General features: G+C 40.3%; 2 protein-coding genes across 2 annotated transcripts; both read left to right on the plus strand.

Moving 5' to 3' along the window:
* Positions 1-15797: 15797 nt before the first annotated feature.
* FRRS1L (ferric chelate reductase 1 like) lies at positions 15798-23260 on the plus strand (the record flags this gene model as incomplete). The annotated part of the gene is made up of 5 exons (XM_081996895.1): positions 15798-16668; positions 18359-18443; positions 18943-19081; positions 22408-22654; positions 23088-23260. The coding sequence occupies exons 1-5, from the start codon at positions 15975-15977 to the stop codon at positions 23258-23260; spliced, it is 1338 nt and encodes a 445-aa protein (XP_081853021.1). The 5' UTR covers positions 15798-15974.
* A 13368-nt stretch (positions 23261-36628) lies between these two features.
* On the plus strand, positions 36629-120051 carry TMEM245 (transmembrane protein 245; the record flags this gene model as incomplete). The annotated part of the gene is made up of 18 exons (XM_081996610.1): positions 36629-37255; positions 48288-48405; positions 49623-49724; positions 50655-50762; positions 55413-55625; positions 61342-61511; positions 68513-68536; positions 74825-74929; positions 76214-76296; positions 77682-77772; positions 78564-78662; positions 81043-81174; positions 89683-89805; positions 96486-96631; positions 114443-114543; positions 115770-115944; positions 118792-118986; positions 120006-120051. 18 exons carry the CDS (start codon positions 36629-36631, stop codon positions 120049-120051), a joined length of 2658 nt encoding a protein of 885 aa, XP_081852736.1.
* Between the last annotated feature and the right edge of the window lie 24128 nt (positions 120052-144179).

Genomic DNA, 144179 nt, shown 5'->3' on the forward strand with positions numbered 1-144179 from the left:
AGCAAAAACTTCTTTAAGTCACCAACTGTTTTTTTAGAGGATGTTCCTCAAACCAGTTTGGCTGAACCCACGGTCAGAGAAGAGGAGGTCTTCTCTTTGGCCAGCAGAGAAGTAGGTGGTGGGTACAAGTGCCCGGTCCGTATCCCTCCCGCAAGCACCATGGAGCACAGCGCAGGTGGTGCGGGGCCTTTGTGGCCTCTGGGAAAAGGTACCGGGAAAGCACGGCGGGGGTCTTACTGGTCTGCTGGCTCTCTGAACTGGGAGAGAGGAATGGGGCGGGAAAGAGAATTGTGCCGAAGACTGCATGGGCAGCGGAAAACTTGGGTTGCTTCATAGGTGATTTTTGTATCTTGGTACAAATGGACGAGCCCACCACGCTGTGCTAACTTGTGGGATTCTTTCTTTCTACTACTTATTAATACAATACTTTTAAAGTGTGTGTTGGCAAGAGGAAATGGACTTGAGAGACAGGAGAAATACTTCTCTGGGCCTTTTTCTGCTTTGAAAACAACAAAAGGTAGCTTTGGGCTTGTAGTGTTACTCTACCATACTTGAATTATTTTTGTATTCCTGGGTTTATCTTACTTGTGTGTACGTGGTTGCAACAGAAATAAACTTTAAATAATGGGATTTCATCTAAAACATCTATGTGGAAACAGGATCACTTCAGAGACAAGCAATGAACATATAAATGTGAACTGGACAAAGAAGCATGAGCTCTCAAAAAAAGAAGGGCTGTAGGGAAATCTAAAGAAAATGCTGGTACTGGCATTCCTTCAGTGGAAATACATTGGGGAAATGCGGCAACCGCCTTACAACAGTGCAGCTCCGTCCCCGTCTGGAGCAATTGGGCTGCCACCACAGGAGATGATGTCTAAACAGCTAACCTTGGAAAATTCTGGTTTGCCAGCACCATGGATTTGTCTTGAAATTGTGAAAATGTGAAAAATGCAGTTAGTTAACAGAATTTCTATTGGGTAAAATACCAGGGACATATAAAGAACAGCACGCTGGTTCAGCTCTTGTTGTCTGGAGGTAGGTCAGCTGCAGAGAGTCCAGACGTAGCCTCAGCAAGAGAGGCATAAGCGGGGTGCATTGGCGTTGAGGTGTTTGGGATCCTTCCAAAGGCAAAGGCTGGTGAGCAACATGGGATCACTCACAAAACAGGCTGAAACCTGCAGTCAGGGCAGCCCGACTGAACGGGTTTTCCTTGCCTTTGGGCTCTTGACAAGCAGGCAGAGGGCTCACCACTGAAAAACACTCTAAAATGGACAGAAACTGTTGGTAGCGCGGGTACCCCCAGTCTGTGGGGGGCGAGGAAGTCACGTCCTGGCAGAGCTTCCTGGGCTGAACGGCTCCAGGGGGATGGAGACCGATGTAAATCCCTTTCCTGTCAGCACAAGATACATCCTGCAGTCGTTGGGCTTGGTCAGGAGCTGAGAGGAACATCGTGTTGCCTCTGCTCTGAAGAAACACTGCAATTCAAAACCAAAAGAGCCCTCGCTTCTCCTGAAAAAGAAGACTTGAGGGTTGGCACTAGTCAGGGGAAGTCATACCGCGGCACAACCAGTGTGTTTCAGAAATGCTTAAAGAAATGCTTAAAGAGATACTTAGAAAAATGAAAACCCTAGGAAATCAAAGGGCAAAATTAGGATAACTCTCCACACATGAGCTGCTGTGCTCATGTGCACACCAGGGAAGAAACCTACAGAATACCAATGAGGAATAAATAACTAGGTGTATTTCCTTTGGTGGTTTTCCAAACTCGCCGGAAAAGGCTCTATCTGTAGTCATACCTGTATTCTCTAATCCATGGCCTTCCTTCCTGCACGAAGGGTTTACCCTCAGCCTGCTCTGCTTTGTACTTCACAGAGGTAGCGGGTGATGGTTCCCTGGCATTTTTAAACTTCATTTAAGTCTTCCGCACACCGGCTGTGTCTCATGCAAGGTAAACACGCAAGAGAATAAAGCCCTTTCGTAGGCAGAGCTGTCACCTGCTCCATGTGAAAGCCAGCAAGGTGCAGCTGCTCACCAGTCCTGCTGAGGAGGGTTTACAGTTTGTTTTTCTCCAGAGCTGCCACAGTCTGTAAGTGCAAAGGCAGGAACGCAACAGGAGGAAAAGGCAGCCAGGAGACCTCAGGCACAAACAGTGATAACTTCTCCCTTGAGGTCAGGCTCAGGGAAAGAGTTTTAGGGGCCTTTGGGGATGGAAAAGGATTTAGAAAGGAACTGTCTTCCCATTTGACTTGTACTGTGACCATGGAGACAAGGCTTTGCATACTGGGGTGGAGAGAGAGAGAAACCCTGAGAGTGTCTGCTACTACTTAGCTTAGGAAAAAACCACACAACCATAACCAGTAAATGTACTATGCTCCTGTGTGGGTTGGGCTCCAAAGCTTTCAAAAGATAGGTAAGACTTAAAAAATATGCAGGTGAGAAGTCCCTGTCCCGGACTTCACTGCACTGCTCTGAGCCACTGCACAAAATGCAGTGGAAACACCAAGGCCAAGAACAGAGCCGGTGAGAAGGCAGTAAGGTCTTGCTGTAGCTTGAGTAGAGTTTCCTTACCCTGTGAAGACTCCAGTGATGGTGGGGGTGGTACTTTTGATCTTAAAATCCATTCTAATGCAAAAGTGGGGATTTGAGGGAAGGTGTTTCCTAATGTTCCTCTGCTTTTGCACTGGTTTGTGTGCCCAGCCAGACCATGGGCTGGGGGAGAAGGAATGACTGCCAGCTGAACCTCATTGCTCTACTGCTGGAGCACATCTCTTTCTTACCACCTCCTTTAACAAAGAAATGGAGACAAGTAAATCTGCTCTTTTCAAACTGTCAAAAAAGCTATACATCCTGTTTTCTTCTGTGAAAAGGTGATGCCCAGAAGTATTCAGTGTCTCTAAAACGCATACTCAGAGAAAGGGAAGAAATGAGCCAGTGAAATATATGTCCCACTGTGACCTGCGGCACTTTCAGGCAGCCTGGAGAACTGGTGAGTTTGGGCGAGGGCAGCCCACGGGCTGTCCTGGCCAGCCGACAGAGAAACCGAGGCTGCTTCTGCATGCTGGATGACCACTGTCTGCCTTCGTACGGTCTAATTCAAGCAAGAACAAAAATATGGGTGATGGTAAGCTTTAAGGCACCAGCATGAGGCTGAAGGACAGAGATACCGCTGGATGGTAGCCAGAGTCCACAGCAGGTGACCAAGATGGATGGGCATCTTAGACACACAGACAGGCAAGCTCTTCCCACCAAGAAAGGTTTTATTCATCTTGTCTTCTCAATGCTCTTGGAAAGGACTGTAATAAATGAAAACAGGACCAGGAAAGGTGGAAGCAAGGAAGGAAGGAGAGTTATTTAGGAGAAATAATCTTTTCTTAGGGTATTTAGACATGGCCAAGCTATGCAAACCGCCTGCACCCAAAGGATTTAATACTGTTTTTTCTCAGCATCTGCTGATCAGGTCATGTGCAGCATTTCATTTTGCGCCGGTAGAAGAAATACAGATTCTAGGAAGCTCTTATTTCATTATCAAAACAAATACCACAAGCAGCTCTGGGTTTCCGGTGCTGGCCCTTTAGAATCCATTACAACCACAACAAACGGGGCAAAGCCATTTGTGCGCAGCCTGACAGGGGAGGGAGTGAGTCACGGCAACTGTGTGCCACAACACCACATCACAGCAACAAAATGGATAAGTAATCTTGGGGCTTGCCTTCAGGCAGCTGTCTGTCTGATCTCACAGATCTCACTGCAACAAATGTCAATGTTTTAATACCTTTGACATTTCTTTAGTTTTAAGAGGCAATAATGAATCTTTCTTGGCTACTTACTAGGAAGTGATTATATCAGAAAAAGCAGCTAATTCTTCTTATCTGAAGAGACAATACTGGAAATAATCTTTTTTTCATTGAATTTAAGAGTAACCAGCATCAAATAAAAGCCTGATTAATTAACTAAGTCATCGAACAACCCTCAGATGGATTTAGTTTCAAGTAGTAACTAAATAGATTTAGTGCCTAGGAACCGTCCAAATGCCCCAGGCAGATCCTGCCTTTTCTGTTCCTCCAGAAATGCACGCTCAAGGAAAGGCTGTCTGTAACGCACAAAGCGGAACAAGGCAATGCTCAAGGCTTAGTAAGCAAGTCTTACTAGAGCTCACAAGAGGGTAAGGGCCAGATGCCTGTTGTCATAAGCTGACACAGCTCTATTCAGCTTGTGGCCTGCACAAATACCTTCTAAGAAATGGGAGCAAGTAGAGCCTGGTGGAAATTAGCATCATCACGTTTCTGAAGGGCTAAGGTTGAGGACTAAGTTGCCACGTAAAGGAAGATGATGCCTGTGATTTCGACCTGCTTGGAAAAGATTATGTTAAGTTTCTAGATAGCTATGGTGACGCAGATACTCCTTCCCTGTAAAAAGCTAGATGCTGTTCTGTACCCATACAGATCTGCAAGACAAGATACACACATATAATATTTTTAGTGACCTCCAGGGAGCAACCTTTCTCTTTGAAGAGCCCTGGCATGCAGCAACCTCAGAACGCAGTTGCCGTCCAACATAAGTTCTGCTGCCCAAACAGGGACAAAGTTAATGTGGCTATCGCAAGACAGCGAAGCGGAGATGCTTGCTGTTTGAAGCTAGCCTTGCAAAGCATGGTAGAGCTGAGGACGGTGCAGAAGAACCAGGCTGTACAGATAGGTGGTTGCGTGGGGGCATTCCACCTTATCAAGCAGATGCTTCGTTACGCTGCTGGTCCAGCGCTGCTCAGGTGAGGGGATGTTTGATCACTTTGGGCACCATGAGAGGGTAAGATGCACCTTGACATTGCACTACTCAAGACATCATGGAAAACATGGGGCACTTTCAAAGCTATTTTTAGGTTTTCTGCAATCTGACAAAAGGCTTTTTGCTGAAGCTGACCAACCAAGCCCCAGGGTCAAAGCAACGTAGCTGAGTTAGCACACGGCTGTGCTATAAACCAGATGTAGCACTGCACTGATGTATCCGATATACTGGCATATATGCCTCTTCTTCTGGATCTGCCTGTTTAGTCAGCATCAACTTGGGAAGGAAGATGGATTCACAGCAGAGACATTACCTGAAAGTCTGAGGAGTGCAAAGCAATAGGAGCTTGATGAGCACGTGGCCCTGTAAGCTCTTCAGGTCTAGTAACACCAACAGGTTATGTCCTCAGCTTCACCATGGCTGTCTCACTGAACCACTTCTCAGCTTGTGAGAAATGGTTGGACTTGATGATCTTAAAGGTCTTTTCCAACCTTAATGATTCTGTGATTCTGTGAAATGCTGTTTCACACTGGCAAAGCTCCGTCAGATGGTGATATTTTTCCCTGCGCAGGGTTAGGTTTCTTAGCTGGCAGGCTTAGCACCACGTGGGAGGCTCAGTGAGGTTTCACGCATGTCTCTCATGCTGCTCTTTCCCTGTAACCACACAGGTCTGCAAATCTGGCTGGAAATAAAGTGAACAGCAACCCTTGTTCTGCTAAGGACTGCCTACTTCCATCCAGATGCCATGTTTCCGTGCGAAGCATCCGTGCTGCGGCCGTTCTGTAAGGGCTTCTCTGGTCCTGTTCATTTTTCTCTTGTTCCTCATCATTGTGAGCTAAATAGTTGATACCTATTTTGGAGGGAAGAGGGGAGCCCGGTGGCAGGCAGGACTTTGAGGTCCTAATTGAGGAAAGGAGGGAGGTGCGTTGGCAGTCCTCTCTGGCTCCTGAAGCACCGTTTTCTCCTTTTGGTGCTCGCTTAAAGGCTTTGCTGAATGCAAGTGCGTGGTAATATTCTGGCTGCTTTGCTTCCTGCAGAATGGATAGGCTCCTTTTAACGTGGTTTGCTTCCAAAAGCACTGAAAGAAAAAAAGAAACTGCAAAGATACGTGAGCTAGTGTGGTTTTCTGCAGCTTCTTCTGAGACCCCAGGAAATTTCCGAAAAGAAAAATTTTCCTTTCAGGCTGTCTCACTATTGCTTATGGTAAGAAAATTAACCATTTGGGAAGCCAAAAAGCAGGATTCTCATTGAACTATAAGCACAGCAGTTCACTCCAAGTTAAAATGCGAGCAATGGAATAGATTAAATGAATCTTATCTCCAAGATAACCTCTAATAACACAGTGATTCTCTGCAAGGAAAAATGTCTTTACTGTTCTTTTAAAAAGTTTCAAATAGAAAAATAAATTACATTTTGTATCACTTTTTCGTTAATACGATTGAATAGGGGGGTGTTTTTAATTAAGACAAAAAACTCCATGTTAATAGACTTTTAAAGACTTTTAAAGACTTTAAATAGACTTTTAAAGGAGCTTTTAAATAGTTTATCTGCCTGGCTACATTCCATCCTAAAACTCTGCAGAGGAAGATGTCTTTCATGTTGAATTGAAATGCTTATTATCCCTTTGAACTCTGCCAGTCCGCCTATTTGAAATGTTATTCTTCCCTTCTAACCCATGGAGTCAGCTCACCAAGAGATTTTGGTAATGATGTCGCTCTCTGAGGAACTCCACGGGCTTATCTGAACCTTGAGCTAGCAGCTGGGGGTAATATTTCAAAGCTCTCTGTGATCTGCTGCCTCGTTTCAGTGCCAGCCCTACAGCAGGGACCCGCGACATCCGTGCGGATGCATCACCTGGGACAATGAAGCCGTGATCTCATCTGCGGGCCTCGTATGGCAATAACCACCAGTAGCTTATAAATAGCAATCTCGATTCAAGACCACGTTACCCCCGTGGTACCTACTGAGCAGAAATCCGGGGGAGGGGAAAGGGAGACAGGATGGGCAGGTTCCTGAAAAACCGCTGTTAGATGTGAATGTGAATAATAACTGGAAAAGAGAAATTTTTTTTTTTATAACGCTGCCCAGTTTTTTCCACTGACGGCTGCCGTAGATGTTGTCCTGAGTCACTTTCTATCGTCTTCTGTCACATGTTGAAAGCAAGGCAGCGCGCAGCCGGCATCACTTTCAATGTCCTGTGGCCCCGCGTACAGCTGCATCCAGGAGTGCTTTCCCTTTTACTCACCTGCGGACACAATTCAGGGACCTGACGACGTCAGGTACGGTGCGCAGCTCGCCCGGAGAGTACACAGCAGTGCCAGCGTGCGTGCGTGGGGAACCTGGCCAAGGTCAGTGACCGACACGGTCCTCTGCGATCGAACCGCTCCTCTACCGCCCAGCGAGGATGGTTTGTGGGACTGATCCGTAAACGGGGGCTGGCGCGAGCAAATGGGAATTGTTACGCCAAGAGTGCGCAAAGCCAGGGGTTCGGTCCCCTGCATGCATCCCCTACGTCAGTCGTCGTACCCTCTGCTCCTGGAAGGTGGGGAAGTGAAGGCGCCTGGTGAACGGCTCGAAAAGCCGGCTCTCGTGCCTATACACGCGCCACGCAGCGGAGGTTGTGCTGCACGTCCCTTACGCTAGAAGGGTACGTGCCCGGCCGTCCCTGGGGGGCGAGCAGCGCACCCGCCAGCCTCCCTCATGTCGTGCCTGCAGCAATCCAGCAGCGGGACGGGGTGGGCGGGCTTGCAGGGGAGGAACAGCCAGGGCTGGAGAGGAAATTCTGGGGTGGGAGAAGGTGCTGAGGGTTTAGAGAGAGCACCCAGCAACCAACCATTCAGGCCCTCTGCCAGCCCCCTTTTGGGGTCGGGTACCTGTCAAACCCTGCCAGTACGGGAACGGTTAGAAGGCAAGCAGCACAAGGAGATGAGACCTCTGACAACAGGGCACAACGAGTGAAGAAAAGGGGAAGTGATGTGAGGGTCAGTTGTTCAAAGAAGGATCAAGGAAGCACCAGAAATGTTTATTTTTGTGGTCCTGCCTACACAGGTGTTAAGCCAGCACTTGTCAGCACAGCCTGTGCTGTCCACGTGAGCGTCCCTCGGTCCCGTGGCCAGCCGTCCCGCTAAACGTTTTACATGCAGTGCCTGTAGCAGTGTTCCTCTGCAAAAATGGGGTAGGATGACTCTGTTAAAACTACGGTGCTGTGGATGAGCTGGAAGAGCTCCCTTCTTCCCCTGAAGTTGAAATACCAATGTTGCACCTCAAGCCTACACAGGTCTCCCCGGGTCCCTTATCAGAAATGCAAAATGCTACTGGGTCCCTTCTTTAATGTAATCAGAAAAGTAAAGCAAAATAGTCTTCTACTAAGAAATTGTGACTTTGCTCAGCTGTAGTTCTGGAGGTCAATTTCCTACACGTGGGGCCACAGCTGGAAGGATGTGTGCAAGTTTTTAAAAGTAAGTGAGTGGTTAAATATGCTTTTGACAGTTGCTTCTGAAGTAGAAAAGAGAAGATAAAAATAAACATTGCTCAACCCTTTCATTCATTACAGGCTGTCAAATGGGACAGGTGCTGTGGAAAAACTCATGTATGATTGTGTCATTAGAAGTTGAGTCAGAATAAATATGAATATAAATATGAATATAACAAGAACAGTATTGTCATGAGTATGAGAAAAATGCTAGAATCAAACAAGATCTCTGATTCCCTGACGAAAATAAGAAAACTGAAACCCTTTTCATGATGTTCACTTTGAAAATATTATCAATATAGATACTTCCCTACATGTGAGAGTTTTTATGTGTTTGAGGATTTTTTTGCTTTGTGTTGTTTTAGCAAATGTGAATACTTCTAAAAATACTCCAACTAAATGTGACATTTCATGAGAAGCAGCATTGTTTACTATGGATGGAAAAAGCTGTGCTGCTTTGTGAGCACTCGTGCCACACAACTTTAACTCCATCCTCGAGGGGCTACCTGGAGCTGGGGCTCTAACAGCATCCGGTCCCTGGTAATGGTAATGACAGTCACCCTTTCCCCTGGAGCCTGCACAATTAAATCACGGCACTTGATTTGACTGATCACACCCCAGCCAGCCGAACAGCCCTATCCAGCTGGGACGTCTCTCTTCAGCACGTGGCTGGGCTACAAAAAGGCAAAGGGAGTGGGCAAACTAAATCTCTGAGGGAATGTCCGGAAGAAAACTCAGATGGCAGATATAAAGTGTCTACATCATGTAGCAAATACCAGCTTAACTGCTTTTTCTACGTTTGGATTCAGGGTTTGTGCACATCTACTGGTATGTAGAAAAAGGACCTCACCCCAGCGTGGCCCGAGTTTGGTAAAGTTGCTGGGTACCAGCACGGTAACACTGCGACCGCTTGCGAGGAGTGGTGAGAAAGCCTCAGCTTAGTGCTTTTTTTGCAATCTGCTGCTACATTTTGCGAGTGTTGACATATGTGGATATTTTACAACAGCAGGGAGAGGGCTCTGTGGACACGCGGGAGAACTGGACATTAAAACAGGGGAGTTTGGATTTCTCTCCAAGTACCAGATTGATGTCTGGATTTTTTTTGCCCCTGTTTTCTTTTTCCCCCATTGCTGAGCACTGTTTTCGGTAGATGCTGTAAAGACTGTTTCCCTATCTCAAATTGGCATAGCAACAGCATCAGAACAAAACTCAAAAGCATCGACATACTGAAATGGCTTCAGAATTCATAATAAGCTCTCATTTATTTGAAGCGTAAGGGAAGAGGTTATTGCACAGCATACACCTTAGGCTGTTGGAAACCTTTCCTCTGTGCGCATGTTGACTGCCAAATGAAGATAAGCCAGGTAAATACCTGTTCTTTAATTAGGTTTATTCTTGTAAACCTCTGTATAAAAAACATTGAAGTAACCTTAGGATACATTATGTAGCTGCACAGTAGAAACAAGAAAATGTAAGTTTACTATTATTTATTGCTGGTGTCACATGAAGATCTTAACAAGAAAATCCCAACCGTTTATCAACACTACAATCTTTTTGTAGAAAGAAAAGATGGAGAAGAAAAGAAAGAAAAGATCTAGAAAAGAGATGTAACTGTGATTAGAGTTCCTCTCTCAAGGAGGCAACTTCTCCCCTAACAACCCTCAGAGGTGATGTTTTGACCCACACACCGACTGGTATGAGTGTTTTTAAATCTTGGCCATTACACAATGTTTTGTTCTGTTCAAGAACAGTGTTTTATAAAACACTCCTGTATTCTGGCATCTCTGGATAAATAAACCATGTTGAACTCTCACTTCATTGGCATTGTGAGAAGTACAACCTGACTTCTCTAATCTAAATATTAGTAACAGCTTCAGTAAATTAAGATATTAAAAATGTCTCTTTTTTAACTTAATTTACAAGCATTTCAAAACAATATACATCCAAGCTCTCCAAAGTTCCTTGCTGCTATTACACCAGCAGTCCCGTGGGATTTTTTCTGCATCAGGGTAAATTGTTTTATGCTTAGTTCACCCCCCCCTATCCGAGGTTCAAAGACCCTTACGCGCCTCGTGGATGTTAATAAAGCCTGCAGTGAGGCTTTTGGGAGGCTTAACTCTGCTAGTGTACCTCACTGTAACTGACCGTCACTTGTTTTAAATGCGGCCAAGAGAACAGATGAGATCAAGGTCAGCAAAGCCACTTGTGCACCTGACTCTCTGCCGTCCAAATGAGCGCAGATAACGAATCTGGAGGTGCCTTTAGATAATGGCATGCAAAGGGAGAAGCTCCAGGCAAAAGCCAGAATTGCGCTGCAATTTCCGTTCGGTGCTGCGTAACTCACCCCACCGCCTGAGAAGCCTTCACCTTGCCACTGCCTACAGACGGAGCCGTCTGGCTCTTGCAGTCCCACAGACGTTTTTTGGACCTTCCTGTGTATGTCTTGGTCAGTCCATTCCTCTAATGGCCGATGGCGCTCACAAACTGGTTTGCGTGTATTCAGTGACCGTAAGAGGCAGGGGTGCATGAGGATGACTGCGGCTGCCCTCAGACTAAGCTGTAAGGGGTCAACCAAGGAGGCCATTTTTCACCGTGAGGGTGGTGAGACACTGGCACAGGTTGCCCAGAGAGGTGGTAGCTGCCCCATCCCTGGAAACCTTCAAGGTCAGGTTGGATGTGGCTCTGAGCAACCTGGTGTAGTTGAAGATGTCCCTGCTCACTGCAAGGGGGTTGGACTAGATGGCCTTAAGAGGTCCCTTCCGACCCAAACTGTTCTGTCATTCTACCTTTCGGGCTGCAGGCTCACCCTGGGCCCCCGGGCAGTGTCCCCTCCTGCCGGCAGGCCTGCAAAAGCCCCGTTTCTCGTCCTGCCGCCTGGGTGTGCGTGGGGCTTTTTCGGGGCCCTCGCTGTACTTCGGCGACTTGGCACACCTCGGCCAGGCAGCGGGTGCTAGTGCCAAAACCACCACCCCCTGGGAAGAGGCGGGGACCCCCATCCTGGGGGCAGTGGCCATGGCAGCAGGGCTGGGGGGCAGGAGGCCAGGCCCGGGCAGCGACCGGCACCCTTTTCCCTGGCTGCATCGTCCCCAGCGCAGGCACAGGTCCGGGCTGCGTCCGGGGCAAACTCGCCTCTTTCTCTCCGTTTTCTCCCCCCGCCCCTCCCGCTCTCCTTCCCCCTTCCTCAAAACGAAAAAGCCGTGCCATAGCTGTAACGTCATGCGTTACCTCATTTGGGGATGAGAGAGCCCGTCTTGCAGTACAGGCCTCCAAAAAGTGTGGGGGAGGCACCGGGTGTATCCGGGCAGGGAGCACCGGCGGGCACCGGGGTGCTCCAGCCCAAAGCCAGACTTGGATCGTGTGTTCCCGGGGCCTGAGGTCTGTCCCCGGGAGAGAGAGCAAACTCCCCCACCCCAGGAGTTTTTCCCTGGGCTGTTTGGAGCAAAGCGTCCCCTCCTGTAGCTTTTACCCAGGAGGGGACAAAGCGTGACCCGCGGCCCCCCCCTTCCTTGGCAGGAGCTGCCTCAGGACGTGTAGAAAGCAACTTCCCTGCAGAGGAGCAAGCCAGAAGGAGCTTCTCTGCTGACCTCTCCTGCCTGCTTACGTTCACCTAGAAGATAAGGGCATTATTTTTATCATTATCACCATTATCTAGACTCAGAGCTATCCGAGTCTGGGCTGGGGAAAGGCTCTTTTAAATGACTGTTTTCCAACAGGCATAACTTACAGAACTTTCATTGTAACTCTTCAGATGGAGTCTCATGAGGGAACAGGGTTTTCTCTTTTTTTTTTTTTACCTTATTTCTGAGTTCTTAACTAATTAGGATAAAATGACATTGTCACACGCTGAATTAATTGAATTCTGCCAGTGCAACTTAAACTCTTTAAAACATTCCTACCTAAATGAGCCTTTTGCTAATACAAGCTGAATTTTTCAGCTCTGCGGGCCAATTTTTGCACAGTAAGTAAATGGCATTTATGCACAGGGAGGCCTCAATGTAATGCCCTCTGTTGCAAATTCTAATAAAAGACTGCTCTGTTTTGGCTCCTTATTAGAATAACACTATAAATAGCCTCTTTGTACAAGGACTTTTTTAAAAATGTGAAAAGTTTTGCTCCAAAACCTCCTGGTGCACATTGTGCCACCATCTGGCAGATCTGGCTTTCAGGCTAGATTTACCTCCTAGGACTGCATTCACGCTGGGGTAGCAAAGAGTGCCAGAGAAGTAAAAAAATGCAATCTTGGGAGAAAAGGCATGAGCTGCCCGATGCAAACCAAGACAAAAAAAAGCTGCACATTTTTAATATACCTTGGGAATGGTCCATAGTGCCTACTGAAGCAAAACTCGTGCTGATTTAGTGTCTAAGACAGCTGGACTTAGTCTTTAGATTGGTGTATGTTATGCTTTCTTAAAAGAACTTGGAGACATTGCTTTTTTCCTACATTAGATTAATTTTATAGAAAGAGTGCTGTTGTGAGCAGTATTGGCTGCAGAGGCACGATTGCCCTTGGAGCAAAACCAGATACGTAACTCAGTGGCGGCAGAAAAAGAAAGATTTACCAATGCTGAGCAAAAGAAGATCTAATGATCTAATGCAGTTTTTATTTGGATGATAACATATTTAGAGCCTATATTTTCTTGCCTTTCTCCGGAAGACCCAAAGCAGCACCATGCCTCCAGAAAGCTCACTCACCTCTTTGTTTAGTAGCTTTCAGAAATAACACACATCCTGTTCCTCCATAGTGTTTTGTTTTTTCGAAGCCTATCACTTAGTTTTTAGTTTTCTCATAGGAGATACTCTTAATGAACTGGCACTTGACGTTTTTTCCTTCGCCAATTGTTTTTGTACAGCATTGTGAAAAAGCTCTGCTTGCAAGAAATTCCTAGCATATTTTCTCCTGTATCTTGGTCTAAGTCGCTAACACAGCAAGCATGTTTCTGCAGAGTCACAGGTAGTTAACTAGAGCGTGGGATGAATGACTATTAACGAAACCAGGGTGATTTCTCAGTTTCTAAAATTTGCATTGTTGTTTAGTCAGTACGGGAGGATGCAGACTGATTTTTCAACAAATGTTGATTTGATGGAAATAACCAGGAGCACTAAACTTGAAGGGTCTGTTCCTTAAAGCATGGCTATGCTGAGGAAGGAGCTGGGAAGAGACAGGGCAGTATGAACTTGACCAGCTTCAGCTTTTTGGGGTGAATTGGGATTTGCAATAACTCATCAAGAGCTGAGTAAGGAAGTTGAGCCTTTTATCAGAGAACTATCAAACAGAGAACACCTGCTAGATCATGCACAGAAGCAGAAAAGCAACCACATCGGGCAGGATCCAGCCTCACTGGCCAGAGCAGTGGGGCAGTCCCAAAGGAAGGGTGGTCCCAAAGGGTGCTGTATGAGGAGTTTCTGTAGCCTAAAGGTCTGCCAGCATCACTAGCCTTTCCCCACTCCCACTAATGACATCATTAGTCAGGTCACGCTCTCATATGACTAGGGGGGTTTTACCCTCCCTCTCCCTGCTCCAGTACGGGAGCTGCAGCCACTCCTGAGTGACGCAGTTAGAGACTCTGAGACAAGATTTTTTCATGAGTGTCTGTTATGTAAACTATGACTTACTCCTGAAGCTTTACTTTCTAGCCCAAATATCACCAAACATGCGTCCCTCCAGGAGAAAGGTGTATGTTGGGTGACAAACAGAGCCAAGAGAGGAGGCAGGATGGGCCTCTAGGGATGGCTAGGGATCATCCCAGACTCCAGTTCTGGGAAGATGCCGCTAGACTGAGCACTAGCACCAGAGAATTGCCCAAACCAGGGAAACCACCTTAATTGTGCAGGGAGTTTGACTGCTGGATTCCTCTAAGGCAGGAGATGATGGCACAAGAAGTGGTGGAGATGACCATATCTCTAATTCACCAAAAGCAAGAGGATTCCCACCGTCAGAGGACGGCGATGCCTTCCAACACATGGTTCATACAGGAGGTGGCATGTGTATGTCCCACCTAAGAAAGGAGTTACCAGCATGCACAAGCTGCGAAATACGGCATTCAGAAAGAAGAGGCGTTCAAGGATTAAGGCTGTTCATGCAACTGCAGCTTGGACTCCTTCTGTTAATGCTTTTTTTTGATGGCAGCCTTGATTACTTCATCAGATAAGGATCTTCCCTGCAGAACTGCTGTCATGTGGGCAGTGCTATTAGTTGCAGCATACACCTTTCTGTCTGCTAAAAATTGAAGGTACCCATAAGCAACTCATTTCTGTGATAGGGACACCCTTCAGGCAAACACAAGAGGTTTTGGGGAGGAAAAAAGTGTCTGGAGTGATTTTAGTTTTAAGGATTTTCTAGGAGGGAGGCACATGCAATAGGGTCAGTCTCTCAGCCACATCTTCACCTTAGAAAATCAGAGCAGCTCCGCTATAATCACAGTTACCTTAGCTGTCAGATTTAAAACGATAGGTGTCATGTAGGTAGAAGCAATACATGATAAATACCCTGAGGGTTTAGTATTGCTGCGAAGCATCGCCTGTATCGCAGCGCGCGCAAGCCCATTTCCAGGGAGGACGAACCAGCGTGCAGCTGACAGCTGATCAAATGCTTCTTCACAGGCATCACCGCCCTCGGCTAGCTATATCAAAAAGGAGACGGGGGGCCTTCATCAGGGTTCATTATTGCCAGAAAGAATAAGATGCAGCCTTATTTTCCTGTTAGCCTGATTTATAAGGGTTTTTCTGTTGCCGTTTGTTTGCTTGTTTTTCCACTGGCCTGGTAAAGTTTGCCAAGCTCAGTGAGCTTGGCAAAATCGTTATTTTGCATTTGAGCTTGGTGTTCTCTCCTGTAGCTTTTTCCATATGCTACTAGGGAAGGTGTTGAATTTGCCTGCAATCAAAATTGGTTTTGCAACTTATTTTTTACCTCTGTGTGGCTGTTCCTCTATTTAGAGTGAGAGCTAGCATGCTACTCCACTGGACTAAAGCATGGAGATGTGAATTAACGTCCTCCACTCGATGCAGCTAAGCACACTCCGGTATTACAAGCAACTGCTCAGCCCAAGAGAATGAACTGATCCCTAAAGCAGCCCAGATCTTGGGCACTCTCAGTGCCCCGCCCGAAAGTAACTCAGTTCAGTCATCGACACTAAAAAAGAAATGATTTAAATTGAGGGTTATTTTAATTTTCAGAATATTGCCAAGTGCTGCGTCTTATTCTATCTCCCTCCCTCCCCCGCAACGTTTTGCTGAATTTTCCTCCAGACTCTCAGAGGAGGGAGTGTAACCATGCGTAACGAGGTCAAAAAGAAATTAAGAGTTAAAACCAGAAGACGGCCATCCAAACCCAAGAAAAGAGCCACTTGAGCGAACATGGTGGACAAAAGGTCATTGTTCCTCCACCAACCCGAAGATACCCCAGCACAGCGAGAACGCAAACGTACCCTTAACGCCTAGCTGCAAGTCCAGCGTCAGTCGCAAGGGTCCAAGCGCACTTTGGGGGCACAAGCTGGGCTTTCTTTCAGTTCTGCCAAGTTTTGAGCACGTTCATATGGCCGCGGTCATATTGCATAGAAGATAAAATGAGAACACGCGATCAGGTAGCAGTAGCAAACGCTCGCTATAGCGTTGGGTTTTACCTTGTGGTGAACGTTAAGTCGCGCTGTGCCTCCAGTCCCGTCCCAGAAGTCATTAAAAATAAAAAGTAGGAAAAGAGTTCGCCCAGCAATCACCGCGCAGGATGTATCACCCCCTCCTGAAGCGCATGCTGGGAGGGTTTGGTGAATCGAGGCCACGGGGACGGCCCGGCGCTGCCCCCCGGGAGCGGTGCGCCGGCCCGCGGGAGGGGGTGTCCCCGCGGCGGGTGGCTGCTGGCTGGGTGGGGTGGGCGGTGGGGCGCTGCCGGCCTGAGGCTGGCGCTGGGGGGGGCGCGGGAAGCTGGCGGTGGTCCCAGCGGGAGGGCACAGGGCTGCCCGGGCCTTGCCTGGGACGGGGCTGGGGGCGACACCGCGCCGCCCACGCACACAGCGCCCACGCAGACACCGCCGCTAGACCTCTTCTCGCAAGCAGCGTCCCCCCACCCACCCCACAGTCCCTCCGCCACCGCCCGTCCCTGGGGCCGGGCTCCCCCCGCTCCGCCGGCGGCGGCGCAAGAGCCCGCGGGCGGCCGCGCAGGAGGCGCGCTCGGGCGCCGCCGCCTCCCCGCCCTGCCGCCGCCGCCGCCGCCATGGCGGTGCGGAGCCGCGGCGCTTGGCGGCGGCTGCTGCTGCTGCTGCTCCTGGCCGGCTCCGCCGCCAGCCCGGCGGAGGAGGGCGGCGGGCGGCGGGAGGCGAGCGGCGGGGAGCACGGCGAGGAGGCGGCGCGGCCTCACCACGACTCCTCGTACGGCACCTTCGCCAGCGAGTTCTACGACCTGCGCTACCTCTCCGAGGAGGGTGCGGCGGCCGGGGGCAGGCGGCGGGGCCGGGCAGGGCCGCGGCGGCCGGCGGGGCGAGCCCCTCGCGGGGGAGGGAGGGCCGGGCCGGGCGGTTGGTGGCGGCGGGCGGCGGCGGCGGGCGGCGTTCAGCACGAAGGCCAGCGCCCGCCGCCATCTTCCGCCCGAGCGGCCGCCGGGCCCTCCGCAGGGCCGACGCCTCGCTCCCCACCAGGCTGCGGCGCGGCGCCTTCCCCGGCCCACGCCGGGCGGCAGAGCCGGGGGCTGCGGCAGGAGCCAGGAAGGGGGCCGGGGGCCGGGCGCCGTCCCGTCCCGCGGAGCGGGGCCGGCCGGCGCCGGCTGTTCGCCTTCCAGGGTGCAAACCCTCCCGTGAAAAGCTTTCTGGGCTGCTAACTTAGAAGGAGTCCTGGTTTTTGTGCTTTTCGAAATGCCCTCTGATGTCTTAAAGTGGTAAGAAACGCAGTAGTCGCGTCGGGTTTTTGTGGCTTTTTTGAGTTACAAATGGCAGAATGTTAGAACTCCGATTTTGTGGCTAGGCTGCATTGAAAACCAGTTTTTTGATGCATTTGGAAAAAAGGAAGAAGTGAGAAGATAGGATGTCCTGTGACCAGTCTTTCGGTGATGCTCCGCTACAGGCTGCGGTGAAATTTTGCCAACTTTATAGGTTTATGCTGGGTCATTTACCCAGGCCCCTGATAGAGTTAATGGAGGCTGTAATTTGCAGTTTACATCATACTTTCTCGCTCCACTGGCGGTGTCAGAAATCCAGGAAAATGAACCAGGGCTCCCAAATGCCTGAAGTTGTGTAGGTTAAACGGTTGTTCGCAGAGGCTGTAACTAACTGCAGTGGTTATTTCCTATTCCATGAAGCACTTTCAGAGGACTTTCTAAGTTTCATAACTAGCACTTTGGTTTTCAGTTGGCTAAGTAAAAGAACATCCTATTACAGTATCTGTGTTCATGCAACAGACACACACGTTTACAAGCCGAGACAGAAAAGGTCTGTTTGCAAATGTTTGCACTTTCTCCTTGGTGTACCATTGTACAGCAGACAGGGGATCACTTCGAGTCAGAACTCTCGTTGTCCGGCTCTTCTGGGTCTTACTTCACAAGCAATTGCAGGTCGTAACTGCAGGCAATTCCCTATTTTGATATTCGCTTACCTTTTATTGCAATGCAAGTTTTATTCTACTTCTTAATCAAGGAAGATCCTTTTGGTATCCTTTGCTACAGCTCTGAATCTGGTGCCCTGCATTTATACTTAATGCTGTCATTTATAGCTAAGGAGTCAGATTCAGTGCCCTTACGGATTTCCTGAGGGGACTAAGAGTGCACAAGGAGATAGTTGAGTGGAGATCCCTAATAGTTAGTTGGCTGCACTACTCCATCTTCTTGCTGCCTTAAGTTAACTTTTGCCCGCAGTGTACCAAAGCAATGCTCCAGCATCCTTCTCCCTTCTTGATGAATGTAGGAAACCTGAGAAAATTTTTGTTTTCAGTTATCAGTGTAACTTTGGTACCTGGACCCAGGGGTGTCTGAGCAAGGGATTGCGTATGTGACAAAGTAGTCCCTCATCTGAACAGCTCGGTTATCAGCAGACAGAGTAAATGCTATTGGAACCCTTTCTCTTTAGTACTATTGCTTTTTATTCCTTGTGTTTTATTTAGTAATGATTTATTCTGATTATACAGGTTACCCTTTCCCCACTGCTCCTCCTGTGGATCCATTTGCAAAAATCAGAGTGGATGATTGTGGAAAAACCAAGGGATGCTTCAGGTCAGTCTGAGATAAGAGTGCAGATACGTTTATGTTTGCAAATGCTGACTGATTGCACTGGAGACTTTGGTAAATGTTCTATATTAATTTTAACAAATGTTTATTATTTAAGAACCTACTTTGTAGTTATGGACTGTATTATTTGAGGAAACTAGATTATTTAAGGATATATGTCATAGTTATGGACTTACAGTTATTTCATGTTTCTTGTATTTTCATGAAGCACGCACTTACAAAACCAGGGCTAGGAAGGTCAACAGAGGAATACTGCGTGTAATTAATTGCTTGCTGTACTGTTCAAATACTATACATTCTTACACTAAAATAGTGATAATTGCAAACACTTAATTAATGGTACTCTGTGTATAGCATAATATAGTACGTTTTACTGCCATTATACCAAAATGAATTCTCTTAGTTTTCTTCTTGCAGAAACGTAATTAAAGTCCATAGCAGGAAATTGTAAGGAAAGGTTACATATATTTCCAATTCCATTTAGGTACGGTAAACCTGGATGCAATGCAGAGACTTGTGATTACTTTCTAAGTTACCGTAGAATAGGAGCCGATGTGGAATTTGAGTTGAGCGCTGATACTGATGGCTGGGTGGCGGTGGGATTTTCCTCAGACAAGAAAATGGTAAGACATGTACAGTTCTTTGCGTTAACAGTGTGCACACTTTTACATGCCAAGCTATAAATGGTTTATATTTGATCTATCAGAAACAGAGCATATAAGGAAAGACTGACTTGCTGAAAGTGAAGCACCGTTTGGTAGCCGGCCTGGGAGCAGAAACTGGGTTTGCTGCCTCCCAGAAAACTGCCTCATCCTTCCCAACATGTCCTTTCCGTTCTTCTCTGAGAATTAACAACCATGTTTTGGTTCAGCTCTGCATGTCTGAATGTTACTTGCTTTTTGGCTTAGAAAAGCCCTCAGGGATAAGCCAATTCACATGGAAATGTCCTGTCGTGCTTTATGTCAGTGTTACTTGGACAAAATGCACATCAGAAACTCAATAGCAAATAATTTTAGTCTTCAGTAAATCAGCTGACTTTCAGCGATATAAATATGGCTTTCACCATTAAACTTTGGAAATCTTTTTATTTCTTTCCTACCTGTGTGTTATTCCAGGGAGGCCACAAATGTGTGACAAAATGACTCCTGATAATTTAAACGTACATGCTCTAGAAAGCAGTCTTGTTAAAATTTCTTCTTCTGTCTCTCCTGGATTTTATTTGGTTTGGTTTTATGCTTATTCCTGCGCTTATTTTTTCATTCAAAAGCTTCAATTTTCATTGTGTTTCAATGAGCGAAACAGGAGCATGTACCGCGAACTTTAAAAAACCTAAGCAGCAGATGACTTATGCAAAGATGTTTTGTCTGTGATCCTCCATAAAATGTTTAGGACTAAAATGCAGTCCATAATGAAGGTGTTTGTATACAGAGTATATAAAACAATACTGAGCCTATGTGCATCCTAAATCACAAGTCAGAGGACTGTTTCTTGTACAGTTGTAAGCAGTAGTCTGAAAAAAATACAGAATTTAGACATCCTGGGCTAAGACCAACAAAAACGAATGGGAAGACTCGTGCTGACTTAACAACATTTTTATCAGACCCCAAATGAGAAATAGAAAAAAAAAAGTGAGGGCAGCTGCTTTTCAGTCATTGCTATATATGTTTTAATACGACTCTGTAAATAAGCACAATAAAGATGGAAGTCTTTTGTGTCACAAAGAACAGTTCATATCACAAAAAACAGTTCATGTTTTTAATGTTATGAGGAACAGTTTTACAGAAAAATTCTGGGGAGAGTTTAGATCCCTGGAAATGCAAGTTCTCAGCAGGGTTTTCAAAGCAGCTCAGCACGTTTAAGTGTTTGGTCTCAAGCAATCAGAGATTGTGTTACCACTTTGCAACTCTGATATACCTGCAGTAGATCCCAGGGTCCCACCACCTGCACCTCATCAGCCCCTTGGAAAGCGGGCGTTACCTTTCATCCCAGGCACGCCAAGCATCGTGTTAGGTCTCAGCTTCTGGTAAGAAGAATAAAGTAAGTGTAAAGTGTAAAGTTCAAGCACCCTGTATATGTTCCCCAAGAGAAAACTATCATAGATCAGCACTTGAGCTGGTACTATCTCTTTGCTTCGGGGCCAGCAATTCAGGGTAAGTAAGTTGATTTCCAGGCTTCTGTGAAGTAAAAGGTTTTGCTTCCGGATTTGCTGCATATGTGATCTAATGGCCATCAGTCAGCTGGGCTAAACCAGCTAGCATCTGTCTCTCTCTCTTGTTCCCCTGCTGACTTCATCCTTTTTCATAACTTCTAGGATGTTTTGGTGTCCTGGGATACAGAGCCTGTAATGGTAAAATGGCTCTGGGTCAAAACAGCTTGGCTGAGAGAAGTGGGCTGTGCCTTGGAGGCCCTAATCAAATTGGTGTGGCCTGGATAGCTACAGAAGTTCAGAAAAAAATCCCTATTTTGTGTCATCAATAGTTTTTTTTTTAAAGTCCTGTGACCTATTTCTTTGTCTCAAATAACACTACACTTTTCTACTTGCACGCTTTTGTGCCTAGGTAGGATTTTGTAATGTTGTTCTATTAACTGAAATTCAGAATGCTTTTTTCTTTCCTTTTTATTGTTTTTAATGTGAAAACAGCTTTATTTTTGCCTCTCTGTACTTAAGAATGAGGGATTTGTGCTCAGATGTATGAAAATTAAACTCGGAAAATAAGTTATGGGGAGCAAGGAGAGGCTCAAGACAGAAGCTGGAAAGGTTGCCTGCAGCAGCACCGAGGTGCAGAAACTGTTCAGGCACGTGTTTTACCTAGTTGTCCCCTTTTTCCCTCGCTTTTGGCACATCTTTTACAAATCCACATAGCAATATTCCCAGAGAGCTGAACTGCACCCTTTTTCTCTCCTTTTCCTGTACCAAAGGCCTGAGAGATGATCACGCTAGCAAGCATCATGTCTATCATCAGCATGACATATCAGAAAGATTAGTATTGGAGAAGTGGGACCTGTATTTAATATGGCACTGATACCTGTGGCAGTGATGTTTGGTAAAATGCCATTCATCCAGCTTGCACAGTGTGTTAATGATTCCAGATATTAAGGCTTCTGTGAGATAGTACTAAAATTAGTGCTAATCCCCGAGTGATGCAGTGCTCTACCACTTCGGCAGTGGCCTTGCATAGCTCTTCTAGCAACTGGTTGAATATTTCTATGAATGACCTCTACAAACAATTGTCGCTCACTTCCTTCTGTCCTTTGTTTTTTTACTTGATTGTAATGCTCGGTGGCTGTTTATACTATGTGAAGAAGCATGTATGGATTACTCTCTTCTTGTATCTTACAGTGTTCTGTATTCCATTACTGCATGCTGAACATTTCTCATTTTCTCTTAAGAGATGTAAGAAGTGATGGTCCCTTAAGTGAACATGAGAAGAGATTAGAAAAAACACACTGGAATTTATGCTATTATTTGCCCAGATTTAGTAGATTCATCTCCTCTATTTTACCAAATTTTATTGGATTTCTGTTCATGATTTGATGCAGTGGATTTTGCACACATCAAGGATCCAAGACCACCAGTTTTTATGAAGCAGGATCCCAGAACTCTACAAAAGAAAATATCTGTCCACTGATCAATTAATTGTGTCATGTCAGAGTGATATCCTGTCTTACAAATATGTTATATATGTTAGGTAAAATAACTCTTAAAAGTATTCGAAAGAGAATTTGGAGATAGTAAGGGTAAGTAAATATTACTGTCCACTTTGTGCTTTTCAGTCTGATTGAAGAAACATGGTTAGGGAAAGAAATATTTATGTATATGTAAGTTAGAAAGAAAGAATGAGAGCCACAGGTCTTGATTAGTTTTTAATGATTAAAATTATATACATAAATGAGGAAATGCTTTGTGACACACTTGTTTTCCTTCTACCAAAATGATTTTACCATGTAGGGAGGAGATGATGTCATGGCTTGTGTTCATGATGATAACGGAAGAGTCCGGATACAGCATTTCTATAATGTCGGTCAGTGGGCTAAAGAAATCCAGAGAAATCCTGCTAGAGATGAAGAAGGGGTTTTTGAAAACAATCGTGTAACATGTCGATTCAAGCGCCCTGTGTATGTTCCCCGAGAGGAAACCATAGTAGACCTGCACTTGAGTTGGTACTATCTGTTTGCTTGGGGGCCAGCAATTCAGGGTAAGTTGATTTCCAGGCTTCTGACAGAACTGGGGCACCAAAATTGATAAATAGCTTTTAATTACAATATTCTTACTAGACCCCTTTTTTAAAATGGACTAAAATTCTGGCAGCATGAGGCTTAAAACAGATAAAAAGGAAGACAAAACAAATAATAGTCCTACCTGTCATGTTTTCTTTGTTATGTAGTTATTATCCCCACTCCCCAAAGATAAATTTAGGTAAGAATAATTCATAACTAGATGTTTAATTTAAATTTAAATCATTTAAGAATCTTAATTTCAGAAAGCAGAGCAATGACCCTCCTCACTGACAATGTAATATTGCATGCTCCTGTAGGTTTAGAAGTTACTTGTCTTTCTACCTCTTTCTTTGGTAGAGTTTTAGAGAACGTGCATCTGATGTTATTTCTTTCTGCCCTTACCTACTAAAGGTTCTATAACTCGTCATGATATAGACTCACCACCTGTATCAGAGCGTGTTGTCAGTATTTACAAGTATGAAGACATCTTCATGCCATCAGCTGCCTATCAGACCTTCTCTTCTCCATTCTGCTTGCTCCTCATTGTTGCACTGACCTTCTATTTATTGATGGGAACCCCATGACTGACGGAAAATAGCAAGAGTTTGTCGGTGGAAGTTTCTCAGGATGGATGGCTAAATGGATGGACAATGAATTTTTCTATTGGAATTTATATCACACCACCATCATCATCTAGCTGCTTTTGAACATAGTTAGCTTCTCAGAAGAATGAAATAACCACCTCCTTTGAGTGGCAGAGTGGTGACAAATCATTTAAGAATAATCAGCAAACACATAGGAGAATATTTTCAGTGTTGTGACTACTTGCTTAAAGAAAAGGAGACTTTTGTAAAATCAATGTGTGTGTGTGTTTTGGAGGGGTGTTCTGTATGTGTGTTTAGGCGAATTTACTGATGGACATCTTATCAAATAACAAAATTGCCTTCCAAATTGCTCCCAAAAAGCAGATTTGGGAAAACATTATAATGCTGTTTGGTACTTCTGGAACAGACAGCACAACTGCAAGTGAAGTTTCTGAACTTAAGATCCGGATACGGACACAGCAGTATAAAACCTACCCTTCAGTAATGGACAGTTCTCCCAAATTTTTTTCATATTTATCAAGGTTTACTCGCTCTGGTATTTTTAAGAACTAAACTTGCATAATCAAGAATTAACATGATTTTATTTTTTAGTGGAAAAGAGGTGATGAATATCTTTATAACAATAGTGTTTCAACAGATTTATTGAAAAAAATGGCTACTTCTTTTATGAGATACAAAGTTATTTAAACAAGGGGAAGGGAGAATACAGTGATGTAAATTCTCCATACATAGGAAAAACATACAGAATATAGAAGTTCCCAAAAAGCCATAGGACATCCTCCCAATAGATTAAATCAATTTTTCTCTTTTTATGAAAAAACAGTAGTTTTGCTGACATGTAAATATGTTTTTAAGCAGTTGTGTAGTAATATGACGTACTCTGTTTTCTGTATTGTATGCCTGTATATCCTGTTCACGTGACAGATGAATATGGGCAGCTGGTTTTAACTTACAAAGAACTGGAAATGTAATTGAGATTATTCATAAGGAAAGATAGAGATTAATAAGAAAAGCAGTGTCTTTAGTTTCATCAAACCATTGCTAAAATGTAGTTACCATGGAAAAAGATGACCTAAAGAGGAAAATACATTAGATTTTTTTTATGATCAATAAATATTACAAGGATGGATGCTAAATATTGCAGAAATAGAAAGTGTCCAAATGTATTTATGATCCACAGAAAATGATGAAAATCTTTGAGTTCTTGTGGAGAATTTCTGTTCTTCACATGATAGGAAGTGTATGACATGTCTATGTGTAGCAGTCAAAAGTGCTTAGATAAAGTTGCTCATTCACTTCTCAACTTGCATTAAAATTCTATTTAAATGGAATTAAAATCTAAATTGTGCCAAAGTTCTATCTAATGTGGTATGCTCGAGGACTCTGTAACATAGGATCTGGTAAAGCATGTGATGGACTTAATTTCTATTCTCATTGCTGCACAGAGTGTAAAAAGATTAACTAGCTTTGCTGGGTTTGCATCATTATTCACAGACTGAAGTTTGTAGACTAATTTTTTTAGGCTCAGCATTCTTCAAACCTATGGTTAAAGTGTATGAATGAGATAGATTGAAAATTAATTTATCTCCATCACAAACACTTTATTTCAAAAGAAAGATAGCTTAGTCATACATATTTTCATTGATTCTTCAAGATCTGTTCCCTTAAAATTACTGGAGTAGAGTTCAGAAGGGGGAAGAGAAATTCAGAATGAAGTGAACTTTAAAAGTGCATATAGTAGCTTTGTTTAGTATAAATTACTTCTCTCAAGTTGGATAACCTACTCATCACGTGATGAAATATATAGAGGAGACCACATAATAAAGGACTGCTTTTGTCTACAATGGCTGTAAAATTTAACCTTAAGAGTGGATGAAGCAGAGAGCTGAAGCCTGGATAATGAGTTTTATATTCAGCAACCAACTGAAGAAACCATTAGGGCAAATTCTTTCTCCTCTGTGCTAACTTGCAGGCAGCGGAGGTTGGGCAGTTCCTTCTCATAGCTCACAGCTGTTTGACGTGGCTTCAGGGTTGCTTTAGTTTATAGCCTTGTATTTACTGTTTTAGTTTTGAGCATTTATCTGATTACCTACTAAAGGGCTAATCTAATAACTGAAAGGTACTGAAGTAGGCTAGGAACCCATTTTGGCTCCTCTTTTTTCTTTAGTAGAGTGCTGGATTTAGGATAAGCCTGGATAGACCCGAGCACAGAGGTATGTTAAAGATGACAATAATAATACCGAGGTAAATGTGTGACACCCACAGAACTGCTTTCCACTTGCATGGAGCCAGATGCGTTTAAAGTTCAGACTCTAAAACAACAGCAAATGCGGATCAGAGCTGCTTAAGGATGTGTCTGCTGCAGCAAAGTCTAAACTGCTTCAGTCTTCAGCTGTACCCATGTTCTCAATTAGGGTAAAAATTACATTTTTTTCCTGTTTTTATGTTGCTTATAAAAGTGTGTTGTCTGGTGGTTTTGTCATCATGTTTTTCTCTTCTTAAAGTATTAGCAGAAATGTGTACTTCTATAAAAAACTTTCACCCAAGCTTCAAAGTACTTAATTAGCACTAATTAAGTATTTCTAATCAAATGGGGTGCAATAAAAATCCATAACGAGCAGCAGAACAATCTATTCTTTGGCATTTCAACTGATGGTTGAGTTTAACTGTGTTGTTACTCACTAGTGAACAGTTCCAAAATTTTGCATACTACTTCCCAGATAATAGTAAAGCCGTAATTCCTGCTCTAAACATTTTGCAGGTAGCAGAGGTAAAGTAGAAGAAAGTTTAAGGAGACCTGAAACCTGAAAATAACTGTGGCAGATTAGAAGCAGGAGTTGGGGTAAGTTTCTTTTAGAGAAAGAAGTTTGTTGTCTTGTGGCATTTCATCTGAGAGTTGCTCTTCAGAGTGGGAAAAGCAGGAATAGGGGATTCAAGTTGACAAACAAGGTGCGAGTGCTTAGGAATTGGGAAGAAATAGGAGAACAAAAAGGCCATAAAAGGAACAAAAAGTCTTTAATTCAGTGGTACTTAACTTTGTATCTTACTTGGTAAATCTAAACATTTGAGTCGGCATAGTAACTCCTCATGGAAGGTATTTTAGGTTTTATGGGTTTTTTTCTTTTTAATATTGAAATGCAGGAGTGATCCCTGTTACACCAAGTTCCTACAAAATAACTTTCTTCAAAGTAATTTTTAAGCAATTGGGGCATTTCAGATAGGTTTTTTTTGATTTCTCTAATTAACAGGTACCAACACAAACTAGAGGAAAAGGCCTCCTTTGGAAAAGGAGGCAGACATTTCCTTCTCCAAATCAAATAATTTTTAGTTTCCTTATGGTGACTACTAGCAAGCAGCTGTTAAAAGAACACATCTCCAAAGTGCTTTTATTTTGAGAATGACTTGCTGCAGGGTGACCTAATACAGAAGCATAGAGTTTAGAAAGTGTATGTTTAGAGTATGATCTCGTTTGGAAATTTAACTTTGATTATTAATTAGAAAGATAGTACTGGCAAAGACCATAAGGCATTAATTCATGTCCTTGAATATGTTCCTTCCATACAGAACAAAATTAAGCTCATATTGTTACATTAACCATATTTTCACCCTTTGCTCATTCTACCTTACCATCTAGAGTGTTTGACACTTCAAGTTTGTAAGTTGGAAATCAGCTGCTTATATTTGCGACAGTGCCTATCGACCTTGTTTTTTGACTGTAGTGTCTGACTGGTACCCCACTACAAATAATAAAATAGGCCTTAAATTACGTTAGTAATAAGTAGGATAGGAAAGTGAGGAAAAATAAATGGCTCTCAGAAAGTAATTTTTTTTCTTCACTGGAATCAAATAACTGTGTATTTTTATGTATAGGTGAGATACTCCCAGATGCTAATCGATTCTCCTCTCACCCCCCAAAAAAAGCCTAGCTTATTTGATAATGTCATTGGATACTGGATGATGCTTTCTTCAAAATTTCTTAAAATTTCCCATTATAAGGAAAATACTCTTGGTTCGAAAGAGAATATATTGATGAGAAAAGCTTGAAATTCCTCTGTGGGCTTCTTGTCCTTGATTGGTTTTGCAATACTTGGGTAGCAAGAAAATAAACACTTATGGTTTCCCTAATCTGACTAAGCCCCCAGACTGGATTAAAAGTTGTCAAAGCTGTGTTTGGCACTGACTTTTCCAGTTTTCAACACAGGGATGAGAGAATGACTGGAGCGTAGTGTACGTCAGCAAGCCTGGGCAGCGGTTTTGAAGCTTGGTTGGGGCACCATATCCTGGGTCTGAACCAAGAGCCCTGCAACTGCTCCCGTGTACTCAATGGCTACTGTGAAATGGAAATAACAAACAGCGTGACCCATCCTACACCAAACCCCTTAAATACGCGTATCTTCTTTTGCCAAACGGTGGATGGTGTTCTTACTGTGAGTGTTCATGTCTAGTCCTCCTCCGACAAGTACTGTGCTCCTTGTCACTAGCCTATGTCCTGTCCCCGTTTCCACAGATGCCTCATGCTATTTAGCGAGATGATCCTGAGCAGTCTTAGCCTAGCTGGGAAGAGGAGTTAGTGGGTAAGGAGGACTGACACACGGCTGTCTTCATGATTATCCAGGTTACAATTGGAAATCTGTGTCAGTGATTATATCCAGTTATCTGTAAGTAAATGATTACTGTAAGTTTAAGGGAAGATGCAGGTCTGCCTATTTTTTCTCTGTCTTCTCCTTACTTTCCCATCCATCCAGTGTATCAGACATTTATACAGAAGCATATTATTCTCCTTTTAGAGAACAAACCCTCTATCTGGTCTGATCTCTTCTGGATCTGCTGGAAATTTGCATCTTGCCGTACTCTAGAGGCAGAATTATAGCTTATATACACACTTCATAACTTTTATCAGCATTTAAATTGCATTTTGTGACTCCTTGGTTTCCTTGGTTTGACACACTGATGGGTAACAGGTGTACTTTTTTCCCTCTCCCTTTTTTTAACATCTCCAAATAGTTTCCCTGAAGAAAAGTATTTGTTAATAGCTTTAGGAGAAGGAAACATGTATTTCACAGAATTACAAAAGGTCTAATACAACTTATTTTCAGATATAGCTATTGTCAGAGTGTTAGTATTTTATACAAAGCATAACTTCCTATAGAGCCTTAGGTTTATGATAGAAATGGAAACACATTTAAATATTACCGATGTTTCGGTGCTTCATGGAGCTGTGTATGCACGTGACCTGCGTGAACCGGCAATCCTGCGTGTCAACCCTGACTCCACAGCCCATAATGAACGGGCAAAGCTTGCTTGACCCCTACACCGTCAGGCACAGGAGACCTCAAACAGTTTGGGATAGAAGAGTGGGGAGACTCTTCTAGGTAAGAAGAGTCAGTAAGTTCAGTCTAGTAAGGCTGAACGACAAGGAAGGGCTAACGGTTTTGGCATGCTTCCTATTTTTGCATGAGTTACCTGTGGCAGATCACATCTGGCACTTCTAACCACAAGCCAATGTTACTCTGACTTTAACGAGAATTGAGCTTTTAGGCCGGTCCTAGCTGTGTAACGGCTGACGTGGGCACAAGGTGAGACTATGCCTCGAGAGGGGTGCTCCCGCCAGACTCCAAGGTAAGAGCTAGAGGCTTGATCTTGCTTTTGGAGGTCTGAAAACCTGCCAAGACCCTGTAGACAGTAGTGACGGTCGGCTGCTGCGGGACGTACCTGCTCGCTGGCCGTTTTACAAACCTCTCGCTTGCGGCAGTTTGAGTATCAAAAGATGGAGGCTCTAAATCTTTTCTTAATGGCATTCATTGTACATTATCTACTTCCTCTAATTAAAATTTCATTATCAGTATTTCTGTAGCAGTGTGTTAGGGCCTAATGCAGCTCTCCCACAACCTGCCCAGCACAGACATGTATCTAACTGGAAGGTTTTAAAGAAAATCTCAATTTCCTCAGTACCAAAATTAATCAAAAGAAATTTTTTTTTTTAGCATATGTCAACTTACCACCCAATTTTTTTTTTATATCTAGTTATTTCTGTGTAATTTATATTAGTAAAATATCAGAGGTATCTGATTTTTGCAGGCACAGAGTAAGATCTAGGTAAGCCTTCTTTTTCTAAACCTGCTTTATTAGTATGAAATAATCACTTAGGTAGCTTCCATTTTATTTTTTTAATTTTTACCATGTGTTTGGTAAAATTATGTATGCTTGAGCTTGGTTATTTAACTTCTCTAATTTGGGCTCAGATAGTGAGGCAAAACCAGTGTAATTTCAAAATGTCAGGGAGGACGTGTGCAGCTTGTGGAGTTGATAGGTGTGAAAAAGCCGACTGAAAAGACATTCCTTTTTTCGAAAATCTGTGATGTGAATTGGCAATAGCAATGACTCTCCTGTAAGGAAAGGGGCAGATTTTTTTTTTTCTCCCTTGGGTTGATAAGTAATTTGAATTGCACTCATAGAATTATAGAATATCTCAAGTTGGAAGGGACTCATAAGGATCACAGAGTCCAACTCCCTGCTCCTCACAGGACTACCTAAAACTAAAACATATGACAAAAGTGTCATCCAGAAGCTTCTTGAACCCTGACAGGCTTGGTGCTGTGATCAGTTCCCTGGGGAGCCTGTTCCAGTGAGCGACCACCCTCTCAGCGGAGAACCTTTTCCTAATGCCCACCCTGAACTTCCCCTGACGCAGCTTCGTAGCCATTCACAACTGCAGCTTTTGCCCTACTTCTGTGTTTCTTATCTAAGTAGGAACATTCTTTCAAACTGGTGTGAGGTTGGAATACGAGCAGGACTTCACAGCCCATATTTTAGAACAGCTGCTGCTCCATATAGGCTGGTTTTGATCTGCAATCAGAGGCTATTTAGGAATGTCCTGACGAGGTGAACTTTTACATGGCACTCTCTCTTAAGAAACTTTCTGTAAAGGTGTTGTGCTCTTTATAGAATGCAGCATTACAGAATTATCTGGTAGAAGTACTTTTCTGAGCTGTTTCTAAATGACACTTACTCAATTTCATATTTACATTTTTAAAGTAATTGTGTTTCTCAAAAGTGCTGAGCAGCTGCAAATTTTTTATGGCTCCAATGCCTACCTAGGGCAGTGAACATTTTATGGCAACTAGTGATTGCAATGCATTGCTTAATTTAGTTTCACATCTCTCCCTTAAGCTTGACATCATGCAGTTCAGTTTCATAAGATGGTATTAGTAGAAGACTAAATAAAGGAACAATTCACTTAGGTTGTGTGCCAATGAATAAAAATACTCTTCCTGATTTTTCACAAGAATGATCTGCAAAGTTTAGATTAATGAAAAATATTCTTCCCCAGAATTAATATTTAGGCAATGGAAATTTGCTGAAGGTATTTGTGTGTGTGTGTAAGTCTGAAAATTATACAAGAGAGTTTAAAAATAAAAAAGTAGACTCTGCTTTGAAGATAAAAGATGACAAAACACAGAATCCTACGTGCTCCCTGACTCCTAGCTGATGGGGGGTGGGGGCAGAGTGATCCAAAAGAATATATAGAAATCTGAGATGTTACCCGCTAGAGTATGATGTTTGCCATTTTTATATACCAACCTTTTGTCACCTTCTTTGGTACAAAAATTATCCTCACATGAGTGTTTTTACAGTATTATTTATGGATTTTTTTCCAAACTAGATGAAACAAGGATAAGTTCAGTAAGTCAAGCAAATATTGTCATATAGAGTATTAGGATAATAGGAAAGAAAGCACAGACGCCATATTTAAATCTAGTAATTTAAGTACAAAATAGGATATCTGCTTCTGAAATATTGGACTGCTCTCATATAAAGCAACGATTTCTCTTTCAGTTTTTCACAGTTGGTGATATGAAACCAATGACAAAAACTGAAATAGAAAAAATTACCACAACAGATTTTCTCTATAGCTGGAAGTATCATTCAAGTCGTGACACAGATAGTCAAAGATGAAATTCCAAACCTATTAACTAATTAGAAAAATGAAATGGTGGGACCCTGATATTTGTGTGTGATGTCTCCAGCCTTTATTTAGGCAGATACATTTTGTTAGCATATTTGAAGCATCATGAGTTAGGTTAAAACAGGTGCCTGGTATTTCTGATTAATATATCCTGAGGTCTGGTTTCGTTTAACCACTTTGCAAGTAAGCAGGCTGTCATAACTATGTTGACTCTCGCCACTTTGGTTTTTATTATTATTTTGTATGTTGAACCTGAGATGTCATCTCTACCATTTGACTTTGTTCAGCGTTCTCACAACCAATGCATAGCTAAAACCTACAAGTAAGCAACTTGCAACTACAGCGCTAAGTGGTGGTCTGCATTCTTTACACTAGGCTCTGTTCTGTATGCCACTACCCAGCACCCGTGTGAAGTCAGTGAGCGTTTGGTCGGGTAGGAGTGCAGAACTGGGGTTTTGTAGTCCAGAAGCACTCATGAAACTTCTTTGTATTTATGCCCTAGTCTTTTCAGAAAAATAACACTGAATGAATACATAAAGAAATTATGGTGACCTACGGGACTACTTTACAATCAGTGCATGCCCTAAAATACTGCTTTGTAACAACTGTTTTATACTAAATGTTGGTGTTCAAGTGAGCCTTGTTAGCTATTTGACAGTGACAGACAACAATATTTATAAACCTGTTATAATAAATGCCTTTTTAGTCTAAGAAAATGTGTGTTATGGCATTTATAAAAGGGCAAAAAAAAAGGTCTCTGTGAGGCTAAAGAAGTCTCTGTGGCTGCCCTGTGTTAACAATTCTTTCCTGTGCCATAGATTGAAATTTATTACCCTGAGTAATTCCACTTAAGTCAGTGAGGCTGGTCACAGTAGCAAATTAACAGATGTGGGGGACTACATTCTTTTTTTCTTTTTCACCATCAGAATCACAGTGAAGCTGTAAATAAATATAATCATCTGTATTTTAACAAAGTACTAACCCAATTGTCATTTAGTATAAGTAAGTAGAACGTTGAGGTTCCTGTGGTGACCTCTATGCTGTGTTTTTGTAACCTACTTGATGCAACTATAATCAAGTTGCCAATATTACAAATTTGTGTGTTCTTTATCTACTGTCATCACTGCCCCATTGCTTGGCCAGACAGAGCAGCTTCTGAAGCAGAGAGAAAAGGCTTTTGCAGAAAAGAAGAAGATGCAATTATATTAGAGACTGGGAACAGAGAGGAGGAACTCACGTAATACTCAGCAAGAAAAAGCTGTAGAAACGAGCATGCTTCAATTTCTGATATCGCTCAGGTTTGAGCTGGTATTTTAGCTCCTTGCTGGTGGACTGAGAAGAAGAGTTGGCTCAAGGCACCAAGAAATCCATTGCTTTTACACTGTGTGCTCCATTTCTTGTGTTTGTAGTATGGCTACCGTGTAGTTGCTGGCTGCAAGAAAAGATCGGTCTCATGAGTGTCAGCTTCTTATGCACTATCCAAGCGATGGTGATCAATAGAGGCCTGAAATATACTCAACAGAGGGTCTTAAATTACATTCTGTTTGTCTTGTGCTATGTAACTTTTGATGGATTGGTAAGGCATTTCGTCACAAACCTGATGAGGACAAAATATTCTTCTGCTACTCAGATCGTTGTATATCCAACTCATGTTCCATGCATGCAGCTGCCATGTGGGCTAACCCTGCAAGACAGTGCTCTGGATTTTGTTCATCTCAAGGTCTTACTGGTGCTCTGTTTTGCATGCTGGTCCACTGAGCGAACATCTTTGTGTTGGTGCTATTGACTGCTCTGCATTGCTACTATGCATTTCATTCCCCTTATTAACAAGTTTCATAGTCTTATACGTGAATCATCCAAGTATAACACTGCTGATAATACCATATACTGTAATTGAGATATTGAACAAAGTTGTTTCTGCAAGGAAGTCAGTCACTGCTATAATCACTGTATATAACCCAGTATAATCACTGGGTACAACCAGAGCTGGTGTTCCCAAGACCTGGTTTTCATTTTTACCACTATTTTGTAAATGACATTTAATTTGGAGTCATCTCATCTTTGCAGCTGAGCTGCATAAAAGATTAATATTTTTATTTAGCCCATAATACAAAGGTATGTGCTGATGACCTAAAGATACAAAGTTTATATCTTAATGATGAATTTTAAGGTTTATATATTTTTTTCTTTGGTCCTACTACTATTGAAACTGCAGTAGTTTACGTTGAATATTTTTTCATTCATCTGAAGAGGAATTTACTTTGTCATGAAACTGAGGTGAATTAATTGAGATTAACCTCAACTGAATGTTCGCAAATGTTCAGTAATACAGGTTAAAACAATCAAAAAGTCTCTCAAGCAGGAAGAGTTATTTTCTAAATATGCAGGCCAGTGCTGACACCTTGTGGCTTTGCTGCTGAGTTATTTCATAGTTTCATGTTATTTCAGGTATAAATCATGATTAACTTCCTGGTGCCAGCATTGTCCGTCTCCTCTGCTTCATGGCCACCTCAGAACCCAGTATTTTGGTATATTTTGTAACTTTGGGCTGTGCTGACTGCACATGGAGTGAATGAGAACTAGGGGTGTCTGGGATCTCTTGAAGGGGACTCAAAATCTTCATTTCAGTGCACGAAATCATGGGTGCTACTGCAACGGCAGGCAGAAGTTACAAGCTTCTCTTTTGAGTTAGTACCTAATATTATATTTCCCTGTACATAGGAGAGCACCAAGGACTATCAGTACTTACCACATGTGTACCTTTAGGCACATGCATGTTTTCTACATTGACACAAAAGCATTCCTTTGCTGCCCTCTCCCCCTTGAAGAATTACTAATAGCAAAAATACATCTAAAGTGACTGTTGGAGAATTTCTGGTAGTACAGGACCCTGAGGTGCACTACTTTGTGGTTTAGGCATTTTTATAGCCATAATGTATGAGCGCAATTTATACCTAAATTGGCATCTAATCTAAAATCACATACAATTTCTAATCTTAAACAAAACCAGCTGTTAAGGCTGCAGTCACTCTTTGAAATCTGTTGTGGAATTAAATTTTTAGAGCTCGAGGCACGTCTTGTGAAGATCATGCATCCTCCTTCAGTTGTCACCTCAGAGATTGTTTTCTGATGTTTATGGTCATGTCTGTGTTCTTAATTGTTCATGTTGTGATAATACATGAGTTAAAAATCTTTATTTTATTGCATTGTGGGTTTGTGTTTTGTTGTTTTTTTTTTAATTTTATTTCTGATGTATTTAGTTGCTTATAATGAATAGTGAAACACAGAATTGGAAAGGTTTTCTACAGTAAGGACCAAATCTTCAGCTTATGTAAATTAATATTTATAGCTTCACTCAAGTCAAAGAGGTGACATTAAATTCTATTTGTGAAGAATGACTGCCTGAGTCTGTTAAGAAAAATCAAAGGAATAAGGATGTGCCTATGAAGATTTGGTTTGCTGGCATCTCTGTTTGTCTGTCAACTCCCACCCTGTGTAAATCTTAATTGACACTTGCTAATTGAAATTTAATGTAATAAATGTATTATAATGAACCATCAGAGTCTCTTTTTGGCATGCTTCCTCTGCTCCACAGGAACTGAAGAGAAAAGATTCAGGTAGCGATGCGTGCTTGTTACCTGTTTCAACACCCTGCCAGGAGGCAGATCTGTCTGATCAAAGAGCAGTGAGTGACAGGATCGTTTTAAGGTGCAATAAAAGCTTCTCGTGGACGACTGCTTGCAATGCCTCATCACCATCAGGATCAAACGAGGTACCTGTAGGTCTATAAATGCCTCCACTGTGTGAAATTAAAGCACTTTGTCGAAGCTCCACGTGATCCGTTCGGCAACTGAAGCCAAGGAGCTGCAGGAGCCAAGAGGGACCTCTATAAGCACGAACGGGTGTGCAGCTGGCAGGAAAGGCACCGCAGCATGGAGAAGTCAGGACCGCCGTGCAAAAGCTCTAGGAAACTGCCTGGGCCCAGCCCCACCGCACCTCTAGGATGCAACACGGTTACAGGAGGTTTGTGGAAAAACCTCTACCTTTACTCCTTGGGATGATGACAGGGACAGTTCTCGGCTATAGTCTCTTGTCTTTATATTGCTCTGCCTTTAAAAGCTGGGCTATGAACAGCTGTATTCCCATTTTACAAGTTAAAACCAATTGTGCTTAGAGTAATTTCAACTTGTAGACATCTGCATCATGCAAGAAACGTTCCACCAAAGTCCTGCTGGACACAAATGTACCATGAAGTTACATAATGTTAAATTTGCATGTAAATTCTAAAAAGGAGGGGGGGGGAAAAGGAAAATAATCAAATTCCCTTATCTATTCACTTTTCACATGTTCAGAAGTATACAACCTCTCAGCATAGCAGAGGCTATGCTGCATTTCTCATTCAGAAGAGGAAGATCCCTCTGGAGGGTTTATGGCAGTGTTGCCAATAGCTTTAGTACCTGATGAAAGGTTGTATGAAGCTGTGAAAGGAAAACCTTGAGTAGCACAGTGCTAGCACTGAGCTAGTTCAAAAGTTGTGGATTCCAGCCCTCGCACAACTTGCTCAGATCAAGCATATTTATCATAGAGGCATTTAAACCACCTGTAAAATATTAGCTGTCACCCTCATGGGTGGACACAGAGGTCTGGTGTATGCCGGATGCAGGAAATTACCTCCTCCCTAGATGATTTGCAAAAAAACATTTGATACAACATAATGTCACAAATGTCCGGTCTAAAAAACCCGGACAGAACAACTACTTTTTCAGTGGGCCTAATTCCCAGCAAAAGCACAGATGCTTCCTCGTTAAATAATTTGATGCCAGAACACGTTCAGACAAGACAAAATTCTCCAGCTTGCCTAACCAGTCTTGCTCTCCACCTTGCAATGACACTGCAAATTTCCGAATGTTTTCAGCTTCCAGAGATTAAACCAGCAGTCGGGAGAGCATTCAAGGGAGCGGCGATAGGGGCTGTGAGGGGAGGCTGCTGGGCTCTTCCAAGCTCCAGCCCTTGGCAGTCGTCTTCAGCAAAAGTCACGAAGACGCTGGGGAGCCTCGGCCGGCGCCCAGCGAGCACCAAAGCGGGAAGGGCGGGACGAAGGACCCGCGGGACGAAGGATCCGCGGGACGGCCCCCGGCCCCTGCTGCGGCGGGCCCTGCCGCGGAGGGAGCGCGGCGCTGGCTCTCCCGGAGCAGAACTACATTTCCCGGCACCCTTCCCCGCCGGCAACTCCCCTCCCCTTCCCCGCCGGGCTGGGCACACGGCACTCCAGCCCCGGCCGCCCCTCTGCGCCCTCGCCTATGGCTGCGGCGCCTCCCCCCCTGGCAGCGGCGGCCGGAGCCGCGGCCGTGGCCGGCGCGGCGCGGGAGGGAGCGGGCGCCATGGCTGAGAGCGGAGAGTCCTCGGCGGCCCCGGCCGCGGCCCCTCCGGGCTCGCCAGCACAGAGGCGGCGGCCGGGCGGCTCCCCCAGAGCGGGTGTCGCCGGGGCGGAGGGCGCGGCGGCGGCCATGCCGCGGCTGCCGCTGGGCGGCCCGGGCGGGGCAGCGGGGATGTCGCTGCCGCGGCTGGAGAAGCCGATCAAGCAGGCCTTCTACAACACCGGGGCGCTGCTGTTCGCCGGGCTGTGCTGCGGCGCTGCCGTCCTGGTCTACTTCATCCTGGAGGCCTTCCTGCGGCCGCTGCTCTGGGCCGTGCTCTGCGGCACCTTCCTGCACCCCTTCAAGAGCTCCCTGACGGCGCTGGGCCGCCGCTGGCTTGGCCGTCTGCACCGCTCCCGCACGCCCGTCCTGCTGGCGGCCCTCCTCCTCCCCATCTGCTTCGCCAACTACGGGGTGGAGGCGCTGGGCGAGCAGGTGCTGCGGCGGCGGCGGCTCCTGCTGCTCCTGGGCGCCGGCGGGCCGCTGCTCTATGGGCTCTACTGCCTGGGCAGCTCCCTGGGCGTGCAGGTGCTGCTGGCCCAAGCCGCCCGCCTCATCTGCCAGGGGCTGGACTACTTCAGCAGCCAGTGGGTGAGTGCCCGCCTCGGGCTGGAAGGGGCTTCCGAGGTGGCCGAGTTCCCCCGGGGGACGGCGGGCGCCAGTTTCCCCTTCGCCGCCTCGGAGGTGCGTGGCCCCAGCCGGGGGTGGGGGACATGGCCCTCGCTGCCCGCCTGCCCGCGGCGCTCCCGCTGCCTGCCTGCCTCCCTCCCTGCCTCCGTGCCTGCCCGGCGGCGGCCGTTGGGGCTGCCCCACGAGCGGTTGCGGCGCGCGGGCTGGGGCGCGGCGCCGGCCGCCATCTCACTTGTTGCGCGGCGGCGGTTTGCGGACGCAAACGTGTAAAATCGTACGGCGCCTGTTTGAAGTCGCCGTAGCCTCTTTTTTTTTATTTTTTTTATTTTTATTTTTTCTTTTCCGTACAGGGCGCAAAAACTCTGCTGGCGGGACGTGGGTGTGAGTTTGGCTGCGGGGCGCACGGCAGTGCTGGGGGCGCGGCAGCGCCAGGCGTGCCCGGCGCAGGCCACCAGCCCTCACGGCATAGCGGTGGGGCAGGGCCAACCTAGCCTTCGCTATGAAAACCGCACGTAAAATAGCTTTAAAGAAGCTCCCGAGTTGTAACCCGTGGCGTGGAGCAGCGCTCTGTATAACCGAGCGGGTGCAGCAGAAGCAGAGACGTTTTCGCTGTCGGGATTTCGCGTCCGTAGTTTAGTCGTGTCCCAGTTTCGAGATGCCTGTCAAGTCAGAGTTAACTCAAGCGAGGTCTGGGGCAAACATCGACTCAGTTGACCTGTGAGATGTGTCTTAAGTCTTGGGAAATAGCAGTTCAGCACCGCAAGTGACTTGGGGGGGAGGCATCTTAAGGCTTATTTTACACTGATTTTCTTTTTTTCATTCTTGAAGTATCAAACGGTGCAAACTCAGTTTGAACGTTAAAAAGTAAAGCCGTTTTTTTAACTTACAGATGTTACTTATGGTAATCTGGGAGACTATTTTTCCCTGTGCTGTCTTCAGTAGGTAGACTAGTTAAAACCTCTGTCAGAACTCATTTTCACTTTCTTAGTTATACTTGAAAATGCAAAAAATACTACATATCTGAAGCAAATGGGTAATGTGAAAGCACGGAAGATCAGGAAGTTGTATGTTTATTAAATACTGATGTACAGTTGGCATGCTGAGATTGCTTGGTGTCAAAGACTTTTAAAAAATTATTTTAAGCTACTCCTTTTTTTTTAGAGAAAACAACAAAGCCCCCCCGCCCTTGAGTGGAAAATGACATACACAGTTGATTTAATGAGGATATATTTGGAGGTAGAACTGAAGAACTACCTAAAACTGGTCTTATGTGGGCAAGAGAGAGAAACTGTCAAGGAAAAAACCAACCTCTAACAAGCTTGCCTAGACTTCTGATTTTGAATTTTACACGTTCTTTGAATACTGGTTTTATTCCTGTGGTGGAGCTGATATCTCAAACACAACTTTGGAGGTGTATACGAGTAACAAAAAAGTAATAGTTCTCTCAAATGTGCTGACAAAGGGATATTTTGAGCTATTTCTAGCGTGAATAGGATGAGCTGGAGGATGTGTTTTGCCTCTTGAAGTTATACATTGGAAAAAGATATTTTCTTGGCTTTCTATTCTGAAGTGTTGTCAGATGCTGGAAAATGTCAGGGAGATGTGTTCCTGGTCTGTTTTGTCCTCAGAAGTATAATTAAGACTGAGTAGACAGACAGAGACACTCTATTTTTATAGAGAGGCAAGACACAACCACCTTTACCTTCAGCTGAGTGGTGGAAGAGTCTAAGCATGGCTTGGTACTGATAGGAGGTTTTGATTAGTTACCACACCATTTACTTCATAAGCTTAAGACTTTCCTTTGCATTGGCCTACCCACTTTATTTTTAACAAATCAGCGATATCGCTACACTAAGTGACTTGGCTAAGTCCAGTCCTTTGTTCAAACTTGGTTAATTAAGCTGTGCTTACGCTGGGTAAGTGTAAGGGTACTAAAGGAAGCTGTGCTGATTTAACCTCGTAGCTATGGTTGTAATGCGTTGCTGGATGTCCGTGCGTGCTCAGTGTGATTTTATTTAGCAGTGTCTGATGCTTTTGTTTTGCACCAGTGTTTCTGATGTGACAGTTGTGTTCATTGAAGTGCTATAAGATTTAAGCTGGGCAAAAGATAGTAAACTCCCAGAACTCTTCTGACTTGAGTTCCTCACGAAGATTTTGGGGTTCATGTCAAGATAACTGACTATGGACTTCCTTAAGTAAACAGGTGGTTGTAGCTTTCTAAACAAGCTGCCTATGTCTCTTTCTGGGGCCCTATGTGAGAAATAAACTGTGGGCTTCCCTTTGTAAGTAACCTGAACTCATACACATACAAGTTACTGTATTTTTCTATTCCAGTTTTTTTTTAATTTTGCTGTTACCTGATTTGTATTATCTCAGAGCTGTAGCAGGATAACTTAATTCTATCCATGCTGCTCAGGAGCCTTGAGCTGGATCAGTTAGTAAGGATCTCCTTTAACTTCAGTTAAGCGTTTTAAGACCGTTTAATTGCCACGTTATACTGCAGGACTCTGCACGTGTACAGTCTGCTTGTCAGCTGCACAGAATTTTTGGATATTACAAAAATTTTGCTCCATTGTACTGTTCTTCTCTGGGACCTTAATCCTTCACGATTCCTTGTGTATGTTATCTTGAATGAAGATTACAACTATTTTTGTTTGTAGATACCCTATGTATGTGGTAAGCAAAAGTAACGGTAATTTAATTTCTTCCACTGTTTCTTTTAGCAGCCCACTAAGCCAATTTAGATTTATGTGTTTTGAAATACAGAATAACTTAATTAACATAAAATAAGTACATTTTCCCCTTAGCAAGGAATACTTTCTTGCCAAGGGTATAATATATAAATAATTTATTAAAAGCATAAAAGAGATGGGCAAGCACGGCTTGTTCGAAGTGTAAGACCAGTATCTGACTACCATAGTACATTTCTTTATGGTAATTTTCATCTTTTGAACTATAAATGTTTGTGCTGTAGCCACCAACGATTCTGCCTTGGGCTGCGAAGGCACATAGTGTATTTATTCTTACTTGGAGCTTATCCCCACCTGGATAGCCCTGGTGCTTACAGAGAGAAGAACGTGTGGTTGCCTTCTCCCTTTCTGATTCCCTCTGCTGTATTAGATAAGTGAGAGGATGCCTATCATTAGAGTTTGACTGAGAACAGTTACGGGGTTTGGGGATACCAATTTGCTGTTCTCTAACTAAAGGTATTTTTATGGTATCTACTAGACCATAATACAGAGACAGAAATTGTCTTCACTTCTGGCAAAAATGTTCTCCAAATGCAGCAATTGCATGTGATAATGACATAGTAAACTATATCTTGGCACCAGTGTGTTCCAGAGCTTTCTTGTACTGTTGTCCTCAACCCTGGGAAAGCCATTTGTGGTGTTCATGAATGAAGGTTTGGAAATGGCTATATTCCTGTCTGTGGTTCTTAAGCCACATGTGTGATTTAGGAATCCAGAATCCTAGATACCTCCATGATAGGACCATTTGACAGGTGATGGCAAAACACTGCATTTGAAGAACAAGTCCAAGATCTTAGGCTAGTGTTGTTTCCCACTGTCTCCTTTTCTTGCCCTTCGTGCTTTACAGTTCTTGCATCATCTTTGAAGAAGCTTGCTCAAGAGATGTAGTAGGCTGCTGGGCCTTAAAGCAAGGAACAGGTTATAAATTCCCGGTGAGTTCCTTGCTCTGACTCCAACCTTGTCTATGGGTTGTTTGCAGAAGTCTTATGTAGAGGATGTGCACTCTGCATGGACTTCAGGTACATATAATAGGGAAGGGGAATGTTTTTCTGTACCCTTTTTTCATGAAAAGGAGGGGAGTTTGTCCCATAGTGGACGTTTATGCGCTATGGCAATTTCAGCATGGTTACCCTTGCAGTTAGCATACCTTCTGAAGACTAATCTTGGACTGCTTTGTTCTAGTTTTGTAGGAAGTATGCTTGTATCTAGCACTGTATTTAAGGTACGGGAAATTCCTCTGACTTGTGGCAAGAGTTCAGTCTACTTTAGCCTGACATTTTTACACTTAGAGTAACATACAGGCAATGCCAGCTATTCGTTAGTTTTTTTTTTCCAGCAGGGTTCACATGCTCATGTTTATTTAGAAAATAGTTTATAGATCCCAGCAGATGAAAGAAATTATACAGCTGCTCTACATTGACTCTGAAGTTCATGTTAGTAAATTAAATCTGATGTAATTGGCAGAATACTCTGGACTGAACTTGGTTACAGGGCTGACAAAATCTTTCTTCCATGGCCAGTCTTTCTTCCTTGGTTTGTCACAAGCTATTGGTCAGGGTCAGAACTGCATGCTCACATGTGTGTGTGCCAGTGTATTTTTATATTTCTGACTGTACTAGGTACAACTCATTGGGTTCTAGCGGTTAGCATGCAGTTAGAGGACCTCATCAATCCTTTCCTCACTACAGTGCTGGGCAAATCTAGAAACACCATTTGTCATGACCACTGCATTGGAATATTGTCAAAATAGATGTTGTCTGTTTTGGCTGGTCAGCTGTCTGCTCCCTGTCAGGGAAGCCATCAAAGACGAGGAGCACCTCCACTTCTGTTGGCACTAGATGTCAGCAGTCCCTAAGGTAATGCTTGCAGACAGAAGTTCTCGAACATACTTCTTGGCAAATATTTTGGGTCACAGGTTCCAAGATGCTTGTCTTCGACAGTGCTACTGAATATCACCTGTGGAGGCAAAAAAAGCATCTACATTTTGTCAAGTTCACTTGGTGGGGCAATTTCTCTTCTAGCAAAGGAAAGGGTTAAGTTTGACTATAATGTTGGAATAGCTATAAATGACAAAAACACAGTTCTGATTTTTGAGTTGCCTATAATTCCTATTTTTTGAGTGTTTCAGATAGGGCGATTTGGTTTTTTTTTCCCCCTTCCCTTTCTTCTTAGAGCAGACTTACAGGTTTCTAAAATTTGCCCAGCAGAAAAAAACACAAAACTGAAAAAGCCCTCAAGTATTCTTTCTGCTGCTTATAATAATCCTTTCATTATTTGGTATTGTGACTTATAAATCGTGCAGTCAGTAGCTGGCTGTAAACACATCTTACCAAAACCACAGTTTCTGGTTTGTTTTCACAACTTGGTAGAGATCAAATGTGTGGAGACCACATGTGGCCTATTTAAAAACAGGACAGGGAGAGGCAGGGAAAGACTGAGGTGTTGATAGTGTTTTCTCTTCCACCTTTGTTTTTATCTTCCACACCCACCCTCAGTTTTGGGAGAACCTGCTGTGAGGTACCTTTCTTGAAAAGGCTTATGAGCTTGTTTAGATTTATATGCATGAACTGCAACCTCTAGTCCAATTCCTTTGGACTTAGGGCAAGGAATAACCCAGTCTGTCAGGTTTAGGCTTACTTGTGTTCACTTAGGAAAAAAAAAAAAAAATCAGGGTGTCATTTACCTGCTTACATGAATGATGGCTTCCTTAGGGAAGGGAAGAGGTGGTTGAGTTTGTTCTGATTTGGGCAATAGTATTACATGTGTGATTAGCTGGTTTTGGGGTTTTTTGGTTTTGTATCTGTTTGACAAAGACTGTCTCCATGCTACATGAAGAACGTGTAACTGCCCTTCATTCTGCCAAACTCTGCACATTGTGGGATATTTCCTGTGGTGTACTTGTGGAATATACAGTGAAGCCACATGGGATTAATTTTGGTACTGAAAACTGGAATCAAAATGACATTTTCATAATTCCTCACCTGCCTCCTTATTATCTTTTTTATTATTTAGAAAACCATTTTCAAATGAACGGACTGATAAAGAAAACCTTGTGATGTTCCTAATGGCAAACACAGTTTGTCTTTTAGTAATTTATTTAATGTCTTGTGTTGCATCATTTTTCAAGTCCAACACTGTTCTGCTTGGCTTCTGCAGTAGGTTCATTTTCCTTTGCCAGCCTGCATTGCCACTGAGGAGGAAGAGGTAGAAATAATTAACTGCTGTCATAGATCACTTCTTCAACCAGCTTTACTCAGTGCAGCACTGTTTTAAAAGTTTGCAAAAGTGCCCTGTGAATCTTTGGTCAATGTTTTTAAGAATTTCCTGTTTTAAGAAAAATAATTAAAATCTCTATTTACAAATGAAAATTTTATTTTTAAATGTTAAAGGGAAGTGGTAAGATAGGGCATTATTTTTTTTTCATAACCCTGAAAAAAAATGGGAAAACGCATCCAAAGCAGCGTGGCCGGCAGGTCAAGGGAGGGGATTCTGCCCCTCTACTCTGCTCTGGGGAGACTCCATCTGGAGTCCTGCATCCAGCTCTGGAGCCCTCAGCACAGGAAAGACATGGACCTGTTGGAGAGGGTCCAGAGGAGGGCCACCAAAATGCTCAGAGGGATGGAACACCTCTCCTGTGAGGACAGGCTGAGAGAGTTGGGGTTGTTCAGCCTGGAGGAGAGAAGCCTGCCAGTACTTAAAGGGGAACGGTAAGAAACATGGGGATAGAGCTTTTAGCAGGTCCTGTTGTGATAGGAGAAGGGGTAATGGTTTTAAACTAAAAGAGGGCAGATTTAGACTAGATAGAAGGAAGAAATTTTTCATGTTGAGGGTGGTGAAACACTGGCACAGGTTGCCCAGAGAAGTAGTAGCTGCCCCATCCCTGGCAATGTTCCAGGTCGTGTTGAATGGGGCTCTGAGCAACCTGATCTAGTTGAAGATGTCCCTGCTCATTGTCAGGGGGCTTGGACTAGATCACCTTTAAAGGTCTCTCCCAACCCAAACTATTCTAAGATCCTGTGAAAATAGGAAGGTGTTTGAATTAGATCCGTAGTTTCATCAAACAGCTTTAAATATCTCAAAAAAATAAAACAAACAAACTTTTCCAAGTGGAAAAACTCTTTTCCAAGTGGAAAAGAGCAGCCTGAGAAAAAAACAGTGTTTTGAACTGGCAAAGGGAGAAGGTAGAGCTAGAAAAAGAAAGGGTTGAAACATGCCACTTGTTAGGTCCTGACTTGTTAAAAACTGGAAACTTCTGGAAGGTTGGCAGGGCATATGTCAAAAGAAGGAACTGTTGGTTATTCTGCTTAGTCTTCAATGTTGTGTTTATTGTGGGCTGGGTTACATGAAGCAGGTAGGAAATGTGTTCACTGATGGATGTTAAATTGTTGGGGCAACATTCCAAGGAAGGCTGAGTCGTTCCCACAGCTTTGCTACCTGTGAGGAGCTGTTCTTGCTCATTCTGCTTCTGACGTATGCATCACTTGCCCTGTTGTTGGTGCCTGTCTGATCTCTGTGAGCCTGTTTAGCTGTAACTGAATGAGATTATAAACTCTTGGGTTATTTTTTCTGGATAGTGTTTTTTTTTTTTTTTTTTTTTTTTTCATTTTAGGGAGTTTGAGCTGGCTGGCTGAATGTCAAAGCTGGTGTGCAGAAGAGGTGGGACTGCCTGACTGGCAGTGGGAGAGAATGAACTGCCACTTTCAGTAGCAGTGAGCTATTACATGAGCTCATCTGTAAAACCTCTCCATTAGAGGTCAACTTGCTGATAGGAAAAAAAGGCAGTGAACTGTGTAAATAAAGAATTTTACTCATCAGTATAAATCAATATAAATGTTGTCAAGAGTTGAGTGATAAGAAAGAGTTCGTTCTCATTGAAAAATGATGCCAAAGCCAAAAGTGTCTCATTTTCAAATTCTCTGAATTTTAACTGGAAGTTGAAACCGACTTTCAGTAACATTGGTGATAGGGTCATGCTGATAAATCTTAGACTTTACAACACTGAAATTTAAAAGAAAAATCAAACACTGAAGCAGATGCTTGAGCTTAACATAAAAGTTTCATCTTTCTATGGTGTAACTTTGCCTCCAATTGCCAATTTAAAAAGAACTGAAGCCCTTCAGACGTCTCTAAATCTGGCCTTTTAAATTTACCACTGTAACCCAAAAGTGGATGCTGAAATCCAAGAAGTAGCACTGCAGACTTACAGCTATTTATTCAAGGAAGCAAGCAGTTTTACTTTTTATGTTTAAAGGCAAAACAATGTCTTTCTCAATTTGCGAGGGGTGCTATAATATGCAAAGGAGATGTGAGAAATGAGGTCTTTGCTGTCTCTTCAGGCAATGAAGATAAGTGAGGGAAGGAAGAAGGAGGAAAGCTTACAGGATTAAACCATCCTAAAATTATGATAGACAGGAGTTGTGCATGACTGTAAATATTAATTGTGATTGAGTAGGCATTTAAAATCTCAGAGTGCATGGTGAAAGCTAGGCATCTGCAACTGACTTTGGCGTGATAAATAAATGATTTATGGTAGCTAATGCATTCCGCAGTATCTGAAGCGTGTGTATTAGTTACCTGGTTAGCTGTATACTCTCATAAATGAAATTTATAGGCATTTTGGTTTAGCATGGAATTTGTATCCATTATAGTTTCAGTGCAATAATTACAGTAGCTTAATTTTAATGGAAGTAGGCAGTATCTTTTATTCTTTATTTCCATGATGTCAGTTGTTGAGATGGACATACAATAATAAACAGGCTATTCATATTCTCATGCTCTTGTAGCCAAAACCTTTGGACACCCTTCAGAAAAACAGTGGGGAAGGTTATATAACATGCATTTAAAGGGTTAAGGAAGAAAAAAAAAAAGTGGGCTGTTGCCAAGTTAGTATGGGATGAAATCCTAGTCCATGTCCATTCAAGTTAATTTGCTTTGTCAGTTGCTTTCAGCTATGAATTGTTGGAAGTAGGCTGCCCAAGTTAGAGAAGTAGGCTACCCTAGTTCCCATGCAGTGTATTTCTTGCAGCATAGGGAAGTGCTTGGCCATAACATTAACTGATAAGGAACTGATTACTCCATGGTGTCACTGAAATTACACCTCTTGCACCAGTCAATTGGCTACGCAGGTTTTTTTACAGGGGTTCAGGATTGTTATTGTTTGATCTCTGAAACAAGATGGCTTGTTTATTTTAAAATAAGCTACTTCTCTCTGTTCAGTAGAAATAAGAAATACTTTTACTTGGGTCATTTGCTAAGCTTTTAGAAATGAGAATTGATGAATTATTGTATGTTACAACAGAAAAAGTTATCGAATACCTAAACCCTGAAATGCTAGCTTTTAGTTCAGCTAAATGCATGGCTAAAAGCAGTGCAACTCTTTTTGCTTTGTTGGCTATTAAACATAGGCTTATGCCCTGTTAGCTTCCTAGTTTTGACATATTTTTAATCAGAAAGTTTAATTTATTGAACTTACTGAGTCTCATGTTTGTAATTTATCATTAAATTTAAAAGCTAAAGAGAAAAATTGCCTTGATGTTGGAATATTTATCACACAAAGATGCTGTGTGGCTGATGTTGGGGAGGGGGATAGCATCTTCATGCTGGGTTCTCTCTTGCAATTACAGTTGTGCTGTAATATGCCTTGTGAGAGAATTTATGTTATGAACCTATACTGTTAAAGGAGTGCTGCCGTGCATTTTAGATATTTTTTGTTTGCTTCTTTATGACTTTAGTCTTAATGTCTAAGAGTTGTATTAGTTTTAGACATGTCTTGAGTCCATGTTTGCCCATAAGCATCACACAGCTCTGTTGATGCAAAATGAGAGATAGCAGTGAGATGTTGGACTGATCAGCTTTGATGAGAAATGTTAGTATGAAAAGGGTATACATTTGTTCACATTTCTTAAGAGATTTTAAATTGCCTTGTGTGCATGAGCATTCTCTCTGAAGTTAATGGGGTCCATCACTGCTTGTCTGCTGAATTCGGTATAATTAAGATTTCCTCTACACCAATTAAGTACATGGCAGAGTCACACAAACCTGTTTTTCACAGAGACTGTTGCCTCTTCTGCATGATTCATACAGTATAAAGAGGTGAAAGCTCTTTTGGTGTGTTCTGTCTAATTGCTTGTTCTGTGTCCCTGCCAGTGCATTCTTACTTCTTACAGTGATGTCTGATTCAGCAGGCTGCTAATAGAAGTTCTGTTTAAACGTCATTGGGATTTATGGATTTGTAAGTGTAAATTTGACGGTGTCCGTAACTGGTTATGGATAGGGAATGTTTGTTGACTTTGGGCCAGAAATGTCAGGGTTTTTGGTTTTGTTTTTTTTGCTTCCAAGAATGCAACACTGAGGTTTTATTTTTACAGGTTTTCATACCTCTTTTATTTCACATTTCTGCTGAGTAGCAGCTTTTCACCTCCTGTTGCCTTTTCTGGTTTCTGCTTTCTTTTCACCATTTTCAAGCTCAAATTCTTCATCTCAAGATTCTTAGTTAGAATTCTGTATTGTGATTTATCTGATGAGCAGAGTTGTAGAAGGCAGTTAGAAGCAGCAAAACCAAAATGACCACATCTGCCTCTTGATATGTTGTCATGGACATTTTTCTGTCTCTTCAGTTTTTTTAGTTAAATATTTGATAAAATTGTGTGTCACAAGTCATTTAAACGCATGACTTTTGTGGACCAACACTGCTGAGGAACAGCAGTGTTTTGTTGTCCTTCCTAATAGTTATCTTTGTCGTAAAATCCCCTTTGTCTCTTTGGACTGGAGCGCAGGAGCTTGCAGGCTGCGCTGTGCTGGAAGGAGCGGTGCTCTGCTGGCTCCATCTCCCTGTGGCCTCACCGGTCACGCTGGTGGCCCTGTTTCAGTTAGGTTGTCACCTTTCAGTAGTAGTTCCAGAATAATTGCTTGGTCTCAGCTGCAGAAACATCTTCCTTCAGGGTTTGTGTCCAGCAAAGCATGTATATCCCCTCACATTAGAACTATACTGAAGGTAGACCAAAAGCATGTCTAGCCTGTCCTTAGGCTTCGCGCAAACTTTACATTTCTCTTACATGGAGCAAAACTGCCAGTTTAATTGACAGTTATGAAATGTAGGCTTCTTTAAAGAATTAGAACCTGACTTCAGTTCTCTCAATATGGTGGTTAGGGGTAGGTCCATGTGTGTGTATACACACACCTCAAAATACAGCTGTATTGTACTTGTGTATGTATACATACCTGTGTGTGTCTTTTTCTTAAAGATATGGACATTGGTAGTTGGTTACCTGCTGATGGTTTCATTCAAGTGGAATATAAGCACTGAACGTTACTTAAAAGCAATCTCTGTCCCTGTCTGGATTATGCTGCTCTTTCACTTAGGTGAGTAACAAAAAGTTACTATTCTAATGCATCCGATGGGATTCTTTTGTGTTGCGAACAAAGCTACTCGCTTGCTCTTCCCCTAAATCCTTATAATGGAATCTTAGCTGAGATGCAGGCTGTTTTCTCTGCTCAGTAATTCTGAGCATGTGGCCAGCAGGGAGTGGGAAGGCAACAGGATGCTGAGCAACATGTGTCTTCCGCTCCTCCTGCCCAGTTTGTACTTCGCATGGTTTTCCTTTATTTGGCTCTTGCAGTCACAGACCTGGTACTGACTCCCTGACAGTGGGGAAGGGCTGGGGCCACATGTGGGTGGATTTAGACTTTCACTTGTGGTGATTTTTAATATTATTATTTTCTTGAGAGCCTGCCATTGGCCAAGACTGAAGCTGTAAAATGTATTTAATAGTAGTAATAGAAGAAGAAAAAAGAAAATTTCTATCGCTAGTCAACAAGCATGTCGATATGATATCAACAACTTCACATAAATTTGCCAGTAACCTATGTAATCTGTTAATATAAAGATAAGATTATAGTAATTATTAGCATTAGATTTATTTTACATATTTACTATAACAGATTATAGATTATGTTATATCAGAGTTTATGGTGGAAGTATCATGCAGATAATAGAAGACTATCATGATGGAAGGTTTCACAGCGTACTTCATGGTTTACTTTGCTTTAACAGCAGGTTTCAAGGGTTGTTCTGACCATGTGGGAACACTTTCCTGACGTCTTAAGCTACACATAACGGCTTTGCATTTGCTTACATTTTGACACTCTTGTATTTGCTGGAAGTACTAGCTGAAAAGTAAAAACCCAGGAAGGCACTGCTTGATGCCAGTCTTTGGAGATCTACATAAATACAGACTTTTTTTTTTTTTTGCAGGGGGAGCTTGATTTGTCTTCGATATCTAAAATGTGTGTAATTTTGCATGTTGTTTTAAAAATTGTTCTCTAAAGCATATCAGCATAAAGTCGCTGAAGTTAGGAATGGTAACAACTTGGTTTATTCATCGAGAGGCTTGTTCGCCTGTCTTTTCTATTCTTCCTTTCTGTGAATGTAGAAAACTTGTTGCTTTATGACACTTGTTAGTTTCTGCCCAGATTGTTCTTGGTTGATGTGATACCTTTCTTGGTTTTGCTAAATGTAGAGTTTATTAATGGCGTAATTTTTCTTGTAAAAAAAAACCAAACAACCCTGTATCTCTCAGCTTCTGTGGCAGGTTCTTGGAGAATTCCTGTGTTTCTGGTTATAGTTGTTCTGATGACTGTAGGCATGTTGCATGAAGAGCAGAATGGAAAGGAGTCTTCTGGTAAGAAACAAGTCACTTTTTCTTTTATTGTTGGACTGAAAGAATCTGGACCATATTACTGTAAATGCAGTATCATACGGATTGCAAGAATTTATTATGAGATTTTTAGTATGTTTGTTTCAGAGTGGTTTATGCATGCTGAAGTGAATCTTTGATTCTTTAGAGAAAATCTTTGCAATGGACTGATGTTTGTTTTCCATAGCAAAGTAGTGACTCTCATTGTCAAGCTCAATTGCTTAAGTTTACAGAATCCTGTATGTAGTTTCAAGCATGAAGAAAGACCAGGAAATTTGAAAGTGGAGGCTAAATTTTGAGAGAAATGAGCAATATGGGTTTAGTAGCTCCTATAATATCAAGTATGAGAGAAACTGAGACAACTCTATCCAGCAAGTTTCTTATATCCAGTCATTTGTTTTTAAAATACCAGTTTCTTCAAACTATGTTTTCTCTTCAGACTTTGAGAAAAATCGGTTTGGCCTGTTTTGAGTCAATTTTGCGTAAAAGCAAATGTCAGGTGTTCATTTCTAGCACTAGCTGTATGATTCTTTTGGGAAACTTTTTTTCCTATCTTGCTGTTTTAGTTTTCTTGAAAGTCATAATCTTGGTTAGTACAATTGATTATCTTTTATAGAGATTTTCAGATTAATCAGACTGACAGCAACTGCAGATGACTTGGTCGGTAGTAGTTCATTAGCAAGGAAAGTGCTGAGCAAATAACTGGTTTGCGTTTTGGCTCCAGGTCTGTTGTAATACTAAAATTAATAGCACTCATCCCTGTTTGATTGTATTCACTACCTATATATTAAAAACAAACAGTGTCTATGTGTGTAATTTCTGTTGCTTGACAGCTTCAGTGGATATCAAGCAGCAAATAAAAACATTTTAAAACTTAAGCTTTTCTTTATTTACATACACATAAATATTTTACAGGGGCAGAGCTTCCTGGTCAGATGATTTCCATTGCTGCTTCAACAATTGCCATGGCAATTTCAATGACAGAGGATGTGTCCAATAATGAACGTTCCTCACAACCCTCAGGTGACTGAATACTCTGTAAGAAAACATTTGAATTTGCTCTAAAGGCATGAAACTGGAGGCAATTAAGAACCAATTTCAAAATAGTCCCTGTCTGAAATAGCACATTTATACTTAACTTGTGAAACAGGTTTATCTGTTTTAAAAAATGTTGACAACAATAATTTAAAAGCTATCTTTCAAATGATAGTTTACATGGCTGTCTGTACATTAGAAGGCCTGACTGTAAGAATTTGTTCGTTTCAGAGTGAGTGCAAGTTTTTTTCCTATTCTTTATTACTAATTTTTTTATTTTCCCTAGCCTTGTTTTGATTTGTTGAAAGTTATGTGAGAGAGAGAGATAAAAAAGTATATACTGTATTTCCAGACCAGGTACAGACAGACTGGAATAATTTTTTTCTCTTAAGACTTTTTTTTTCCCCCCTCTGTTTTTAAGTTGTAACCTGTCTTGGCCAAAAGAAAACTACAGTGGTTTTACACAGGTGTTTCTTACAGTGAATGTTTTTTGACTTATTTTCTTGACAGAGTTAACCAGATGGTTTTTTGTCATGCAAATTCTGTTGTTTTCCTTCACAGCAGGAAAAGAACAAATATGGAGTTTCTTGTTGGGAATTAATATTCTTTTCTGTGATATGTGTTAAGTGTCCTTTTGGTCATCTTTGGTTTGGATCTTCTGTGTGAATGGTGATGAAAGATTGTTCTTTTACAGCAAAAGGTTTTACCTGTGGGGTTAAGAAACTACAACTCTTTTTTTCCTCTGCAGTGATTTTTGGATGTTTTGTTACCTTGCTTTGGAACTTGTAATGTATCATACATCTATTTTATGAGAAGTTTAAGATTTTGAACTTTTTCGCATCTTCAGCCAGGTAGATATAAGAAAGATCTCCTCCTGAAGCCTGCTCTCTATTCTAAATATACCAGTCATTGTCAAGGCTCATTGTCAGTAGCAGCCATGATGGTGCTTATACTGTATTAAATCAATTATAGAACAAGCAATGCTTCATGTTTTTACTCTTCTCTTTACGCTTAAATTTGTTCCTGGAAAAAAAAAAGGAGGGAGAATAAGCTGTATTGATTTTATAGGTTTTTCTGAACACTCATGTTTTTCCTTACTTTGTTGTTGAATACTGGCATTTAGTGTTGGGGGTGAGGAGTTATAATTATACCAGTGAAGGTGATCTAACTTATTGTCCTTACTGGTGTCCCAGGAATTTGCAGAGCATACAAGAAATGAGAAACCTGCAACTTAAGAAGCAGATGCCACTGCAGTATTTTGTTATCTGCCTTGTAGGCAAGATTCTGTTGGCTTGTTGGCTTTGAATATGACAGATACTGAAATCCTTATAGCCATGCCTCTTTCCTGCCCCACTTCCTTGTTTTCTTTAAAAAAAAAAAATCTTTTTCTCTTGAAATTACAGAAAGATGTGATTATTCATGAAGGGTACCTGCATCCTGGTGTTCTGAAAGACTTTTTCATTACACTGTTTCATCTAACTCTGAAGACTTTATTCTGATACCCTGCTTCATTCATGTATTCAAAGATACAGGCACTTGCCTTCCTGTTTATGCTGCTGTTCCTTTTCCTTTTATTTAAGGAAGAGGAGGAGAATAATTCAAAATGCTATGCCAGCAAGAAGTTGACAGAGAACATATCGTGTAAAGAAAAGAACATGTCTTAAGACAACCTGGAAAATTGACTTTTTTGTTACTTTTATTATATTCAAATAAGTACCATACATTCTGATTTTGCTACAGTTCTTTACTGGATATTATGTTAACCATTTGGGAAAGGCTGTCATACTTCAATCAGTTGAAGATAGAAAGGTGCTTTTCACATTTCATCTCTAAAAATACCGTAAAGCACACAGAACCTGAAGTTACTCTAAATCGGTATCCTGGTAGACTTTTTTTTCCTATTTGTGTTGACACGGCACTCATGCCTTGGTTAACAGAGGGTATCTTACCAACAAAATGTGACTTTTTTCATTTGCAAAGTTTGGTGGGTTTTTTGGGTGAATCAACTTTGTGAACTGACTTACTGTACAGAACTGAATGGCAGTTCTTGTGAACTGCCTTAGGATACAGAACTGAATGGCAGTTCTGATGCTAAGGAGTCTGTGTGTTTGTCATAGGGAGGATACTAGGTCATTGGCAGTGCCAATTTAGTTTGGCTTGAAGTGCTGCGGAACTGTGTTCTGAAAAAGCTTTCTTGTCTTAGGATCCCCTAGGAGTTCTTAGTCTTTTTTTTTTCCTTTTAATTCCTTTGTTTTCCCTGTCAGCTCTTTGCCATCTGTGTTTTGCATTCTGTGTACAGTCTGCTTAAGTTAATAGGGAAACTGTAAGAGAATGAGGCATTTTAATTGGTACTACTCTTAATGTTACCGTTGCTCTTATTTAATTAAGCTTTTCTTCATTGCAAAAACATGTTGATCAAATTTTTCATTACCAGAAGAAGGAATATTCATTTTCTGTTCATAAAAGTGACTTTACTAAGGGCTTTTGGGTTAAAAAGTGTTGGATAACTTTAATCTTGAGGCATAGACCTCAGCGTATTAAATTTCTTTGTTTTTTCTGTTTTGGCTTTCGGCACTTCCTTCCCTTGATAAGTATTTGTGTTTCTGCTTGTTGTCATGTTGTTTCTTATGTTTATTATATTAATTTTGGAGTAAAAAAAGTGTTGAGTAAGCTGAATCGATAGGGGAGAATTCTCAATTATGGATATACTGCTTTCAAATTTGTGTTCCTTTAGTGCGTCATAAGCTGGATCCATTTGTTTCTATTAGAGCTCTTCTGCTTCGTTAAAAAGAAACTGAGAAGTACAGGGGAATGATAGACCCTCTATTTCTTATGACAAGAACACTTTGTCTTTTTAGGAAAGCTTCTGTTTACAGATACCTTTCTCTCCCCTTATGAAAAATTAAATCATGTCTTTTTCTCCAAAGTGTAGTTTGTATATGATGGGGCTGACCTTCATCCCTTTGAGATATAAACTGATTTGCCAAGAAGCACTCCACCTGAAGCTTCTGGTGTGTTTAGCTGCTCGCAGAGTTCTTTCTTTCAGGTTGCATGCTGTAACTCCTTTGGAAATATTCTGAAGTTCCACCAAATATGTTACCAGAAACCAGCTGATGTTTCTGTCATCATCCCAGTGTCTATCAATGTGCATTATTGTGTTAGTGTGGTGGGGAAGCGTTTATAAGGTCTACAGATAATTCCCTTGTAGAACTCCAGTGCAGATTTCTACAACAGAAGAGTGTTCATCCAGTGTGTGAGGCTGCAGAATTTGTCACTTAGCACTACTGTACACGTATGACAAATCTGTCTGTCTTTCTGTACATTCTAGCTATCATGCTTTAGGCTAGGAATGGTGTTAGTGACACATTGCAGCTAAAACTGCATGGTTGGAACATGAGTTTTTTGAGTGATGTGCATGTAGATTATTGTAACATAGTTTCTACAGCAGTTTTTCTTTGTGGGAAGAAAGCTGCTGTTGTTGATGTGACACAAGTCCAGTCAAAGAGTTGTGTCCGTTGCTTGTGTGCTGCAGTATGTACCAACATAACAAATTGCCTTTTATTCTTCAGCATAGAGTAACTTTTCAGGTTTTCTTGTGTATGCATTCTTCCACCACGGCTCCAAATTTTTCACAAGAAATGGTGTGTGGGAAGTGTGTGCATTTCACAACCAGCATGAGGCCTCAGTAAAACTTAATACTGGTGTTCTTCGGAAGAAATTCTGCATACAGTGACTGAAGATGGATTTGGTGCCACCCATATTAGTCTGATTAGGCAGATGTACCAACCAAAAAGTTACATAAATAAATTGCTATGTTCTCTACACAAAAAAATTTTTAGACATAATATTTTTGCCTGAAATTACTATTTACTGTTTATTTGTGTCTTTAAAACATCAGTTCACATTTTTTAATTGAATTTCATGTTTACTAACTTACAGATGAGAGAATGGCAACATTTGTTACCCACTAATTTATGCTTGCTGTTGTTACTTAAATGTGTTACACAAGCAAGCAATTTAGGATCACAGTGTGAGCACTAGGTTTGTAATGTGAGTGTCCAGGAAAAAAAAAACTGGAGTAAGAAATTTGTGAGATACAAGCTTCCTCTTCAATGCATGCTGTATTTTTTTGGTTTTATTTAAAGAGGCTTTGCTCAAATCTAAGATTTCTTTTTGAGTATTTGAAGTAAAGAGAAATCAAAGATTTATTTTAAGACTTTGGATTTCCTTTAGAAGTGAATTACACTTCGTGTTTTTCAGGGTTTTACAGTTACTTGATAAAATGTATTGGCTAGTAATTTACCTGCGGTGACAGGAAGCCTCTCAGAGGCTGTAGCATCTTTACTTGTCTCCTCCTGGCATTGCTCGTCGTGGTGTTGCATGATGTGGGAGAGCTTATACAGCCCTGTTCAAGCTTTTATTCAGATCAGTGCTATGGCTGTCTCTGTCTTTTAGAGAAATTACCAAAAAAACTAACCAAACAAAAAAATCCCACCCAAAAAAACCAAACCAAACAAAAAAAACCCCACCCCACAACAAAAAAAAAGAGGTTAATTTGGGACTAGGATGCATATTCTGTTCTGTGGTGAGCATTAATGTATTAATTTCCATTTCTTTGTTCGCATTTGTTTGTTTTAGGAGCAACAGAAGGTGATCAGCCTCCACATGCTTCATCATCTTTCTCCTCCTCGTCATCCTCTTCTGGGAGCAGACAAAGACCTGAGACTGGATCTTTTCTTAGAAAGAAGAAAACTAGTGATATTTACTTTGTTACACTTGTGTGGGCCATTGTCGTTGTCCAGATCTGGCTAAACTTCTGGATTGTGCAGCTATTGCCGGTGCCTTTTGCAGGTAATAATCCAATTATTAGAAATGTATGTTAAATGATGACTTTGGATAGCCTTAGGCTTTGTGTTGAATAACATAGAAGGAAAGACTTATAGGCTTGGATGAGTTTTAAATTAAAACTTTTTCAAGATTTTTTGTTAAGACAAGAACATAATGTTCAAGAACATTATTATGTTCTTAATGAATTGTAGCTTCAAGTAGGAAGATTGATGTGCACGGTCTGTTACCATGTAGTGGACAACTGTAAAATTGCTTTGTTGTCTGACTGTTGTAGTTACCTGGAGTCATTTAGTACGATACCTTTCATTGTAAGAATACTTTTGGTTTGGAGTACTTTGTTTTTCTTCCTCTTAATGGCTGGTCTTTCATGTTTTTGCACCTATAGGTAAAGAATATTTTAGCTGTTATTCAGTCCTGAAGTGCAGCTCACGCTAAATTTTCATTTCCATTAATAATGGGTTGCTAGGCTCTGTGGACAAGTCGCAAGATAAATTTGATTCTAATTCTAGCTCTGGGGTTAATTAGCTTTGTTGCTTCACATCTACATGCATCTGTTCTCTTATATATCAAGCAAGAATGGAGTAGTTATGATAGCTATCTAAAGAGGTTATTTTAAGACTGAATGCCACTTTTTCCAATAATCTTTTTGAGGGGGGGAATAGGGAAGATAGGAACTCTGGAAATATGCCTGAGCTACTATGAATCTTAAGGCATTTCCTCCCATCCCCCTACTGTAAACAAAGTGAGTTTCCTAATTTCCTTGGATTTTCTCTAAACTTCATTTAAAACACTACTTTTCAGCATTTTTTTAATGTATCTAACACTTAAATGTAGCTATTTTCCCTTTTACCAAGTGTGGCGGGTTGGCCCCAGCTAGCGGCCAAGTACCCACAGAGCCACTCGCTCTTTTCCTGTCTTCCAGTGTGAGCTCATCCATGAGCTGCAGTCCCTTTGGGCAGGTACCAGCTCAGGCATCTCCTTATCCCTAGGCCACAGTCCCTTCAAGTGGTGTACCTGCACTAGCATGGGTCCTCCATAGGCCGCAGTCCTCAGAGTGGTGTGCCTGCTCCACCATGGAGCATGTCTACTCCCCTGGCTTTTTTATTCCCTCTGTTCATTCCTCTGTTCCCTCTTTCTCTCCATTCACTTGTTCTCTCTACGTTTCCTCCTGTCCTCCCTCTCTAGTGTTTTCTGTCCTTTCTTAAATATATTTTCACAGAGGCATCACACCTAAGCCTGATGGACTCAGCTTTGGCCTGTGGTGGGTCTGTTGTGGAGCCAGCTGGAACTGACTGTGTGTGGCACAGGGCAGCCCCTGGTCTCTCTCCATGGAGGCCATCCCAGCGGCCACCCTACTACCAAAAACTTGCAATTTCCTCCCAATACACAAGGCCATTATAAACGATCTAGTTGTGGAAATCTGTAAATCATGACTGTGGGGCTATGCCTATGGGTTCGAGGGGCTCTGACCTTTGAGAAGCATAGTGAAAGGAACAGCTGCACGTTTGGCTGTGGCACTGTAGCAGCAGCTAAAGGGTGATGTGATGGTTAGGCATAGAAACTGCTGAATACAGGGTAAGGGGAGAGACGAGTTTGGTCTTTGTTTCATTCTGATGTAGTTGCTACAGAAGAAACTGCCCAGTTTTGGTGTCTGGGCATCATGGGAAATGGTGATGGCAGGTTGGATGTAGCTCATAGATGTATCATAAAAATGATAAAGGGATTAGAAAATAAATGTTAGACTTACTAGAAGTAGAGCTTACGTGGATTAATTTATTGAAGAGAAAAGCAAAGGAGTGACTTTACCACTGTTCAGAAATACCTGCTTGGGTAAGAGGAAAAATGGGTGTAGTAGTTTTGCAGTTAGGTAGACAACAATGACTGGTTTTAAGCTTGAGCCAGACAAATCTAGATTAGAGTGCACATCTATAACTGAATTAGATGAATATTCCTGCTGCCAATCACTAGGTCTAAGTTAGCTACTTGAGCAATGGACTTATGCCAAAATAGAAACTAATTTTGAGAATGTTTGTGACCTGTTGCCTTAGCAGTGACACTGGGCCATTAAGTGCTTTTTCTGAATATAACTAGATGACCACAAAAATATTATGAAAAGGCAGTATAATGATGAACAGAGCCAAATTTAGACCAGTGGATCACATTAAGTGTTAGAAGGTGAATAATGATAACCTGGATTGTTAAAAGAGAGGTGGTATTAAAAATATTTAGTAGTGGAAAATAGGAAGAATTATAAAGCAAGTTTCCTTGCAGCTTTTCAAGCTTAAGGAGACTAATAGCTGCAAGCACTTCTGAGACCTTAAGGAGAATGCTTCTAGTATGTATTAAAAAACAAACCCACACCACACAAAACAACCAAACACAAACCACCCCTAAAACCTTACACAGAAAGGTGTTAAGTTCACCAGAGTTCCTTATATCAGTAGGCAGGACTTACATGAAGTAACATTTAGATTGTCAGAAGTATATTGGTATCATTAACATTTTTCCTTGAATGCATTTGTACTTTGGTAGAATGAGATGCTCTTTTAAAATTTCTTACTGTAGAAGGTGGAAAAAAATATACTGTAATTGTACCATAAAATGAAAAGATGAAAAAATGACTTCTGAATTCCAAAACTAAGCAATAAACCAGGTTGTGGGACACTTGTAGCATTTTGTTCGGTGATGTGAGCCTGGGAATCCTATTATTGTCTCTTTTTAAGGTATTTCATTTACTTCCTTGCTTGTTCTGTTGCATCCTTTTTTTCATTCTATTTTTGTCTTCAGGTCATTTTCTGCTTCCTGAAGATGTTTGGAATTTCTTATTATGTAGTCTTTCTCTTCTTTTGTTCACATCTTTCTAGTAACAGCCCTCCTTTAGCTTTTTCTCTCTTGCCTCTTTATAACCTAATACAGTCACAGCTGTGTGATTGACTGTAGCACCTTCTGGCATCACCTTTGCAATAAATGTACACTCAGTTATTTTAGAAGATATTATTTAAACGCTTATTTTTAAATAATAGCAGAAGATTAGAATGCCATTTCAGGTATGTTGTTCACCTTGTAAATTGCAAACTTGCCCTGTTTTGCTGAGCAGCAGTTTGTGTATTTACCATGAGTTGCATTTCATCATACAAAACTTCAACCTGAAAGTTACGTGCTGGCACTCGCACCTAACTTTTTTATGTGTTTGACACATGATCTTTCTACTAAAGATTACCAGGTTATTCTATTGCTTCAAGAGAATAAATCCCGTGTTTGCCACATGGTGGTGCCAGAGGGTAAGTAAACCAATGTCAGCAAATTGTTGAATGAGCTTTCCATGAGCAAGAATGTAAACTATTACACAAGTGCCTTACAGATAATAGGTTCTTGTGGAACTTTGATAAATGTCCTGTGGATATTAACATTTAACCTTGTGGCTATGTATGTCATTTTACACATCTCCAAGTAGAAGCATGATGTGAATTTTTGAGGATAAGGAAATTATGATGATGCTGATGTATGGCAGTAGGTAATGAATCTAGCCTGGAGAAGTCTTCCATAAAAAAAAAATCTTTATTACAAATACACTTGAATGTAATGATGGGGAATTCAGTATCAAATGTTGCTATAAATACGATACAATTGGAGGAGTGCTAATAGTCTTTTCACAGAAAGTTGTCTTACTGTGCAAGCAGAACTTTTAACACTAATTTTTGATCTACATGTGACCATTTACTGTTACTAAATTTTGTTTTTAAAAAAATGAGGGAGAAAGGAGAATTACATGATTCTGTTGCTAATAGTTTCACTTTGTTTTCCTTTAAAACTGTAGTTTTCAGTATTTTTTGTTTCATTATAGTTTTGTTTAGAGGTTTACGTATCGGTAGTTCATGGCAGGACAGGGTTGTGAGACTTCCCGATCTGTTACTGCTACATATAATAATTATGATCCTTTAAGTTGGTGTATCTTGTAATGATGTTTTTGTGACAGGTATGTTTGCATCAACACTCCAGTAAAATCAGTTGAAATACAAATCCTTGTTTGTGACGTGAATTAATTAACTCCTTTGTTGTGATGTGAAATTTGCTAGTGGCTTTGGAAGTTATTCTGGTTTCTGCTGGGATAGAGTTAATTTTTTTCCTAGTATCTGGTATAGTGCTGTGGTTTGGCTTTAGGATGAGAGCAGTGTTGATAACACACTGATGTTTTAGTTGTTGCTGAGCAGTGCTTACACTAACTCAAGGACTTTTCAGCTTCTTATGCTGGCCTGCCAGCGAGGAGGCTGGGGGGGCACAAGGAGCTGGGAGGGGACACAGCTGGGACCGCTGACCCCAACTGGCCAAAGGGATATTCCCTGCCACGAAACATCATGCTGAACATGGAGGCGGGGGGAGGGCTGTGATTGCTGCTCGGGGACTGGCTGAGCATCAGTCAGCGGATGGTGAGCAATTACATTGTGTGTCACTTGTTTTGTATATTCTTTCACTGTTGTTGTTATTTTCTCTTCCTTTTCTGTTCTATGAAATTGTCTTTATCTCAACCCATGGGTTTTACCTTTTTTTTCCGATTATGTCCTCCATCCCACTGTGGGGGGAGTGAGCAAACAACTGTGTAGTGTTTAGCTGCCTGCTGGGTTAAACCACAAGAGATTACTTGCTTTTCTTCTTTTCAGTGATGAAAAGATAGGTAATTGAGTGGTGTAACATTTTGTTGAATAAAAAAAGAATATGGCAAATATTTAATGAGTATTAAAGGTCTATTAGTTTCAAAGGAAAGTTTCATGTGTATTATGTATCATGTTTATTTGCTTTTGCATTCCTGATTGTGATGATTCACAAGTTTTGCCCATGTACTCAGTAAGTGAGAGAGACCAGTGACATTACAGAATGGGAACCATAAACCTTATGTAAAAAATCTGTGGGCTTTATTTCACGGCGAGTAAAAGGGCATGAGCTTTTATTTCTGTAACTGTAATGCTAGACATCTCTAGTGTTGTTAAGAAGCTCTTTATTTTACAGTGTCACTATGTTAGGAGTGTTGGAGAAAAGCTGTTTGTGGCAGCAAAATGCTGCTTTTTTTGGGAAAAAAAAGTTGAAATATTTCTTCTGTTGTATGGTTTTGAGTAACAGTATAGATTTTTGTGAAGCTTTGTATGATCACCTCAGAATAATGTTTTTGATGTTTAAAAGCAAAATCAATTATTTCAGTTGAAGGTTTACATGAACACTTCTTTACTGTGAAACTACACATGATCCACTGTCAGTTCTTGAAGGAAAGATACAGCTTTAACAGTATAGAAGGCCTAAAACTTAAGAATTGAGGCTGAAAATTTTCTTTTATGTATAACATACTGTTAAGTTCTGAATGTGGTATTTTATGTGTAGTCTTCTGGCATGTCATGTGAAGATATGATAAATCCACTGTACTTGAAGTTGTGGAATGGCACCTGCTTATCCCAGGCCTTGCTCGAGTCTGTTAGCTGCATAATTGGGCAGTGCACAGGCACCTTTCTTCTGCTATCTAAATTCCATGAGGATAAGCACAGCTGTAAAGCAAATGAGAAGATTCGTACTGAAACCACTTGAAAATTCCGAAAGCGGTTTCTAATGAGAAATGAAACCTAAGAATCTTTTTCTTTGATTCTATCTCCAGTCTTTTGGAATGGAATAGATGCATAGTCTCGTGGTGCCCCTCTGAAGTCTCTAATACTTGATTTCTTTCTTGTGGTTACAGTTTGGGCACTTAAAAAACTTGTGATTCATTTTGGAGTTTTGAACTTCATGGCAAACCATTGCAAAAGTTGGTGGCAACTTGTTGAAAATTTTGGGAAGGAACGTCAGGAAGCTCTTGCTCCACGGCCCATCAGAGGGCTCGGAAGAGTCATGCTAAAGCTTGACAGTAAGGTATTTCTACTTACTTCGTTAAGCAACCTGAAAGTTTGTTTTATTATTTGTTCACTGTATGCTGAGACGCTTTAATTATGAATTAAATGTCTGTCACTAATGTCCTCATGTAAAACTATATCTGTTTTATGGTGTATTTTAAACTATGTCTCTTCTGTCACCATTCACACTTAAGTACATGTTTAAACTTCGTTAAATGATGACATGCAAAGCTTGATAGAAGTCACTTTTTAGACATTGGGTTAGCTTTAGAAGATTCCTTATCTGAGTAAGACAAACTTTTCATGGTTCAGTCACCTTAGCTGATTACAAAGATTTTGAAGTTAAACTTAATAAGCTTTAAACTGAAGGATGAATCATTCCTACTTCTGTTGTAAAAACTTAATTTTAAAAGGAATTCATTTTATTCTATAAGTAGGGCCTGAGCTAGTTTGAACACATTTGTTTATACTGTGTGGAAGTATAGCTATTGGAACACAGTTGCATGGTGGTACAGAAGGGAGGCTTCCCTCTGTAAGAGAAGAAATATGTGGGATAAGGTATTTGGCAAGTGCCATAGAATAAGGCTTCTGTGCTCCCCTCCCTTCTCCTCCACTCAAAATGTACCCACATTTGCGTTGCAAATTGCAGAGTGAGGAAGCTCCATAAAATTTATGAAGGCTTCTGGCTTCAGAATTGTAAGTTTTGACTTAACCTGATAGATTGTTTTGCTTGTAGTAGCTATGCCAGTGTGTAAGAACGTGCTTCCTGTGACTGTGTTGTTGAAGTATTCTTTGCTTTAGAAAAAGCCATTACCTCAGAGTTTCTATAATTGAAAAGCTGAACCCTGCCAGTACATTTGTCAGAGCATCTCTACCTCAGCAGATCCATCTGCAGTTTATAGCTCTGAATTCCTACAGGAAAAGGAAGAGCTTAAGCCCAGATGTAATGGGTAAACAGCTGTCAAAAGGTCAACAAAAACTTTAAAATGGCTGTAGGAAATGAGTAACAGTTTCACAGAGTTCATTGAGGAAGAATTTGAAAGAAGAAAAGCCTTTCAGAATACAACTGAGAGCAAGATAAAGGGAGGTTCCAAAGGTAGTGGGAAGTATTAACATGTTACGATAAAAGCTTATGTTTATACAAAGCTGGTCATTAAAAGCTTTTGTTTTGTAAGTAAGAAGACTCTCAAGACATGATACCGTATGTGTTCTATGTCATGAGCTGTCAAGTTTAGTATCCCTGTCTTTTCTCCTTAAAGAAGGTAGGGTTTTTGTCGTAATGTGCAGCAGAATTTCCCACTCTTCAGCGTAAATGTATTTAAGATAAGTTTATATTCATGTTGTTCTTGTCTGAGCAAAAGAACAGTGTTGGTGCAACTAATTTCTCCACACCCACCCTACCCCCAATTTTTTAGATGATGGTCATATTCCTTTTGAGTCTGTGCTGTGTGTATTAAAGCAATTCAAGCTCTTCTAGCCTTTATAATGCTACTCTGCATGATTCTGTTGTCCTCCTTTGTGCCTATTCTAATTACAGTTCACCTGGCTTTATCATGGGTAGCTGGAATGATATGTGGTCTTCCAATGCTTATCACACTAATGCTTTCATATCTCTTAAGTTCTACTGGATATGCTTATTCTGTGCATTGTAGGATCATGGATGCATCTTATGTCTGAGACTTTGGGAAGCAATGCCATAGGATATTGGCAGTTGTGGTTTTTGTGGGGACAGGGAAAGGAGAGGAATGAAAATGACATCCTTACAAGTGTTGGTTTTTTTTTTTTTTTTAGAAAGGATGGATGAGTTGTATTTAATTTTGATTACCAAACATTTTGGCTTCAGTAGGTACTGTTGAAGAGGAGGTGAAAATATGCAAACACTAAAGAGAAATTCATGGAGTAAATTATTACAGATGACCTTTTATGTGAGTGTGTCAGAAAACAAGATCACTTCCTTTGCAATTAGGTGTTTAATTTTTTAGTATTTTATTTGTACTTTCTTTTCCTGGGAGCTGAAGCTGCTTAGTGATTTTCTTTCGTTTTTGTATAGAGTTAATTGGTGGCTGAATATCAGCATCAGGATGTATTGGGGCTCTTAGCTAAGTACAACAAACCACTAACAAGGTCTGTTTCACACATGTATCTAGTGGTACTACTTGGTCTTTCTAAAGCGGTATACCCAACAGTAATACTAGTTTTGAGTAAAAGGTAGTGAGGATGAGGAAAACATCTTAGAGTGGCATGTCTTTTTCTCCCAGACAGAGTTTAGGAGGCTAGTGTAGATGATCTGGAAAATAATCCATTGTGAGAAGTTATGGGACAGTACTACTCATGCATGCGAATCTTTGAGCTTTACTGATTATGCCTGTTTTTAAACAAAAGCAGTAAGGAAAGAACTGCTGCTCTTCTTTCCCGCTACTGATCAACCTCTTGTTAAATTGGAAATGCAGGCAAATTTGAACTGAAGAGAAGTTCTGATCAAGAGGAAAGAAAGTAGGGCATTGCTTTTCATTTTCTTTATAAATAGTAGGTCAAGCTGTGCCTGTGTAGAATCATAGAATCTTTGAGTTGGAAGGGACCTTTAAAGGCCACCTAGTCCAAGCCCCCTGCAATGAGCCGGGACATCTTCAACTAGATAGGTTGCTCAGAGCCCTGTCCAACCTGACCTTGAAGGTTTCCAGGGATGGGGCAGCTACCACCTCTCTGGGAAACCTGTGACGGTGCTTAATCACCCTTACTGTGAAAAATTTCTTCCTCATATCTAACCTGTTTTGGTGGCCTTCCCCTGGACCCTCTCGAACAGGTCCTTGTCTTTTCCTGTGCTGAGGGCTCCAGAGCTGGATGCTGGACTCCAGGTGTGGTCTCACCAGAGCAGAGTAGAGTAGGGGGGCAGAATCACCTCCGCCAACCTGCTGGCTACGCTTCTTTGGATGCAGCCCAGGATATGGTTGGCCTTCTGGGCTGCAAGCACATATTGCCAACTCATGTCCAGCTTTTCATCCACTGGCACCCCCAAGTCCTTCTCAGCATGGTTGCTCTCCATCCCTTCATCCCCCAGCCTGTATTGATACCGGGGGTTGCCCCAACCCAGGTGCAGGACCCTGTGCTTGTCCTTGTTGAACCTTGTGAGGTTCACACATGCCCATTCCTTGAGCTTGTCCAGGTCCCTCTGTATGGCATCCTGTCCCTCAGGTGTGTCAACCGTACCACTCAGCTTGGTGTCATCTGCAAACATGCTGAGGGTGCACTCAATCCCTCTGTCTACGTCACTGATGAAGATATTAAAGAATACTGGTCCCAGTACAGACCCCTGAGGGACTCCACTCATAACCGATCTCCAGCTGGACATTGAGCCATTGACCACCACCCTCTTTATGTGAACATCCAACCAATTCCTTGTACACCCAACAGTCCACCCATCAAATCCAGATTACAGAAGTCCAGATAGACATTGGTACCTCTTCCCTGGCTGTCTTCCTTTTTCCAGTCTCCAGGGACTTCACCTGACTGCTGTGACTTTTCAAATATCATGGAGAGTGGCTTGGCAACTACATCAGCCAATTCCCTCAGGACTCTGGGGTGCATCTTATCAGGTCCCATAGGCTTGTGCATGTTCAGGTTCCTCAGGTGGTCTCGAGCCTGATCTATTCTTCCACTGGGAGGGACTTTGCTCCTCCAGTCGCTGTCATGCAGTCCATCCCCTCGAGAGGTGTGGGAAGAGAGACTGCCAGTGAAGGCTGAGGCAAAGAATTTGTTGAGTACCTTAGCCATCTCCTCACCCATTGTTATCAGTTTGCCAGTCTTGCTCATCAAGGGGGATATTCTTTCTTTGATCTTCCTTTTCTGGCTGACATAACCCGCAGAAGCCTTTCTTGTTATTCTTTGCATCCCTTGCCAAGTTCACCTCCAGCTGCTCCTTGGCTTCCCTGACCCCATCCCTACACAACTGGGCAACGTCCCTGTACTCATCCCAGGACACCTGTCCCTGCTTCCACTGCCTGTGCATTTCCTTCTGGCTCTTTAGTTTGACCAGCAGGTCTCCACTCAGCCATGCTGGCCTCTTGCCTTCCTTTCCTGATTTCTTACACCTGCGGATTGAGAGCTCTTATGCTGTGTGGAAAGCATCCTTAAAGATCTGCCAGCACTGTTCTGCTCCCTTGTCCCTGAGGGCAGTTTCCCAGGGCATCCAATTGACTAACTCCCTGAAGAGCTGGAATTTTGCTTTCCTAACATTCAGGGTCCTGACTTTATTCTTCGCCTGCCCCGTATCACTCAGGACTGCGAACTCCACCAGTGCATGGTCACTGCAGCCCAAGCTGCCTCCAGTCTTGACGTCCCCAGTTGGCTCACTTGTTTTGGTGACCAAGAGGTCCAGTAGGGCATTCCCTCTGGTAGGGCTGCCTGTTACCTGGCACAGGCAGTTATCCTCCATGCACTCCAGGAGTCTCCTGGATTGCCTACAGCTCGCTGTGCTGCTTTTCCAGCAGATGTCGGGGTGGCTGACATCCCCCAGCAGGATGGGAGCCTGCGAGCACAATGCCTCCTGTAGCTGGAGTGAGAAGGCTTTGTCAATAGACTCCCCTTGGTCAGGTGGCCTGTAGTAGACACCAACCACAAGGTTCCCTTTTCTGCCTTGGTCCCTGATTCTTACCCATGAGCTTTCAATCTGCTCATGGCTGTTCCTCAGAGACAGAGGAAGCCTGTGCATATGAAGCACGTGCAAGCCTGCTTTAAGTATGGGCTATGGAAATAGGATGTCCTTACTATATCCTGTAGTCCCTGCTTATTCATTTGTCCAATGGAGCCAACAGATGCAGCAGTTCAGATATGAGAGACTTCCTGGAGGAAAGAATAGGGAGGTTTCTGTTGTCATCCGTCAAATCATCATAAAACTTCATAGGTATGGTATCATGCATTTTCTTATCAACAGTTAAGACCTATTGGTTTGCTTCACTGATATTTTTTTTTTAACAAAACTGTTGTCTTTTAATATGGTGATTGTAGTTTTAGTTTGATTAGAGTTTGTGAGGGAGTTCAGCAGCATAGGCAGTTGTTCAGCTGCATACACTAGACTTTTATTAATTAGAATGTGCTAGTATTTTGCATGCATGCTTTCTGGTAGACCTCAGTGAATCATGTCGTTATTATATGCTTTTTCTAGGTATGGCGTACTAGAATTTAGTATATGGAGGACTGTAATAGGTTGTTTGGAGTTTGGGTAAAGTTAAGGTTTGGTTCTTCTGGTACCAAGTTTAGTAATTAAAGTGAGCACAGAAAACAGGCAGAATCTCTACCAGTGCATACATTATTCTAGGACATACTTCCATAGACATGTAAGATCTTGTATAAATACTTTTCTGATAAAATACTGGAAAAGTGGCCTTATTAATTTTGTATGACTTGGAAGATTAGAATTAAGCTGTAGCCTATTTTTAAATGTAGATTAATTACACTTGGAGAACTACTTAAACATCAGTATTGGTAAGATAGTAGGCAGGTAGAACCTCCCAAATGTTTTCTTAAACATTAATAAAAAAATTACTGTTATTTTTGACATGTTATCATCCAATCCCAGGAGGCTGAAATGATAGAATAATACCAAAGAATTCCTTTCACATTCTGCTAAAATCTCAGGCTAATACTAGAGCTCTAGCTTCTCTTGTATTCCGGCTGCAAAGTGGAGAAATACAGCCAGGAGGTTTACATTTTTTCAAAATGAACCTAACGTATAGCGGGTTTTAATATGCAGAAGTAAAGTTAAAGGCAAAAGTATGCTGTTGAATCAGTAAACAACATTATCTTTTTTCACTGATAAATTATTCCGTAGGTGAAGAGGTAAAATAGAGAAAAATTCTACAGTGTCAATATGAGGCTTTTGAAGTTTTGTCATTGCTTTGCATTACTGTGATTCTTTCCATGAGTAGTAGAAGCTATTAAAACTGGGTGCTTTGTGACATATTTTATTTTCATGTTTCTTTGTAAGTTTGCTTCTTGTTTCTGATAGAAGTTAAATAACATTCTGAGATTTTTGTAAATACGAAATGTTCTAACATTTTGTTTTCATTGGGAGCGAATATAATTTCTGGCAACTGGTGAAAACACTAGATGTATTGAATGTTCAATGATCTTGTTTTCAGGGAGAAAGAAACTTCACTTATTTGATCTTAATCTCTAACACACATGAACAACATTAAAGCTTTTCACTGCTGTGACTATGCTGCTGATTACTAATGGTTACAATAAAAAGTATAGTCCTACAGAAACTAGATCCTAAAATGGGTGTACTTGAGCAGTATGGGTGAGAATTTGTAAGGAAAAATAACTGTAGTACAAAAGGAGAAATTGACTGTTGAAGTGCAAAGAGTCTTCTGCGCAACCAATAAAATTCTATGAAATCCGTACTTCTATTTGATCTACAATTTCCTGTTGCGTGTATATCAGATTTAATTACGTATTTGATGTTGTGCCAGTGAATGTCACTGTTGTAATATGAATGTGGTATTAAAAAAAAAAAAATTTTGTTTTACAGTGGTTGCCGTGACAGAAGTGTTTTGAAATACATAGTATATCAGCTGAATGGGAGTATTAATGCAATAAACGGGTATCTCATGAAGTTTTGGGGCTTCAGTAAAGTGCTGCTCTTGGTCTACTTTTACAAGCCCTGCTCTGAAATCTGAAATGTTAGCTCTCAGTATAATTAAGCTGGAATTGCCCAGATTATGCTGATAGCTCTGTTAATATCATTAAAGTTGTTCTTGTTTGTTATATTCGTCTTTGTTTCAAAAAGTGCATGTTAATAGTAAACTCTAGATTCTTGCATTACAAGTTGTTATGATCTTTTTCTTCCTATTGCAATTTACCTTTGTGTCTGGAACAATTTCATTTTCATTCTGTGGATGACTGCCTGCCTCTCATTGCTTTTTTTTTTTTCCCCTCTCTATTACTGCATTTTTCAATAATTTTCCACTGTGTTCTTGTCTTCTTTTCCCTTTTCTTCCATCTCCCCCTGCCACTGACAAGCTGTGGCACTGGCTTAATAAGAAGGTAAATAAACAGAAAAATTGTGATTCCAACTAATGGATTCTGTGGCTTTTGGGGAGGTTTTGGTTTTTAGTGGGTGTTTTTTGTTTTTTGTTTTTCAGCATGAACACTCCTTAACATGCCGTGCTGCTTAGTTTTCTCTCCTAAGTGTCTTTTCCAGCTCTTGATATAAGCTACTGAAGGTCATATAATTCTACCTGATCTCTTGTCTTGTACTAAAATGAATGCACATGGTTGAATCTTTTGTACATTAGCCTTTCAAGTGGTAGTTTGATTTAGTGGCCTTTTGATTTAAGACCAGTTGATTTCCACCTCATCCTCACCTGTATTTGTAACAAAACCTGTTATCTCCCGGACTGGAGAGTTGTTCTCTGCTCAGAGAAAGCTTCAGTTAACTGAATAACATTGGAGTGGTGAGGGTGAAGCACAGCTGAAAAGCTGCAAATGTTAAGTGCTTGCAAATAGTACATTGACTGGCTTCAGTCAGTGCTGTTAATCTTTTACTTCTGAAGTGTCCACACGGCCTGTGTACTCAGTGGTATTCCGTGTAGCAGGAGTGAAATGAGAATACTCATGGTCTCAGAACTGCTGAATCTAATGACAGTCTTAGGGGAAGTGGGGACTAGTTTAAAAAAAAAAAAAAAAAGGCAGTTGGTGTAGCTAGAATAATTTTTCTTTTGTGCAGCTTTTAAAGCATGTGATGTGTTTTATAAGAGATGTTCCTCAGTTCTCATGGTTCATCTTAGTCTGCTAGGGTTAACTATTGTTCTTTGAGGTTCTGTTGTCCTAAAAGAAGTTAAAACTGATTCAATCCAAGTTTGGTCTCATGTGTGACTGAAATCTGGACAACTCCTCAGTGCAGTGGCATCTCTCTGGGACTTGAGCAGTGTCATTGCTTCAGTCAAGCACCAAGCTGAAGAGGAATGCCTGTAGCATGTGTACGCCTGCAGGATCTCAGAGTTTCAAAGATGAAAATCTAGTACGTTATTAAAAAAACATGAAAACTAAGTAATTAAATGGAAGACAAAAAATCAGATACCATTATCTGGAAATGGGTTACGCTTCCAGCAGCAACTTCTATCCTCACCACTTCGGTATTAGTGGGAGAGTCAGAATGACTACTATGGTTTTATATACGACCTATCGTTTCCATTCAGTAGCAGTTACAATAGAAACTATAGGTCTCCCTTACATGTTGTGAAAGACACCTGAAATACTGTCGTTCTGAACGTTGTTGAAAACAACCAGAACAGAGCAGAGCATGCAGGCTGTGGGTGCACTGGCACAACTCTCTAAAAGGTTCTTGTAAACAAAGAAATGGGGCTGCACAGCTGGTATCTGCTGTGGGTGGCAGATAGGGAATAATGCTGTGCACAGTGTCCAGGCTGAGGAACTATAATGAATTCAGAAAGTTTTATCTTCAGTATAAGATACTGAACATCAGTATCCTGGTGTGCTCAGAGTTATGTGATGGGGGGGCTTTCCGGGTTTCTGAACAAGAGGCTAGAGTTGCTTGCTTTATGATTCAGTTATAGTTGTCCACTAAGAGGGCAAACTTTGAATGTTCTGTTGCTCTTGAATATAGTTTGGTTGGCTTAAAATTACATTTTTATTTCCGGACTTTGAAATGTTTGTGTTATGTGAGTAACTTATGATTAGTAAATATATGCAACCGTAATGCTTCAGAAGAATTTTTTTGATCAGGTATTGGTTTGTTAGGACAGTTCAGGGTGAAGGGCTGAGTTCAGTGAGCCAGAGGTGAAAGTTTAGTCTAACTACTTCTTTGCTGGCTCAGAGTTTGTCATTTGTTTGTTTGAAAATTCATGTATATAGATGAATTTTTTCCTTAATATTGTTAGGTTGCAAAAATCATTTCACTGTAATTACTTTGAATTCTAAAATGTTTGTATTTTATTCTTACTTTAGAGGTTTGCATTATTGGGCAAAACCCTGTGGATACAGTTTCTTAACAAAGGTTTTATTAGTTGCTAGGAGCCATTTTTGAAAACTGCTGTTTTACTTTACCGTTTCATAGGAAGAGATCCTGGAAGTCCTGTAGTGTTACATGCAGTGCTGACTGCTGTGAATGATAAGCAAGCAGTAATAATATTATAATCAAGATGTGGAAAAAAAAAAAAGGGGGGCAAAAAATACTGTGCAAACTGTATCAGGTTCTTGCAGATTTGTTTTGTTGGGTTGGTTTTTGGTTTTGGTTGTGGTTTTTGTTTGGTTTTTTTGAATAGTAGAGTATGGTTTATTTACTTTTAAATGTCATTAGAAGCAAAGAAAAGAGGAGATTTGTAATATAGAACACTGGATGCAGTTAAAAGGTTGCTTCCTTTGCACCTTTCTCCTTTTTGCTTGTCTTTGAAGGGGAGTACTTGTGAGAACACCAAGATAAATTTCTAATAATCCACCAAGAAGATAAAAACACATCATCTAGAGATGGCAGAGCTTGCAATTATGGTTGATTATGGCTGCTAGTGATAAATATTAGGTTTCTTTCTTCTTGTGCTAAGAGCTTCTGTCAAAGAGCTTCTTGAAACTCTTTATCAAACAAGAATAGTATATAATCACATAGTTTAACATGTTATATGTAGCTTAAAATGTAGAATAACTTTAGTTGGTCTAGCATGGTTTGTTCTTGATAACATTGTGTATGGGAGGTGTCTTTAGAAAGAATTGCTAATTCTGCCATTGCTGTTGGAGGCAAACTGGTATGAGTAGACCTGAGACCTCATATATTCTGTTCTCTATCTTTTCTAATTTAACTATTCATCTGACTCATTTCAATGTAACCCTGAGATGTGTCCTGATTACAAGCTTCCCCTTATTCTCATCAGATGATATTAAAAAAGATGATATCCTCAAATATTAGCTGAAATAAAAGGAAATGTCAACAAGTCTAAAAAAGGTCTTGAAAAAAATTGTGGAAGATAGTGAAGAAGGAAAAAAAAAAGTCCTTTTTGGTAATTTCATGTAGGTTTAACTGAAAATGAAGTAGATGTCCAGGTATACTGTGTGGATAATGCAATAGATAAGAACATACGAGAAAAACTAGTGTTCTGATGGCTATGCAGTGTGAAACACATGAAAATATGAATTCATAGATGGTAATGTATCATACTGCATAACATGGAGAACCTGCGTAGGTAGAAGGATTCCCAGTTGTTAAGCATGAGCAATGCAACTCATCTGAAAAACTTTTTTTCTACAGTGAGATGAATTTAAAAAAATTTTTGAAAAGGTTGATATCTTTCCCTTCAAAACTGTGACAATTAAGGATAGTTTTTTGTGGGCAGTCTTATCGCAAATCAATAACGTTTCGGTTTGGTTTTACAAGTGTGACCTTCTGTAGCTTAGGAGCCTGGCTTTCCTTTACCATTGCGTAATTTTGGACGTCGTGGCAGCATCAACTTCTTGCTGTTGACTAACCTTGACATTAGAAGCTTGGAACTGAATTTAAAACTTCATGGTCTCTGGCTAATGGCTAGTGCTTGGTAGGCATATGTTTGTCTTTTGTGTGCATGCCCATGGTACAGGGAGGTCTGACAGGGTTGGAGTAAGAGCAAAGTCTGGACCTGACTCAGTGGTAAGTACAAGCACACAGGGATTTAAGAGCCTAGCTTACCTGCAGTAACACAGCACCTGTGCATTTAGCATGAGTGTGCAAAGGTGAGTGCTTCCTAAGGAAGTATTGTAAATACTGGGTTCATGTAGACGAAGGAAGGGAGGTTTAGTAACTTCTACAATACTCAATACAATTCAGTCTTCTCCTGTGATTTGTCTGTACTGGTTGTATGACTTGTATCTCCTTACGATTGTGGTGAGAGATGTAATTGCAGTACCTCTAGGCATACCAGAGTTGGCTTTCATCTAGCTTGCTTGGGCTACCTGCCCAAGTAAATAAACACAAGATGGCCTTGGATGGCTGAGACTGCTTTCCATACTGGTACAATGTCAGTGCTGCCATTACTTTACTGGCTAGATTAAAGATAATTCAGGCTTTACATGTGCTGCAGCTGCACCTCCATGGCAGTGTAGGCATACTCCAACCCACAATAAGGAGTGTCAAGAAAAGATCCTCTGTTGATTGTGTTCCAGTTCGGAGAGTCCTCATCCTGATCTTTTGGAGATTGATCTTCCAGTAGTTGCTACTGTGGTGAAACACCTAAAGCGTCCAGCTTCAGCTGCACTGAGATTCATCTGTTGCATACCACTCTCACTGTCATTGAGGCTAGCATTTTTGGAAATCTCTCACAGTACTTCCCATTTCTTGAATTCAGTGAGTCTGATTAAGGTGCTATATATAAGACTAACTAGTGGATTTCTTTTTATCTCTTAACTTGGAAAGTAAATAGCAATTAGTTTGAACTTTGTTAACAAGGGCAGCTTTAATTTTAACAGCTTCATTTTGAAGCCTGTGCTATGAAATTTCCATCCCCTGGCCATCCAGTGTTTTTCAGTGATATTTTTGATTTCTGACCTTTAAAACAGGGACTTCTATTTCTTGCTTCTCTTGCATAATTCTTAGATGTCTCTGAGGCTTGGAAGGGCAAAGCAAATCCTGGTTTCAGTCTTAATTCCAGCCCCATGTACAAGCTACTCAGAGTTCTTCAGAAAGCTGCAGTACTGCTACAGGCAGGTAACCTCCCTCTAGCACTGTCAAGGCATTTCTGATGGCTGAAATATTTCAGCAATGCTGAAAAATACTAAAATATCTAAGACAATAGATTTTGCAGATTTCTTCAGGTTCTCTGAATTCCTTTCTGCAGGTCATAAAATAGTGCATGATTTGTTACAAAAACTTGCTGGCTCAACACTTATTTCTTTTAAAAGGATTTTGCTTCCTTCAGTGTTCTTCATCTTTTGGAACAACCAAATGATGAATATAATCTTTGTGTTAATTTAGATCAAACAAGGAGCTGGTTGTAAAAGAACTTGAGTTTAAAAATAATTGCTTAATGTACATTAACTGCTCAGATGCTACATGATGAGCACCAAAAAAAAAAAAATCCTTACTTTTTTTCCGAATAGGAGATAAAACTTCAGTGTTAGCCTATTCAATCATCACACAGCAGTCTGTAAAAGTTACTTGTTCTGGAACCAATTTCACATATAGGGATACAGTAAATAATGAAGAAACAACTAATGTAAGCAATCAGCAAGCATGTTAGTAGCTTTGTAGGATCTCTAGCTAAAAAGTTACCAGCCTAATCGCTGAATATGTAACTTGTACTCACTTGGAAATACTGCACATTGGCTTTGACCTCCATTCTTTTAAAGCACAAATTTTACAGCTGTACTTCTGTGGCTCCTTTCTCTTGCAATAATGCCAGATGGAGTAGAAATAGCCTTGGTATTTGAACCATAGAAGCTAGAAAAATTTATTTGGTCATACTTGCATGGGCTTTCACAGCTTTTGATGACAGTCAATTTGTGTATGAGACGAAGCTCAGCTTGCACTATTGTAGCGCTCTGCATAGTCACATGGCTGAGCAGTTTTATTGTTTTGAATGACATTATCAGAATTTCTCTGATCTTAAGTGGTATCCTTACTTGTTTATAGACATGTACAGAATGGGCCTTTCCGTAAACTGACAGAAGAACATACACGCCTGTTTCCTGCATCAGTAGGTTTAGCTGATGCATGTTTAATGCTGAGCATCCTTTCAAGATTGAAAGTGGATAAAAATAGTTGGGGCTGAATAATTGGCCTGATATTCAATAATGTAGAAAACCTCCAGACCCGTTTCATTTCAGATGATGATGAGTAGCTTTAAAAATTCAGTTATTGCAGAAATGCCTCATTTGTCATGTAGATAGCTATTAGCTCTTCAGATTTGAAAGTCATGGTTGTACTTTACAGTATACCTTGATAGTTTCCAAGTCCTGTACAGAGATTACCTGTAAGTTTTCAAGTTGCTTAAGGACAAGAAACAAAGACAAATATCTAGGTTCATAGCTGACATGACATAGCTGACAAGAATGCTAGCTTCTTTAGGTCTAGTAAGTAAATGTTGAATTATTGCTTGCTTTGCAGAGAGCTTGCTGTGTCTTGTGGTAATGTGTAAATGCTGTTTGCAAAAATCACATGTCATACCATGACCTTAATCATGCTAACATTGCTTGTTAATTGTTCATCTCCAAGCTTGGGCATAAATGCTGTTTGATTAGAGCCTGATTTTTGCACCCTGATTGTAAATAAGGATACAAATACTGTCATATAGTATTGCTTTCATTAACGATTGATTCATATGCTGTGATTTGTTTTTTCTTTTTTCTGCACAGATGATCGTGTGGTTGGAGAAAATGCTAGATAAAATAATCAGCATTTTCATAATATTTTTGCTAGTGATAGGAACCCTTCTGCTAGCCCTGCTCCTTACTGCAAAGGTACAGTGTGCTAAGGAATGTAATCATAGAGCTCATTTTAAATGCTGAATTAAAGTTACTGATATTTATGCAAAACTATGTAACTTAAAGAATTTTTTGAAAAATGTAGCAGCTACATGCTCTTGTAGTTGAACTTGTTACTGTTCCAAGACTACTTATATATAAAAATCTATATATTTCTGTTTATTTGTATTTATATGTTTATTTACATATATGACAAAACTAATATAGAGACATTTGGAAATAGGAAATTTATTCTAGTAAAAGTATTACTAGCTTAAAAGAAACAGATTTGTTTTGCATCCTGTTACACTTTTCTTGTCAACAGCAGAGCCACTTAAATTTTTTTTCTTTATAATTTACCTTGCATCAGAAACATTTGCAAAATGCTTAATGTATATTTGTCAATTTGTTTGTGTAATTGCCTATAATAACCTCCTGTTCTGAGTTTTAAATGTGCTGAGATTCATGATCACATGTACTCTGAAATTGATTTTTGATTTGTGGTTGGGGTTTTTTTTTGCTTACCAGAAGAGGTCACTCATGTACTTTTTTTCCTTTTTTTTTGTATTGGTTTTATTTTGTTTGTTTTGGAGCTGTGTTCTACTTGAAACAGTCAATGGAGATTGAATGTTTGACTTGAATACAGTTACAGAACAAAAATCAGTGGGTTCTGATGTCAATTTCCTTTTTCCAAAATGTAGGCTTATATATAATGTTGAGTACTTAAAATTGAAAGATTTAAAAGTTGTGCAAATGCTCCTGCCTAAAGCTTCTTTATATTCATAAAAGGAACATTAAGATATTTATAAAATGTGTCTTTTATCATTCTTATTTAAGAATTAATTTGGTGCAGCACCTCATAGCATGGTTTGTCATGTTAGAGCTGAGCATTCATTAATTTTTACACTTCTTTGATCCATGGCTTAAAAAGATCTAACTGAACTGTGCTTTGTATTTTAGTACTTCCCTTGACAGCACTGCTGTATTGTTAGAATTTTTTCCACTGATCAGATAAGGTTTAAATTTCCATTTGCTATTACTTGTCACACAGTGTGTGACCAAAATTGTCAGAACAGACATGATTATTGTTGACTGCCTTTTTGGGTTAATGGCACTTCATTCTTCAGAATGGGTTCTTCTGCGTTGGAAGAATTATTCTTTAATGTACCAACTGGTAACCACCACCACCCCCCCCGCAAAAAAAAAAAGAAAGACACTCTGAATGTAGGAAGAGTTCTAGTTTGCATTACATAACGTTTCTCCTCTCTATATTTAATTTAGGTACATCAAGAGAGCGTTCACATGATTCAAGTCACAAGCAGCTTGATCAATGAGACAGTAGCCAGTCACCCAGAATGGGCAAAGTAAGAATGCTGAAGTTAAGCGAATAGTATAGGGTGGATGAACAAGCTTCCAGGTGCTCTTATGCATAGTTTTTAATTTAAAAAAATCACCAAGGTGAATAGAAATGGAGTGACTGTTGCAGGCAGATGTAAAAGCTAAATTCTCAGGCAGCAGTAGTGTTTATGCATTACTCTGGAGGACTGTTGGTGTATAAACTTCTCTAGTTACAGTTCTGGAGAAAAATATGCATAGCAAAGAGAATAAAGAGGTCAATATTCTTTTTCCTTTTACCTGCAAAAGAAAAGTAATGGCAAAGAAAGCTCTCTGTGGAAGGTTGCAGGGTGAGGGCTGAATTATTTTTTCAATGTGGAGAGCTTGCTGTAGAATGCCTTTGAGGGACTAGGAGTTGAAGAAAATTTTTTTGGAGTGAATTGAAAAAGAGTTTGAGTGTGGAAAGAATGATGAGTGGGGAGAATTTAGTTAAGTAATTAGCAGAATTTTAGCTAAAATTTTTAATTCCAGAGTTTGCATCCAAATTTGAAGCATCCAAAACACTATCTTCTAATTCATCAGGAGTAAGTATACCTCTTGTCAAATCCATCAGGTTTCGCTAGCTTTCAGAGCTTGATGCTCACATTATGTTCAGAGGTAAATGACTGAAATGTCTTAGAATTCCAATGCAGAACATTTCTGAAGGGTTATACAGACAGAAAAGCTTCCATGTTGATCTTCAGTCAGGTGAACAAATGCAGAAGTTCTATTTCCTGAATGCTTTCTTGTTTTGGAAGGGCTCCAACATGTGCCATTGAATCAAGATGTATAAAGAAAGTGTCAGAATGCTGGTAACTCAGTAGGTCCATTGCTTCAAAGTGACAGGAATCCCTGAAGAAATTAATGAGCTGGTAGTTTGGTGGGGACTTTGAAATAACTTCTGCCCAAACCTGATGCTTCATCTGGTCACTTTTTCATTGAAACTACATTAACAATTTACATTCAGTTTGTAATTCAGAAGGTTGTCTTTGCAGCTAGATGAGACTACTTCATATAGTATTTTCAGAAAACGAGCACACTAGGAAAGTTTCTAAGAATGTAATGTGAATAGCATGCATACAGTTTGAAGAGCAGATCTCTTGAAAAAGTTGCGATACCAATTTAACTAACGTTTCGGGAACCTTGGAGAATTCCGAATGCAATGATGTGCCCTAGATTTAATTGTGCTTTGCTTATGAGAAAGTCTGTTCTTTGATATGTAGAAGGACGTACTCTAGTGTAGTAAGTTTATATGTATTTAACCTTAGCTGTTTGTTGTTGTTTCAAAATGTTAATTTGTAATGTGTTTCATGTGTAATGAAATGCATAAAATACATAGTGGTTAACTTTGTTTTCCTCCTTGAAAAAAAACTAGCTGGCTCCCAGAAGCCCAGGTTATTCAGAAGGCACTCAATTCAGCAGCTAATAACGTATACCAATATGGCCGAGAATGGATTACACATAAGGTAAGAGTGAGCTCCCCCTCCTTTTTTAATGTTTTCATTTCTCGTATTTTGTAAAAGTAAAAAGAAATAAAAAGATTTTTGGCAGTGATTCTTTTCTGTGTGGTTAACCATTGTGTTGACAGATCTATTCTTTCCACTTTCTAGTTTGTGAGCTGAAGGAAGTGATTACAGTAGTCTTTTCTGCTCAGAGGAGTATTTATTTTTAAGAGCTGAAAAATGTGTCATTGTTTTCATAAGATTGTCAGTGAATATGCATCAAATAAAGATGAGTAATTTTTTTCATCTGTCTTTAGCTGTCCAGTTGTAGGCAATGTAGAGTTATTTTTTCTTTTTCCCACCAGTATTCTAATTTCTATGTGGGCTGAATGTGATAGATTGGATTTTTAAAAAATTATAGTTTATTTATTTAAGTTAACTTTCTTCAGGAGAATTTGCCAAGATTCTTATTTATACGTTTTGCTATCTAGGACGTATCTCAAATTATTTGAAATATTTACTCTGAAGATGATCAAGGATTTTGGATTAAGCATTTTAGAAACAGCATTAGTTTCTCAGTGCAGAAAGTCATCCTCAGCTTAGTGCAGCAGAATAGTTTTTACAGACAAAAATCTTCATGTTGTGAACCATATTGTCTGAAGTGTGTATTCCATACTGATACTCAGCTTTTTTAATCATTTGGTTTTGAGCAGTGCCTTTACTGACAGTCTTACGTGATTCATCTACCTTGGAGTTCATCAGTAGATGCCAGCTTCATTTTGTCCTGTATAATAAAAGATTTCTATACGTTTCAGCTCCATAAGATTTTAGGAGAAAAAGTGAATAACACCGCTGTGATTGAAAAACAAGTGCTAGAGCTCTGGGACAGGCTTTATCACTCTTGGTTTGTGAAGGTGGGTAACTTATTTAAATGGTATTTATATAAATAAATATAAGCACTATCAGCGCTTTGAGGTAATTAAGTATGCATTTCTGAGAAAGATTAGCAAAAAGTTGGAATGCTGAGTAAAGGTAATAATAATAAAAACTTGGTAAAAATTTCAAGTGTGTAAGACAGATCATTCTACAGTCATAGTTTGAGTACAGTCAGAACTATGTCCTTCACTTAAGTATTTATGTATGACATTTAATTTATGCTTTGCTCACTTTTTATGTTTAGTATTTCATAGTTTAGAACTTTCTGTTGATTTTCACGATCTTGAGGGATTAGGAACAGGATTATTCTGCATGATTTGTGTAAATTTTATTAATCTGAAATGTTAAGAAAGAAATTATCCTTTCACTAGGTTTCTTACAATATGTTTTTGCCAGCTGTACTAGCCTTCCTGTAATGGGTTCTGCACACTGAATCTTGAAAAGGTCATAAGAGTTAAATAATTTTCATGCTGCCAGTGCTGTTTGCATTTTAAAGGGAAAAGCAAGCAATTCATTGGCCATGGTGCGATGGAAATACTGAAATCCAAAGTCATACCCCTGAAATACTTCTCTATATTTAAATAATTGCAATTACAGTATATTAACACTTCTTTATATACAGTTGTATTTAAAGTACCTCCAAAGTTCCAGAAAGATCTCTGTATTAAAAGAAGTAAGAGTTTCAGTATAGAAGTCAAAATAGTAGGGGAAAGAATCAGTTTCTTTTTCTGACAAGATAATGCTGTAGAAGAGCATGTGGAGAGATAACATGATGCTGTTGAGGAATATGGGACCACTGAGGAGAAATTAAAGCTGCATCTACAGTAGATTCTGCTGGCCTTAAGCACTTGGGAGTATTCAGGGTTAAATGCTTGACCAAGAAAAGCGCCTACTTTTGATACAGTTTTACTGATAAACCTGTTGCTTTTACTAATATAACCTGTGTGTCAGATGGTCTGTAGCACTGTAATCGTTCAGTAGGGCTCTGTGTCACTGTGCGCGCTGCAGGAGTACTTTTGTTGCTGCAGTATGCAGCACAGGTTGTGTCTGTGTTGTGTTATGTGATTTCTTTCCTGCAGATATTATTTGAGGGAATACTATGAAGCTTTTTTCTTGTAGATACTCTTCTGGTAGGGTAAGAAGCAGCTTTCTTAGTGATTAAAATGGCAGAAAGTCTGTCTCTGAAAACAGAGCTAGAGGAACAGAGAATAGGTTCTTAATACAGTTTAGAAAAAAAGAAGGCCTATTGGGAGGAGATTTTTGGCTACTCATATATTTCTGCTCTAAATAAACTGTCAGCTCAGAAGAAAGATCTCTGTATTGCTGTGGATTATTAAAGGACATTGCTAATTGTACATCATAAAGTGTTATAATGCATCTACAGAGAATTGGTAATAAGCAGAAAATTTAATGCTCTTAGATAAATCAGTCCAGAGACTTCACTTGGAATACTACTTGCCATGTATGCCAAAAAAGATACCGTCATTTTGTATGGTAGGTAAGGTTAAAAGTGTTTGTACAATTCTAAGAGAAGTAGTGGGACACTTTTATATAAACATGAGAGCTGAGAACTCGAAGTCTCTTGCTATTAAAGATTAGGATGAGATCTGTTGTAGTCAATGGGTTTGCTTAGACTTGCTTACAGTAGAATTTTGCCATCCTTCTCTGAAACACTTATTACAGTCCCAGACTGAATCAAACGGTGTCATGCTAATTTGTAATCTGGTCTGATTCAGTTGGACAGTAGGCAACTTCATAATTAGGGTGAAGCCACTTAAGGAATTAGCTGTTGTGGTTATGGCCGTTTCCTGTTGTCTTACTGTGTTGCAGCTACAAAGCCGTGTAGTCAGAAGTCCTCCATGCTTCCAGTTTTAGCTTTTAGCTTTTGCGTGACTGGACATTGCCAGTGGAGAAGTAGACACTAATTGTGAGAAAACTATTAGTTTTGGCTTCTACTTGTATTTTGCTTTGTGGGTTGTACTGGGCAGAGTTGTATGTTGCAAACAGTAAATTATGTAGGCAGTAACTGAAATCATTACCTCTTTCATGTGCTTTCATAAAGAGCAAGATAGATACCATTGTATCAGTCAAGCAGTAAAGCTAATGTTTAACTCAGGTAAATCAGTACACTATACAGAACTGTAATTATATGGGATAATTAGCTACGAATTTTTTGTCAGATTTTAATTTTTCCAGTGTACAGACAACTTCCAGGTATTTTGTGAGGATGCCAATTAAAGCAGCTCTAAGTGTTTAGATGCATGTTGGATCTGTTCCTCATTAAGAAAACATTAGTCTCTCGCTTTCTTATATCTAAGTTATTCAGATGTCTTTTCTTTATGTCTTTGTCTCTGTAAGAATGTAACTCATTCGGGAAGACACAAAGGCCACAAGTGGCACATAAACCGTCAAAACAGCTGGCTTGGTGATATTCTGGACTGGCAAGATGTTGCATCATTTGTTCATGATAACATTGAAACATTTCTTTCGGTATGTATTTTTTGCCGTTATTACCACAGTGGTCTCATTATAACAGTTCCTCCTTGGACTACCGCAAAGGCTGTGGATTCAAGTACATGGAAAATGATGAAAGCACTGTTAGTGTTACTTACGGTTACTTAAGTAATTATTATAAGCCTACTTAGGATATAACCATACTACAAACAGAACTGGTGGTGATGAAGAAGCCCTCCTGATTTCAGCATCTCCATTAATACTAGCTTCTCAGGCTGCTTCTCGAGAGAGGTTGTTACTGTAGGATTACCTGTGTCACCTGCAAGCTGGTTTTAAATGCTTTCTATTATGTAGTCTTTTCCTTTTAAAAAAGAGACTAATTTGTCTAGATTATAATTGAGGAAAGTATTGACCAAGAGGTTGTGAAAACAAAACTTTTTTTTTGTAGTCTTACTTTTTTTTCTCCAAATTATTATTCACTGGGTTGAAAGCTTATTTCTCTCTTCTTTTATGAAAGTTCTGCAGAGAATGAAATTAATATTTTACACTGTGTGAATTCCTGAATTAATGCACTGGACCTTTCACCTCATGTGGAGAAAAAAGAAAAAGCATTGAAAGCGATCCAAACTGAGGCAACTACATTCCTCTAAAAAATAATGTTAAGTCTGAAATGCTTAATATACAGAGTCAATCCTTGACATAGTTCATCTTTGACTTGAGCTGTTGTCATAAACTAGAAGTTATTACTTATCCATTTTAGAAGAATATTATTTATACCTAGCTCACAACATAACGTTTCTGTGGATGCAATTAAAGCTAGTATTTGCCTCGAGGCAGTTCTTGGTTTAGACTGATGGGCATGTGTGCTTTTTCTGTCCTCCCTCAACTGCTGCTTAAATGGTTAACGGTTTCTATCCTAGAAGATGATGTGAGTCAAGAAAAAGTTTGAAACTTTTTACTGCAGTGAACCTTTTTTCAGTTAATGGTGCAATTTGCTTAATGCTTTCTCAAAGTTGATCATGCATGCTTGCGGCAGAGTTATAAAAATGCACAACAGATCATAATTTAAAATCAATGTGGAGTTTCCCTCTAAGCAAGAGGGAGAGAAGGAGGAGAAACTACGCGACAGGTGCTAGCCATGTCATTTACAGCATTGCTGCACAGTGCTCAGAAACCATGATGTGTGCTTCAGTAATCTAAATAGGCTAGAATAACGCAGGAAATAGTGTAAAGTGAATAAATATTTAAGACTGAAATACATTAATATTAAATTTTTCATCTAGCTAGCATGCTTTGCTTTACTTCTAAAATCTGGTTTAGAAGTTAAGGAAAAAAAGTGCCATCAGTCGACTTGCTTTCCTGTTTATTTCCATGAACTCATTTTTTCCCACAGTTGATTGCTCATCAGCTGTGGGAAAACACCTGTCCTCTTTCTCCATACACTCATGTCCTTAATGACAGACTGTAAACCAGTCAGCATAGTATATAGCTCCAAATCCTGCTTTCACATCCTTACTGGGCAGTATTTTCTTTGCTGGCTTTCTCATCCACAATGCATTGCATAAATACTACTCACACTGATATTTCAAATTAAAATTGATGAAATCATTGTTTCTGTGCTTGTTTAGGCCTTCAAAACTTGGAGATGATGAAAATAAGAGTAGTTTTGACTTAAGTCTGGTGTTTCTAAGCAAGTTGCTTACCTACCTTAGGATACAATGGCAGCTTTATTTGGGATTTATTTTTTATCAGAGCATTAAAATCTTTCTCTTGGTATTTTGAAGAGGAAGAATAAGGTACTCGAATGGCATACTGAATTGGGAAGGATCAATATTTTAAATTATGTGGGCCCTTTTGAGGGGGTTGGGTTTGGGCGTGTCTTTGGGGTAGATTGTGGTTGGTTTGTGTAGTTTTTGGCTTTTTTGCTTGCTTTTTTGTGTTTTGTGGGACTTTTTTTTTCTGAGTGTTGCATATTGTGGGGATTGTGGGGTGGGTTGGTGGGGGATTTAAATAGGTTAGGTATAATTCAAACTATGATATTTTTGCATTTGGACACTTGAAATCAATGCTAACCTGCAATTCTTAAAAATATAGCAAGACATGGTACAATCCCAAAACTGCTTTAACAGTTTTTTAAAACACAAACCATTTAAAGACAATGAGATAACTGTGAAGAAGTATGTGTGTGTATATGCAGCTGTAGCAAGATTTCCTTCACCATTGGAAAAGAATAAGCTAAGATTACACTACTTGCACATAATACATATGCATAGATTCAGGCTAGATTTTACCGTAGAATGACTGTTTTGCTAGCCCCTTGGCTTTCTGAAATATTTTGTGATAGTACAGATGACTTTGTATACTTGCAGTCAATCACAAGCAGATAAGCTCTTTTCCATTGACGAAAATCATAGGAAGTGTTCATCCTCTTTAGTCAGAGAAGGAGCATTTCTGTAAGAAAAATGTTAAAAGACGATAGATACAAGTGTTTCACTTCAGACTTTTCCTGTAGTGGAAGAAACTTTAATATTGGAGTTGAAAGCATGTAATTAAATCACTGGTATAGCTGTGCTGGGGAATTACTGGCATTCATTTGATTTGTAACAATATGCATCGATTCAGTACTTTATCAGATAAGACTTCTCTACTCCCCTCAAAATGTGCTGTTCATTATAGCAGTTATACTTAGCTCTAGTTTGATGTAGACAGACCTTAATTATTTTGAAGTAATTCACTATATAAACATGTAAATTGCCTGAAGATTTAGTATGAAGATAAGCATTTCCAAATCGTCAGTTTGCTTTTTTCTAAACACTTTGGTGTTAGCAGCACTTTTGCCTTTCAGCTTTGGATTTTTCCAGTATTCTTTAGAAGCAGTAGTGTTATAAACCAGTTTATCCCAGTGATGTGTTTCTGAAGTGGGGTTTATTTCACCCAATTCTTAGTTTGGGTAGAAAACAGGAGTGGGTCCTCGCTTATGCCTCAAATTTTGCACCCCATGCTCTATTCTGAAGTAGTTTTTCAGGTGAATGGAATCTGCAATACATAGCTGGACTGTTAAAATTTAATTTCTGAAAAAATAAGCCACATTCCTTCCCCACTCACCTGCTTTTCCATTCATACCTTTTGCCTCCATTTCTTGAAGGCTTGAAATCTTGAAAAAGTAAATTGCTGCTGGCTAAATCTGTGAATGATCACTAAGAACTCCCTTGATGGTATATGAGACATTGCTAATGTCTCCTTAAATTGATCTCTTTGCTTCTTGCACAAGAATATTCATCATTCCACCAGCAGCCGGTATCTCATTCAGAGATTTCCGAGACAGGAAGACGGAAGACCTTCCATTAAGACGTACACAGCAAGCTTCAGCTCAGTTAGGCTTCTCTATCCATGCGTTTAGCATGACTGATCTGTGTGTTCCAAATCAAATCAGTTTCTCAAATATTTCACCGAGTTACCACATACCCTAATGTTTTCTCTGGCCCTGAGAATTTCTTCAAGTAATCTCCTAAGTTTATAGCTATTGCAGTCCATTCTTCAGTAATAACTCAATTCCCATGCATGTGTCTTTTCTAGTAAGGTTCACAAGTTTGGTGTTCTCTTCTTCATAAGGGGTGGTGGTTTTTTGAGGATAGGTGAAGTTCAACTTGATGTATATTTTTAGGGGAGGAGTTGATTTCTTTACAGTCAGAAAGTCAAAGATATGATGCTGGAGGATAGTCCTTTTTCTGTTGCTGTTTTGTCTCTCTTTCTTGTAAAGGTCAAGCAAAGATGTTTTTTCAAAAATAAGCTGTTGAGCCCTGAAGGGTTAGCCCAGAACTTTATGGGTAAACCTTTGTTTGGAATTCAGATTTTAATTGGAGTAAGAAACCTTTGATCTTGTGCATACTATATTATCCTTCACGAAGTGCATTGCTTGTCTTTTACTTTAAAGGTTTATGACTTTTTCTGTTGCTGTAATTTTTGAGTTGTCAGAATGATACATCTTTCTGAAAAGAGGAAAAAAAATTAAAAGTGTACAGAAGGAAAAGGTTTTTTTCCTAATACCTCTTTGTATCCAGTTTTATTCCCTTTATAAATTTGTTAATGATCTCTGTAATCAAATTAGGTACGTGAATTTACTTGGCTTCCAAAAGTTTGTTGACTTGAAGTTCTCAGCAAATAACTTGTTTTGGTCAGGTGCCTTTTAAGTCTTGCTTTCAGCTTTTGGCCAGCTTAAGTGGCCAGTAGGACACCTTAGATGGCTAAGAATATTAAGTGCAACTTTGATTTCTTGCCTGTTACAGATTGGAAAGGCACAGCAACTGATGCTGACGGTGACACATCATGGTGTGATGCATAAGAGAGTCTTGAATTCTGTAGAGCTTTGTAGCTCTTTTAAACACTGAACTTTAAAGGCTGCTTAAAGCGGTGTTTTGGGGAAAGAGATGTGGTTTTTTTCAGTTGTTAAATAACAGCAATATTAAGTATCATTATTGCATAAATATTCACACTTAGTTGTGTTTTGGAGAACTGATCTCAGCTGGCAAGTTGTTAGAAATAGTTTTACATAGTAACTGATCTCATTAACTCAGCTGCAGTATGCCCTGGGAATCAAACAGCATGACAAACTCTTAGGTGCAGGTATATATATTTTGATTTTGTGACTGTTAGTGAAGTATTTGAGCACTCTCTGATACTGTACTCTCGTGGTTTAGCCCCAGCTGGCAACTAAGCACCACGCAGCCGCTTTCTCACTCCCCCTCCCGCAGTGGGACGGGGGAGAGAATTAGAAAAAAAAAACCTCGTGGGTTGAGATAAACACAGTTTAATAGGACAGAAAGAGAGAAGGAAACAACAATGATAATACCAAAAAAGGAATGTACAAGAACAAGTGAGGCCCAATACAGCGATTGCTCACCACCCGGTGATCGACAGCCCGACCCAAGCAGCGATTTCTGCCCCCCAGCTAACTCCAGTTTATGTACTGGGCATGACGTTGTATGGTAGGGAATGTCCCTTTGGCCAGCCTGGGTCAGCTGTCCTGGCTGTGTCCCCTCCCAGCTCCCCGTGCACCCCCAGCCTTCTTGCTAGCAGGGCAGCACGAGAAGCTGGACTGTCCTTGACTGCTTAGCAACAACCCAAAACATCAGCACATTATCAGCAGTTTCTCATCCCAAATCCAAAACATAGCCTCATGCTAGCTTCTGTGAAGAAAACCAGCTCTATCCTGGATGAAACCAGGACATGTACTCAGTAATGATTAATGTCTGCTGTGTCTGTTTTCTCATCCTAGTGATGAGAAGCATGTGTCTTGAAATTTCAATGGCATAAAGAGGAACTTACTCTATAGCTGGAGACAAGTCCTAAAAGATGCACTTGCTTTCATAAGACATATTGAAGCTGAACAAAAGGCACTATTGGCACTTTCTCTAAAGCAGATGCTAGCGATAACTAGTTCAACAGTTCTGACCAATGACTCTACCAAACAAGGGTGTTCTTCTAGGAGAGCCATTCCTGATAACTGCATTCAGACTAACTGCAGTTGTATAATCCCAGTTATTAGCTCCTTAGGCTAAAGCTTCTAGGGAAACCTATGCTGGAGGAACATACTATTTTGAAGGAAATTTTGCAGCTTCCACCAGACATACAGTGTCTCATAGCAGGTAGAACAAGCCCCTCCCCTTGTGAGCCGCTCACTGATACCAACTCAGCTGATGTGTTGCAAGGGACAGTGTGTGAGGGAGGGGATTAACGATTGCTGTGATTAGTTTTCAAAAGAATGATAAATCAGGCTAGTTTTAATCTTCAAAGCAAAACTTGACTAGACCAACTTTCATTAACAGCACCCTTCATGCTAATGGCTTGTTTTACCATCTACTAATTGTTACCATTAGTATTCAACGTGGTCGGTCCTTAACAGTCATATCCTACGTTAGCTGTGAGGATAGAATGCCATCGTGGTGACGCTGTGTAGTTGGCACCAATAGCCACTGTCCTTGATGGTCTGAGTCACAAAAGTCAGTGAGCAGGCTCAATAGTTCCTAAATATGGAAAGCTGGAACTGAAATAGACATCATCTTCCCTCAAATTAAGGAGCTTGTCCTTTTATAAAGTGATTTTGGTTTTTTGTTTCTTGACAACTCGTAGCCCTTGACCTCTGCCCTGGCCTATATGCTGTGTGATACCTGGAGAGGCATTACTTCTCCAGGTCATGGCATGTACCTTATCCTATTGCTTGCCTGTTTGTTCTTCCTCCTTCTCCCTCTTAGTTGTTACCACGTTTTCTTAAAGCAAAAGCAGCCTTTTCCTAGCTCTTAAGGTTGTGTGTCTTCAATGCATTCTTCCTCCATGAACTGCTTGGGTTTCAGGGACCTTTGTTTTCAGCCTGCTTCCCTATTTTCAAAGCCTTTGCTGCTGTTCTGTGATTAAACTCCACATCATAACAGGAGACCTGTGGCACCAAGCTCCTGTTCATACACCAAGTTCTAGTAACAGGCTTAAACATCTGGGACTGGAGCCATGCAGAGTTAGCATGCAGTTTATGGCCCGTTACTGGCAATGGCAGTACTATTTTTACTGAATACCGACTGAAAGACCTCTGCTTTCACTACAAACTGTTCCCTCAAAAGTCACTGCCCACTGTGTTTACAGTCCTTATAGTGTAATGTACATTTAATAAAGTTACCTGGCAGCTGCATGAACTTACACCACTGCTGCACCAGAATGAATTCTTAATCCACAGAAGGAGGAAGGGGACAGGTACCAGTGGGAGAACATTTTTCAGCAGAACATTCTCTTTACTTCCTAACCTCACTTGAATTCTCAAGAGAGACTAAAAAAAATCTGTTCAAAAGAGGAACCTTAAAATTCATAATTCCTATTAAATAGTAAGAAGTATGAGCTAAATACATCTTTCTGGTTTTACTCTGTGTTGTAATTCCCTGTTGCTTCTCCCAGCACTTACTCCTTCCCAAGCTTATGCTTAATAAATTATCTTCTATATGTTTCACTCAGTTCCAAAGGAGAGGTGATCACATGGATCACACTCTTTTGCTCTACAAATGCCACTGCATTTTTTTGTTTTGGTTTGGTTTTTTTGGTTGTTCTGTTTTAATCCAGTCTAATTGATTAAGTTACTCATTAAACCAAGAGTGTTGCTAGTTTTGAAGTCTTGACTTACAGCTTTGAACCTGGAAAAGGGTTTTTTTGAAGAAAAGGCTGAGAGGGGACCTTATCAATGTCTATAAATATCTGAAGGGTGGCTCTCAGGAGGAGGGAGCCAGTCTCTTTTCAGTAGCGCCCAGTGGTAGGACGGGGGGCAATGGGCACAAACTGCAGCACAGGAAGTTCCACCTCAACATGAGGAAAAACTTCTTTACTGTGAGGGTGACGGAGCACTGGGACAGGCTGCCCAGAGAGGTTGTGGAGTCTCCTTCTCTGGAGACCTTCAAAACCCGACTGGATATGTTCCTGTGCAGCCTGCCCTGGGTGATCCTGCCTCGGCAGGGGGGTTGGACCAAATGATGATCTTCAGAGGTCCCTTCCAACCCCTACCATTCTGTGATTTTTTTTTTTTTTTTTTTTTTTTTTTGTCGGAGCTTTTACAGTTTCCAGTTACATTAGTTAGTCTGAAAGAAGGTATGGCTTTTTGTTTGTTACCTTGCTTCTTTTATATGTTTGAATCAGTAGCTAATACATTCTTACTGTATTCCTTCTGAATGAAATATTTGTTATGAAACTACTATGCATTGCATTTAGGATGCCTCCATGTGCCATGTCATGCCTTTATGTCCGTAATGTCTCATGAAGTTGCTGCCCTATTCAGACTGAGGAGTCTGCATCCATACATAAACTAATTTTGGCTGTAGTGGGTATTCTGTGTTTAAAGGCATGTCTCAAAATTGCTCTTTACTATCTGTTACTAATAAGCAATCAGTTCCCCAGGCCAGTACAAAATTTAATAGATTGTCTAGCATTGTTTGATTTATTTTCCATAATTGCTTGACTAACTGATGCATCCCTACTCAAAATCACAACTTGTGTAGTTGTTTGCAGACATTATAAAAAAATTATGCATCTGATTACCATAAAACATTTCAAAAGCAATTTATTAAAGTAGTAATTCTATTATTTGATTTGAAGCTCTCTCCAGATTTATTTCTACCCTGTGATGTCAGTCTTTGCTCTTCATGTTCTAGCATTTCTGCTTTTGAAAAGATGCATTTTCTCTGCCAAGGCAAGATCTGCTTTCAGTTGATGGTGATGTTAATTGCAATAAACAAGTGTCGCTGCATCTAGATTTTTTGCAATTTTGCATAATGAAATAATTTTGAGCGTTGGAGAAAAATTCTAAAACCTTGTAACCATCTACCTAGAAACTTGTCTTTGACAGACCTTTTCACTTCATATTACCTGCTGTAATTTAGGAGGGAGGGAAGATGATTTTTAAAAAAAGTCGTCTTATGTGGTTTGATGGAGATGAATCACTCTGTAAACAGTTCTGTGCCCTAGCTAATAACATCCGGTGCCTGACTTTGTCTTTGCTTCACCCTCCTTTTCTAGATCCTGGAGTCTCTGTGGATAGTCATGAGTCGCAATGTGAGCCTCTTGTTTACTACAGTTACAACATTAGTGACAATCCTTTTCCATAGTGGGACAGCTCTTCTCAATTTTGTGCTGTCAGTGGTAAGTAGTATGCCATCGGTTCACATGGTCCGTTTTACTGAAGGAACCTAATTGCGCGTGTTGGAACAATGAAAAATCAAACCTAAAGCATTGAAGCATCTTCTAACCTTATATAATACCAAAATTCTTTAAGATTTTGCAACTTTCAAATCTGTTGTTTGGGGGGCATTCTAGGCAAAGGGCAAGATTTGTGTAACTTCCACATTAAAGAGCTGGCAGTCTTCATGTCATTCTGTTAATGAAAAACTCTTGTTCCTGGCCTTGAGATACTCAGCTGTAACTTGTGATATCCTGCATAACTGCTGAAATCTTATGGTGTGTCCTCATAAGCATATCCTTAAACAAGCCAATGCTCTCAGAAGAGTGGAAAAATTGTTACAGAGAAATGTCAGCAAAAGTATTTATTTCACTCAGATTACCTTATATTCCCTTTTTTAATGAAGTGTCTTCAGTAAATCTGTGAGGGGGTTGTTGTGTTGTTTTTATTTCACCTCTGTGAGCTCTTAATTGCAGAACGCTTCTTACACAAAGGTAATTCTTATTGATGTTATTGCCCACACTGAGTAGTAGTCTTTGAAACCTTTTTATTAAAGGTGTTTTCTTTAAAAGTGTATTACTTCTTAGTGTATTATGTGAACTAGATGTTTATAGTTTCTTTTGTTTCTAAGCGCCACAATTGTGTGGAGTAATCTATAATGGTAAGGGTACCTTCTTTCTTCTCATTTGCTGTGACAGATATTACTGAAAATAAAAATAAAAATCTCCTAAAACACTGGCCTGGGACTTTTTCCTGTTTCAACAAAAAAAAAAAAAAAAAGACTGTCTTGGAAGCTTGACTGAAACCCATGTCCTAGTTTTTAGTTCGGGATTCAAAAACATTTGTTAGGAAGCAAAATGTTTTTCCAGTTTAACTTCATTGCCTTCATTGATGCTTGCTAAGGAGGGAGGTCTTTGTATACAAAGCTGCAAAATTGAAATAATGTTTAAGAGCATTTCAAGGCGGCTATGTGGATTCTCTTCAATATTTAAGAAAGAACAGATCACAATAAGACTTAGTGGAATGGCTGTCTTAAACTGCCGAAAATTGCTGCTACTTAATTTTGTTGTTCTCTAGTTATCTTTCAGTTAGTAAAGAAAAAATTGCATGCGAATATTTGATTTCTTTTCTTCCTTAGTACAAAACTTCACCCGTGATGACACATTGAAAACGGTGTCTGAGAAGTTAGTATTCTTAAAAATTACAAGTTTGGATAATAATTGCACATGATTTCATTGCACTCGTTGCTCAGACACAAAATTTAGCTGTCGATGCCTAATGGCTTATACCAAGCCCATTACATGCTATTGCTGTGATGCATGATCTTGCATTTTTGTCAGCCGGGCCCTGCTATTGTGCAGTCAGCTGGTTTGGTTGGGATATTGCTGTGTTGGAATTCTTTTAAAGATTAAATGCCATAAAGGCTACTGTTACCTCTACTTCTGTTGTAGGTTGAACATGTTACTTCAAATGGTCCTATAAAGCTTTCCCCACCGAAACACATCAGCCTTGCACTCTTTGTTTCTTGGATTTGACCATGAGTTTCTGTTTTGCACTCCTAATGATCTTACATATGTAGGAAAGATTTGTTTTAATACATGTATGGGTCCTTTCTGTAGATTCTTGGAAATAGTAGCCTTTGAAATGCAGACAGCAGAACTGCTAGATTAGAAATACTTCAACTTTTAAGAAATAAGGCAAAAAAATCACTGAACAACTTTGTCCTATTTACCCTGGCATATCTGAAGTACAGTTAAGAGATATGCTTCCCTTCATTTCTATGCACAGAAAACGTCATGTATAAGTGTTGGTGTTCTTGTAACTGTATGAACTACCTCTTTTGAAGGCATTTAAAATTTGTATGCCTACCTGAAAAGTAGTTATTAATGCTGTTAAATGCTGTGGGAGAGTGCTATAATTTAGTCTTGTTTTCACTGTACGTTTCATAGGCCATTGTGTCTATTCAGAGGCATGGTTTCTCATCTTTAGGAAAGTCTTCCACAAAGGTTCTTGCTACAAAAAATAAGCAGATTTTCTTCAAATACAAAAAGGTAGATTAATGGAACTTGTTTTAATAGCGTTTAGTTTGGGTTTGTTAACAGCTTATGACTGAAAGAGAAAAGAAGGGACTTAAATTTAGGATATTCAGTAAATAGCCTGCACTAAATAAAGATTAATACAGTCCATTATTTGTGGCAATAAGTAAATGAAAATGCTATTGTGAGAATTTAGTTGAACCTTGAAGTACTTTTTAAGATAACTTAACTGAACTGTCATGGAGTACATGTAGAAATAATACAACTGCTTCTTAATTTTCCCTTGTGCCTTTTTTTGGTCTTTCCCTGCTGCAACAGCTTAATGCAATAAGCAGAGAAAATCCAGATGTGACCCTAGGATAAATCACTGCAGCTTTCTTAACTTCTGTGATGTGCATTGTTACTGAATCACATTTAGTATTATGTCATTGTTAGATTTAGCTGCTATTCATGTTCCTTCCTTCAGAGCTAAAGAAAAACACCCTCCAAGTGAGAAGACCAGAAGTGACCTTAACAGTTCTTGTTCTTCTGGCATCTCAAGGCATACTTACATCTTTTGCTGAAGTGAGATTTTTTTTTTCAATAATTTGCTTTCCAGTGGTGGATATCCTTAATAATTTACTTTTTCTTTAAGCTGAGATTTCAACATGAGCTGTTTTCTTCTTTCCTTTGGAAAGTCTTGAATTAAGAAGTTCACCGTTTCCTGGAAAAACTCTCACTACTCTCCAGTAAGGAGAAATAGCTTTTGTATAGAGTTCATTTTGAACGTGAAGGCAAATAGTTTCAGAGTTTTTGATTGTTCTGGTTTAGTTGCTGCATCTTTGACTGCTTGCTGGCCTCATATCCTTCACCCATCTCCTTTTTTTTTTTTTTTTAAAAAAGCAGTTTTGGAGTGGAATTTTTACATTTTGAATGAACTGTACTCTAAAGCTAAGTAGGCAGCATTTGAGCACAGTTCATCTGGTGCTGTGGTCCAGCCAGCAGTGTCAGCTGAGAAGGCCAACTCTTGAAAATGCCATGTCTGTGTTTGACCAAAGATAGGTTTAATGGCCTACTGAGGGCAATTTTTTTTTTCTAAACGTGAAACATAAGGAATTCTTTTAAATTATGTCTAGATAGAGCTGTGTTCAAAGGAAAGCACTACTCCAGCTTTAACTGCACTCGTTATTTTTTTCATTTTGCAGGATTCTTAGTTCCTACAGAGGAGTTTTTACTAGTTTGAAGTGGCATAAACTAATTCAAATTTCCCAACAAGATAATACCTGAAGTGGTTAGCTTTTCAACTGATTACATTTCAGTCCAGTTTTAGTCATCTTGAATGATTCAACATTCACATTAAAATAGTGCATTTTATTGTGATAAACAGTTTTAAAAATTATGCTTTAAAACATAGAAATGATGAGGACTTTGTTCAGAACCTCCATTTTGAAAAATACATCTTCCATCAAAACTGTCCATCCTTCCATCGGTAGGAAGTAATCTGTGTTGCATATTCATCCATGATCCAGTAAGACTGTATTCAGATCTTCAGCAGATGTTTGAAAACTGATCATAGCTACAAGAGTGCCTCTTCTATTTCGCTTCGGAATACAAGTTCCTATCTGCACACACATGCGAATGGATGTGTATATATGTCTTTGTGTGTGTGTACATATATATACGCACACATGTACACTCACACATGCATGCGCGCACGCGCACACACTCTGCCCATACTCTGTTACAAAGGTCGGAAGAGAAAAGCTCCATTTGTCTGATAGGCATCCACAGTCCTGTGGGGAATATGTAAATTTTTGAAGCTGTGTAAAACAAAATAAACCAAACCAAAACAAAAAAGCCAAGAACAAAGCTTTTGGGCAGAAAATTGAGTATGAAAAGCAGATACAAAAATATTTCCCAAGTCTGTGGTCCTGAAGCACAAGCAATTAAGCCATGTGTTTCTTGATATATGTGGAAATACTGAATTACCATTTTAGTATAGAGTGTTTACCCATAGCTTTCTCTTTGAATTCAGTCTATCCCTCCTCAAATTAGAGTATTTAATGTTTCGGGCTACAGAACAGATTCTACAGCAAGAAACAGTAATCCATCAATTGTTTAACAATGGAAAGATCTTACAATTTTATCTTTGGTGAATTCCTCCTCATAGTCATCAGCAAGATCTTGAATTGTTGCTTAGGAAACAATTCAGGTAATGTCTGAAATCTCAGATATCCTGTAAAAGAGGTCTGAAAATGTTCATACTCCAGTTCATATAGGGTAGGACATATCTTTTTGCTGCTAAATGTACTATTGAGGCTGTTCTACTTGTTTGAAAAGTCAGCAAGCCACTTGATAATAAATTACTATATTCTGTGACTACTGGTTCTTTTTGCATATCAGTACCTCTTGAGCTAAAGGAAATATATTAATTTCCCAGAATGCAGGTAATCTAAAATTTGGTTGATTTTGTATGGTACTGTGGTTACAGGCACCTTGTCTTAATAGAAATTGAGTTCAGTTTGTATCTTTTCCTAGCTTGTAGTTCAGTTTAACACCATTTTATTCCATTGCTGTTCATGCCCAGCTGTCACTTTGGCTTTTACAGTTCAGTTGGGTATGTGTATGTTGGTGTGCTGTTACTCCCAAAGAAGGCACATTTCTTCTGTAAACACTGGGTAAGAACAGCTTTTCCAGTCCATACAGGTGCTGTGCGTGTTGCTACTTGAACTAATCTCCAGCTCTTATTCGTAGCCTGCCTCAAATCAGCCCTGTATGTTTCTCATACCACAGGGAATCAAGCTTTGCCTGTTTGCTGCTGTTAATTGCTCATTCCCTGGCTGCCGTATTCTTTTCAAAAGGCAGCATCTTCAGAAGGTTAACTGAGGCTGTCCTAATAAAACAAGATCCAGTGGAGCTGTTTTTCACTTTGCTTTTTCTGAATGTCAGGATGAGCAGATATTGTACTTAGAGCTGTATGCTGCCTTCTGTGTTGAGAACTGCACTGCACGAAGGCTCTGTAGCTGGATCCCAGTGGAAGGAAGACAAAACACCACCTGGATGCCTGCTTCAGTATAGGGAGATCTGTAGCGAAATCGGGAAGTATTACAGTAGCTTAGGAGAAATGGCAGGCCCTATCCAAGAGAAAATAACTATACTTGCAGCATTGCAGAGGATGCTAAAATCTGATTCAAGTTTTGAGATTTACTCATTTGAAATTGTAGCAAAACATAGGTGATACTGCTACTGGTACTGGATTATTCCCATAAGACCAAGGCCTAATTCAGCTGTTTGTTGGATTTTTTTTTTTTTTATGATCTCAAAATGAGTGTTCACAGGATGCTGTTCAAATGTGCTGATGTAATGACTTGTTTTAGTAGATAGATTGGTTTATCACACAAAGGAGAAGTTATACACCTGGGAAGATGGAATACAGCCTACACCTATATATGACATTTTTGGAAAGGGATCACAGTAGGTGAACAGCTGAGTGTGACTTCCAAGTTAAAGGCTGGGAGGGTGGGGGGGAGTAGTAGTAACATTTCACTGAGTAGAAAGGAATTAGGAACAGAGACAAATGGATGGCATTCTTGAGGCTGGTAATGCAATACTGCATGTTGTGCTGTCTGCAATTTTTTTTTCTGAGCGCATTCAGAGAGTATGCCGGAAAAGGGCATGAAGTGTCTGCAGACTGGATAAAATGCTTGAAAGTAAGAGACTTATGGAGGTCAGGCTGTTTGGGTTATCAAAAGATTAAGGTGTGGTTTATTCTAGCATACAAGTAGGTTGGAAATAAGGAAAGAGAAAGAACTCTCTTTAATCTCGGGAAGAAAGAAAAAAAATCTAAGGCTTGCAGGTGAAGCAAATATAAGCCATAGTTTACCATTGGAGCATATAGAATGGATTTTCCTTGTTTGAGCTATTCCATTTCAAGCTGGACAGATTTCTCTGATGTAAGCTTAGCCCAAGAAGTTGCTGAGCCCACTCACAGGAAAATAGGTAAAACGTAGCAGGCTGCAACATACAGGAAGCTAATACAATCTGATTGTATTTTCTTGGTCTTTAAACTGAAATGATGGAACTGCCATCACTTCTGCTGAGACATGTCTTCAAACTCACAGAGGAGTATTCAGTCAGGACTGCCAGCCTAATAAAGATTACAAATTTTCAGTTTGTGAGTTTTTGTTTAATTCATATCTGCTATTCAGTTGCATAATGACTCTTGAGACAACTCAGATTTATTTGGTGTTTGTTTGCTTGTTTTTAAGAATACATGTTGCTATTCAGCAATTCTTTGATCTGTTAAACATGCTGGGGAAAAAAAAAACAGAAAAAAACCCCTGCAAAAAAATAGAATGTTGATCTAGTTTCTAGTTGTTTGTTCTAGATGTGGCTGGGAAGAGGCTGAACAGGGCTAAAAGTTTTTAAATGGTTAGCTATAATGGTTACGTCCTCTGTGGAGCAGGGGAGAAAATTATTCTTAGCTCTGTGTGTTTCTCTAAATCCAAGCTTATGGAATAGCATCTTTTGCCTTTCCAATTAAGTTCAATATCTGAAGCATAGCTGCATATTGTAGTTCTGGAAAGTATTTATTGCCTTTAAATTTAAAACTCCAATTTGTTTTGCAGGTGATTTTTCTGACCACGCTGTTCTACCTATTGAGTTCCAGCGATGAGTATTACAAGCCAGTAAAGTGGGTGATAAGCCTGACACCTTTGTCTCAGCCAGGTCCCTCCTCAAATATAGTTGGCCAATCGGTGGAGGAAGCCATAAGGTATGTTGTTGATTTCTTGACCTTTCTGGAAAATTCTTTTTTTAAGTTTGATGTTCAACTACAAATACTTAACAATTGCAACAGCTCATGTTTCAAAGACTAGTTGCAAATCTCAAACGTTTTCAAGAACCTAGCATTGATGATTTTTTTCCCCATGAGATTGTTAAAAGAGAGTTTGATTGGACTTGCCTAAAAAAATTTCAGAGGTCTGTGCTGTAGTGAATACTAGTATTTTATAAAACTGATACACCTGTGACATCCGCAACCCATGTGGAAGCAGTGTGTTTGCAGCTATGTTGACATTAACAGCTAGTGCAGCTCAGTAGGAGCAGATTCATACAGCAAAACAGCTGGAATGGAGGACCTGACATCTGTGCTGTACACATTTCAGAGTTACTTAGTTTGAACTATTTTTAGTCTAACCTTGGGGGCTAAGTACCTGTTTGCAGCTGGCGTGTATTAGATATGCTCCTGGAGTGCATTTTCCAGTTCAATTTCATGTGGGAGTAATCTAGCTCACGATCTCCATGAACCAAATTACACCAAAGGGAACAACAGGGGAGTGTTCTCTGTATCCCACTTACAACACTACTCTACGGCACCTCCGGAGTGCATCCACAGTGTTCCATGCTTAGTTACCGTTCCTATGTTTCACCTCTAAATTACTACAGTAATTGAAGGAGGATTTTTTTTTGTTTTTAAATATGGTTCACTGAGATTTCACAATAAAGCAGTTTTTGGGTGGTACAGTAATGTATTTCATTCATCACAAACGAATGAAACTGTCAGCTTTCACCTGTTAGCAGCTTGAAACACTAGCATGTTGGTAATGTATTAAATGGATTTTAAATAAGGTATTTAAGTCATAGCTCACTTTTTCAAAAAAGTTGATGGACTGGGTGAAGTCAACAGACTCCATGCTAAAATTGTATACAGCCATTGTCTCTTACACTGCTGCTTGCTGTGTCATTTTGCGCATACATACAAAACATTAATAGACTTTAAACTGGCCATGTGTTAGAACTGCTTTCCAAACTCATTGCCAAATGTTTGATGTTGTTCTTAGGTGTGCTTTACAAGTGAGTGTTGTTATCTGTTACTGGAATTAAGCTGTTTCTGGGGACATTTAACAATGAGAAGGTGATACCATGCTGTGTAAGAGCTTGAACAACAATGATAACTGCTGTAGTTGATGTAGTCGAAATGAAGAGGCAATCCAAGTAGACAGCAAAAAATTTGGAATTCTGCCGAAAAGTTAATAGCCTTTCTCTGGAGTGACTGCTGTTGAGTTTTCATTGATCACATGGTTAATATCTCAGTTTTTATCTCTTCTGAAGAACGCAAACAGATTTAGAAACTGAAACTTGTCTCACAAATTGTTTTCTTTTAGCCCTTGGTAGAGGGGAACAGTGTAAAAAAAACCCAAAAAATCCCCCCAAAAAAACCAACCAAAAAACTCCCCCACAAAAAAAACCCACAAAGCCCACAAAAAAAAAAACCCAAACCAAAAAAAAAAAGAAAAGATATGGCTTCTCTGGGCATGGATACTCTGCAAGGAAGATTGTATTAAATGCATTTTTAAGTTTATAGGCCTGTGACACAGGCGACCCAAGATATTTGTCAGTTTAGAATGGTGGAAAGAAAGAAAATGATGTTAGAGAAGCCACAGGAGAACGAGTAGGAAAGAGCCAGCATGCATCAGTAGCTGCAAACACAATGAGAAAAAGCCAGTGTCTGGAGAATGTGAAATGTGAAGCTGCTTGTCATACGCAAGTGAACTCACTCTCTCTGCTCACTAAGGTAGCCTGAATCAGTCATTCATATTTGTTTGTTTGGAGTAGCCTGTACTTGGTGCCTTACTTGAATTCATTGGAATACTACTTCTGAGATATTCAGAAGTTCCTCTCTCTTGCTCAGCTGTACCTAAGGATTTATCATAATGCTTTTAGATTAGCTTGCATTCCACTCAATACTTACTGTATGTAAATATGAACAACAAATTCCCATGAGTTTATGTATGCCCAAGTTGTTGCCGTATGCAAAACAATTTCCACTGCAAGCCATTTCTTTTGTCACAAAGTAGCAGCTATCCTTTGTTTTTGAAGATGAGCTGTTGCTGGAGGGGTAGGAACCTAAAAATGGCTTGTTCACCTCATCTATAAAAGCCTTGCAAAATGGATGTTAATGCCTGGTGGTAGCATGGGAGGAAGAGGCTCTGTTTGTCTTACAAATTACCAAATAATGGAACTTCTGTAGTCAATTTCATCATTAAACTGTGACAGCATTACACAACATGAATTCAGCCTCAAAATATTCATTCCAGTTGATAAAAAATACAGAAAGATCAGGTTATAAATCGTGAAAGTCACCAGCTGTGTTCCAACTCCCATCACTCTTCAGCAGGACATAGTACATGCAGAAGGCTAAGAGTGCATCTAACTATTCTTGTACAGAGGTCAGGGATCCTCCTGGCAAGAGATGCTATTACATCTCTGTTGCTCATGGACCAAATGACATGAAAATACTTTTCATCCATGTTGTCTGTTCACTTCTGTTGCTCTTTTACTTGAAACGTATTTGTGAAAAGCATTGGGGAACTTGGGTGCAATAAAGGAAGTCTGTTCCTTTGTGTCCTTTGCCATTTATTTGTTGAGAAGAGCCGGGGAAAGAAGAAGAGGGCAATCGGCAAATGATTTCTGTAGCTCAAGAAATCCCTTCAAGCTGTTATCCAGCAAGTACCTAATCAAACCAAGACCTTTTCCCATTGCAGTTTCTCTTATCAGAGCTGTGTTGTGATTTTTATTGTCCGAACTATAAGTAGCTATAGATTTCATAAATATTTTTCTAACTCCCTCAGTGATAAGTTTGCAAAGACAGTGACAGTTCTCTCTGTTCACGTGGATAGATTTATGAGCTGTATTGGGGTAAGAACAGCTTTCCAGCCTATTTTGAGCCAAGTGTTGAATCTGACTGTTTTGTCACAACACCTCAGATGTTAAATTTGAACTAGAGTAGTGGGAGAAAAAAAGATGCAGCTGTGGTGACACTGTAGGAGTCTTAAAGAAGTTGAAGGGAATCCCAAGAGTTACCTGCTGCAAGACATGGGATGAAATGTCCTCCTGGCCTTTGATAGGAAATCTGTTCATCCAGGAAAGAAGAGAGGCAAAATCAGCACGTATTGGATGGTGGGAACCAGCAGGGATTCACCAAGGGCAAGTCATGCCATGCTTGACCCAAGAACTTGCTTGGCTAGCCCAGTGGTACAAGGGCAGAGCGGTGAATGACAGAAGATCACTTGGAGGCACACAAAGGACAAGGTGACATCAGGGAACACCCGGCACAGCTTTACCAAGGACAAAGTTGTGCTGGGACCAACGTGAGCCTTGCTTTGAGGAGGCAACTGTCCTGGCAGGACAAAGGGAGAGCGGTGACTGCAGTTTACTCTGACTTTAGTGAGGTCCGTGACACAGCCTCTGATGGTATCCAGATGGGTGAGGTGTGGACAGTAGAAGGAGACTACTATGCGTTGGGAGGACCACTGCCTTGTGCTCAACAGGACAAAGCCCATGCGCAGGGCAGCTGCTAGTGGCGGTGTGCCTCAGGTCACTGTTGGGGCTGATGCTGGTGAGGGTCTGAAGTAAGGGCCTGGGTGGTAGTGGGACAGGCCACCTTCTGCAAGGTTGTGGGTGTTCCTTCCCATCTGGCGAAGGCAGGACAGCTGATGGGGATGTCCCTTGCCATCTGGGGAAGGCAGGACAGCTGATGGGGATGTCCCTTGCCATCTGGGGAAGGCAGCAGCTCAATGGAAGCCAGGCCCTCTCCTCCCCTCTCCCTCAGGGCTCAGTGCAGAAGAGGTGGCACCTCTTCACAAGGGGCAGTGGTAGGGGAAGGGAAAGAAGGGCCCATGCAACCCTTGCCAGTCAACAAAAGAGCTGTTTATTGGTGGGAGATGTTGCAGGTGAGCCTGCAGGATGTCCGTGGAGTTTGTTTTCAGTTAAACAGGACTTTCCCCTTGTGAACCCATGTTGGCTGTGACCAATGACTGTGTTGTCTCTCAATGTTTTTCAGTAACTCCCAGAATTACCTCCATAATTTTATCTGGCACTGAAGTGAGACTGATAATTTGTACACAAGAAATTCCTAGGGTTCAATGGGTTTTCTGCTGCTAATTGTACTCCCTTTAAAAAACTAGTATCAAATTACTGATGTTGCAGCCTAAAAAAAGCCCAGCATGTAAGGCGCTACCAAAGCACAAAGGTGGGCACGGCAACGGAAACTTCCCAGAAGGAGCCTCCTAGTCAAAGACAGAGAGCAGGAGGGGATACAGGAGTGGAGACACAGTCGCCAAAGAGCCAAACAAGAGAGGACGAAAGCATTTTTGTTCTCTTGTTGTTTATTGTCCATTTGTGAAGGTGCGGTGGCTAAAGTGCCGGCAGGGAGCTGGCCGGGCACTTCTGCGACGCTGTGGGTGCCATCTCACACAAAGGAGCCTGGATGGCTGGGGTACTGCCAGGTGATTCCTGTGGCAGGGGCACCCATTGCCATCGATGATTCTTCTCAAGAAGAGGGATCCACCTCCATGGGCTCCACGCCATCATCTGGTGGATTAACTGTCACTGGCCCCATGCCATGCTCTGGTGGATCCACCTCCATGGGCTCAACCTCGTCCTTTGGCAGACTGCCATGGCCGGGCCTCACACCATGCCTCAGCAGGTAGGCATGCCAGGGCCCCACGCTGTTCCCCTGTGTGCCCGCAGCTGCGTGCCAGAGGCTGTTGGTTGTGTGAGCGCCGGCAATGGCTGTTGTGGCACGAGGGGTGATCTTCCTCCTCCTCCTCCTCCTCCACTGATTGCCCTTCTTCAGGCTCCTGGGAGGTGCTCTCCTCTTTGGTGGCTGCGGGAACAGTGTCTGTGCTGTCCCAGGCAGAGGTGGGCAGCCACCCGCCTCGCTGCTGAGGCTGCTCCCTGGTGGGCAGACGGGCCCAGTCCCCACACCGTTCCCCGCTGGGCCTACAGCCATGCGCTGCATGCCGTTGATCAGAGAAGCGAGGTCCATCGTGCTTGTGGCAGGAGGAGTGATGTTGTTGTTGTTCCTCCTCCTCCGCCGCCTCCGCTTCCTCCTCCTGGGAGGTGCCGTCCCCCCCTGTGGTTGCGGGAAGGGGCTCTGTGGCATCCCATGCAAAGGTGGGCAGCCATCCGCCTCGCTGCTGTGGCTCCTCTTCCTTCCAAGCATGCTTGGCATCTGAGGACCTGGAAGCTCGGCGAGCTGTGGGCCAGCTGCAGGCGCCCCTGCCTTTTATAGGTCCCGGCAGTGAGGTGGCCGGTGACCTCACAAGGTCACTGTGATTGCGATTGTGACCATGGCCGGTGCACGTGGCCAAATATGGCGGGTTTGGGCATGGGGGGCCTATGGCCTGAAAGGTGTCCAAATGTGGGCGAAGGAGGAGGGTCATGGGGGCTGAGAGCCCCTTTCCTGGGGCTCCCTCCTGCCTGCCATATTGCTTGCCCAAGAGAAAGGCTGCCCCTTGGGCACAGGGACCGCCCTCCACCTCCCCTCATGATCCCTGGGCCCCAGCCCCCTCCTCATCCCATGCCTGGGGTCTCCTCGATGAGGTGGCAGGAGTGTTCCAGGAGGGGTGGGGGTCCTCAGGGACCCCTCACCGACCCAGCGCCGTGCAGGTGGCACAGCCCCGAATGCTTGACAGTGGCTGGCAGGGGGCAAATTTTTAAATAAAATGGTTTATTGCCCAGTCCTAGAAAGAACTCTTAATGAAACACGTAGAAGGGTCCTTAAGGGTGAAGTCCAGCATTTCTTCCTGGCAGAACTGTAGTCTTCTGCTTTTCAAAAGCAACAGCTGTCCCTAATGTTTTTGCTTGACCTGTTGCTACTCTGTGCACTGACACAGGGTGTCTGGCTTCATCTACAAGAAGCGCCTTTGCTCAGGGTGGAGCTTCTCAGCCTGGGAACATAATTCAGTCTTTCTAGACTTCTCCTGGGACAAAGAGGCAAACACAAGGGATGGTCTGCTGTTGGTTTTGTCTTTCCCCGTGTTGTGAATGTGATTCTGTTTGTAAGCTGGGCATTTGCCTTTGCCCTAGGTTATCTGCCTTTGATGGAGTTGACCCAGTTCTCACAGGTAAGTCCTGCCAGCCTCCAAGCAATTCTCTAGAAGGAGACTGACAGTGTTTGGACTATAGAACAAACATGGTTTTGCAAACTGTTCATAAGTCAATTTTCCCCATTTCAAGTAACTTTCACGATGAAAACGCTCCTATCATTTTAAAGTAAGTGCTGGTGTGTGCTTTGTTGCCATATACTGCCTTTTGTCCTCCTGATTGGTTACGTCTTGGGGAAAGCAGTATTTAATCGGTGGGGGCAGAGGGAAGATCAATATTTGGGTGATGATTCAGTAAAAGATGGTACAAAGCCTGGGAAGAAGATAGCTACCAAAAGCATGTGTGACCACAGAGTTTTTGGACTGATGTGTGAAGTACTGGTGCTACTTCAAATAAAGCAACTCATTCAAAATTCACAATGCCAAATTCCGTGCTGGAATTCCGTGTGCCATTGGCTGCAAATGAGGTGGGAAATAAAAATTTAGGAAAATGGTAATAATCCTGAATACTGCTAATACCTCAGTAGCAAAATAGCATATGTTCTCTGATAGTTTTGGTCTTTCGTGTCTAGTTGGTTTATCTGTTTTTTTCTTGGTTTGCAGTCAATCTCAGGTCTTTCTCACTCCAATTTTCATGTTCCTGGTGCAACCACACTTCATTACTATTTCTTCTTCTTGATAAATGCTCCCTTTGCCTTTTGTCCCTCTTGCCGTTCTGTCCTTTTTTTTTTCCTTTTTGATTTTTATTTTTTCCTGTTTTCCATATTATATATGTGGGTATCAGCACAAGAATGTGATGAATTATGAAGGTAGTATTGCACCTCCATTGTGTGCAAGAGTCTCCCTTGACTGGCAGTGGTGTTTAGTAGCCTGTGAATATAGTAAATACATTTTCTTTCACTGAAAGTACTAAAAGTCAGCTACAGGAATTGGTGGAGGGAGGGGAATAGGGAGGGTACTGGCGGATGTGGCAGAAGGGTTATGCCAGAGTAAGTTGAGCTGCAGGAATTCTTTTGGCAGCACTCTCAGACAGGGCTAGGAAGATTGCTTGCTTCAGAAATGTGAGAACCACTTGGACCGGTTTACTGGAGTTGGATAATTTTAGTTCTCAATACTAGCTAGTGAAATTTTTCATTGTAATTCTATTAATAATGTAGTATTTTGAGGGTCAGGAGGAAATTGTTATCTGCACATAGCTGTGAGATGTGCTTTGTTCAGAAAGGTTCTGTAAAATCAAGTTAGTTCATAAGCCACCTACGTCACTGCATAAGTAAGAATACTATGTCCTTAGTCCTGAAATAGGGAGGTGGTTCTCTTGTATGGATTTTTTTTTTTTCCCCTGAGTGGATGAAGCAGTAATTCTCCAGTTCACAGGTCTCCAAAGTAGTAGCATGCACACCTTTGCCTGAACCATTTTCCTTTCCCTAAGCAGCATGTCGTTCTCTTCCTGAATGCACCATACCCTTCTTCCCTGAAGCTCCCATTCTGCTTGCTCTGGTGGAGATATTGCACATTACTAAGTTGCATGTTGTCACGGCCTCAGTGCAATTTAGTGTGTGCGATACTTTCACATGAGTGCATGCACACGGGTATGGCTGTGGCTTAAAGTTACTGCAGCTTTCAATTTTGGTGGGGCCTAATTATGTTGTGAAATGGTCTTAAACTCAGATCGGTATTTTGGGTGATGCCTTGAAATGTGTGTTAGTGGAAGTTTGTTCTGTAATGCCAGGAAGATGAGTATTGTTTGTTTTCAATTTGAGAAGGGTTATCATTATTTGCTTCATTTTCTTCATTTGCCATGTACACCTCAAATTTGTCAGATTCTTTCATTGGTAATGTAAAAGTTACTTAAAACATTAGGTGTTTCTAAAGAGGAAATAGTAATCATATCCTTAATTGAAATTTGCCAGAAAGTCAAAGAGAGATTTGATGTGAAGAAAACCTATAGTGCCTTGATGGCTGAAATAGGTTCTTACTGGTTTTTCAACTTTTATTTGTTAACATAAAGAGATCTGAAATGAGCTACCATGCAAACAAATAAATAAAAAAATCTCAGCTGTTTAAGCATCTAGCTGGTTTGCTGTGGCATCCTGGCAGTAATGATGGAGAAAATGAGATGGTGATACAATTCCCACAGAAAACAATAATCTTCCAGCATGTTAAGCTAATGCTTAGAAAAAGTAAAATGTGTGATCTTGTTATTTTATTGCAACATTAATAATGTCTTTAGGATTAATTTTTCAAAGACAGCTGTTAACTGATTATGTTTTGACTGAATTTCTGCATGCAGTGTATGTTCTTTGTAGCAGGAGTATCTCTTGCAGAAACCTCTTTTGTCACAGGAATGCATTTAACAGGACCTTACTGAAATTTTATAAGCTCTACTTACGGTGTATGTTACGAGATGGGAATAGAATTGAAAATTATTCTATCTTAATGAAATAATTTCCTGGTCTGAAACTGGGAATAACAGATACTTTTTTTTTAATTACATGGAGTAAAGGAAAGCTTCAGTTGAGTTACTGAAAAAAAAAAGTAGAATGCAGTCTGTAACTCTAGAAGAGATGCCACAGTGTTTAACTATGTTTGCAGGACCAAACTTACAGTAACTGTCACCTGATTATCCTAGTGGGATAGATAGTAGTATTTATTGGCTGATTGTTTTAGTAGCAATAGCCACATGACTTGCTCATACCACTATTTTTAGTCTGAAATTTTTAGTCTTTTATTTAATTTTAGTCTTAAATATTCTCCTATATGCAAAGAAAAAAGGATTTGTCTTTGCCTGTATTGCCTTTCTCTCATATCAAAAATACTTGTTCGTATTAAACGCAGCTGTCTGTATATTGCTTTACATACATATGATTTTAAAAAGTTATTCAAAGTAAAATAGATATTAAAAGAAAATTTCAGAAAATAATTGATTTGCTCATGCTTAACCTTTACTCTTTTTCTAAATTTACCTGAAACTGTGAAAAAATGTTCATTACTGTACACACATAATTTGAGTCAAGCATGTCGCAAAGTCTAGGAATTTTACAGTTTGCTACCCCTAATTCACGAGATTACATAAATGCATAATCTGATGCTGAAACAAACAATTCTGTTCTCTACACCACGTAGACTGGTAGAGTGTATTTTCAAACACATTGATGGGTTATTGTTTTATATCAGGCAGTACCAATATTCTGCCATTTGCTTCTTTTGTATTCCAGACGGTGCATTCTGTATGTTCTAACAGCAGTTTCTTTTAAGTGCATTTTTTCGGTTTGTCTGTGACTGTCCATTTTGTTTAAGACTGAAGATATCTGTAAACACATAGAGGATGTGGGTTATTGTGTGTGTGTGCGCGCACGCGCACATTTAAACGCAAAAGCAGATTGGCACACAATCTTTAAGAATAATGTAACTATATTGCATCTCAGATACTAATACTTGAATTACGTATCGCACTTATGCAATTATGTATATATGCTGTTTTTTCTACCACATCAACTCTTTTAAACAGTTATTTGTATGTCAGAACTTACAATTTTTATTTGAATGAAAGTTTAGTCAGTAAGTGACATAGACTGTATCAGTAAAAACAGTGACACTTACCTGCATCTGGAATTCAGCTCAGCCAGTTAGTTTTTCTCTTTGCTTCTCAGGCAGGCCTAGTAGCTAACTTGGTGGGATGGAAAGACAAGGACTGCTGTAGTATATCTTAAATATACAGGGAACAGGTCTTTTATCAGGCATTTCTGAGAATAAAGGGATACTATGAGTATTATTTCAAGTATAACATATTGCAGGATTCTATGCTTGCATATCTAATAATTCATTATGTGTGTATTTAAGGTTGCAGTATATATTATTATAACCTAGGTTAGATTTTTGCTATTTGACATACAGATTTATTTTAATGTAAGAAGGCAACAGGAAGGCTGATGTAAAACTTCAGAATTTCCTGACATTTCAAAGATTTAACATCACAGCTTTAGCTTTTTGCTTTTTTGTCATGTTGGGTCAAACTATAAGGCCAGTCTGTTATGTATTCTCTCTACCAGCATAAGCAATCAAAATGCCCTCTTCTCTGTGCTTTTGATTCATAATTTTATGACAATAATAATCTGAACAGACTGAGAGTTTTTTAATAAAAGACTGCAATGGATCTCGAGCTTCATTGAGTCCTGCTAGCTGTTGCTCTCATTCATTACTTTTCAACTAAAATGAGGATCTCAAAGTATTATATCCTTACAAGTGGTGTGGAGAATAATAAATGTTCATTGTACAGTGCTAACTGCTAAGAAAGGCTTGAGTAAGGCTAAAGGGAAGACTGGCCACACAGCTAAACAGCAAAGTAACAAAGGTCACAGGAAATTAGAAACTAGCCTGTAAAAGGCTGAAGTTTTAGCTAAATTAAGAAAACAGAAGGATCATATATTTTGGCAGATAGAAATAGGCCAGAAAGGGGTGGAGGGGAGAGGGAGTTTGGAGAGGGAGTTTGATTCACTTGCTCAAAGCTCCACAAAATACTGTTAAACCAAAATACCAGTTTTCATGTGCAGCAGGAGCAGGAAGCACCCAGGGAGGCTGAGGGATGACAAGGAGCACTCGGCAACAAGGCTGCTGCAGCCTGTTGTGGGGGGAGCTAGATTGATGCTCTGGTGTTCTTTGTGGTGAAGGTAAGGGGAGGAGTGGCATGGTAAAACACTTCTTACTGGGTGAGCTGCAGCAGAATCTCTCAGAAAGTACAGTGACTGTAGAAGAGGTTGTAGAAGAAACAGACCAAATGAGCAACAGCAAATTGGTGAGAGTGGATAATATTAACGCACCAAAGAAAACTCAAGGGCAAAACTAAAACAAATTAAAATGTTCCAGTACTGTGCAGCTTAGTAGGAATTAAAGTTAAGGACATACCAGCACCTGGTGAGTATGAATCAGTTGCAAGGAATCAACAGAGTTTTCACAGAGAGAAGTTCTGCCTTACTCTTCATGTTTTTTAAAGTGGTCAACAAGCAAGGCCATTAGTAAGTTGATATGGTTGGTATGTTCTACTGAAGTTTCATAAAGGCTTTTTATGGCATTTGTTTCCGAAGACTTTCAAGGAAATTAAGTAATGATGAGATAAATAATCAGTTAAAAAGATAAGAAACAAAGGGCAGGAGTAAATGATGGTGGTGTGGTAGGGGCCTCTACCATCCCATCTATTCATAATTGTCCTGGGAAAGAAGTAGAGAGGGACGCCTCACCGATGCGGCAAAACTACTTGAGCTAGTGAGGATGATAACCGATTGTGGAATTGCAGCAGGATTGCAGACAAGCTCAGTTAGAAGACAGTAGTGTCTGGGGAATAAAATAACTGATGAAATGTAGTGTAGATGAAAGCAAAACTGTTGAAATCTTGTCATGGCGTCCTCTCTGAAAGTCATCTGCATATTTACATTGCTCCTGAGATTATCTTACCCTGTCAAGAAGCACTTAACTGCCACTTCTGCTTTATTCATAGCTGGAATATATCTTGGCACTTTTTGCTTATTTTCATATGTAGTTTGAAACTGAAAAATAATTAAGGTATTTTTTATTCCTGAAAGAACAGAACCCTTAAAGAGAGTCAAAGAACAGCTTAAGAGTTTTTTTGCAAAAGGACTTCTTTGAGTTATTTCATTCTTCAGTGTTCTCCGGTGATCACTTGAAATTTGGGGAATCATTGTAGAAGATGACTGCTTCAGTCCTTTTTAAGTTAATAGCTGTCCTTTGATTGTCACAGGTAGCTTGTCTTTTGCCATGGATTTTGGTGGTGTCTGAAGAAAGAAAATGAGTTACTTGGTTTTGAAGTTATGGTGACAGTGGCTGTTAGTTTCAGCTGGGATAAGACAGCACTATCATGAAAAGAAGAGTTTCTGCCCTCCAGCTGCGAGTGTGCTGGCTTCTTTGCTGGTGGGAATGCAGCTATTTATGCCACTGCTCTATGACTTGGATAGGGAGTAGAGAGATGAGCTAGTTAGTTAAAACTAACCCCTCAAAAAATAATTGTTAGTTGAATTCATTCTAAAAACCGTCATGGCACATAAAAGAGGCTGTGCTGGCAGGTAGACAAAGGAAGGGTGGTCTGGGGAAGAAATGAATGCTTGAGAACAGGAGAATGGGCAGGCTTAGTTAACCTGATTTGAAATAAATTGTGAAGCTGTGCTGTGAAGTTTGGAATGCATTGCATTTGCTTTTATACCTTGAACTACCTACTTTTAAGATGTAAAGGTTGTATTCTCAAAAGAAATTTTGTCGCTAGAGTTTATTAAACAATCGTTTTGAATTAGTTCTGTATACAGGAAGATTTTGCAACAAAGATACAGTACAAACCCTGTAACGTCTACTTAGAGAATACGGGAAAATACCAAACATCAGTGCTGTAAAGAAGATGAAGAAAGAGTGAAATTGTCTTTTTCTAACAGTATTTTTGGCTTAGGGTGTTCTTGTTATCAAACTGCATTTTAATTGGGTTGTGAACCTGTATGGCTTGTAAAGTGTTTTGTAAGGTATTTAGGGAAAAGCTAATTCTTGCAAACCTTTCCAAAAACAAATGTCACTTTTGTCTAGTTTTTACTCTTATGCCCATTCAGGTGACAGAGTCAATACGCCTTCATTACACATTTAATATAGCAACCATATGACTTGGATAGGCAATAGAGAGCTGAGCTAGTTAGTTAAAACTAACTCCTCAAAAAATAATTATTAGTTGAACTTACTATATGCTTACTCTAACCTGTCTGGAAACTCCAATTCTCATCATTTCAGCCCATATGCTCATCTTTCCTCCAGTGCTCTGGGAACAGAGAGATCTAGAAAATCAAATTAACTCTGAGGTCAGAGAAGGAATGCTCAGAGTTGATGCTTGAGGTATGTTCTGCATCCCAGGAGTCTTCACTTTTCTGCATCTTTCATTTCAACTGGGGTTGTTGCAGCGTTAAGTTGAAATTTCTGAAAATTTCACTGTGTCGCTAATGGTGAACAGACCTTACCTGCAGGCTCTGTGAAGTGAACCTGCATTCAGGTGGACATACATTTAATGTAAACTTCGGTAGAATCAAAAGGGAAGCTGTAGACTTTTTATGGAAAATGAGTAAAAGAGAGAAAAAAAAATCTGCTAAAACCCACAAAAGCTATAAAATGAAAAGGTGGCACTTCCCCTTGTGAAACCTGTAAGCAAATTCCCTGTTTTTTCAGTGAAGTAGAAAGAACTGCAACACAAAAATATTTAGGCCAGCTATGTAAAAACATTTCACAATTTGACAGAAGTTTCTTCATTTTTAATCTGAATAATGTGAAATACGATCCATGTCCTCTGATTTTTTTTTTTATATTTTACATGGTTTTCAAAGCTCAGTAAAATGGAATATGCATGTCTAAGTATGCCTTACACCAAATTGCCATGAAGTGCTCATAACCTACACATTTGCAGATGACATCTCTTGCAGGTAAAGTGGTCCAGATACAATGCTGAAGTGAGACATGAGCAGCAATTGTTTTTTCTGATTTCTGAAACATACAGTTACTCTTGTATATAAAAGGAAGCTGTATGTATGCCAATAACGTGTTAAGAGTTGAAATTAATTTCCTGTCATAATTTCACCGGGAAGGTCTCCGTTTTGCAGATAGTAATAAATTCATTTAGCCTTTGCGCTAGCATATCACATAATCTTTAAGATCTGGTATTACAGATGCAGAGTACCTGAAGCATACTGTTGATGAAGATTCTGGTTAGTGTGTTCAGCATTAATTTTTTAGCTGCTTTAACCATGAAGTTAAACAGATGTAAATTTCTAGAGACTTTAAGATATGATTCTTAGTTTTTCTGACAGAAATAACAAACATGAGTTGTGAGAGACTTCAGAGTTCTCCTGGGCCACACTCGCCATAAAGTAGGATCCCCTGTGCTTTTTCTGACTAGTTGAGGCAGACACAAAGAAAGATGAAAGAGAGGAGGAGAATGAAATTAGGTATAGCCTCTTCTAGCTTCCTGCTTGACCACTTGCACCTCACAGCTTCTCAGCACTGTGTGATGCCTTCTGCTTTCAGCTTACTTGTGTATGCTAGATGCAAGGAGCTAGAGAGATGCTGTACTGTTCTACAGTCTTTTAGAGGTATATGCTCTTTTGCTATTGAAATAGAGTATCAACTTGCAGAATGACATTGGACCAGGACATACTTGTTTGTCCATGATTAACTTTTCCGTTCTTCTACTAGTGCATCTGTAATGAGTAATGGACTTAACAGTCTAAAATTTTCTTACAAGGTGCATGACTACATCTGTAAAAAACATGGCAGAACTTGAATTTAAATTTGAATAAAATTAATCTGAATGCTTTTCTGAACTGAAATGTGAAAACTGCGTAAATTAGAATGGCAGTTTTAGATGATTTCTTATGAATGAGAAATGGTTTTGCAGTTACTCCCTAACATAGTTAAATTCACAGCAATTAATTGTGGCTGTTGGAATAATTTTTCTGGGTTATTGTCTTTCTTTTGCTTGCCATAGTAAGACTGTCTTCACTCCTTTTGTAGTGTCCGTGGGGAAAATCTAAGATGATTGCTTGTTTAAAAAGCAAGCCTTTCCAGTAGTTGGAGATGGATATTTTAATTTCAAGTGGAGTCAATACTTCAGATACCTGCCTCAAGCCAGAGGTCTGCCTTACCTCCTGTATACCGAAATGTAGTTTTGGGGCATACTTACAGAAGTTGTTAAGACCTTGTTAGTTTTACTACAGTGCAGAAAATATCTTTATGGGAAAAATAAGGAGATACTTCAAGGACAGTTTTAAAAATATTTTTGACAACCAAGATGTATGTTTGTGCCACAGTTGCTGTTTGATTGATAAGAAAAAGATTTACTTGAAGATTTAATTATAGCATGTTGAAATCTGGGTTCTCATAGATGCTATTAAATATTTAGATTTAATGCTTCCTTCTAACAAATTGTTCTGGATATGTTGTGGGGTTTGGGTTTTTTGGTTTTTTTCTTTTGGTTTTTGAAATGGTTTTCTTTTTGGTCTTTGAAGGACCCGGCAACGTTGATTAAAAAAAGTTGAAAACTTTGTGTCACCAATGAAGAGTTTCAGAAACTGAGAGATGTATTCTTTATAGTGCAAAGGGATTTCTATGGGACAGATTTCAGAGACCAACAAGGCTGAGGAAGTTGGCTTGACAAAAGCATAAGGGTTTAGTGGGAGGAAATGTATCCTTAGTGCAACCAGGAGAAGTGGTGGGTTTTTTTGTTGCACCCTTGTGATCATTGCAGTACAGATAACACTTGATCTCTCCAGCTGTCTGGAGGCTTCCATTGCCAAAGACCCTGTTGTAATTGTTCATGCTCTAAATTCTTAAAATCCAACCACAGATAACTTACACGTATAGATAAAAGTGTATTTTAGCCTTCTCTTTTTGTAAGGTATCCTTAACTATAATGTTGATAGATTGATTATTTTCCCTCCTTTTTATATGATGTTTATACTTGATGGTTAACAGAATCAGTTTCAATTGATAAACAGGTTCTTGTTACAAAAATATTATGCTCCTTTGATATCCTCAGAAAGAGCAGACTAATTACATGTCACAGAAAATGCAGAAAAGTAAGACTTTTGAGTAGCTGAAGGATGAGAACATCTTGAGTTTTTAATGCAAACTCAGATTCACCATTCTTACTGTGGCTTTGGTTTTTGGGGTTTTCTTTCCTCCCTGCCAATTTTTTTTTACTCCAGAATCTTACTTTTCTTATAACTAAAATACAGGTGAGTATTTCACTCTTCAAAATCTGTATATTCTATATATTTTGGTCTGTGATTTCACATTTTAATATTATAGAAGTTTAGCTAAACAGCAAATTATTCAGGCTTCTTTCACTGAGGCCACATATTTGTAAATATTCCTTCCCCTTCTTACGCAGCACATAATATTTGTCTCTCAAAGGTTGGATTTGTTGTTTCAGGTCATTCTTTAAAGCTTGCTTTTTTCCATATTTTCCTTTTCCCTCTTTTTTGGGGGAAAATGGCTGACAACAGCTGTTCCTGGTTAGTCTGTTAAGAGAATCTCACATTTTGAACAGCAGTGTTGATGTGTGAGGTTTATTATGCACTCATAACTCCCAGTGGGTGAATTTTAAATGAAAATTTTGATTCAGCAGTCATGTGGGAATTTATGCGTGCCTTTAGGTGGGAAAGGAGGGCAAAAATGTGTGAACTTCCCATGGAAATAATGATGAGGGTGGTGCTCAAAGAAGCAAAAACTGTGAGTCTTGGGATTCTTGCTGGTAGTTGAGAATAGAATATTCTACCTCGTAGTTTAATAGCAGGGGGTGGTTCTTTTCTAGAAGGCTTTATTGACTCAAGAGGAAAGAAACTGTTCTCTTACAGGCTTTAGTTTGAGAAAGAGCTGTTTTCTGTGCAGACTGCATTCCTGTTCGAAGTACAATGAAAACCTTTGCACTAATCATCTGGATTCATGATTTCAGTTGCATGTCTTCCTGTCCTCTCTGCCCTCCTGCCAAAGTTCCCAAAACTGCAAAGACACAAGCAGTGTAACTAAAAGCATGAAATGTAAAATGGGAAGTTAACATCAACAAACTTTGCATTTATCTTTGCTAAGAGGGTGTGTGTGCCACCACTTCTGCAATGATGTAACTGTTAGGACTGTTCTGAGGGGAGGAACTCGGGGATAGTTTGGTTACTTAGATCCAACCTAAAAGAGTGGTTTCAGGAAACTTTATGGCTTTCTCAAGAAAGGGTGAAAAACTGGCACAGGTACTGTGCCAGTACATCTCACCATTGTACAATGGTGAGATATACCAGTTTCAGAGTATAATTTTTGTGACTGGAGTCGTAAGGCACAAGTTTTCAGTTCAGTTATACTCCACGTGTAAGTGTGCTAGTGCTGTAAAAATGATACAACAGTTAGCTGCCTGTTTGCTGTCTCATGAAGCTGTGGTCACACTTGAGAGGAGAACTTTGTTTTGTGGCCAGCACGTTGGACATAGATTCAGCAGGATCGAGTTAGGTTACCAGACTATTTGGTTTTTAGTAATGTAACCTAGTAAGCAACCTAAAAGCTAGGAATATAAAGATACTGAGGCTAAAATCCAGTAGTGAATATGAGGTGCTTTATTATTTTCATCTGCGAAGACTTGCAAGTATAGTAAAGATAAATAGCAATATTTCTATTCTATATATTTCTATTCTATAGAATAGTATTTATAAAGCCTATTTCACTTCATAGGCCAGTGGTTTTAATCTGATGAGAATGAGCAGGTATAGAAACTTAAGCAGATAAAGAAAATGAATGAACAGGCAAAAGTGGAAAAGGGAAAAGAAAAAGTAGTTCGTACGTAGAATGGTACTGCTTCTCATAAATAAAAGATTATTTTTGATAGAAGATGTGGTCTGATGCTTGAGCACTTTCTTTCAGGGAATTTATCCCTGGAACCCATTGTACAGTAAAGAACAGTCTAGGTTTTTTTGTGTCTAAATGCCTTAAATGACAGATGTGATGGATGCTTATCCTTTTCGTAGGGAACAAATGCATAAAGGGTTCAGTGTTACGTTTTCAGTTGTGTCAATTATGGCACTAATGGCTTTGCAGTTTTTCAAAGCAGCTTGTTTATATCTTTATAGTTCCCAGCATCCTATTGCCAATAACATTTAACAGAGTTTCTTCGATTGTTTTAGAGGTGTATTTGATGCTTCCCTCAAAATGGCTGGATTCTATGGACTCTACACTTGGCTGACTCACACTATATTTGGGATTAACATAGTCTTCATACCATCTGGTAAGAATTGGAACAATTATAATCTATTTATAGATAATATTACACAATTTTACTAATTTACTTCTCCTGTGTGTTTCTTTTGCTGCATGTAATTATTTCTTCATTCTCTTCAGTCCGAGTCTTTCCAGGTTTTAACTTCTCTCAGCCTGGCTTGGCTTTTGTTTCTTCCATAGCTGACAGGTGCTGATTTTTCAAGGTGCCTAAATGCAGGAAGATGTGGTATCATGAAAATGCATGATAGAGATATGCTTCTTATTCTTGGTACTGTTGCCTGCCTGTATTACCAGCCTCTGGTTTTCTGTTATTCTTTAAATGTTGGCTTTGGAAGTGGCTGAACAGTTTTCACTGAAAAATCTTCTCCCCTTTTCCTCTTTTGCCTCTCTTCCCTCTGTATTTAAATAATAAATTATTATTGTTTTAAAAATGTTGTACCTTCATGTACGGGGAAACAAAAGGGGAAGCTTATAAAGCAACAAAACCCAATATAATAGGAAATGGCTGTGTTAAAAAGTGCAACTACCTTAAAGGCATCGATTGTCATTAGACCTACTTAGAAGAGAATCGTTCTTTGTCTTTCAGCTACATGTGAAATCTTAAAAGTTTTTGCTTTCTGGTTAATGACACCGATAAAGAGGAAAAAACTTCCTTTTTTTTTTTATTATGTTCATTCCTGTTGCATTAAATTAGAATGACAGCAGTACTGCATCACTTTAGATTACAGTGGGTATTTGTACAATCAAGAGGGTGTATGTCTGTGTGTACACATGTGCATACAGAAATATGTAAGTCATGGATTTTATATTTGCCTGGTTTCTCACAGTACTACCTACGTTACTATGGCTGACTGCAGGAGATCTGCTAGGTTACAATGAGACTTTTGCTTGTATACTTTCTTACACACAGTTGCTAATTTATAGTTATGTAAAAGTTTGAAATGTGCATGATTGGTATAACTTTAAATTTTCTGAATTGTTGCCTCTTTTGGGAGTAACTCCTTATGACAGACAGTGAAGTTTTTTTGTATGGGGAATAGCGTAACTTTCTTTTTTCCTAAACCACAGCTATAAAACGTCAAAAGCCTTATGTGGCATTTCTTCAGTATCTTATTTGCAACAAGTTGATAGAAGTGGGACTACTGGTGTGCCAAAAGTGTCAGAATTCAACTGTAAATACATTTGTGAAATATGTTCTGGTCTCTTTCTCACCTGTGCTTCTGTGTGCTCTAGCATTAGCAGCAATCCTTGGAGCAGTGCCGTTTCTGGGGACATACTGGGCAGCCATCCCTGCAGTCCTAGATTTGTGGCTTGTGCAAGGACAGGGATGCAAAGCCATTTTGCTCTTGGTTTTTCACCTCTTGCCAACCTATTTTGTAGATACAGCAATTTATTCCGATATATCAGGGTAAGTACATTGAAGACTTTTTAAAGTTAGTATTGTAAAAATGCTTAATGATCATTGATGTCTTTAATTAAACTTACTGTTCTGAAGCAGTCGGAACAGTATCTTCAAGCATAGGAATGTGTGTAGTGATACCACCTCATAGTAAGAAATCTTACTGGCCTAAGTGTCTTTACTTTCCCAGGCTTCTTTTCTGTGAACTTTGTCACAGAGGGATGAGAGGTCTTGAATTCGTTCTCTAAGTCATCTTTCAGTTGGTAAAGTAGTTCTAAAAATACCTTTACTATTTATCTAATCATTGACTGAAGACATGTAGCATTTTCCTTTACATCTCCTAATGCCAGATGACACTGCAGAACGAACAAGAAATCCATGAACTAGTTAGGGACCTGAAAAATAATAATAATAATAATTTTCAGAATGGATTGTGAGAATTTTGAGGATTTTTTTGGAAGTCAAAACCCTTGTGTTATGTCACCATATCCCAGTGTAAAAATCTATTGATTTGGATTGGTCTTTAAATGTGTTGAGACAGGTGAAATTGCAAAACTGGAGATAGACTCCTACTAAGACAGTAGCCAGTGATATTTTCCTGTTGTGGGAGGTAGGCACAGATTTCTTGAAAAGTCTTGCTAGGTGTTTGGCTGCCTCTATGGACTTGAAATGTTTCCTGGTTTCAGCTTTGAGTTTGTACACAAAGAAACAAAGTTCAAACTATGGAGACAAAGTCAACATCTGCAGTTGTTTCTGGAGTGCACCTGAAATGTCCACTGGCGTTTGCTGCTGCTGAAATATCTAGTGAATCCTTCTATGCAGTTCAGATTAGAAGATGGAACATCCCTGTTTTAACAGAGCTGGCAAAGATTCGAACTGCTGAGTTTCATATGTGCAAGACACATTCACAACCACGAACAAGATAGATACAAAGTTGTACTCCTTGAAGTCACTGCTTCAGTCTTGATCATCAGAAACAATCCTAATAAACTGTTTGAATTGAGAACTTCATGGTCTAGACTTAGTTACACACTGGTACTAGTCCCTCATTGGTGCTGATTTTTGTTATAGTGGAGTTAATGTAGAATAAGGACTTTAAGTGTTTCAGTTCTGTGCTAAGTTAGAAATTAATATTTTTGTTCACCAAATATAATTACACTGAACAGTGAGAAACTAACGATAATATGCACAATATTAATAATAATTTTCATAAACTGTGGCACTAGTTATTTTGCATTAATTAAAGCTAACGGGTAAAATATCATAATAAAATGAAGTATAATAATAATAAATCATGATTTTTTTCCCAACAATAAATCATGGATAAATTTAAGGCTAGTAGCTATTTAACCAGACAATAAGTGGTCTACGTATTAGAATACATTTTTTGACTGTAGGGGATGCATGCTCTGTTTACTGTCCGGAAAATATATGTGGCAGGAATAGATTTTGTGATGGTGGAGCAAAATTGTATTCTTCCTATTAAATAGAACAGTAAGCATCATGCTGTCTTGCAGATTAGATTAAATCTATTTGAAATAGCTATAATTAGGTTATGCAGGGTTTTCCAAATGCATTAAATCTATACTGTAGTCCTATTTCATCAGATGATCTGTTGTTTAATTTAGCAAACTAGCCAGAAAAACATTTAAACAGATGCAAATATTGGAAAAAAAAATATTATAAAGTTTTTAAAGGTTTAGAAACAAATCATGTGTCTACTGTTGGAGAAATACAAAACTTTAAGGTCAAGTCTGTCCCCTCAAAAAACAATCTGGCCCTACCAGTAGGTTAAATTTGATCTAGGTAAGACATGATTGAGGTGTGTATGATGTAATAGGTCATGTCTCATGGTCTCATTCTGCAACAGTTGTGATGAAGGCAAAGACTCCCAGTGTGGGAGTTGGGTAGAAGTTAGGACCATGGTAGAAACCTGGCAGAAACTGCCGTAGCTCTAAACTGACTAGCTGGTATTTTCATTCCATTACACTCAGAATTTAGAGCAACTTCCTGAAAATTGGGTGTTAAGTTTCAGCTGTAGCTTTTCTTGTATAATTCCATGTTACTGTCATTATTTTAGCTATAAAAATTAAGCATGATAAGCAGGTTTTGTTATAAATTCTGTTGATAGGATTCATGTTGTACATTTGAACTGAAACATGGCAAAGAAAAATGGAATGACTTACTTGCTGCCATAATAGCTCTTATCAAAAGCTCAATTGGCACCAGCTTTCCAGTCAATGTTGGTAATTAATAATATTAAAATCTGGTTTTGTTTTTAATCTGAAAACATTAAAAGCTAATGATGACAAACACTCAATCTAAGAGGTTGTTTTGTAACAAAATGAGAAGACATGACTTTATTGAAAGAATATATGCTAACTGTTCTTTGAAAGATGCAGTGCAAGTTGCTATCATTGTGTAAATTAATGTCTGCTCAGGGGTGCTCATGGTACATGTTGCTAGTTGTCTTAAAATTTAACAATTCTTGACCAGAAAGCATGAACATTCTTTGTAATCAATCATCTTTCCATTTTCAAAATGGAAATGTTTTTGCTGTTGATGCCTTCAGACATTCTTCAGCAGATGTCTATAAAGTAGTTACTCCATTGTGGATATTACCAGCATTATATGCTATAAAACATTGTTTGATCTGTTGTGCAAATACAGCACAGAATACTGCTTGGAATATTTGTGCAGTCATTCAAACAGCAGTTTATAGTGTACATATGGGTATCTATAGCTAGCTGTGTCATTTTCTAATAAAACTTTATGATTAATTCACATTTCACAATTGATAGTATTGTTGTTTGTTGTTCTTAATTTAATTTTATTCTGCTTGTGCCATAATTCCAGAGGTGGCCATCCTTACCTGACAGGTCTTGCAGTAGCTGGTGGAGCATATTACCTGGGACTGGAAGGAGCCATCATAGGACCAATTCTACTTTGTATACTTGTGGTTGCTTCCAACATATATAGTGCTATGTTGGTGAGTCCGACAAACTCAGTGCCCACTCCATCACAAGCAGCATGGCCATTACAGATTTACCGGTAAGTTGTAAGTGTCTTCCATGGATGCATTATGTTTTAACATGGATCAGTGTATGTATGCATAGGTATAGAGAATGTGTGCATGAATTTTATATAAGAGTATGCATACACACCTACATGCCTCTTAAAGTATTTGGAGAGGATTCAGCTATCCTATATTCTAGAAATAAAAATTGTGGTAAAGTAAAATACTCATTGGAACTTGTAAACTTGGAATGTTTGTTTAATGTGTCTCAGCTTCTTCCAGAAGGCTCTTTTAGAAAATTCACTGATAATACCTTCATATCCTATAATTTATATGTTGCCATTGTGTTAGGAGATGATTGAACATCCTTTTTTCTGTGTAAAACTGTTATTCATGGGTATCTAATAGTGTTCATTGTCCGTAATAAGACACCAGCTTGCAAATATTGCATTTTTATGTGTTACTGTACAATACTGCAAAATATAAATAAACATACTTGAACTTAAAAAATGAGATGACATCATATGCCATTATTCCATTGCAAGTATGATCTTGATTAATCTCTTTATTGAAGTTACCAAATGTGGAATATAGAATTGTATCTTTAAACTGTACAGTTAAGGAATGGGATGAATAAACTCCTAATTGAATACTTAATTAGAGTTGGAAGTCACATTGTGAGGTTATTAATGACAGTAGCCATTTTAATGTCTCTACTGTCTTGTTCAATTACATAGGTTAGCTAATTATACATATATCTGAAAAAGGATTCTGTGGTTGTCAGAAATAATCCTTTGCTTCATTCACATGAATAACGTTGTCATCTTTCATATGGGTTCTTAGGAGAAAAAACACTAACTGGACCTGTCTGTAGCCTCTGACTTGTAGAAGTTATGTTCCAAGACTTCCTGTATACGCTGTAGATAGAGCTTCCCATAGTACACACAAAACTTTGCACATGTGTTTGTTTCCCATTTCATTTGTAGGGAATGAGATATTTGTAATCACTCGACAGATCTGAGTCTTAATTTTTTTCATACCCTCCTCCCCCTAGGTCAACTAGAGAGAGTCCTGAGGAGATGAAAATGGCTGCAGAGTGATGAAGGTGCTGTGCTGCACCTATTCAACATGAGAGAATCACTGTCTTCTGTCTTGAGTTCACAGCAGCCATGGCCTTCTCTCCGTTTCCAGCTGTGCCTAGGGGCAGCTCACAGGGAAGCATAGCTTGGGTTTCAGGAGAAACCACTTCTCGAACATCTGCTGGCCTTACATTATTGTGCACTTTGCCTCTTCAAGAGGGAATGTCTACTTCCCATGGCTTTGCATACTAACACACAGTTCAGCTGCCTTGTTGGAGACCTTGAAGACCTGTCTTCTTAAAGAGTGGTTAAGAGGACAGGTATATCCGCTGGAGTCATTATCTGCTGAAATGACTAACTTGGCTTTTATTTATTGGGTTATTTGTGTTATTAAATTGTAGTAGCTTTAAAGAAAGCTAATTCCAAAATATTTATTCTTGGTTAATCTGGTGGAAAAAAGGTGTAAACCACTCATTGTTAAATGAAAGTACTAATTATTTGCTGCTGCTCAGAATATTTCTTTAGAGGCTTTGACCATCACCTGTAACTTGTAACAACACCTAAATGTTATCCTCTTGTACACACTGAAATTTAATGTTGTCGAAGGCTGGTATTTCTAATATCCTCCTGAAACCAGTAGACATGCAAATTGTTAAATGTGTTTTTTCCTCCTATTGAAACAGGAGGACTTGTTTAAATAGTTTTAATGTTACCCTCATTTGCAGTGAAATCTGATAGTATTTTGCTGTTTACCCACCATTGCAGTGGAGTAATCTTGTCAACTAAAATTGATCAAAGGCCTTAAGTGTTTTCAGGCAGGGGTAATGTATGATTGTGAGGTGTACTTCCAGGAATAGGAAGAAGTTGAATGGGGATTGTTTAATGTTGGTTTTCAGATGCTGTCACTGAGTTCAATTAACTTTTCAAACAAATTTAAGCTTATTTCCAAAGAGGACGGGGAGAGAGCATGGATTTTTTTTTAGTTTAGTTTGTTTTTTTTCCCCTGTAAGCCTCTGGCCAAATATCTTAATAAGATGTATCTTATATATTAAGATATATCTTAATAATAAACAGAGTTCTTAAATTCCTGAAATGATGTGTTGCCTAGGTCACAGCATCAAACTACTCTAGTGCTTTTCTTCCTTACGTAATTTTGCTTAAGTTGCAGGTTTGGTGGCAATTAAGGCCTTTTGTATAGATTGTTGAAATATTTTGACACAATGGATCTTTATAAATGGGTCCTTTTTATACACAGGAAGTGGGTTTTTTTGGTAGAAATTTCATACTTGAACAGCTTTTCCACAAATACAAATGAGGCCCTAGGTACAAAGTAGCAGATGCACAGGCTTAACCAAAGAACCACCTTTCAGTTTCTAGTAACTTCTTTTGAATTTATTTCAGAGTTTGTCTGATAATGAGTTATACAAAATACAGGCATGCTTTACATAACAAAAGTCTGTTTTCATCTAGGGATAAGGATATCTAAGATTTGTATCTAAAGTGCTCTTGGTAACTTAGATGTTTGTTTTACTGGAGTTGCAGAAGTGCTGATATATTTGGAAGGCTCCTATTTTCATGATACTGTATGTATATTTATATTGTTTTTAAAACTATATTGCCATAGAAAGTGATTGGTAAGTATTCTGGTACTTACTAAGCAAGAAGGTCCTCGTAGTGGTTTGCAGTAAACAGGCTGCCTATTACAACACAAATAGCCTAGTCCTCATGTTCTCAAAATTAGCTGCTGCAATTTTACTGATGAAAACTCTATGCTTAAATGGAGAGTTGCAAGCATGCTGGTTTTGCACTTGCAAACTTGCAGGTATGTGTTTGGAGGACAGACTCAGGCTTAGTTTAGTGGTGGTGACACAAGTTCATTGAAATACGGCTACATCCCATTTAATATTTTCAATTCTGAAAGACCTACACTTCAATTCCAACTAACTGAATAGGAAGGATGTATTGCTTGGATTAAGTAACTGTCCAGTGTTTTAATTTCCTTGTTTTTGTGGATGACATAAAATCTGTAATGAAACACATTTTTATAATTGTTGCTGACTAGGGTGGAGGATGAGAAAGAACCTGAGGCTGTCCCTCAGTATTCCCACAATATTCTAACCAGCTTGAATGAGACCACCATGATACTTGGGAAACTTCTTCATTATGTTACTTTTTTAGTTCAGAATTTTGCACTGAAATGTCATGTTCTCATTACAGCTTCTTGTAGACCACATGTAAAGAAGATTACAAGCAAGAAATATGCATCTTTAATGTATTTGCAGTTTTCCATTGCTCCTCTTTACTTACTGGTCAAGACATTTCTATTGTCCACGTTTGCTATCCCAGCTATCCTGAGACAATCTTTCAGATCCCTATGGTACTCAACATAGTAATTTTAAAGAGTCACTCTCAAGCATTCTTTTGTTTGTTTTTAAGTTTTCCTCTTCTCCTTCCCCTTTCACCCGACCTCCTTAGATCAAAGAAGGGTCTCTGCTGTGAAGATTAAAATGTTTCAGACACAGTTATCTTCAATACTGGCAAATCAGTAAAATGAGCTGAGAAGATAATGTTGCTATTTTGAAATGTTCCTTTCCCAATGTGAAATCATTTTGTATAGAGAATTCATGTCTGATGTAGAATTGTTAGTTTGCCCTGCTTTGAAATGAGGCTTCATATTGATGCTTGCTGTTTCAAATTCATCTTAGACTTGCCAAGAAGATCCATCTGTGGTACAGTCTTTCTCAGCAGATGTAGCTTAAGGAGCTCATGCTATGTGTCGTGCCTGACTGAGGCACCAATTGTATGGTTCGGTGCTGGTACAGTAACAGTATATTGCTGAAAAGAAAAGAAGAAAATACCTTCTTAGAATATGAAGTAATCACTGAGTTTTACCATGTTTAAAAAAAACCCCCAAAAACACCAAACAAAACCAAACCACCAAAACACCATCTTATGAAAAAACATACCTTGATTATTTAGGGTTTGTCTTTAATGTTTAGTTACTATTTTAGTAGAAATAGAAAAACTTGTCCTTGCATATTTAACAATCTGTATTCTTTTCTGAGAAGACTGAGCCTCTTTAAGAACAGTTCAGTTTAGATCAATCTCACATTAATATAAAAATAATCAAACTGGTCATTTTGACTTCTGGTCATTGTAACATACCGGTTCCTGGTTATATTGCCTCATCTGCAAAAGCAGGCAGCAGCTCTGTGGGATAAGCTTTTAAATGGCTTGTGGGTTTAAAAAAAAAAAAGAAAAAGAAAAAAGCGAGGGGAGGTCCTCACACACCCTTTTCTGTAGTGGCATTAAATGACGGTTTTCTTAGGAGAGACCATCATTTTCATAGTACTTATAGGCAAGAAGTTGATGGTCTTTAGCTTTACTGTAAACAGTCATTCCAGGAGCAGGTATTTACTTGCGTTTAGTACATTTAGTACTCAGTTTGAACAAAAACAGTTAAGAATTCAGAAGGGAATGCTTGTAGTAAACCAAGACAGTGTGGTCTAGTGGTATTGTAAAATACAACTGTGCTGTTTTTTATCATTGTCTTCTAGCAAATCAGGCTTGTTGCAAATAAGCATAGTGCCAACAGGCTAGCGTTAACTTTCTTGCACCGAGTCTAAGGGCCCTTCCTCCCTTTCCAGTACCTTGGCTGAACATCACTGTGCTGCAGCGGAGCTAGCAGAAGTGAATGTGGGCCAGTTTACAGCCCAGCGTGTTAACTTCAGGTCACTGTAAATACTGGCTTAATTGAGTACATGAGGCAACAAACTGCAACGGGCAAGAATCTGGCACACATTCATTTTGCCAGCCTTACTACAATATGGTGACTTTCAGCACAGATGCACCATGACCAGTTGAGAGCAGTAATGACTTATTTTAAAAGACTGCTTTAAAAAAAAAAAAAAATTTAACATTATAGTCATACATAGAATACACATTTTTCAGAAATTAAGTTGATACCCATGTATCTGATAATGGAGACAGCAGTCAGATATTACCATGCGCAATGGTATGTATTTGCAGCTCTTCTAGGGTACATTTAGGCTTGTCTGATTTCAAGAGAGTAAGATATGTGTATGTCTATTTTACTGAATAAAATAAGAAAAAAGCATTGTGTAGGGAAAATTGAGTGCTGCTTCCAGTATTACACATTGTGGGTATCAGTGTAACATCTGAAATAGGTGCATGGCTGCAATATTAAGCATTGTTTTTCAGAAAGCCTGAAAATACAAAACTGGATAAAAATGTTCACCTGTAAAAGCAGCAGGAGAATCGCTATGCTGCTAATCCCTAGAACTAGTAACAGAACACTGCAAAGCCTGCTGCCTTGCCTACAGACCTAATGTACTAAGGATGGGAAAATACCATTATTCTACTGAAACTCTGTGGCTTTGTATCAGTGGTAGGAGATGCTCCCACAATTGCCTTTATTCAAACATTGTGTTAATATTGTACTGGCTTAAGTTTTTCACTGTGGATAGTGCCGCCTTTGTGGATACTACCTCTGGAAACAGCTGACAACTTCTCTCAGAACAAAGGGTAGTATTCATTATATTTAATAGTGGAGGCAGCATTCTTCTAGAGATGCAGTTGTTTGCCTTGAGGTTTGAAATTTTACAAGAGAAAATTGGTTTCACAATTAAATAATCTCTGTTGAGTGACAGCCCTTAAATCCATGCATGCATCGTCTTTATAAACTCTATCTTGGCTTGTATTTCAAAGGCTTTCATCTTATTTCTTAGGCTTTTTGGTGAAGTGTACTTTGGCAGTTCCTTTCTCATTTTTATTTCTACAAAACTAGAATTGCCTAAAACTCCTAACAAACGTTAGGGAGCCTTGATCTTTAAGCTGATACTGTTTATCTGTCACTTTTGCTAAAATACCTTAATGCATCATGGTAAGATTCTCCAAAATTGCTTTTAAGTGTTAAAATAGGAAATTAAAAAAAAAAATTTAAATGTGGAAAATGAACTTGGTCTTTTAAAAACAGAAGCAGTGCCAGAAGCGATGAGCATATTCAGGGATTCTCCATTGGGTTTGTAAATGTATATATTGATATGCAGCATTATATAAATGTAAACAGTGTCTGTCCTATTCAGGCTTTAACTGAAATTTTGTCTCATCTTTTTTTTAAGATACCTGAGAACAAAATAGTGCCTGTATATAGTGAAAACAAGCGACATTTTCTAGAATTAATGTTTACTTGGTAAACGTCGGGGAGGAGCCAAGCAAATACTGGTAGGATGTCTAGAACTGTTGTGTTGTAGTTAATATAAAGTTGGGAAAAGCTGTTCTTCTAGTAATCCATTGCTAAGAGATTGCTGTTCCTGGCAGTATTTGCACACATCCACTAAAGAGCTGCCAAAATTAATAGGTCATGAAGTATGTCTTCAGTTTTCCCATCTCTTCCACACCTCATCTGGTACCTTGTTTTGAATCTGGTTTGATACATGAGAGTGTTGCTTCACGCTCTTTTGGGCAGGATTCCAGGACCTGAAGGGCATGCTTCGAATGTCCATACTTGAAATAGTATGTCCAATTCAGGAAGGAATTGCTAATTGGCAAATAAATGCATCCTTGATGTGCTCTGCATGTGAATGGACTTGGACAAACGTAATTCATGTTGCATTGAATTAGAGGTTATTTGAATATAGCAGTATGTAGCGATACCAAAGCTAGGTTTGAGTTACAAGCAGGGCATATTTGCTTGCAGCAGGATGCATTTGCAAGCTAATAAAGGCAGAGTGAGTGCTCTAGCTTCGTGTATATATCTGAAGAATTTTCAGCATGATGGTTTCAAAGCAAAAATGTTGATTTCTTTTCCTAGCCTCACAATGATCCAATGAGGGCCTGAAGTCAAAGTAACTTTTCATGGTGTTGGTGTAGTTTATATGTATGAGGCATCACGAAACTAAAAAGTAGCTGCAGGACAAAAGTTGATTAAGCTTAAAAACTGACCTCTGGGCCTTAAGGCTGGAAAAACAAAATCCAAATTTTTGGCCTCCTTTCTGCCAATCGCAGCCCAAAACTGAAGCTTTTTCAATAAGTATCAGTAGAAACTGTTTTTGTGTTGTTTGTAACTTACTGGCTGTGTAGATCAATGTTTTCAGTTTCCAGTGTTGTCACTGATACATTTGCAAGCAGTTTGTTCAGATTGTTACCTTTAAAAACAAATTTTCTATGCTTCGGTGATGGTTGGAAACCAACTTTTTATACTAATTGTTAGGTGTTTACCTATATGCATATTGATGTTAACTAGTGTTTGATGTTTTGGTCGGAAGACTGGGAATGGGGTTTTTTTCCCCTTTGGTAAATTTCACAAAACCAAATCCAAAGAAACTTTTGACATCGGGTCCTGAGACTGGCTAGACTCTACTCAAACCTAACAGCACATCATTTGCATTACAGAGCACGGGTTGTTCTAAAGCGTGCATTCCTACCCAGAACCTGTGGGGATTTGGAGCAATAACTTCTATTGTCTGTTGACGCAAATTCTGTCTGTAATTGTACATGTGATACATCTTCCGAGTAGAACTCTGTTCAAAACTAATGTTACCAGAATTGGTTTTGATACAGTGCCTGGTTTTGCATGTATAATACTGAAAATATAACCCCTGTGTTCATCTGTGGCAGAACAAAACGTGTGAGTTAAGATGGAGAAGTAGTCTTGTAGAACTGCAGAGGTATTTAAACTGAGTAATTTTGATTGTATGCACCAGTCTTCTTCCTAAGAAAACCATTTTTTTGTAGCAGGTTTAAGAAGCTTTTAACTTAATATTGTATTCACACTGCAATTCTTTGTAAGCACAGAATGGTTAATATATTTTGAAATAAAATGCTGTTAATGTAAAGAAAACTGAGTTTGATTTGAATTATGGGATCTTTGGAATGAGCCACAAAGGCGGCAATTAATCTGGTGACATAACAGGTTTGCTGGAGACAAATAGGCAGTCGACCTGCAGTCCCTGAACAAAACTTCATTTCACTGAGATAAGCCATACTTTTCTTTTTTTTTTCCTTCATGTTTTCCACGGCATAAGGAAGGGGATGTGCCTCAACAGTAACGGTGGTTCAGCTGGCATCTGGCAACTTGCTAACGCTGCCTGCAGTAACACAACCACCCGTCCAGACCTTACAAAAGCTTACGTTCGGCAGCTTTTCAATTCAAGTGACTTCCATTATGGCTTAGTCTCTGAAATGGTTGTCTGGTGTCTAAGCATAATTTTAGATCCTTCTGTTGACTATAAAGCAAAAGTGATCAAATCCTCCCTGCGTGACTGCTCACACCTTTTAAAGAGAGATGTGGCTGATGTTCCACTTTTCATTCCTCTCACTGTTCTGTGACCAGACTCATTGCCTTGAACTAATTCATATAGCACAGTCAATTTTAGCTAATATCTCTTTTTAGTTCTCTGAAGAGATCAAATGTTGTTTAGTTAGTGCATACAAGGTAAGGCTTTTTGGCAATTGATGCTAGTAACATTTTTTTTTTTAATTTGGGCAAGTCTTCCAAGATGCTCAGAATTCCTTTTAAGTTGGAACCAAGCCAAACACATCTGTAATCAGGCAGCCCAAAGCACATGCACTTCTGGGAGCAATCCTTAGCTCTCGTTTGGGGGTGGGGGTTTTTTGGTAGTGTTCATGTGCAGATAAGTGTTTGTTTTATTAAGAGAAAATAAGTAGTTCTGTTCAGCACCCACAGCAGACAAAGCTTTATAATGATGCAGCACTGGTGAGGCAGCTTATTTGCTCAGTCTCAGCTGTTCCTTCAAAGTAGCTCAGGAGGCACGCATCCAATACAGTTCATTAATAATTTAGGGATGGGAGGGTGGAGAATATGAAAGAGTTATCGGGGAGATACATAGGCAAAAAATGTGCTGAAAGAAGTATGTTACTGATGTGTTTTGACCTTGACTGAAGATACAATGTATAAGATAATTGTTTAATTGTAAAAAGTCATCACTGCTTTCTAAACTACACATTGATTCTTTGGAGAATTCAATTGGCTTGAAATCTAAGCAAAGACTTTCTGGTACAGTAATTTTCTCTCTCATACTGATGGCTTTTTTTTTTTCTTTTTCTTTTAACCTCAGAATAGAGTCAGCTTTGCCTGCCCAGGACTGCAGTGTTTGTTACACCACCTCTGTCACTTTTGAGGAGGACATGCATCTTTCAGATGAAGTTGTCTAGCAAGTTTTAGGGAAACTCACCCATAATCTTGGCTGGCCTGACTTATGACTGCTTTTTTTTTTTTTTTTTTTTTTTTTTAAACACAAGAAAAAAAGTTTAAAACTTTTGCATGACCCTGCTGAGCACACCCTTTTTAGAGCGCTGCTGTTGCCAACTACACTCTGTGATTGCTGTAAGAACTGGAGAGAGTTTAGGTTGCAAATTTTGCATCTTAGTCTGTGTTTCTCAGTTGTCAGAAGAAAAAATTGTCAGGGCTGTGAATGTAATTGGGCTTGTTTAGGAAAGGCATACTTTGGTAATTTGGGCTTGTTTGAACTTTAGCAGTTTCTTGGGGCATTCACCCTTACGCGGGTGAGTTAAACTTCCTGCCCCCAGTCTGGGATTATGGATTGAAAGGCTAAGAACATTTGACATGGAGATTTAAAAATTAATGAGTAACTAATAGTACAAACAGGTCAATGATCACCAGATTAACAAAAAGCACCAGGGCAAAGAAGTTTTTCCATATAATTCTCTTCTACCTTTGTTTTACCAACAGAGGTAACTGACCTGGTACAGTTTAAATAATCATTTCTGAGATGCCACAGTCAATGGGTTGTAATGATGTGTATGTTCATAATTACTATTTAAGGGAGACTTTTTCCAGGTAGGTTTATCAAACTAGGGGAATTCCAAAAAAAGACCTACCCTCAGTAGCTGTAGAACTCAAATTAATGATGGCAAAGTCAGGAGATGGCAGCCCTGCCAGCCAAAACCATCCCAGGGATTTTGGCCTGGGGCTGATGACAGGAAGGCTTTGTAGGCTAAATGTCAATATAACACGTGCCCAGTGGGTGTCAAGGCATAGCAGTTCCCAAACAGTGTCCACATACAGGTTACAAGTCTGTGAATCTCCAAAAATAGGACAAAAGAGTTGAATAATATTGATTGAAAATTAAAGGGTAGCTTCATTATTTTATGTTTGCTGGCTGGGAGTCTGCTGCAGTATTTTGTGGCAATGGGGATATCGGTCTTGCAGTGAGAACAGTGTGATGCTCCAAGAGCACTAAGTGGTATGGGCTTCTGTTACAAGATTGTGCTTAAATGTGATGTGTTTCAAGAAAACATTCTGTACAATTCAGAAAGGGAATCTAGATCTGATTTTTATCAAAGGAAATAGTTGATTAGGTCCCTGTCAAAAAAAAGTCCTAAAAAAATCATCTTTCCCTGAGGTGTTGTGGTGGGTTGACCCTGGCTGGAGGCCAGGTGCCTACCAACGCCGCTCTGTCAATGCCCTCCTCAACTGGGCAGGGGAGAGAGAATGTAACAAAATATATAATAATTTGGGTCGAGATAAGGGCAGGGAGATCACTCAGCAATTACCATTATGGGCAAAACGGACTTGCTTGGGGAAAATTAACTTAATTTATTGCCAATCAAATCAGAGTGGGATAATGAGAACTAAAACCAAACCTTAAAACACCTTCCCCCCACCCCTCCCTTCTCCCTGGGCTCAACTTCGCTCCCAATTTTCTCTCCCTCCTCCCCCCGAGCAGCACAGGGGGACGGGGAATGGGGGTTGTGGTCAGTTCATCACACGCTGTCTCTGCCGCTCCTTCCTCCTCAGGAGAGGCTCCTCACACTCTGCCCTGCTCCAGCCTGGGGTCCCTCCCATGGGAGACAGTCCTCCACCAACTTCTCCAGCGTGGGTCCTTCCCACGGGCTGCAGTTCTTCATGAGCTGCCCCAGCCTGGGTCCCCCCATGGGTGCCGTCCTTCAGGAACAGACGGCTCCAGCCTGGGTCCCCGCGGGGTCACAAGTCCTGCCCGCACCCCTGCTTCAGCCTGGGCTCCTCTCCCCACGGGTCCCCACAGGCCCTGCCAGGAGCCGGCTCCAGCGCGGGCTGCCCACGGGGTCACGGCCTCCTTCGGGCATCCCCCTGCTGCGGCGTGGGGCCTTCCCCGGGTGCGGGTGCAGATCTGCTCCCCTGTGGAGCTCCATGGCTGCCGGGGCACAGCCGGCCTCACCGGGCTCTTCCCCAGGGGCTGCCGGGGAACCTCTGCTCCGGCGCCTGGAGCCCCTCCTGCCCCTCCTGCTGCCCTGGCCGGGGGGCTGCAGGGCTGCTGCTCCCACACCTTCTCACTCCTCTCTCCGGCTGCAGTTGCTGTTGCCGGGTGTTTCCCCTCCTTAACCCCGTCACCCCAGAGGCGCTGCCACCATCGCTGATGGGCTCAGCCTTGGCCAGCGGTGGGTCCATCTTGGAGCTGGCTGGCACTGGCTCTGTCGGACACCAGGGAAGCTTCTGGCAGCTTCTCACAGAAGCCGCCCCTGCAGCCCCTGCTACCAAAACCTTGACGTGTGAACCCGATGCACGTGCTCCAGAACCTTTTCTTGGTCAAGACAGTTCAGTTCTACTTATTTCAATTCAACCAGGTAAAAATCACAGGTTCCTGTTCAGATGTCTGGGTAAAAGCCTACAACCAGTATACACCCCATCAGAGGGCAGCAATGTCAGATTTTCTGTAGGTTTTTTTTTTTTTGTTAAAGTTAATAATCTACAGAACTTTTCAAAGAAATTCCGTTCTGTGAAGAGCAAGGCTGCCGGCTTTCATCAAATGCTGTTTTTGCTGCAGACTTTCAAGAACTGGGAGAGTGGCAGGGGCATTCAGAAGCCTACATGCTGGGAATGTCAAATATTTTCTTGTATGCTTCTCAGTGGTCTGTAACTGACGTGTAATAAGTTATTATTTTGCTTTATGAAATGCAGTTAGTAGATAGTTGTAGCTAGACTGTCATTACTGTACTGTTGCAATCATTCCAGAGGTGGTTAGTCTACTCCCATTTTTCAATAAATCCTGACAAACCCTAAGCTGCCTGTACACCAGAAAGCCAATTTCTTTGTGGAGATTTAAACTAAAGATTTTTTCGTCGCAAGGATGAAATAAATTTTATTTTCTCTTTGGAGTATTGCCAATTATTGCAAATTGATGAAGTCCTATATGTTTTCCTAGCCATATTTATCTAAGAAAGTGTCAACCTTATGCCTATGTGCTCCTAATAAAACTACGGAGATGGCAATTAATTTGAACTCTCTGCTTGCCATCACCACTGGTTTACAAGCATTAAAAAGCTTGCCTTCAAAGCACTTCTGCTCTCTTATGAGAGCAAATGAATGTCCTGTAGTGAGAAAAACTTCCAATATATTTAATTTGCTGGTCAGAATGAACTACCTTGCACTGGTAGTTATTAAGTAGCTAAATGGAAATTACTCAGTACCTGTAGGAGAACATCAGATTTGTCTGTGGACTTTCAAATGTTGTTACTCTCTTTATCTCTCAGGAATAAATATTTGAAGAAAATGATTCTCAGGTTAACTTCTCCCAGCTGGGAAAAATCCATCATATCCATGGCTGCAGAGCAAAGACACTCACTTCTTTCTAGATACAGCAGCTTATTTCTACAGTTATGTCCTATCTTTCAAAGTAGAAGTGCTCTGAATGTTCATATGAATTAAATAAAACATGAAAAATAATTCTCTGGCTAAACTGAAATAATCCTTTGATGGAGGGGATTCCTTTCTTCTGGGCAGTCATGCACACGGCAGTTCTTGCCTAAGCAAATACTTTCATTTTGATGGACCGTGAAGAATTTTGTTGAGCTGGTAGACTCCTGTGAGAGCTGACAAAAACCATGTCAAAATAACATCAAGATTAAAAAAATCTGTAACACACATGACAACTAACTAGATGGATTATACACTAGTCAGGTGACTGCAGGAAGCATAAATGAGAATACTTGTTCTAGTAAGCATTGCAGTAGGTTACTGTGAAAAACTCTTCTTGGTCTACCACGATATTATTGATGTATACCAAGATAGGAAGAAAAATCAATATTATTTGAAGGTTAAATGTAATAACTCTCAGCATCTGAGAAATCTTGGTTACTTGTCCAACTGGTCTCATTTTAACAATGTATACGTTAATAGAGCCAAATGCAAGGTGACGCATTCAGAATTATACATCTGTATACAATCTGAGGATTACTTTTTGAAGCCAATAGCTTCTTAAAGCGTTTATGGTTCAACTTAGATATCTGACAGGATGAAAATTCCTGGTGTTGGATGATGGTTAAAACAAATATAAGTCTTGGATGTGTAAAAAAGATAGCACCAGATATCTGTCTATGACATTAATAGGAGAACTGAGAAAATAGTTGGGCTAGATCTGAGGCTCATGCGTTGAAAAGGAGGTTGGATAGTAGAAAAAGTTCTGAAACAAGAGAAAAGGGTGATTCAGGCCTGACAGATTTTCTGTCTAATGAGAGATTAAAGAAACTCCATCTTTGGAGTTTAGCTCAGAAAGGGGCTATTGATGGTGGACTGATGAAACTCTAAGGAAAAGCAAATTTAAAAATCAAAGGGTCCTTCTTTCAAGTAGCAAAAAGTGTCAGTACCAGATGGCTGGAAGTTGATTCCAAACAAATTTAGACTAGACTTAAGGCACATGTTTTAACACTAATTAGCCAATGGAAAAATCTCACAGATGAAGGTATTAACCATCCTTGAGGATTTAAAATCATTCATTACACTGTTTAGGACAACTGAGTTTCTGAATGAAAAAATCCTTTGGCTTCTGTTGTGTAGGATGGAAAATAGGGGCTGGAACAATCCCTTTGTCACAAAATTCTGTGCATGTTTAAAATAGGGAACGTTTCATTCAGTTAAACCCCCTCATGTACTTAAAGCATCTGTAGTTGTCTGCAAAGATAAGCAAGGCCTGCTGTCTTGGCAAGCCTTGCTGCGAGATCAGCACCTGAAATTTGAAGATGGTTCCTTGCATTCTACTGTCTTTGTCCTTTAATGTGTCCACAAAAATGGTGGTTGCAAAAAGGGGATTTAGGAATGGAAATGGGTTCATGAGTCATGCTGAAGCCAGATAAATTTTTCAGCTAGTGTGTCTTTTACTTTTACTTGTACTTTACTTGTTGACTTTTATGTTTTAAAAACAAGTATCAGTGATGTCGAGTGAAAAAAATTCTGCTTTTTTTCCCTTATTTTTTTAAAAAATTATGCTTTGCCTTGATCTCTCTTAATAGTAACATTTGTTGCTTGTGGTGCTGGAAAAATGCTGTCAAGTTTTCTGTCTTGCTTAGGTGCTTCTTCATTTTCTTCCAGAGTTGGTACATTTTCTGGAATGATATGTAGTGTCCACCTGTCCTCCAAGTATTAATTGCTCTTTAGTGAAGGAACAATTTAATCCATAATGCTCTAGGGTGCGCAAGAATGACCTTGTCGCTTTGCTGAGTTGATAAAAGTATAGGAAAGTCCTACTGGCCCCGACCGCTTTTTTTGTCGGCTTTGTATTTTTAATCCCTATGAAATCCAGCTCAGAAGAGGAACTGGGTAAACTGTAGCTGGCTGCAGCCTTTTTATCACAGTTAAGTGATACTGAGGCATTGGTACTATTTTTGTGAGGAGACTGACTCTTTTCATGTACTGTTTGCGTATGACTAATTTTTATCTTTAAAACCATTTTCTATCTCATAATCCAACTATTTTATTAAAAAAAAAAAAAGTGGAACGTTTTTGCTGATGCATGGAGTCCTTCATAGAAAAAGATGGATATTCCCACTGCCAGACATTTCTTTTACTTCTTTCCAGAGGAGGATGTTTGGGTAACTTGTCAACAGCACATCTCAGCCTACTGAGACATGGGAGCCTGTTGGTAATTGTTTATTATTCACAGATAAAATGAGGTAGTGGGAAATTCTGGGTGGGATAAACAGTGTTGATGTAACTGGGCTTTCATTACAAACAGCAGGAGTTTAATCGGCTGCTTCAGTGGCGTCAGAGTCAAAGCAATGTATGAAGTGATTTTGAAAAATCCCACCATGCATGGTTTGCTTTGAGGATGAAGGAAGCTGGTGACGCAGCGGTCGAAGGGATCAGGGATTTTGTTTTCCTGTGTGCTCTGCCTGTATACAGGGTACCTCATGCGTCCGCTACATCTGTGTGTACCTGCTACCACCAAAGCTGCTTTATCTGAAACAGACTGTGGGATGTTACCTCTCCAGCAGATGACGAGGATTTACATAAAGGTGAAGCTGAGTGTTACAGGGCGTGAAGGAGCCCTTTAGGTGTAACTGGAAGGGGATCTGGACAGGCTGGATCGATGGGCCAAGGTCAACTGTATGAGGTTTAATAAGGCCAAGTGCAGGGTCCTGCACTTTGGCCACAACAACCCCATGCAACGCTACAGGCTTGGGGAGGAGTGGCTGGAGAGCTGCCCAGCAGAAAGGGACCTGGGGGTGCTGGTTGACAGCCGGCTGAACATGAGCCGGCAGTGTGCCCAGGTGGCCAAGAAGGCCAACAGTGTCCTGGCCTGTATCAGGAATAGTGTGGCCAGCAGGAGTAGGGAAGTGATCGTGCCCCTGTACTTGGTACTGGTGAGGCCGCAACTCGAATCCTGCATTCAGTTTTGGACCCCTCGCTACGAGAAGGACATTGAGGTGCTGGAGTGTGTCCAGAGAAGGGCAACAAAGCTGGTGAGGGGTCTGGAGCACAAGCCTTACGAGGAGCAGCTGAGGGAACTGGGGTTGTTCAGTCTGGAGAAGAGGAGGCTGAGGGGAGACCTTATCACTCTCTACAACTACCTGAAAGGGGGTTGTGGTGATGTCGGTGTTGGTCTCTTCTCCCAAGTAACCAGTGATAGGATGAGACAAAATGGCCTCGAGTTGTGCCAGGGGAGGTTTAGATTGGATATTAGGAAAAATTTCTTTACTGAGAGAGTGGTCAATCATTGGAACAGGCTGCCCAGGGAGGTGGTGGAGTCATCATCACTGGAGGTGTTCAAAAAATGTGTAGATGTGGCACTTCAGGCCATGGTTTAGTGGGCAAGGTGATGTTGGGTTGATGGTTGGACTTGATGATCTTAAAGGTCTTTTCCAACCTTAATGATTCCGTGATTCTGTGGATGAAGCCTCCTGTCTCATGCCCAGCCACCTCTAAGTCCCTAACCGGTGTTTGCTGTCTCCTCGAGACGTGTGGCTGGAGACGCACTTCTCCTCGCCTCCCTGTGCGGTTGGCACCTCACCACCTGAGGCGGTGGCAGCTGACCTCCCCCAGGCAGGGCAGAGCCCCCGGCCTCACCAGCCGGGCCGCATCTGCTTGGAGAGGGCTGTGAGGCCTCGGTGCTCTCCTCGCCCTCCCGGCTGCTTGCGCTGCCTGAACGAATGGGCTAGTTAATTTTCTAATTAGCTCTGTTTCCCTGTGGCATTGTGAACTGGGAGCAGCCTGTGGGAAGTGGACATCCCCCCTCGGATCTGGTCTGGGTATGTCTTTTGGCTCAGCGGACATCCTTGTGACTTTTGTGGGCTTGTTTGAAGTTCATGTTGGTTGTAAACTATTGAACATCGTTGGCTGCCTGCGGCAGACTTGCATTTACAGCTGCCTTTTCCCCACCGAAAGGCTAAAAAGTAATCCTGGCTCTGCTGGTGGTTCTAGCAGTGCTGCTGCAGCAGGGCTTCCTCAGGCCCTGTCAGAGCCTTGAAGTTTTGGGCTCTCATTCTGACCACAGATGGTTGTTAGTTGTCTTTTGGTTTTCGTTCCTCTTTTCCTTCCCAGGCAACCCTTTGCTCTTGTTTGCCAACAAGTATAAGGTGTTGACAAGCAAGGCAAGCTGTTACTGGTGTGTTGGTATACGTTCATGCAGAGATACCCAACAGAGGCTGAAGGTCAGATCCAGAAAGGGAATTGGGGTTTATATGGCTAACTTCACAATTGCTACGATGAACTATGGAGTTCATTTTAATCCTCAAGGCAGCTGAAGTCTGTAGGATTTATTACCATGTTTCCCAAAATCTGTTCTTGGGTGAGCCTAGGAGCCCATCGGCTTGGCAGATCTGGGCAGCTCAGTAACAGATGTGCACCTGAGCTCTCCCAGACCTGTAACTAAGCGTTGTTCCTCTGCCTCTGTTAAGTGCCTGTCACCTCAGTAGGCTTACTCTGTATGTCTGTATTTGGGCTATTTTCTCAATGGAGAAGTAACTGCCATCGGATTCTAAAGCACAGCCAATATCTGTGTTATATATGTGAGTTTTTTTCCCCTTGTAAATTAGCCCGGTGGCTTAAATAGTCACTGGGGATGCGAGTTCAGCTTACCTTTCTTCCTGAGAGCAGCCTGTGTGGAAGAGGATCCTAATTCCTTGCTGCTGCTCTGGTAGCAGCTTCATATGAAGTAAGTGAACTTATTTTTATACCTAGGCTAGAGACTGCTGCTCGCTCTGATTTAATTGCTGTTTAAATATTCAGTGCACAACAGACAGTTTCCGCTGGGAAAGGAAACTGCCTTCCCAGCTCTGGATGGAAGAAGCAGTGAGGAGGAAAGAGTAATGTTTTAATCTCTTTAGGCAGAATATTGAACCCTCTCAGGCAGGTGTTCAAACACGTAGCAGTTGGGTAAAAAGGGGCTGGATGCAACCCTCTTCATTTTGGCTGCTTTACTGGAAAAGAGACCTGCTGGTCTCCATCAGAAATGTGTTTTTAGGGGAAGATCCCAAGCTTTTAGTCCTAAGCCAAATAATGTTCCCCCCATGGTGCCAAGCAAGGTTGCTTAAGCACCAGTGAAAATGGATGTAAAACACATCCTTGCCATAAATGTCCAGTGGGTAGTGCTCAGAGTACAGCTGTCTGTGTTGGAGGAGAATGGAAAAAAAACCCAACACCTGAGAGTATGACTCTGAATTCTGTAGGACTTGTCCACCTACCTTGCCTCTTGCGGGACATCCACTTAGTAGGTTCCTGAACAAGTTAGAACATCATGAAAAGCAGATGCTGCTCTTCAAATAATAGTCATTTCTCCAAAAAGCAACGGCATGATAGCATTGATTGGGTAGTATACCCCATTTTCAGCAGTAGATCTGTTTTCATGGAAGAGTAAAACATCTTACAGTGGGGTGAGACTGCACAGTTGAAAATTAAATTCCTAATGAAGATCTACTTGACAGCTTATGTAACAGAAACCTGTCAAGACCTTCATGTTTAGCATGTTCTGACGCTGCTGTTTGCGGCTGTGCTGATGACCATGTTCTTTCCAGGAGCTGCAGTTCTTTGGAAAAGACAATCATCTTGCAAAGAATTTTGACATTTCAAAATGAGGTTTTAATTAAAACAGGAAGTGAAACCATGAGAAAATGGCACCGAATGAAAATACAAAAAATTTCCCACCAAAACTAAAAAGGTGTTTTTTCCTGAAAACTAAATTGAGAGTTACTTTCATCTGTCTTTGACCAAGTTTCAGAATGATTTTTTTTCCCCAAGCTGAATATCGAAGCAATATTTGTATTGAACCCATAATCATCCCTTGAATAGTCCTCACCAGTTATCTGAAATGTTTGCTGAGAATTGTCACTTTCCTGTGAGAAAAAATCAGTTAAGAAGCTTCTGAGAGGAGGATTACCTATGCAAAATTTATGGTTGTCCCTTTTAGGAAGATAGAATTGATAAGCTCTCAGTTCAGAGGATACGTGAAAATAATCAATGAAGTCCAGCAGAGAAAAATGTACTGCTGGCATGTTGTGGGGCACACCAGACTTAAATTTAAATTTAATCTTATCTTCAACAACAGCCAAAAGACACAGGAGAATGTTGCTTAGTAGGCTGCTTGTTTCGTGAAGCAGAAAGTCAAAACTCTCATTGATTCTGTTCTGAAAAGTCCTTTCTGATAAGGAAGATCCTAGGGATTATTCCAGGTCACACATACTTTGTCTGTCTTTGATGACTCTGTTAGGGGAATGTTTCTGTAAGCCCAGGGAACAGCACCAGTGCCAGCCCCAGGCAGTTTTACTGTGTATTGCTATTTACTGTGTATTTTACAGGCTGTTGACCATGGGAGAGATGCTCTGCATACAACTTCATACTTAAATAACAGTCTAAAGCAGGCTCTAAAGAAAGAAGGAGATTACAAGACTCTGCGCTTGCTTTACTCCACCTTGATAATTTTGACCTAGACCTGTGTGGTTAAGTAAAGAAAAAGTTAAAATATGCTAGTCTGGAATGTGGTGAGTGATAAGGAGGAATACCTACCTATTATGAACCAACAAATTCCTTCAAGACGACGTTCCTTTTCAGACCAGTCCGGAACAATATATAGGTAAAATAAGGTAAAATAAGCATTTAGGAAAACATTTAAAAATATATTAGAAATTAAATATTAATAGTTAGTGTGTTATGTGAAGTTACTTGTAAGCAAAGGTTGTAGTGCGATGGTTGATATAAAATAGTGTAATATGATTGGTTATAGAAATGCATATTTGAGAAATATGCACAGACTTCGGTAAATAAAAACAGATAAAAGTGATGTCATAAGAATTCTCTTAAGGCTTGTGTTGCACAGTCCTTGTGTTGCACAGCAGGACAAACATGCACAGTCCTTACTGCCAGTCAAATATCACTTTCTGATAGTGTTTATATAAGGCTGCTTTAGTTGGCAGTTGTGGTATATTCTTCTCCTTAACAGAACAGTGCTGCCAGGGGAACTAAAATCATCTTGGAAGCAAAACAACAAATAGGCTTTAAAATTTGTAAACAGAAGTATTTTTTGCATAAAGGCATTGCTACTGACCCTGTCCTTAGCTTATAAATAGATGATTTGAAAAAAAAAAGGATATGATTATGCTGTTTGTTGTAGTAGTTTACCAAGCTAGGCATTTTCAAGTCTACTATATATGTAATATAAGCTCTCTAATCCAAAAGCTTTTGTGAAACAGGGATTCAGCAGTGACCTTAGAAAATAATGGTAGTTCCTTCCTCTGGTTCAGGAGAAGCATGGTTTGCAACACTGGTCTCCCTGCATAACAAACTGTTATAACGAACAGTGACTCCCAAGGAAAAGACCCCAATTTGAAGTGAGTTATTCTAATTACTCGTTGCGGTGTGATAAACTTTATTATCTTTCTAATGTGTACTGTAAATACCTGGGGAGAGATGTGTTGTATTTGCATATATTACAGTTTTATCTCATTGACACTCGATAAATAATAATAATAATCTCATGATCTTCAGTGTCAGCAAATAGTTTCATCCTGGGAACAGCTGAGTATCCGGTAGTCATCAGGTGCAATTACTGGCTAACTCTTAAGCCAACAGCATTGGAGAAACTGCTATTTCCAGTGGATTATTTCAGTATTTATTATTCAGTGCTGTCAACAGACTTACACTGTTGTAAAGCAGGGCTGTTAGTTCTTAGGGAAATTATCTATATTGATTTGCTTTGTCCTAGCAGGAACTTGGAAGGCTGTGTTGTCTGATGCGTAATTAACATCTGAAACTAAAGGTCACCTGAAAGATTTAGCATTTAACAGAAAATTCTGGCATACATTTGAGTAATTTTTTATTTCTTGTCTTAATAAAAATATTTTAAAAATCTGAACTATGGTTTTCATGTACATAAAGGCAGCTGTTCAGTCTACTTTTGTACAACCTTTCATATAGACACTTATATTCCCTTGGCAGCTGAACATTTCTACCCCAAGTTGTACATTTTTCATAGAAAATGTGACACTGCTGGCAGCTTCATTCTTAAGTCTGTCAAAGAAAGGGTACTTAACTGTGTTAGTTTTCAATGGTTTTTCAGGTGTTGCTGTAACTTTTGACTGCTCTGTTTTATACTGTCTGTCTTTGGTCAAAAGAAAGGAAGAGGCACAAAGGAGAAAAGACATGAACTGCTTGGTAGGTGTTTGTGAAACTGTATAGGAAAGTTTTATTTTGGGTGGTCTGCTATCTGGTTACCTTTGGAGAGCTTAGCTGTGTCTCAAGGAAGACAAGTTAGGAATCCAGAGGCTGTAGGTGGCCCCGTGAGGAAAATAAGTCAGAGCAAGATTGTACACGACTAAATGTGATTTAGTTGGATTTATAACAAGGAAATATAAAAGATAACATTGACTGCATGTTTACATGTATCCTTGAAGAAAGATCCACTTGAGACCAAGAAGAGTGCTCTTCAACCATTACTTTTCCTAACCCTGAGCAGAGTCCTAGCTGATGCTTGAGTCCGGCGGTAAGGGAGAAGATCTTGTGCACGTAGGTAGTGTGGTCCTGCTCTGCTTTAGACACAGGCTACAGATTTCTGCTTTTCTCTCTAACAATTAATTTAAGAAGTAGAAAAATGCTGTAGCTGCAGGGACCCCAGCCTGTTTGATGACTGGGTTTTAGATGGAGGCCACCAAGGATAGAGATATTTGCCTTTCTCCTCAGTCTCTGACTGCACTTAACATGGTGTTGTCTGATAGTCACACTGTCAAAGCCAAGCATTCAGGCACGGAACTGAGTTGTGACATTTCTGCATGTCACCCTGTATGCTCTTAGCCGAGGGCAAATGCAAGGGAAGTTGATTTAATAAAGGGTGTTTCAGCAGAGCTGCCTTACCTTGCATTCTCCCTGGTATCAGAGCATGCCCATCAGCTATTTTTAGTGCTCATAGGACCCATGGTAACTTGGTTGCATGTCTGAGTCCCTAAGGTGTCACCTCTGGAGAACATAGGAGAAAAATGTATTTTGCATGGGTAGTGAAGTAGAGAAATATAAATGTTTCATGCTGTAACTTTGCATTGTAATTTCTGCTTTAACGGGGAAAAAAAAGGAAGTTAAGGAACCACTGAATTTACTGCATAATAGTTGTATTTTAAAAATCTAAAGGTTTAAAAATTCTGTTATTTCTAAATACTATCTGCAATGTTCCCCATGAAGTCTAAATGCTATGTTACTTAGAAACTGTATGATTTGCCCTGTGAGAGTTGACTTGGAGTTGCTAACGTATATCCTTTGTGTATGATAATCTTGAGATTTCAGTAATGCTTTCAGAAAAGATAGAACTCAGCCTGTGCTTCAGCAAAGGGGTGTTCTGAGGTGCAGGAGAAAGGAGAACCGAGTTTAATTATATGTTAATTTGTTTTGGTTTCCTCTTGCCTTGTTACGCTACTGCAAGAGATCTAAGGACAGCAAGGACCAGGTGATTTTTTTGCGTTCTTTGCAGTGAAATAAATAAGAAAACATTTTTTAAAATATCAGGTATGTTTATCCAAAATAATAATTAAAGTAATTTTTTATACTGGATGAGCAATCAGCTGGAGGGCATTGTTCAAGGAATATCATAGTTATTGTGTATTTGTGCCTGCATTGCACTGAGAGTAAAGAACTTCTTCAGCTTTAGCTGAAAAATTTTAAGTGATAATTACATCTGTGTGTTTATCAAATATCTGCAAATTTTTCCATTTGGGTGAATGCAGCTAGTGCATACAACTGGCTATTTGTATTCATCCCTCTGGATCAGTGTAATGAAGAGCGTAGACTTTTAGAGTGTTAAGAACGCAGTTTGCTGTTGTGGGTCTAACCAAGTTCATGCTGCCTGACGAACTGTCAGCCGAAAGGTACTTCAGTCCTGCTGTTTCTCTGTGGGGGGGAATCATCCCACAATCACTTCAGAACTTTCTGTCCTTTCTTGGGAGCTTCACTTTTGGTATGAGAACCTGTGTTTTTGCAATCGGGGTCTTTGTTATTTTGTCTTATTTACTGGATAGCCTGACTCTTCATTTAGAACAGGATTTGAAATGAAGAAGTAGATCAATACATTTGAAGAAGAATGATTTTTTTCACAATTTTAGTTTATTGAAGTTGCATCTAGATAATGGAATTTGTGCTGAGATTTTTCTGTGTGAAGATTTTAGCTTTGAGAATTTTATGGTTAAGTTACAAATATCTCTTCCCTAGAGATTATATAATGGAACTGCTAAAAAAGGAAAAATGGTACAAATTTCCCTAATTTACACTTTTTTGTGGTGTGTCCTCCCCAATCTGCTGTGGATTTTCAAAATGTTTACTACATGTATACCTCTGAAATGTCTTTCCTCTTCCCTCAGCTGATTTGATTTCCATTACTATGAGCAGTTGGGTCCAAAGCTGTCTGTCATCTAGCTGTGATAAAAGTGATCCCTTTGCAGTAATTTACCAGCGTCATGTTAGAACAGAACTTAAAAATTCCTTTCCTCCTAAAATGAGGGTCAACAACTTTCAGTTTTAAGGAGAGGAAGGGATCCAAGGTGCAATCAATGAATTAAGGGAGTTTTCGGTGAAACTGAAAATGTTTTGATTAAAAAAGTAATTACTGCATAATGCACAGAGATTCACTGCTGCTTAGCTGCTGTGTAAATGCTGTCTACCGTATGTTCCAGTCAAAGGCTTCTGGAGCACGGGAGATGAAGCTGGTATGAATTTCTTAAGATGAACCTTGCTCATGAGGGAAATAAAGCTAGCAAACTATGGTTCTGAGCCCATGAAGTGCAGTAAATCACCAGGCACACAAATGAGCTTCTCTTGGCTTCCCTCTTGCTCAATCTGAAAAATTGTGCAAAAGCAGTAATGTAGGGAAAAAAAAAAGTATCCCAAAACATTTCATGCTACAGTTTTGTGAATGGATTTTTTACAAGGTGCTGTGGAAGGAAACCAAATCACTGCTCAGTATGTCTTTTATGAAGAGTTAAACTTTCACTAGAGATTGTTTTTTATACAAGTGCAATGTACAGTTGTTGTGGTTTAACCCCAGCCGGCAACTAAGCACCACACAGTCACTCACTCACTCCTCCCTCCCCGCAGCAGGATGGTGGAGAGAAATCGGAGGGGAAAAAAACTAAAACTGAGATAAAGACAGTTTAATAGGACAGAAAAGGAAAGGAATAATAATAATGATGAAAGAATAAACAAAACAAGTGATGCACAATACAGTTGCTCACCACCTGCTGACTGATGCCCAGCCAGTTCCCGAGCCGCAGTGCCCCCGGCCAACTCCCCTGCAGTTTATATACAGAAGCATGACGTCATATGGTATGGAATATCCCCTTGGCCAGTCTGGGTCAGCTGTCCTAGCCGTGCCTCCTCCCAGCTTCTTGTGCACCCCCCCACTGGCAGAGCATGGGAATCTGAAAAGTCCTTGACTAAGTATAAGCACTACTTTGCAACAAACTAAAACATCAGTGTGTTATCGACATTATTCTCATCCTAAATCCAAACCACAGCACTATACCCACTACTAGGAAGAAAATAAACTATCCCAGACAAAACCAGGACACTATCCTGGTTATTCAATAATATCTATTCCATACACTGGTTCTAAACGTTCAAATACATTCCAATTAACCACCACCACTTTTGCTGTCTTTTGATATATACACACAGATATCATTCCCTTAGTTTAGGGGCCGTACTCTGAAAATGTCCTTTGGGTTCATTTGGTCCATGACTTTGGGCTCTGTCTGTCTTAACAGTCCTTCAGGGCAGGAGAGATGGTGTGTGGTGTTGGATTGTTACATGCTGAAGCCAGTCTGGTTCCATCACCACTGCACTTTTCTCCATTTCATCAAAGTTAATTCTTCATTACTCTGGGCGATTCTTACTGTAATACCTTTGATATGGCATATAGCAACTATAGAGGTGATGACATACAGTATTATATAGCAATTTATATCATATAATTCAAATTATTGGCTATTCTCACCCAAAATCAAATCCCCTTGAGGTGCACATTGGACTTCCCCATCTTTCCGCATCACCCAGCAAGTGCAGCCAAGTCCTTGAGTAAAAGCTTTACCCCCTTCTAGAGTATGTAAAAGATTTTAGTGGGCAGGACCAGCTTGACTGGCAGATTCCCTAGTGTTGACTAGTCAGGTGGCCCTTGCTAAATGCATATCCCAATGTTTGAATGTCCCAGCACCCATTACTCTCAGTGTAGTCTTTAATAAACCATTGTATTATTTGATTTTTCCGGAGCCAGGTGCATGATAGGGGTGTGATATACCCTCTCAATGCCATGCTCTTCGGCCCAGGTGTCTATGAGGTTGTATTGAATAGTGTGGTACCTGAGCATGACGTAGATGTTATGGAATAAGGCGTGGAGAATGTGCTGGTTGTGTCTGTGATTGATAGAGTT

Source organism: Phaethon aethereus (assembly GCF_964289735.1).
Source record: "Phaethon aethereus genome assembly, chromosome: 2".
Taxonomy (NCBI): Eukaryota; Metazoa; Chordata; class Aves; order Phaethontiformes; family Phaethontidae; genus Phaethon; species Phaethon aethereus.